Genomic DNA, 144,179 nt, shown 5'->3' with positions numbered 1-144,179 from the left:
CCACGACAACAACCGCACATGCAGCCTTTAACACCAGCCATTGTTGTCCCAATCCCGGAAAATGCATCCTTTATGCAATTTAATTGCAATTGACTCCGAGGTAAGATCGAGGAAATAGTAGATTTCATGAGTCGGAGAAATATCAAGGTCGCTGCGCTGCAAGAAACCAAGCTCAACAACAACAACTGTAGCTTACAACGTTGTGATGGTTACAACGTGCTAAGGAAGGATCGCACCAGAAGTGGAGGTGGAGGATTAGCTTTCCTGTTGCACCAGTCTGTCCAATACAGACATATCTCGCTTGAGCCTGTCTCTAATGACCCGTACTTGGAATGTAGGGGGGTAGCAGTCAGGTGTGGAACTGCCGAGATCGAGTAGCTGAACGTATACATCCCGCCGAGAAATAGCAGTATCTCGTATTACGAGCCCGACATTAGCCCGCTTTTGGAAGGTCATAATCGGCTGGTCCTGGGGGACTTTAATGTGCATCATGAGATGTGACATTCGGTCCTCGGAAACGACCAGAGGGGTACAGCGCTGGCTGAACAGATTGATAGCTCTACATTTTGCACGGTAAATGAGGACGCACCTATCAGAATTCGAGACGAGTGTCACAGTTCGCCAGACATAACCATCGTGTCACCTGGTCTGACAAATGACGTTACCTTGCAACCCGTCATTTCCCTTGGATCAAATCATCTCCTCATAAATGTCTTCATTGGCAGACCACCCGATTTCATCACCTCTGAACGCCGCACATTCGTCAATCATAAGAAAGCTGATTGACCGAGTTTCAGAGAGTTCGCCAATCACCGCTTCAGAGAACTGCCCATTCCTTCTGATGTTCGGTTAGTGGAAAGGACGTTCCGAGACATCATCACTGCTGCAGGCGCTCGCCATATCCCTGCTGGTCGAATACCCGAAGTAAAACCAAACTTCCCAGCAGAGGCGACGGGATTAGCAAATGAGCGGGATGAGCTTCGTCGAGCCAACCCCAATGACCCCAGAGTCAGGGAACTGACACTGGAAGTGAACAGGTGGTCGGCGGGAATAAATAATAAAATAACAAGTGGTCAAATCATCTGAAGAGTTGCAACATTGGAGCCGGTATTGGTGATTTGTGGGCAGCGGTTAAGTCACTCTCGAACCCTGGAAGCAGGGAAGATAGGACCTCAGACACGTTTGGCGACGTTACGTTGACTGATCCGAAGAGGTGCGCAAGTTATTTCAATCGAAAGTTTGTCGATCACCCCGCGAGTGACAGGGTGAAGAGAAGAGTATTACGTCGCATAAGATTTCTTCCTGCCGAGGATGAACCACCTCAGTTTACAATGGATGATGTTGTCAATGCCATCAGGAACGCTAAATCTTCCAAAGCGTTGGGCCCTGATGGAATCTCCATGGTAATGCTGAAGCAGCTGGATGAGACGGGAGTGGAGTATCTCACTAAAGTTCTCAACTTGTCGCTATCTACCATCATTGTTCCCGAAGTATGGAAAATGGGCAGGGTGGTCCCACTACGGAAGCCCGGCAAGGATGCCAGCAAAAGTGAATCGTACAGGCCGATTTCGCTTTTGTCGCACGTAGCAAAGACCCTGTAGGCCGTAGTCCTCCCCAGTATCAGAAATAGTTGCCGATCATAAACATGGATTCCATAAGCAGCACAGCACGACAACTGCGTTGCACGCCATTACCACATGTATTTCTCAAGGACTCAACCAGAGACGGCCATGCGATAGAACAGTGATGGTGGCGCATGACTTATAAAAAGCCTTTGATACAGTCAGGCACTCCATGCTGTTAGAGGATATTGAGCAGACAACCATCCGGCCAAGCTTGAAACGTTGGATAGTCAATTATATGTGTGGACGCCAGACGTACGTGGAATTCAGGAACAAGAAGTCCGAACCCCGTAGAGTGAAACAGGGAGTTCCAAGATTGGATGATATCTCCGGAACTGTTTAACCTTTACCTCTCCTGTATTTCGCCACACCCAGACGGCATCGAGGTCGTAACGTATGCGGATGATTGCACGATCCTGGCGTCAGGTACCTATCCTGATGACATCTGTGAGGGACTGAACAAATATTTAACCGATCTTACCACCTTTTTCCATTCGAGGAATATACAGATTTCCGCCACAAAATTAACAGCCACTCTGTTCACCACATGGACAGCGCAGTTTGGAAGAGAATTGAATGTCGTGATCGACGGTAGCAGAATTCCGACCACAAACTGCACCAAAATTTTAGGGATCACATTCGACACTACTTTCAAGTTGTGCGCGCATCCCACAGCTATCTGCGACAAACTGCAAAGTAGTAACAAGGTCCTCAAGTCCCTAGCCGGCAGCACTTTGTGTGCAGATAAAGAAACCTTGTTGACCACATATAACGCGATAGGTCGATCTGTGGTAAGCTATGCGGCGCCAGCCCGGGATTATGTGATACGATTTGGAAAAAGATTGAAACCTGCCAGAATGCCGCACTGAGAACAGCAACAGAGTGCCTCCTCAAGACCTCAGAGGACCATCTACATGAGGAGGCAAAGATTCTTCCAGTAAAGCTACACAATGATATGCTTTCGTTGCAGTACTTGCTTGGGTGTTACCGTGAGAGCCATCCCAATGACCATCTGCTGGCTAGGCCCGATACATTCAGGCATATCAGAAAGGATATTCATTCTCTAGAGAGGGCATATCAAGCAGGTTTAAATAGTATTCACACGGATGCAGTTGCTAAGACCATAAGCATATAGTGTGAACAAAGTCCTTAAAATACATCCCCACCTATCGCAGCTGAGGAGCGTCAGCTGCCGCGACAAACTAGAGTAGTTTTGGCTCAACTACACTCGGGATATTGCAGTCGCCTAAATTCTTATTGGGCGGAAATCGACTGCGCCGTGCAAGAAATGTGTCCAGTATGCTGCATGGGCCCGCACGACGCAAAACACCTTTTCAACTGCCCAGCGAAACCTACTCATCTAACTCCAGTGGATTTGTGTTTCCATCCCATCGAAGCAGCCACTTTCCTGGAACTGGAGATAGACCCAGAGCCATATTGAACAGAAGAACGAACATGCAAACATAATAATAAACACTGTTACAACAACAATATTCGAAGCTGATCTATATTTGAAAGGATGAGATGTGCAAAGTTTGGACTAAATAGGGTTCTCCCTAAATAGGGTTTTCGTTGGTTCGATAAGTTTTACTATATCAATATCAGTCGGCTGGTACAGTTCGTGGTTCATACGACGATGGTATGAACCAGTCCACTTGAGATGAAAGGGGCTTTGCCATGTTTGAACCTTTTTCCGCCCATTCACATCATCTTTATGATTATTTCTCGAAAATTCACCATAGAAGTAGAGTTAGAAAAATTACCGATTAGCTGTTCATTTCCGTTCCAAATTATTTTTATGTACGAAAAACAAAACAGTGCTTTGTTTAACATAGCCACAGACGTATGCAGAAGCATTCTGACATCAGAGAACATCAGCAACTATTTAAACATTTTTATCGGACAGTATATTGTTTTGTTTTAGCACGCGTTAAGTTATGATTTACAAGCTGTCTTCTCACGGTTTGATAAAAAATAAACAAGAAAAAATTCAAAGAACTGTCAGTCACATGTTTGGCCAATTACCACCACAAAATGAAAACGACAAAAGAAAACCCTAAACTACAAATAAAACTGTTCCATTTAAAAATTGAGGATATAATTTTGGAAAAGAGTAGAAGAAATTAATTTAACTTTTTTAAGACTTTTTTTATTCTGATTAGGATTCATGTTCGTGGTAGATGACAATGTTTGTAAGGCATCAGTCATATCAAAAGCAAACAAAATCTCTTGAACACCATTAATGGCTATTTGGAATGTGTGAAGGCTGTAACTTTATCTGATAGATGTGTTCTTTGAGATACATATGTAGATAAGAAGACAAATGACACTTTAAAACAAAAAAAAATCTCAATTAAAGTTATATCTTTTATGATGCTAATTAATTTTTGGCCTTTTTCTAAATTTGTTTATGGTATTTTTAGCACCCATCTCAATAAACAAATAAACGTGAATGGCTACAATAATAGTTTGTGATCTAAAAATAAAATTCACATATCATTTCTATTTTGACAAACACAATTCGTGAAATGTCAATCAAAGCGGAACAAATATTCCAACAACTTCAAATTCTGTTCGTATTTTCTGCGAAAGGAATTCGTTCAGACAAGACGGAGGGATTCTTATATTAGCTTTGTTCCAGTAATTTTGATAGATAACAGTGTCAAAAGAGTAAACTGTCGAAAATGAGATCCACATACACATTTTTCCAAAATGTACGGGAATAGAAAAATGGCAGAAACATCAAGAAAACTGGAACAAATGTTAAAGTCGGCGTATCAGCCAATCAGAAACGGGCAAACATGTTGCACATTTTTGCTCGCCAAAATTTGTCGTGTAAAAAGTTTCTAAAGAGAAATCTATTCAGCGCCATTTTTGTTCAAAGTGAAGTGAACATTTTGCAACTTTTTAGGTGTACGGAACGCATTTTGGGGAAAAATGTGCAAAATGTGTTAAATGTGCAAAAACTTTTTACTTCTGGAACGAAGCTATTATTTTTTAACTGCTTCCTCCTGCATGGAAATTTTGCACTGATATCTGGTAAGCTCTATGCAAAATACAGAGTATGTAATTATTTTATTTTTTGCGTAATATTTTTTCGAGTTGATGCGTTTTCTGCAAAATATATTTTTTGAGTTACTCTCTGAGTAACTCATTTTTAGCAGGAACTAAAGAGGACAGTAACCGACAATTGACCAGAGATTTCAACACAGCGACAGCTGTCTACCGGAAGTTTTTTCCACAGGTGCACAAAATATGACGGCAATATTGCTCGCCATTCTCGAAATTCAAGCCGACATGAAACATAATACCGGTTCTAGAATCTGGATTTGCTCAGTGTTTAATAGACGGATTGTGGGAAAACTCCATCTCATTTGGAAACAACGTTTGCTATAACTGGAGCCACCTGAGGAGGTGCTCAGGTCACAACATAAACCGCGTCGCAGATTCTTTTAAAAAATATTTTCAGAAGGTCGTAAATTTCTTAAAAATATTTTCAGAAGGTCGTGGATTTTTTAAAAATATTTTCAGAAAAATGTCGTCGATTTTTTAAAAATATTTTCAGAACGTCGTGAATTTCTTAAAAATATTTTCAGAACGTCGTGATTTTCTTCAAAATATTTCCAGAAGGTTGTAGATTTTTTTAAAAAATTTCAGAAGGTCGTGGATTTTTTAGAAATATTTTCCGGAGGTCGTGGATTTTTTAACAATATATTCAGATAGTCGTGGATTTTTTAAAAATATTTCAGAAGGTCCTGGATTTTTTAAAAAATAATTTCAGAAGGTCTTGGATTTTTTAAAAATATTTTCAGAAGGTCGTGGATTTTTTTAAAAATTTTTAGGAGGTCGTGGATTTTTTAAAACTATTTTTAGGAGGTCATGGATTTTTTAAAACTATTTTTAGAGAGTCGTAGATTTCTTAAAAGTATTTTCAGAAGGTCGTGGATTTTTTAAAAGTATTTTCAGAAGGTCGTGTATTTTTTAAAAATATTTTCAAGAAGTAGTGATTTTCTTAAAAATATTTTCAGGAAGTAGTGATTTTCTTAAACATATGTTCAGAAGGTCGTGAATTATTAAAAATATTTTCAGAAAGTCGTGGATTTTTTAAAAATATTTTCAGAAGGTCTAGGATTTTTTAAAAATATTTTCAGAAGGTCCAGGATTTTTTAAAAATATTTTCAGAAGGTCGTGGATTTTTTAAAAATATTTTCAGAAGATCGTTGATTTTTTAAAAATATTTTTGGAAAGTCGTGGATTTTTAAAAATATAGAAGGTCGTAGATTTTTTAAGAATATTTTCAGAAGGTCGTGGATTTTTTAAAAATATTTTCAGAAAGTCGTGGATTTTTTAAAAATATTTTCAGAAGGTCGTGGATTTTTAAAAATACTTTCAGAAGGTCGTGAATTTTTTAAAAATATTTTAAGAAGGTCGTAGATTTTTTAAAAGATTTTTTTTAAAATTATTTTCTAGACGGCCTGAATTTTTTTAAAAATATTTTCAGATAGTCGTGGATTTTTTAAAAATATTTTCAGAAAGTCGTGGATTTTTTTTAAAAATATTTTCAGAAGGTCTTGAATTTTTTAAAAATATTTTCAGAAGGTCGTGGATTTTTAAAAATATTTTCAGAAGGTCGTGAATTTTTTTTAAATATTTTCAGAAGGTCGTGGATTTTTTAAAAATATTTTCGGAAGTAATAGATTTTTTAAACAAATTTTCAGAAGGTCGTGGATTTTTTAAAAATATTTTCAGAAGGTCCAGAATTTTTTTAAAACTATTTTCAAGAGGTCTTAAATTTTATTTTAAATATTTTCAGATGGTCGTGGATTTTTTAAAAACATTTTCAGAAAGTTGTGGATTTTTTTTAAAATATTTTCAGAAGGTCGTAGATTTTTTAAAAATATTTTCAGAAAAATGTCGTCGATTTTTTAAAATATTTTCAGAAGGTCGTGAATTTTTTAAAAATATTTTCAGAAGGTCGTAGATTTTTTAAAAATATTTTCAGAAGATCGTGGATTCTATAAAAATATTTTCAGAAGGTCCAGAATTTTTTTAAAATTATTTTCAAGAGGTCCTGAATTTTTTTAAAAATATTTTCAGATAGTCGTGGATTTTTTAAAAATATTTTCAGAAAGTCGTGGATTTTTTTTTAAAAATATTTTCAGAAGGTCTTGAATTTTTTAAAAATATTTTCAGATAGTCGTGGATTTTTTAAAAATATTTTCAAAAAGTCGTGGATTTTTTTTTTAAAAATATTTTCAGAAGGTCTTGAATTTTTTAAAAATATTTTCAGAAGGTCGTGGATTTTTAAAAATATTTTCAGAAGGTCGTGAATTTTTTAAAAATACTTTCAGAAGGTCGTGAATTTTTTAAAAACTATTTTCAAGAGGTCTTGAATTTTTTTTTAAATATTTTCAGATGGTCGTGGATTTTTTAAAAACATTTTCAGAAAGTTGTGGATTTTTTTTAAAATATTTTCAGAAGGTCGTGGATTTTTTAAAAATATTTTCAGAAGGTCGTGGATTTTTAAAAATATTTTCAGAAGGTCGTGAATTTTTTAAAAATATTTTCAGAAGGTCGTAGATTTTTTAAAAATATTTTCAGAAGATCGTGGATTCTATAAAAATATTTTCAGAAGGTCCAGAATTTTTTTAAAATTATTTTCAAGAGGTCCTGAATTTTTTTAAAAATATTTTCAGATAGTCGTGGATTTTTTAAAAATATTTTCAGAAAGTCGTGGATTTTTTTTTAAAAATATTTTCAGAAGGTCTTGAATTTTTTAAAAATATTTTCAGAAGGTCGTGGATTTTTAAAAATATTTTCAGAAGGTCGTGAATTTTTTAAAAATACTTTCAGAAGGTCGTGAATTTTTTAAAAAAATTTTCAGAAGGTCGTGGATTTTTTAAAAATATTTTCGGAAGGTCCAGAATTTTTTTTAAAACTATTTTCAAGAGGTCTTGAATTTTTTTTAAATATTTTCAGATGGTCGTGGATTTTTTAAAAACATTTTCAGAAAGTTGTGGATTTTTTTTAAAATATTTTCAGAAGGTCGTGGATTTTTTAAAAATATTTTCAGAAGGTCGTGGATTTTTAAAAATATTTTCAGAAGGTCGTGAATTTTTTTTAAATATTTTCAGAATGTCGTGGATTTTTTAAAAATATTTTCAGAAGGTCGTGGATTTTTTAAAAATATTTTCAGAAGGTCCAGAATTTTTTAAAACTATTTTCAAGAGGTCTTGAATTTTTTTAAATATTTTCAGATGGTCGTGGATTTTTTTTTAAACATTTTCAGAAAGTTGTGGATTTTTTTAAAATATTTTCAGAAGGTCGTGGATTTTTTAAAAGTATTTTCAGAAGGTCGTGGATTTTTAAAAATATTTTCAGAAGGTCGTGAATTTTTTAAAAATATTTTCAGAAGGTCGTAGATTTTTTAAAACTATTTTCAGAAGATCGTGGATTCTATAAAAATATTTTCAGAAGGTTCAGAATTTTTTTAAAATTATTTTCAAGAGGTCCTAATTTTTTTTAAAAATATTTTCAGATAGTCGTGGATTTTTTAAAAATATTTTCAGAAAGTCGTGGATTTTTTTTAAAAATATTTTCAGAAGGTCTTGAATTTTTTAAAAATATTTTCAGATAGTCGTGGATTTTTTAAAAATATTTTCAGAAAGTCGTGGATTTTTTTTTTTTTAAATATTTTCAGAAGGTCTTGAATTTTTTAAAAATATTTTCAGAAGGTCGTGAATTTTTTAAAAATATTTTCAGAAGGTCGTGGATTTTTTAAAAATATTTTCGGAAGGCTTAGAATATTTTTTAAAACTATTTTCAAGAGGTCTTGAATTTTTTTTAAATATTTTCAGATGGTCGTGGATTTTTTAAAAACATTTTCAGAAAGTTGTGGATTTTTTTTAAATATTTTCAGAAGGTCGTGGATTTTTTAAAAATATTTTCAGAAGGTCGTGGATTTTTAAAAATATTTTCAGAAGGTCGTGAATTTTTAAAAACATTTTCAGAATGTCGTGGATTTTGTAAAAATATTTTTATAAGGTCGTGGATTTTTTTAAAAATATTTCAGAAGGTCGAGGATTTTTTAAAAATATATTTTCAGAGGTCGTGGATTTCTTAAAATATTTTCAGAAGGTCGTGGATTACAAAAAATATTTTCAGAAGGTCGTGGATTACAAAAAATATTTTCAGAAGGTCGTGGATTTCTTAAAATATTTTTTTTTAAATTTTTTCAGAAAGCCGTGGATTTTTTAAAAATATTTTCAGAAGGTCGTCGATATTTTAAAAATAATTTCAGAAGGTCGTGGATTTTTTAAAAATATTTTCGGAAGGTCCAGAATTTTTTTAAAAATATTTTCAGAAGGTCGTCGATATTTTAAAAATATTTTCAGAAGGTCGTGGATTTTTTAAAAATATTTTCGGAAGGTCCAGAATTTTTTTAAAACTATTTTCAAGAGGTCTTGAATTTTTTTAAATATTTTCAGATGGTCGTTTTAAACACATTTTCAGAAAGTTGTGGATTTTTTTTTTAAATATTTTCAGAAGGTCGTGGATTTTTTAAAAATATTTTCAGAAGGTCGTGGATTTTTAAAAATATTTTCAGAAGGTCGTGAATTTTTAAAAAAAAATTTCAGAATGTCGTGGATTTTGTAAAAATATTTTTAGAAGGTCGTGGATTTTTTTAAAAATATTTCAGAAGGTCGAGGATTTTTTAAAAATATATTTTCAGAGGTCGTGGATTTCTTAAAATATTTTCAGAAGGTCGTGGATTACATAAAATATTTTCAGAAGGTCGTGGATTTCTTTAAATATTTTTTTTAAAATTTTTTTAGAAGGCCGTGGATTTTTTAAAAATATTTTCAGAAGGTCGTCGATTTTTTAAAACTATTTACAAGAGGTCTTCATTTTTTTTTTTAAATATTTTCAGATGGTCGTGGATTTTTTAAAAACATTTTCAGAAAGTTGTGGATTTTTTCTAAAATATTTTCAGAAGGTCGTGGATTTTTTAAAAATATTTTCAGAAGGTCGTGGATTTTTAAAAATATTTTCAGAAGGTCGTGAATTTTTAAAAAAAATTTCAGAATGTCGTGGATTTTGTAAAAATATTTTTAGAAGGTCGTGGATTTTTTTAAAAATATTTCAGAAGGTCGAGGATTTTTTAAAAATATATTTTCAGAGGTCGTGGATTTCTTAAAATATTTTCAGAAGGTCGTGGATTACATAAAATATTTTCAGAAGGTCGTGGATTTCTTAAAATATTTTCAGAAGGTCGTGGATTTCTTAAAATATTTTCAGAAGGTCGTGGATTACATAAAATATTTTCAGAAGGTCGTGGATTTCTTAAAATATTTTTTTTAAATTTTTTCAGAAGGCCGTGGATTTTTTAAAAATATTTTCGGAAGGTCCAGAATTTTTTTAAAACTATTTTCAAGAGGTCTTGAATTTTTTTAAATATTTTCAGATGGTCGTTTTAAAAACATTTTCAGAAAGTTGTGGATTTTTTTTTAAATATTTTCAGAAGGTCGTGGATTTTTAAAAATATTTTCAGAAGGTCGTGGATTTTTAAAAATATTTTCAGAAGGTCGTGAATTGTTAAAAAAAATTTTCAGAAGGTCGTGAATTTTTAAAAAAAAATTTCAGAATGTCGTGGATTTTGTAAAAATATTTTTAAAAGGTCGTGGATTTTTTTAAAAATATTTCAGAACGTCGAGGATTTTTTAAAAATATATTTTCAGAGGTCGTGGATTTCTTAAAATATTTTCAGAAGGTCGTGGATTACATAAAATACTTTCAGAAGGTCGTGGATTTCTTAAAATATTTTCAGAAGGTCGTGGATTTCTTAAAATATTTTTTTTAAATTTTTTCAGAAGGCCGTGGATTTTTTAAAAATATTTTCAGAAGGTCGTCGATTTTTTAAAAATATTTTCAGAAGGTCGTGGATTTTTTAAAAATATTTTCGGAAGGTCCAGAATTTTTTTAAAACTATTTTCAAGAGGTCTTGAATTTTTTTTAAATATTTTCAGATGGTCGTGGATTTTTTAAAAACATTTTCAGAAAGTTGTGGATTTTTTTTTAAATATTTTCAGAAGGTCGTGGATTTTTTAAAAATATTTTCAGAAGGTCGTGGATTTTTAAAAATATTTTCAGAAGGTCGTGAATTTTTAAAAAAATTTTCAGAATGTCGTGGATTTTGTAAAAATATTTGTAGAAGGTCGTGGATTTTTTTAAAAATATTTCAGAAGGTCGAGGATTTTTTAAAAATATATTTTCAGAGGTCGTGGATTTCTAAAAATATTTTCAGAAGGTCGTGGATTTCTTTAAATATTTTTTTTAAAATTTTTTTAGAAGGCCGTGGATTTTTTAAAAATATTTTCAGAAGGTCGTCGATTTTTTAAAAATATTTTCAGAAGGTCGTGGATTTTTAAAAATAAAAAAATATTATAAATATAATAAATTTAAAACATATTTTTAGAAGGTCGTCGATTTTTAAAAAATATTTTCAGAAGGTCGAGGATTTTTTAAAAATATTTTCAGAGGTCGTGGATTTCTTCAAATATTTTCAGAAGGTAGTGGATTAAAAAAATCATGGATTTCTTAAAAATATTTTCAGAAGGTCGTGAATTTTTTTAAAAATATTTTTAGAATATCGTTGAATTTTTAAAAAAAAAAATTTCAGAATGTCGTGGATTTTTTAAAAATATTTTCAGAAGGTCGTGGATTTTTTAAAAATATTTTCAGAAGGTCGTGGATTTTTTAAAAACATTTTCAGAAGGTCGTGGATATTTTCAGAAGATCTTGGATTTTTTAAAAACATTTTCAGAAGGTCGTGGATATTTTTAGAAGATCTTGGATTTCTTAAAATTATTTTCAAAAGGTCTTGAATTTTTTTACAAATATTTGAAAAGGTCCTGATTTTTTTTTTTTTTTTTTTTTTTGTTGCAACGCAATTATGTTCGTTCGTATATCTTTTTCTGTTATCTGATTCTCTGTGTCCAAATTCAAAAATCTGGACTGGCTGTGTCTGTAAAGAAGCCGGGTGCAGGTGAGTGGGGTTATCTAGGCAGTTCAAGAAATGTACCTTGTCGTGAGGTCCCAATCCACATGCAGACAAGTGTTGTAGAGTTGGGCAATCTAGTTTCTAGTTCCTTGTACTAGTTCCAAAACGTATGAGTAACATCATGAAATATAACGTGTGAAAGTAAGTATACGCAGTTTGTTCAAAGAAAAAATGTGGGCCGTTGGAACTGCGAAAGGAACTAGATAGTTCCAAATAGTTCCTTTGGCACAACTCTAAAGTGTTGGGTATCCAGAGATATCAGCCAGCTTTGGGAAACTCCCTCCTTCAATCTACGGGTTTTTGAATTCTGAATTCAATTCGCTCGGACAGTGCTGCACCCCTTTGGTAATTGCCTAGGACGGAATGCCAAAGCTCATGGTAGACATTAAAGTCCCCTAGCACCAGACTCTTATTGTCATCTATTCATCGGCGGTATGTACAATTTAGGCAGCACTATCTCAGCAGTCCCAAACATTACAGCTACCCCCACATATATTAAATTTATTGGTCACTAGACTCAAGCTCAATGGAGTTACTTCTTTACTGGACAGACTTGTGTATAAAAAAGGCAAGTCATCCTCCTCCTCTGCTTCTTGTACGATCCTTCCACAAAACGTTGTAACCATCTACATTTTCGCTGACCTTCTTGCGGAGACCGTTGCAATTGAATTGCAGGAATGATGCACTTCCGGGGCATAGCTTAGAAGTAATCGATGTTCATTTATGAAAAAAATATTGATTTCGATAGTGCGACTGTAACTATATTGGTTCATCTGCTATTAAATGTCTCAGGCTATAAATGGTTACGTTGTGGCGTATAAAGTCATTCTTACAAAAAAAAAATTCATTTACCTTGAGTTCAGGAACAGTTTGATTTGATTAATTGACGTCATTAATTAAACAAATATTCATTCAAATCCACTTACATAATAAAAACGTGTTAAAGTCATGGACATGACCATGATATAACTTCTAGAACAATAACAACAGGTATTCCCCACCCACCCTTCGGCTATGCTATGTTCACAACAGCATTCACCTTTGTTTTGTTTTTTTTTTTTCATTGTTATAATTACAATAATTCTACATTATTTCTGTAAACATTTAACAACATTCCAACAAAATACGCAAAACAAAACGTTGTGGAATTTTTCCAAACCTTTCCAACCACTTTCAGAACCGGTTACTACGACCATCGTACACGTGATTAGTATTTTAAAATGTGACGATAATTTGTGTTATTGTTTATTTATTATTCACTTCTTTTTTTGTTTTGTTTCCAATTTTTTTTCTGCGATTTCGTGACTTTTGGATCACGGGTGTGGTTCGTTGGTTGAATGGCTGATTTGAGTTAAAACAAAAATGTGCTAAATTTAGCTTTACCAAACCGTTAATTGCTGAGCGGACCATTTGTTTTAATATAAAGTGAAACCGGATATTACTTGAAAATGCAGACGAACGGTCGGTCGGATGTACATACGTACGTACATAATAAAGAAACTACTTTGGTAGAATAATATATACACATTTACATATGTATGTGGGTAGTAGCATATAGTTTTGTAAGTGTAGGCGTGTCTGTAGATTGGCTAATTTATTGCTTAACAATATTTTCTTAATAAAAGATGTATGACACATATTGAGGTATTTTTAAAGATGTTTATTTAAACAGCTGACTATTTTTACTTTAGACAGATATCAGACGTTTCTGTTTTTGGCCTCCATCAACAGAATACGTTCCTTAAATATTTCGGATAAAAATATACTACTATGAAAAAACAAAGAAAAAGTAAACCAAACCTCACTAAAGTTGACGACCACCGCAGACGTTGTAAAGACCATGATCTGCGAACCTGCACCTGGAATCTTCGTACTTTTTATGGAGACTGTGTATTTTACGCGGGTGACGTAGGGGATGGAAGATACCAAGCAACGGTCCTGACCGGTTTTAACATGGCAAAGCCCAGGATTTATCTTGGTCCCTCTTTCATCTCAAGTGGACACGGACCTCCCCGTGGTGTCACCTGGGGAACTGCCTTTAACACCCGTTAAAGGTAGTGAGCTAACATGTGCCGCGCGTTCACCCATAAGAACGTTAAAAACTTGGGTTTGGGCGTCGGGTTAGTAACACAGCCTACTATGAAACAAGTAAGAACAGACTATAGTCGGACGGGGCCGACCATGTGATACCCTATACCACTATCCCTGTGCACTAGCTTTCCGGGCTAGCTTTTGATAAATGATAACTTTTATTTAAATGTATACATTTATTAAGTAATAAAGAAAACAATAACATGTTGAAATAATAATCTACATACATATATTTGTTCTAAAGCAATAAATGTAAAACAGTAACTAATGCAATACTATATGTGCAAGAATTTTGTTCTCATTTGAAAATGTAACATTAAACTATGTTATAATCAATTTTATTAAGATAACATATGAAACATATTTGGGCGAAACGCGTCTTCTTGGGATAAAGTTATAAGATGTGCATTAGAAATTTTACCAATTTTCACACAAAAGTTTTGATCAATTTAACCCGCTAAATATTATCCGATCATACCGTTGACTTGCACGCTACTTCTTCATCTCAAACGAAAACTACGTTTAAAATTTCGCGCCGATCGGACTATTATTGCGACCTACAGAGCGGCTACAAAATCGAGCAAAAATTTTGTTTTTGGTCCATTTCATCCCTTTAACATTTCACGATCATCGCCAAAAACTAATCAGTTCTATTCTGGTCCAAACCCGACCTCCATACTAAATTTCGTGACAATCGGTCCATAATTGCGGCCTCTAGCTTGATTACAATTTTTAATGGACGGACAGACGGACGGACGGACGGACACACATCGCTAAATCGCTTTATCTCGTCGAGATATGAAGTTTGGTATACCACATGAGGGGTCTACGACGAATATTTCGCGGCGTTACATGAATTTTTGGGAAAACAAACTTATTATACCCTTTTCCACATTGTGGTATAGGGTATAAAAACGAAAGAAAAGAAAAACAAACCCCTCTAAAGTTCACGAGCGCCGCAAACGTTTTAAGGACCATGATCTGCGAATCTGCACCTGGAATGATCGTACTCTTTATAGGGAAGGTGCAGTCTTCGCATTGGCAGACGTACTTGAAAAGTACAAGGCCGATATTACTGCCATACAGGAAATACGATGGATTGGAAAAGGCGTCACAACAACACCTAAAGGTGACGCACTGTATTATAGCTGCCATGACGTAAAGCATGAGTTTGGTTGTGGATTCGTAGTTAGTCGGAGACTAAAACATCTGGTATCCAGCTTCACCCCAGTGAATGAAAGACTTGCTGCAATTCGAATAAAATCTAAATTCTTCAACATCAGCTTTATTTGCGCTCATGCTCCCACTGAAGAAAAGGACGAACAGACCAAAGATATATTTTACGAGCGCTTAGAAGAAACATATGACCGTTGCCCTGCCCATGACATTAAAATCATTCTAGGCGATTTTAATGCCAAAATTGGAAAGGAGAATATCTTTGGCCCAACAGTCGGGAAATTCAGTCTCCACAGTGAAACATCTGACAATGGTATGAGGCTGATAGACTTTGCAGCTGCAAAAAACATGGTAGTTAGCAGTACCAGATTTAATCATCTCGATATTCATAAGGGCACCTGGCTGTCTCCAGATCAGAAAACAAGAAACCAAATTGATCATGTTGTGATAGATGGAAGACATTCATCGAGCGTGTTGGATATACGATCGTTCCGAGGCGCAAACATTGATTCGGACCACTACCTTGTTGCAGCAAAGGTACGCACCCGCTTAAACGTATCAAACAAAGTACGAACAGACACAACACGAAAGTTAGACATCGGTAAGCTGCAATCACAACAGGTAGCCACAGCATATTCCACTCAACTAGCCCAATTGCTTAATCAAAGCACTCCTCATCCCGATAACATATCAGCGCAATGGCAAAGCATTGCCCACTCCATGCAAACAGCACAAAATCCATACTTGGATACCAGAGACCTCCACCAAGGAATCCATGGTATGATGAGGAGTGTCGTGCTGCCACCGAAGAGAAAAATGCGGCATATAAGGCTACTTTACAATCCGTAGCAACGCGTAGCGCACGAGAGAGATACAGGGAGAAAAGGAGAGAGGAGAAACGTCTTTTCCGCAGGAAAGAGAGAGAGATGGAAAAGCGGGAGTGCGAAAAAATCGAGATGTACAGGAGCCAGAATGAAGTCCGAAAATTTTACCAAAGAGTCAAGCATCAAACTGATGGCTTTGGTACAGGCACATCCTCCTGTAGAGACCAGCAAGGTAATCTGGTAACTGATACAGATAGTGTACTCAGGATATGGAAAGAACATTTTTCAAATCTGTTGGTATCCAATAGCAGCGAAGACGACGAAGATATCACAGTTCCAATCCCAGAATATGGTATTGAATGTATACCGCCCAGCCAAGATGAGGTAAAGACAGCAATAAATCGGCTGAAGAATAATAAGGCAGCAGGGGCCGATGGCTTACCAGCCGAGCTGTTCAAAACCGGAGGCGACACGCTGATAAGGTGTATTCATCAGCTAGTTAGCACCATCTGGCAGGAAGAACGAGTACCCGACGATTGGAACCTGAGTATCCTGTGCCCCGTCCGCAAGAAGGGAGATAAGACTGTGTGCTCTAACTATATGGGCATAAGTCTACTCCTTATTGCCTACAAGATCGTGTCAGGGATATTGTGCGAACGACTAAAGCCTATGGTCAACGAGATAATTGGACCATACCAATGCGGCTTTAGACCTGGCAAGTCCACCATTGACCAGATATTTACCCTGCGGCAAATCCTGGAGAAGACCCAAGAGATGCAGATCGACACCTACCACCTTTTTGTCGATTATAAAGCAGCCTTCGACAGCCCGCTGCGTTCAAAGGTATTCCAAGCCATGTCTATATTTGGTATTCCCGCAAAGCTCATCCGGCTTTGTAAAATGACTTTAACTAACACGAGGTCCTCAGTTAAAATAGGAAAGAACCTCTCCGAAGAGTTTGGTACCAAACGAGGTTTCAGAGAAGGAGACAGCCTTTCGTGTGACCTCTTCAACATCCTGCTAGAAAAGGTTATACGAGAGGCAAACGTCAAAAGAAGTGGCACAATCTACACCAATAGTCACATGTTACTTGCTTATGCTGATGATATAGACATCATGGGACGATCAGCAAAAGAAATAACCGATACCTTCATGAAAGTCGAAGGAGAATCTGCTAAAGTGGGTCTGGCGGTAAACGGCGAGAAGACCAAGCTGATGGTGTCGACGCGCAATGCGTCCATTGAGCTCGGACACTGTGGAAGTTGGTTCCTATAATATTGAGGAAGTAAAAGACTTCGTCTACCTCGGCACCTCCGTAAACACAACAAACGACATCAGTTGTGAAATAAAAAGAAGAATTGTATTGGCCAACAGATGCTACTTTGGTTTAAGTAAGCAAATTAAAAACAAAGCCACATCTCGTCAAACAAAAATAACGCTCTACAAAACGCTGATACTAACCGTGCTGATGTATGGCTCCGAAGCCTGGGTACTTGCGCAAGCAGACATGGCACTGCTTGGTGTGTTTGAGAAAAAAATTCTTCGAAAGATCTACGGACCAATCTGCGTTGACGGTGAATATCGACGTCGCATGAACCACGAGCTGTATCTGCTATACAACGACATCAATATAGTTAAACGTATCGAGATTCAGCGATTGCGTTGGCTAGGCCATATCATAAGAATGAGCGATGATGAACCCGCTAAAAAGGCGTATGAATACATGCCACATGGCGGTGCACGCAGAATTGGCAGGCCAAGGAATAGATGGCGCAAACAAGTGGATGATGAGATGAAAAGTCGCGGTATTCCAGAGTGCAAAGCAACAAATAGAGAGAAATGGAGATCTTTTCTTAGTTCGGCCTATAGAACAAATGTTCTGTAATGGGCCTGCTAAGTAAGTAAGTAAGTATATTTTACGCACTGTCAGATGTACTTGCAAAGTACAAGGCCGATATTACTGTCATACAAGAAATTCTATGGATTGGGAAAGGCGCCACAACAACACCTAAAGGTGTTGCAAAAAGCAGAGGTTAACACAGAGAGAGTATTACTGTATGTTCGCCTATGGTGAGACTTAATTTAAATGAAAGGTGTGTGCATGGCTGACATAAAGCATGAGTTTGATTGCGGATTTGTAGTTGGTCAGAGGTTAAAACATTTGGTCTCCAGCTTTACCCTCATTAAATGAAAGACTTGCTAAAATTCGGATAAAAGCCAAATTTTCATAATCAATTTTATTTGCGCTCAGGGTCCCACAGAAGACAAGGACAAACAGACCAAAGAAATATTTTACGAGCGCTTAGAGCTAACATACGACCGTTGTCCTGTTCATGCGACATATAGAGATACTCTACTCCGGCATCCGACAAAAAGGGGCACATGTGCCCTTGATGAGAATAACAACAGAATAACCGCCACTCAGTCTTCGTTCAGAAGTCAATGAAGAAGGTTCTGCTGTCGCTTTTTTCAATGATTTTTAATTTTAGCAATGCATTAACGCACACGCTGTTTGTGGAGAGAGTCATATGCGTGAGGCCACAAACAATGCGTTTGTATTAGTGCCAATACCTGATCTACTCTACCCTTTACTCGCGAGCAAGCAAAGAGAGTTTTTCTCTCCACTCACACAATTCAACCCGTTGCAAAACCAAGCACAAGGAAACCCCCTAAAGTGCAAAGGAATTCAGGCGGCTACACCATCCCGAGCGGAGATGAACCAAACCTAATCTGGTTTGTCGTGGCAGCTTACGCTCCTCAGCTGCGATAGATGGTGGATGTTCTGCGAGGACCGCATTCTCACGATAGTTGTTTGTGGCATCAGCGACAGTTTGATCGGCTTGTTAATCTAGAGGTTCCCTCTTGGATCTCTCTTTCTAGATCATGAAGATCTATCCTGACATGACTCTCTGGGAGGCCCTATACACCACATGGTGATTTGGATGACTCTCACGGTAGCACCCGAGCAAGTACTACAACGAAAGCATGCCATTATGTTGCTGTACCGGAAGAATCTTTATCTCCTAATGCAGATAAGCCACTGAAGAGAAGGCACCCTGTTGCGGCATTTTGAATTGAATATTTTTCCACCGCGTTGCACTTATATTCGAGGACCATACTGGCTTCGCCTAGCTTACCACAGACCGATCTATCGCCTTATATGTGGTCAACAAGGTTTACTTGAGGACCTTTTTCCTACATCGAAGCTTGTCGCAGATAGCTGTGGCATGCGTGGACGACATGAACATACAGTCAGTCGAATGTCATAGAATCACTAGAATTCTGGAATAGTTTGTAGTCGGAATTCTGCTACCATCGGCCATGCCATTCAACTCTGTTCTCACCTCTGCAGTCCATATGGTGAACAGAGTGGCCGTAGATTTAGTGGATCGGTCAAATAGGAGTTCAGCCTTTCAGAAATGACATCAGGGAGGGTACCTGACGCCAAGATTGTACCACAATCCGCATACGTTACGATCTCAATGCCGTCTGGAGGAGGGGGAGAATACAGAAGAGGTAGAGGTTAAACAGTTCCGGATATATCACCCCACCCTGGTGAACTGCCTGTATCATTCTACATGGCTTGGATTTCTTGTTCCTGAATTTCACGTACTACTGTAATTGATTATCTAACGTTTCAAACTTGGTCGAAGGGTTGTCTGCCCGATGTCCTCGAAGAGAATCAAAGGCTTTTGACAAGTCATACACCACCATCATGGTTGAGTGCAGCGCTGTTGTCGTGTTGTGCTGCTTACGGAACCATGCTGATGATCGGCAACTAGGAGAGGAGTAAAACCTCAAGAGTCTTTGCTACGGGCGACAAAAGCGAAATAGTTCTGCCCGATTCACCTTTGATGGTATCGTTGCCTGGCTTCAGTAGCGGGATCACGCCACCCATTTTTCAGATTTCGGTAACGATGTGGATGGGTAACGACAAGTTGAGAACTTTGGTGAGATAATCAACTCCCGGCTCATCCAACAGCTTCGGCATTACCATTGAGATTCCATCAGGGACCAAGGGTTTGGATGATTTTGCGTTCCTAATGGCATTCGCAACATCATCCATTGTAAATTGTGGTGGTTTCTCCTCGGTAGAAAGAGATCTAATGCGACGTAGCACCCTTTTTTTTGAACATACTGTCGATTAAAATAATTTGCACACATCTTCTGTAGTGAAATTCTGTAACTCATTTTTTGAGTTACCGAAAAAATCGGTAAAATTAAAACGCAAATTTATGAATGAAAAGTATCAATAAAAGTTGACAGCACTGTTGCTATCGGTAGGGTTTAGCAACAGCTTTATTTTGGTTGTTAACTTACCGAAATTACGAGCATTTTAATTCTACCGATATTTGTCGCTACCTCGAAAAATGAGTTACAGAATTCCACTACTGATCAGTCAGCGTAACATCGTCACATATGACTGAGGTCCTATCTCCCTTATTTCCAGGGTTCGAGAGTGCCCAGAATTCACATCTTCCGGCTCCAATGTTGCAACTCTTCAGATTATTTAGCCATTTGTTACGCATATTCTCTCCAACCAACCTTTTCAATGACAGCTCCTTGACTCTGGGGTTACTGGGGTTCGTACCGCGAAGCTTATGGCCCTAATTTTCGAGTCCCGCGTCCTCTGCTGAGAAATTTGGTCCCACTTTGGTTATTTGACCAGCAGGTATATGGCGAGCGGCTGTATCAGTGATGATGTCTTGGAATGTCGTTTCTGCTACCCAAACATCAGATGGGTTGTGCAGATCTCTGAAGCGGTGATTTGTGAACTCTCTGAAACCATCCAAGTAGCTTTCCCAATGATTGATGAATGTGCGGCGTTCAGGATGATGAAATCGGTGGTGTGCAGATGGACACAATTGTGGGGAGATTTGCAGGCGCCAACATAATTATTTTGCATTTTTTGCAGGGGATCACTAGACCAAGTGTCACTTTTTTGAAAGAAAATCTTCAAGACCTACATACGCCTCCCTTGGCCGCCCTGTGCATACTCGTACGCCCCAGGGCACCGACGTAGCCAGGAGGATGCCCGGGTTTGAAGCCATTTCCTTATGTCGGCTAGGCTGTTCTGGGTCAAAACTTCTGAGTCATCTTCAATTTTCGAAACGCTCTTCTATAGATACAAAACATTGAAGAGATTTTTTATGGATAAAAAAACCTTCATTTGTTTTATATAATGCTTCTGCGAAAGGCTCCAATGAGTCTTCTGTGTACACAAGCCATTGCGCTTACATTTTTTTGCAAAAAAAAATTATTTCATACCAAATTAGCTGCGATTCTTTATATCTTTTCCAAAATGGATTATCTGTCAAATAAAGTAGCATTTTGTTGATGGCAAATAAATAGCGTTAAAATAGCTCATACCCATATACGTCATCGGAAACACTTAATGTTTCCGCCACTATTCCTTTTCCGTCAAACGTTTTGTGTTTTTGTTTCCATGTAAATTTCAGTATTAACGGTTCTGCACGTTCTTCTATCATAGGTTCGTTGTCTATTTTTTTAGACGTAATGAGCCACATTCACACAAGCGGATGTTAGACAATTTACGAACAATTTCATTGGAATTAAACAACATTTTTTTTTTGTTTTATTCCAAGAAAACTTAAAGCGAAACGTAAGTAAGTCATTCTCGGCTTACTCTTCGCTTTGGTTTATTGGTCAAAAAGTTTAATTGCCAAAATATAAGGAATCCTTCTCAGGATGAGGAGATTTTAATCCAGATCTGAACACCTGAGAGAGATAGAACGTGAAATAATTCAAAATTATATAAATATACTGATAAATCTAGATCCGCGGGGTTCGTGGTTCAAAAAATCCACAACCATAGGTTTTAGTAGTTCCCACAATACAACCGACAGCACTTTATATGCGATAGGTAGGAGACTTTACCTCTGTAGTTGGCACTTGTGTAGTTGTGTACGAGACATGTACGGAGAAATATTTTGGTAATCAATTGATGCATATTCCTTGTCAGTATGTCGCCACTGGTTTTGGACAGTGCGGCAGGCATGCCATCAGCTCTCGGGGCCTTATTGTTCTTCAGCTGATTAATTTCTGTAATGACCTCACTTTTGCTAGGTGATTCACACTTAATGCCGTAGTTTTTGATGCTTATGGGGCATTTTCATCTCCGCCCATATTCGACACTAAGAGCTTCATGAAATGCTTCTTCCATATCCTCAGTACGCTATCTGTATCAGTTACCTGATTTCTTTCATACTCTATGCAGGAGAATTTGTCTGTATCATACCTTTCAGTCGGGTATTTTTCATCTGGTAAAATTTTCGGATTTCTGGTAAAATTCAGACTTCATTCTTACTCGATTTTCGAACGCTCACGTATTTCCTGCTCTTTTTTCTTCCTTCTGAAAATAGCTTACCCTATCTGATCTTCTCCCAATATTTTTCCTTGGCGCTTCGTTATTCCCTTCGGTAGCCTTACGACACTCCTGAACGTACCATGGATATGTAGGTGGTGGTTTTTGGTACCCAAGTATATATTATGTGACAGTTTGAAGATAGTAGAATATTCTTTGCCACTGCGCTTCCACATTATCGGGACAAGGAGTGCCTTTTTCCACCATGTGGTAAGTTGAGCGGAGTAGGCTTGTGCTATCTGTTGAGTTTGACATCCAGCTTCCGTCCCTTGTTGGACCGCACTTTGCCGCAACGTTAAGATGGGTGCGTATCTAGACTGCTACATGGAAATGGCCTGAATCGATGTTCGTTCATCGATTTGATTGGACACCTAACACACTGGAAGAGTGTCCTCCGTCTATCACAACATGATCAATTTGATTTCTGGATTTCCCATCTAGGGACATCCACTTAGCCTTGTGTATGTTTGGGTATTGGATCCTTGTGCTACCCACTACCATGTTTTTTGCCTTTGCAAAATCGATTTATATATCACAATAACAATACTTATCCGGGGGTTTGGGAACTTTAAGGGAATTATCGATAGAAATATGGAGAATATAATTATATTGTTGTAATAGAGACTACATAGACTATCTGCAGTTATTTGCACTTTTTGTGAGGGAGTTGTATGAGAAAGTGGGCCTTAATATTGAGACATACGATACCATAACTAGCCTTAAACAGGATTAATGCTCAAAGACGGTGAACTTCTTCGGAGAAGGTACCTAAAGGAATTGGCCGGCATGATTCAGATGGCTCTCATGTACTGGACGAATCTTTGTTTCCTCGTGTAGATGGTCTACTGAAGAGATGACAGATGACTCTGACAGGTTTGAATATTTATCCATCGCGTTACATTTATATTTGCGTATCACACTGGCGCCATATAGCTGGTACATTTGGCATACGCGAACGACGTGAACATGCTGTCGAATGTGACCCATAGGTGATTAGTGAACTCTCTGAAACCAATATAATTTGCTTTCTCATGATTGATGAAATCGGGAGGTCTGTTGATGAGGAGATGTTTCGATACAAGAGAAAATCAGATTGCCTGGTGACAGACCAGTTGACACAATGATTATATCTGGCGAACTGTGACACGCTCCGCTAATTATGGTAGGGGCGTCCTCATTGACCTGCAAAACATAGAGCTGCCAGTCTGTTAAACCAGCACTATGCACCTCTGGTCATTGTCGAGGGCCGAATGCCAGAAGTCATGATGTGCATTCAATACCCCTTAAGACCAGTCGGTTATGAAATTCCAAAAGCGGGCTAACATTGGGCATATACCCTGTAGTACAACTATTAATAGGGAGGAATATACGTTAAACAGTTCCACACCGGACTGCTACCCTCTTACATCCCATGTAAGGCTCATTAGAACCGGGCTCAAGCGAGCTAAGTATGTATATAACACACTGTTGCAAGGAGAAAACTTATCCCCCAACTCCACTTCAGGTGTGATCTGTCCTCAGTACGTTGTGACCATTACAACACTGCAAGCTGCCGTTATTGTTGAGCTTAGTTTCCTGCGCCACCAGAACCATGATATTCTTCCGGCTCATAAATTTCACTATTTCCTCGATCTTTATTCCAACTAAATTGCAAAAATGATGAATATCTGGGCATTGGAATAGCAACGACCGTCGTTACGTGCTGCCTGTACGGTTGCTATTTGGGGGTGACTGCGGAAGAGTCTCGTAATCTGATGATGACAACGACTCACTGTGTTCTTGCAGCATGCAGATCAACGCCAGAGATGCACCCACCCCCAGCATCTATTGCTTCTCACAGAAGTCTGAGTTGTGGTCGATGCGGATGTGACAAACCAAGCCCATCCATATTAGTTCTCGGGTTTCCTCCGAAAAAAGACTCCGTAGCAAAAAAAAAAAACTATAAGCATGCGTATGAAACGTAAGGGGGCACCATTTCTTCCACAAAGAGATTTTAGAAAGAAGCACCCTTTCTTTCAGAAAGGGTCTATAGAAGCACCCTTTGTTTTAGAAAGGGTCTATAGAAGCACCCTTTGTTTTAGAAAGGGTCTATAGAAGCACCCTTTCTTTTAGAAAGGGTCTATAGAAGCACCCTTTCTTTTAGAAAGGGTCTATAGAAGCACCCTTTCTTTTAGAAAGGGTCTCTGGAAGCACCATTTCTTTCAGAGAGGATTTCTGGAAGCACCCTTTCTTTCAGAAAGAGTCTCTGGAAGCACCCTTTCTTTAGAAAGAGTCTATGGAAGCACACTTTCTTTCAGAAAGGGTCTATAGGAGCAACCATTCTTTCATAAAGGGTATTTGGAAGCACACTTTCTTTCAGAAAGGATTTATAGAAGCAACCTTTCTTTCAGAAAGAGTCTCTGTAAGCACCATTTCTTTCAGGAAACACCCTTTCTTTTAGAAAGGGTCTATAGAAGCACCTTTTCCTTCAGAAAGGTTCTCTGGAAGCACTTTTCTTTCAGAAAGGGCCTCTGGACGCACACTTTCTCTCAGAAACGGTCTATAGAAGCACCCTTTCTTTCAGAAAGGGTCTCTGGAAGCCCCTTTTTCCAGAAAGGGTCTGTGGAAGCACACTTTCTTTCAGAAAGGGTCTCTGGGTGCACCATTTCTTTCAGAAAGGGTCTCTGGAAGCACACTTTCTTTCAGAAAGGGTCTCTGGAAGCACCCTTTCTTTTAGAAAGGGTCTATAGAAGCACCTTTTCCTTCAGAAAGGTTCTCTGGAAGCACTTTTCTTTCAGAAAGGGTCTCTGGACGCACACTTTCTCTCAGAAACGGTCTATAGAAGCACACTTTCTTTCAGAAAGGGTCTCTGGAGGCACCATTTCTTTCAGAAAGGATCTCTGGAAGCAACCTTTCTTTCAGAAAGGATCTCTGGAAGCAACCTTTCTTTCAGAAAGGATCTCTGGAACCAACCTTTCTTTCGGAAAGAGTCTCTGGAAGCACCCTTTCTTTCTCTGGAAGCACCCTTTCTTTCAGAAAGGGTCTTTAGGAGCACTATTTCTTTCAAAAAGAGTCTATAGAAGCACTATTTCTTTCAGAAAAGGTCTATAGAAGCATCCTTTTTTTCAAAAAGGGTCTATAGAAGCATCCTTTTTTTCAAAAAGGGTCTATAGAAGCACCTTATCTCTGAGAAAGGGTCTATAGAAGCACCCTTTCTTTCAGAAAGGTATGGTACTCCTCAGACTTTAATTGCCCAATCGCTGCCGTCTCATCCTTACGCAGCATGATTAATTCCTTTCCTTAAAGACAACTTTGTAGGACTCCTCCACTGCTTCTTATCGCTACTATTTCCCGCGTTCTTGTGGATCTCGTATATTTCTACAAAAACACAACACCTCTGTTGGCTACGTGAACATCACTTAATCAAAAATGTTTGAATTTTTGTGAGAGAGTTACCCGATATAGACCTTCTTTGAACTTGATGTACATTTGGACGATATAATACTATTTGCAAAGTTCTGACTAAAGCGGATACCCTATTCATACGTTATGGCAATGGACTTTCCCACGAAAAAATCAAATCATTGTAATTACAACCACGAGGACTACCTTAGGTAAGAAAGGCCAAAACTGTTCTCGAACTGCCCTAGAAAGTGTGGAGCGATCCAATCCATTTGAGGAACGTTTGAAAGAAATATTACGTCATCCAAAATTTTGAACAAATTGTTAACCATTTTCGATATTTAGCAGGTTTGGTCTTAACATCTAAAATATATATTTGAATGAGGCTCATTCCTATTTTTGGAATTTTGAAAATAGTTAAAATTTTGTTTTTTTTTTCACTATTAACCCAAATAAGAAGCTTTAATTATTTTCCGTATTTAAATTTTAAAGCATTTTTTAACATTTCACTGACTTAACAGGAAAATAAATAAAAACGACGACAACGACAATAAAAACCTCTAAGAATAAAAACAACAGAAACAAACAAAGCCCACATTACACAATTGCTCACGAGGCGGGACATACCTATAGCCGAGACATTCACTCATTCAATCGTTAATGTCAAAAACATCAGCTAAAAAGTAATGAAACACGTGTGACCGTGTGGGATACGTGACAACTGCTTTAAACTTGTTGCGAGTCGGATGGGGTTTGTGCGGGGGAGGGAGGGGTAGCCAACCGTCCCTCTTCGAACCTCACTTGACAGAAAAGCACGTTTCAAACATTTAACTTATACGGTCAGCAGTAGCAGCTGCTAGCTACAGCTAGCAATGGTTTCAGCCGACGACTATTTATAACTTTAAATGTGTTGTTGGTGTTGTTTTTTATGGCTTTGTTTTCAAATGTTTCTCGTTCGTCTATGTTGCCTTGCCCCACTTCAAACATAATGTTTGTTTTTTTGTTTTGTTGTTGTTTTTTTCTCATGGGCACAACTGCGTTTTTAAACTGGGCAAATAGATACAACTGGCATGACATAGAGACCGACAATCGAAAGTAAGAAACTTCATTCGGTGGTCATGTTTGTCAAACATGTGAACATTGATTGGAGGTTTACAAAAAACTGCAAGTCATTTTACAAGATGCAGAGTATCTCTTCCACTGATCCAACGAATAATGTTCTTAGCGGTAGACAGAAGTCGATGATGTTGGGTATGTTAGATACCAACGAACCTATCTTCAAGACTTAGCTTACCTCTTTTTTTAATCTCAAGGGAACTCTGACCTACCCTTGGTGTAACCTGGTGTTCTAAATGGTAATAGGGTGTGCGCACAACAAGTTCAATGAAATGGGTCCTCCTAAAAATCATTTAAAAATCCATGCAAATTGTCCTCAATGGGTCCTTCTAAAATCTTTAAAAAATCCACGCCAATTGTCCTCAATGGGTCCTCCTAAAAATCTTTAAAAAATCCACGCCAATTGTCCTCAATGGGTCCTCATAAAAATCTTTAAAAAAATCCACGCCAATTGTCTTCAATGGGTCCTCCTAAAAATCTTTAAAAAATCCACGCCAATTGTCCTCAATGGGTCCACCTAAAAATCTTATAAAAATCCACGCCTATTGTCCTCAATGGGTTTTCCTAAAAATCTTTAAAAAATCCATGCCTATTGTCCTCAATGGGGTTTCTTAAAAATCTTCAATAAATTCACGCCTATTTTTCTCAGTGGGTCCTCCTAAAAATCTTCAATAAATTCACGCCTATTGTTCTCAATGGGTCCTCCTAAAAATCTTAAAAAAATCCACGCCAATTGTCCTCAATGGGTCCTCCTAAAAATCTTTAAAAAATCCACGCCAATTGTCCTCAATGGGTCCTCCTAACAATCTTTAAAAAATGCACGCCAATTGTCCTCAATGTGTTTTCCTAAAAATCTTTAAAAAATCCATGCCTATTGTCCTCAATGGGTTTTCTTAAAAATCTTCAATAAATTCCACTTCTGGGATTGGATCTGTGGTATCATCGTCTTCGCTACTATTGGATACCAGCAGATTGGAGAAATGTTCCTTCCATATCTTGAGCACGCTATCTGTATCTGTTACCAGATTACCTTGCTGGTCTCTACAGGAGGATGTGCCTGTACCAATGCCATCTGTTTGATGTTTCACTCTTTGGTAGAATTTTCGGACTTCATTCTGGCTCCTGTACATCTCGATTTTTTCACACTCCCGCTTTTCCATTTCTCTCTTTTTCTTGCGGAAAAGACGTTTCTCTTCTCTCCTTTTCTCCCGATATCTCTCTCGCGCGCTACGCGTTGCTACTGATTGTAAAGTAGCTCTATAGGCCGCATTTTACTCTTCGGTAGCAGCACGACACTCCTGGTCATACCATGAATTCCTTTGTGGAGGTCTCTGGAATCCAAGTATGGATTTTGCGGCTGTTTGCATGGAGTGGGCAATATGTTGCCATTGTGTTGTTATGTTATCGGGACAAGGAGTGCTCGCGTTAAGCAATTGGGCTAGTTGAGTGGAATATGCTGTGGCTATCTGTTGTGTTTGCAGCCTATCGATGTCCAACTTCCGTGTTGAGTCTGTTCGTGCTTTATTTGCAACGTTTAGACGGGTACGTACCTTTGCTGCAACAAGGTAGTGGTCCGAATCAATGTTTGCGCCTCGGAACGATCGTACATCCAACACGCTGGATGAATGTCTTCCATCTATGTATTACAACATGATCAATTTGATTACTTGTTCTTTGATCTGGAGACAGCCAGGTGCCCTTATGAATATCGAAATGATTAAATCTGGTACTGCTAACTACCAATCCTTCTGATGTTCGGTTAGCGGAAAGGACGTTCCGAGACATCCTAACTGCTCCAGCCGCTCAACATATATCTGCTGGTCGAATACCCTAAGTGATTTGCTTCGTCGTGCAAACCCAGTGACACAGAGTTAGGAAGCTGACACTGGAAGTTAATAGATTGGTCGGAGAACATACTCGTAAGCGGGACAAGTGGTTAAATCATCTGAAGAGTTGCAACATTGGAGTCGGAATAAGTGATTTGTGGCCAAAAGGTAAATACTCTCAAACCCTGGAATACAGGAAGAAAGGACCTCAGTCTCGTTTTACGACGTTACGCTGACTGATCCGAAGACTAGACTAGACTTGTGACTAGCCACTTACAGTGTTCCCAAAGTCTGAAAAATGGGCAGGGTGGTCCCGCTAATGAAGCCAGGCTAGGATGCCAGCAAAGGTGAATCGTACAAGCCGATGTCGCTTTTATCGCTCGAAGCAAAGACCCTTGAGGCTTTAGTTCTCCCCAGCGTCAGAAATAGCTATCCAGTTGCCGATTATCAGAATGGATTCTGTAAGCAGCACAGCACGACAACAGCACTGCACACCATCTCCAGATATATTAGTTGAGGACTCAACTCAACTCCACTTGTCAAGGGCCATTGATACTGCCAAGCACTCCACGCTGTTTGAAGACATCGAGCAGACAACCCTCCGGCCAAGTTGGAAACGTTGGATAATCAATTACATGTGTGGATGCCAGTTGTACGTGAAATTCGGGAACAAGAAGTCCAAGCCACGTAGAGTGATACAGGCAGTTCGCCAGGGTGGGGTGATATATCCGGAATTGTTTAACCTCTACCTCTTCTGTATCTCTCCACCCCAGAAGGCATTGAGATTGTTACGTAAGCGGACGATGGTACGATCGTGGCGTCAGGTAACTTCCTTGACGTCATTTGTGAAAGACTGAACTCCCATTTGACTGATCTTACCACCTTTTTCCACGCGAGGAATATACAAATATCCGCCACTAATCTCGATCACTCTATTCACCACATGTACTAAAGAAGTGAGCTCTAAGTTGGATGCCATGGTCGATGGTAGCAGAATTTCGATTACCCCAAGATTCTAGGTATCACATTCGGCAGCATGTTCACGTCGTCCGCGCATGCCCCAAGTTGAGATGTGGAAATTAGGTTCTCAAGTCCCTAGCAGACAGCACATGGGTAGCAGATTAAGAAACCTTGTTGACCACATATAAGGATACCTAACCCTGGGTCGACTAGAGTTGGCTCGACGCCTCTGCTGTCTTCGGGTATTCGACCAGCAGATATATAAAGAGCGAATGCCAGAACATCCTTTCCGCTACCCGAACATCAGAACGGTTGGACACTTCTCTGTAGCGGTGATTGGTGAACTCTCTGAAACTAGCTTTACCATTACTGATGAAAGTGCGGCGTTGAAAGAATAAACAATAAATGAAAAGGGTCGGACGGTCTGCTAATGGCGACGAGATAATCTAAAGTGGGGTACACACGATCAGTTTTGACTGTCAGTTTTGCTCAAATAATCGGTTACTTGCCAGTGTGGCCGTTCATTTTTGTCAGTTGACATTTATGGATATTTCCGAAAAATCGACAGTCAAAACTGATCGTGTGTACCCCGCTTAACTCAAGAGAAATGATGGGTTGTCAGGAGATGTCATTTGTCAGAGCAGATGACACGGTGGTTATGTCTGGCGAACTATGGCACTCCCCGCCTGTTCTGGCTGGGGCGCACAGTGTTGCCGCAGTGGACAAAAATTGAAAAATGTGATGTTAACTTTTCTATATGTTTACGTTTCTTTCTTGCAGTAAACACATCAGATACGACGAATCTGAAAGCATTTTGTCGATATGCGGATCCATAGCTCTTTAAATATAAAAAATATTTTCCAGGTAATCAAAAGCGATAATCACATGAAAATTAGAAGACCACTAAAGTAATTATTTCTGAAATTTTTGTTGATAATATTAAAAGTTTTGGAGATTTGATGGGTGGACTATAAATATAAAATGGGCAAAGTACCATTATCAAGAATTAAAAATTTAAATGTGATAAAAAAATATAAATTCCTAATATTTCGTAGAGTATATCTTTTAATTGTCACCTATTGCCAACTTGGCTCTTGATTTCCGTTAATTGGACATCTCTTGCGAAGCGAAATGTGTAAAAACGTTCTGCCCATCCCTGCAACCTTCTGAGATATATCGGTTAAGTTTTGGATATAACCCCCATATATATCTTTTCCCGATTTTGCTACAACTCGTTCAATTTTGATGGATAGTTTCACCAATTTTCGCAAAATCGGTGCAGATTTGGATCTAGCCCCAATATATATCCTTCCCCGATTTCGCTATAATTCGCTCAATTTTTGATGAATGGCCTTCACATTTATCTCTCCATATATATTTTTCCAACTACCACTGATAATAGTAACTAGGTGAAACTACTCTACACCAAGCATGGTCACATTTGACTCGGCGGTGCCGATGATTTTCGGCAATTTACACGCACACGACCCGAATCCACAGAAAGAGCGTACAAAAGAGAACAAATGTTTTGATTTGTTATTGTTTTATAGCTTGCGTGAATACAAACTTACTAACACACTGTTATAAGTTGCCAGTATTTTGAATACATTCACATTTTCTCCGTTCTCTTTTTGGTCATGTCTGCTCTACACTTAAGATAGAAATCTAAACGATAATCACATGAGTCATATGAACGATTTATCAACCGCCTGTATAGGTTACATCGTAAACAATTTTGTTGATGAATCACACAACGGTATTGCATACAACTGAAATTTTCAATGTATTTCAATCTTTGGAAATCCATTATTAACCGCACACTCATACATACCCTAACGAAAAAAAAAACGAAAAACTTTTTGGCAAAGACTTGACTTTGCAACAAGTACTGGTCGGTCGGTCACTCAAGTCGTAATTATATTTTGTGCTCTTTTCGTATTTTACGATCAACACGTGACTTATGAATGAGACAACAACATTGAAAGTCCAAAGAAAAATACAATGAGGTTGTTGTGTTTTCGTTAAAAATACAAATGCTGCTGGCTGACACACTGGAATCGCGTGAACGAACGCATTACGTCAGTTCAAATGAATTCGCTGGATATGGGCACAACAAATAAATAAATAAAAAAAAAAAATAGCAACAACATAGAGATTCCCTCTCTCTCTCTTAATGCGAAAAACAGACCATAATACAACTTATACTACCCCTACCGATCTCCTTCCCATCAGAATTACACACCCACATCTTCAAGCATAACAAAATGGTTTTGAGTCAAAAATTTTGACTCTCCTTTATAATAAAGGCTTTATTCATCATCGTCGTTGTCTCAATCGTTGCCTTTTCAATCTGAAGGAGTGGAATTGTGTTGCGTTTTATGTTTAAAAGTTTTATTGCAATCATTTCACATAGACGCTGGACAAAGCATACATCAATAAATGCTGTTTGCTAACGTGAATGGAATGACAGAAATAAAATTCACGATTTGTGACAATGTTAGCAGTTGGCAACTTAAAATTTCTAACAATCAAATTGGCAGTAATTGCAAACAAAATAAGCATAAGTAAGCTCGCTTTTAAAAATATGTGTGTAATTTTTTTAACATATGTATTTTCATTGCCTGATACTGCCTCAAATGACCCATAAATGACAGTCAGATGGGGAAGTGCCAAAGTAAAGTTGCTTAACGTATACATTCCGCCGATAAATAGCAGAACGCCAAGTTTTAGGCTCAACATTAGTCCGCTTTTGAAAGGTCATAACCGTCTGGTCTTGGGGGACATTGTGTTAATCACAAGTTGTGGAATTCCGTCTTCGGAAATGACCAGAGGGGTATAGTGTTGGCTGAGCTAATTGATAGCTCTACCTTTTTGCACGGTAATAAGGACGGCCCTACCAGGCTTACCAGAGAGTGTAAAAGTTCGCCAGACATAACCAACGTGGTGGCACCTGGTCTGACAAATGATGTCAACTGGCAAACCGTAGTTTCTCTTGGTTCAGACCATCTCCTCATAATTGTCTCCATTAGCAAACCTCTTGGTTTCATCACCCCTGAACGCCAATCATGACAAAGCTAATTCGCTTAGTTTCAAAGAGTTCACTAATCACCGCTTCAGAGATCTGTGCAAACCTTCTGATGTTCGGGTAAGAGAAAGGACGTACCGAGACTTCATCACCGCTGCATTCGTTCGCTATATACCTGATGGTCGAATACCTGAAGTGAGACCAAATTTCTCAGCAGAGGCGACGGGATTAGCAAATGAACGTGATCAACTTCGTCGTGCCAACTCCAGTGACCCCAGAGTCAGGGAGCTAAGAGTGGAAGTTAACATTTTGGTCAGTGAACATAAGAGGAAAAAGTGGTTAAATCATCTGAAGAGTTGTAACATTGGAGCCGGAATAAGTGAATTTTGTTGTCACTTTCGAACCCTGAAAAGAAGGAAGATAGAACCTCAATCGTCGTTTGGCGATCTTACGCATACTGTTCTCGAACCGGATATTGCTTTGGTCCAAACTTTACATATCGTATTATTTCTTCGAATAGTAGATGAAATTCGAAGATTCTTCTTATCGGTCCATTCCTTCCGGTACCTCCTTCACAAAGGTTTGAAAATATTGGCTTTAATGTTACTCGCGATAACTCTCAAACGGAGTTCGGTATAGCAAACTCATCATGGATAAGAACTCCGGAACTTGTGTTTCCCGAAAAGACCTGAATAAATACTCCTTCTTAAGATGTTTACTTCCCTATGTTCTGATTGAGAACTGCATAAGTACTACCTTTTATTTTACCGATAAGGTTTCGAAGGAAACCTTGTTGATTACTACATTCATATTTCCGCTTGAGTTTGGACATTACTGAAGGTAAACGTGATAGTCCTTTGGTCAACCGTTGTTTGATAATGGGGAACTTGAGAGTTATGGACACAACCTAGGCTTATCATGGTGGTCCTGTGGTCACCAGAGGGTTTAATAAGGAGATCTAAGAGTTCCGGACACAGCTTAGGCTTATCACGGTCTGCGGTCACAAGAGACTTAAGAGTTACGAACACAACTTATGCTGATCAAAGCGATCACCGAAGGGTTGAAGGAAGAAGACCTAAGAGTTACAGACACAATTTGGGCTTATCACGGTGGTCTTGCGGTCACAAGAGGGTTAAATAAAGCATACCTAGGAACTACGGACACCAATAAGATTTGTCATGGCGATTCTGCTGTCGCCTGAGGGTTAAATAAAAAAGTCCTAAGAGTTACAACACAACATAGGTTTGTGATGGCAATCCTGCTGTCACCAGAGGGCTAAATAAGCGAGACCTAAGAGTTACGGACACAACATAGGCTTATTACTTTCGTGCTGCGGTCACCAGAAAGTTAAATAAAGGATACTTAAGGCATATGGACACCGGAGACTTAGGTCAACGCGGAGTCATATGGTCGCAAGAGGATTAAACGGGGGAGTCGGATGAGTATCATGGTCGTGGCGGTGCAGGAAACCAAGCTCAATAATAACTGCGACTTGCAACCTACAATAATAACTGCGACTTGCAACCACCTACATCATTCCCGAAGTCTGGAAAACGGGCAGGGTGGTCCCGCTACTGAAGCGAGGCTAGGATGCCAGCAAAGGTTAATCATTCAGACTGATTTTGCTTTTGTAGCCCGTAGCAAAGACCCTTGAGGCTTTAATCCTCCCCAACGTTAGAAATACATAGCTATACCGTCTCCGATCATCCGCATAGGATTCCAATGCACGACACTAGTGCTGCACGACATCTCGATACATATCAGTCGAGGACTCAACCAAAGCAAGCTGTTTGATAAGACAGTGGCGCTTGACTTGTTAAAACCATTCGACACTGTCAAGCACTCCATGCTGTTGAAGGACATCTAGCAGACTACCTTCTAGCCAAGTTAAAACGTTGTATAATAATCAATTATACATGTGGACGCCTGTCATATGATGAATTCAGGAACAAAAAAGTCCTAGCCCTGTAGATTGCTACAGGGAGTTCCCCAAAGGTGGGGTGATATCTCCGGATCTTGTTAATCTCTACCTCACCTGTTTTCAACCCAATCCAGACTGAATGCCGTCTGATCGTAAACTATGCGGATGATTGTACGATCTTGGCGTCAGATACCTTACCTGATGTCGTTTGTGCAAGCAAGGAATATGCAAATATCCACCACTAAATCTACGACCATTTTGTTCACTGCATGGACGTTAAAGGTGAATACTGAATTGAATGTCAAGGTCGATGGAGCACCAACTACCCCAAGATTCTATGAGTCATATTCGACAGCATGTTCACGTCGTCCGCGCATGCCAAAGCTATCTGCGATAAGCTGTAATGTAGGAACAGGGTCCACACGTTTTAACGTTTTTATACCCTACACCACTATGTGGGGAGGGTATTATAAGTTGGTCGTGGCCAAAAAGTTTGTAACGCATCAAAATAATACTTATATATACCAAAATGAATCTCTCGACGAGCTGCGTCGATCTATGTGTGTCCGCCCGTCTGTCTATCTAAACCTTGAACCCACGCTACAGGTCGCAATTTTGATCGGATCGTCACCAAATTTTGATGGGTTTTGATGAGGGTCCCGGAGGGAATGAAGCCTATTGATTTTGGTGATGGTCGGATAATATTCAGGGTTCGGAATGTGCAAAAAACTTATTTGGAGAAAAAGTCAACGTTTTATTTCAAAGCACATATCTCCACGCAAAAAAAAAGCAAAACCTGAACATATTACCTTTACAACGATGTATAGAAGGTTGTCTTAGGTGGTCAAACAACGAAGATATCGAAATAGTCGCTAATACAACCCAACTTTTCATTTTTGCGATTTTAATTATAATGACTAATATCACAGCTTTGGATGGGGAACTTCCAAAAGCAAAGCCTGACTATGAAAGTAGAATATCCCACCTTTACAATAATGCAAAGTAGGTTGGCGTAGGTGGCCAAATAACGGATATATAGCAATAGTCGGTAATACATCCCATTTTTTCGATTTTTTTCGAAATCGCGCTACAGGTCGCAATTTTGATCGGATCGTCACGAAGTTTTGTGGATTAATGAGGGTCCCACAAAGGAAGAAACCTATTGATTTTGATGATGGTCGGATAATATTTAGGGGTCGTAATGGGCAAAAACTTATTTGGAGAAAAGGTCAACGTTTTATTTCAAAACCAATATATCTGTTTCTTTAAGAGGTATATCAAAAGCAAAACCTGGTGAGGAAAGTAGAAAATATCACCTTTACAACGATGTAAAGTAGGTTGTCGTAGGTGGTCAAACAACAGAGATATCGCAATAGTCGGTAATGCATCCCAATTTCCGATTTTTTGTAATCACGCTAAAGATCGCAATTTTGATCGGATCGTCACGAATTTTTTGGGAGTTGAGGCGGGTACCACAGAGGAAGAAGCCTATTAAGTTTTGTGATGGTGGAATAATATTCAGTAGTAAGAATAAGCAAAAAGCTTATGTGGAGAAAATTCAACGTTTTCTTCTTATGCGAATATCTCCGCTTCTGCATGGAGTATTCCAAAAGGTAAACCCGTCAATGGAAGAAGAAAAGATTTCTTTTATACTGATGCAAAGTTTGTTGGCGTAAGTGGGTAAACAACCGAGATATCGCAAAAGTCAGTAATACATCCATTTTTTACATTTTTTGTAATCACGCTACAGGTTGGAATTTTGATCGGATAGACACGAAATTTCGAGGGTTGATGGAAGGAAGGAAGAAGCATATTAATTTTGGTGATAGTCGGATAATCTTTAGGGGTCGGAATGGGGAAAAACTTAGGAGGAGACCAATCCAAAGTTTTATTCTTTGTGGATATATCGGCTTCTAGTAGTTGTATTCCAACGGCAAAGCCTGGCAATGGAACAAGAAAATATTATCTTTACATTTGTGTGAAGTAGGTTGGCGGAGGTGGTCAAACAAGGGAGATACAACAACAGTCGGTAATGCATCCAATTCTTCAATTTTTTGCAATCACGCTTCAGGTCGCAATTTTGATCGGATAGTCACGAAATTTTGGTTGCTTATGTGGGTCCCAGAAAAAAGAGGCATATAATGTTTAGTGGTAGTCGGATTATATTCCCTAAAAAATGTTCACTGCTAAACATTTTTGCACAGGGGTAGTGGTGTAGGGTATCACATGGTCGGCCCCGTCCCGACTATAGCTTTGCTCACTTGTTACGAATGTATCGGTTTGGAAAATATTTTGCGAGACAATTGTGGTTGGGTCTCCGACCTTACCTACCTATTTGGGACCCAAAGACTTGACCACGTCCACTTTTAAAATATGTTACATCTAGAAAACTACTGAATCGAGTTTTCTGAAATTTTCAGGGAATATACAGGGGTGGCCCCCGAAAACTGACTACATATTTTATTGAATTCCTATGTGATATTTAAAAAAAAAACGCCAAATTTGCAAAAATTACGAATGTATTGGTTTAAAAATTTACGAATTAGTCTTTAATCTAGGTACTTCTTTCGGGTCTAAAGACCCGACCACGCCTGTTTTTACTATGTTATATCTCCAATACTACTGAACCATTAAATTTGCAGCGAAACCTCAATGTTTGCCGTTGTTATGTATATTTTATGAATTTCGGAGGATGTGGGGTACCTTTCCACGCCTTTATATTAAACGCTATATGTATATGCCAAACTTATGATTATATCAGTTTCAGCATAAATATTTGTGTGTACACTAGGTACATATTTGGAGCCAAAATACCGGACCACGAACACTTTTTAAATATATTATATCTTGAAAACTGTTGACCACGCCCACTCTTTTCATTACATTATTTTTCCTAAACAACTGAACCTAATTTCATGCAATTTTCAGAAAATGTTCAGGAATATCATTGTTTATTGTTATATAATCGCAATATTTGCTAAAATTGTGAGTTCACCGGCTTGCCAATTAATTTTCGAGACAACGCAAAGTGGTTCCGCCCGTGGACAAAAATTGAAAAAATTACAAAAATTAATGCCAAGTTAAGTCGAAGATGTTGTGATTTGTATGTGAGGCCTTATAAACGAAAAATACATCCGAAAAGCATTCGTAGATTATGAGTAAAATTATAAAAAATTTGAGAGGTAAATGTGCAATTTTCAAAATGAAACTTTAGGTGATGGCATTGACAATGTTTTAACGAGAAAACAAATTCATAATTCGTTTTCTAGCTTCATTAAAAATAGTTTCTTTATAAATGTCTTTTTCTGCTATTTTTAATATAATTACTATTAATTTATGTTAAGTTTTACTAATGTTGTGAGCATTTGTGAGTCTCGAAATTTTATTAAAATGCAGGGCATAGTCTCTAGTTTACGATTAAAAAAAGTCCAGCTGCCCCAATCTGCCACCCGCTATGTTATTCCTCTTATACCACGCCTGTAAAATCGTCAAAATTCCGAAAATCGGGAGGTGCGTTTATATGGGGGCTATAACTAAACATGGACCTATATCGAACATTTTTTGCAAGGAGGTATTTTGCTCACTCAGAACTCAAAATGCAAAATTACAGCCAAATCGGTTGGAAAATGTGGGTAAAATCGGAGGTACGTTTATATGGGGGCTATTTAAATGTAGACAGATATTGACCATTTTATGCATGGAGGTATTTGGTTCACTCAGAACTCAAAATATCAAATTACAGCCAAATCAGTTGGAAAATTTCGCTAAAATTGTCAAAATACCGAAAATCTGAGGGTACATTTATATGGAGGCTATACCTGAAAGTGGACCTATATTGAATATTTTTTTTTTCAAGGAGGTAGTTTATTCGCTCAGAACTCAAAATGCAAAATAACATCCAAATCGGTTGTAAAATTTGGCCAAAATCGTCAAAATACTAAAAATTGGGCGGTACCTTTCTTTGGGAGCTATACTAAAATATGGACCTACATCCACTAAAACTGATTTTCTATCTTTTTGGCTTGTTATAAACCTACGTTTAAAATTTGGGGGCGGTAGCTCGATTAGAACTATTTTTGGCACTCTTTTCCATACAAGTGGGACCACTGTGCAACTGTGGTTGCGCCCCCGATCATGAAAAACGATATATTTACAAATTTCCTTCAATGGTGAGGTTCAAAGGTTTATCAGCCATGAACAACTAAAACATATAAGTCTCAATAAGCGGGAGAATTAGATTTAATTTGTTTTTAACTTTTATAATTAGATTGCTCATTATTATATAAAGACATGGGGCATAGACGATAATAAATCCTAAACAGCATCAATGGGCGAAAAATCCAAAAAAGTCCGTAAGAGAAAAGAAAGGTTACAGACAAAATGCGGCTTTAGACCTGACAAGTCCACCATTGACCAGATATTTACCCTGCGGCAAATCCTGGAGAAGACCCAAGAGATGCAGATCGACACCTACCACCTTTTTGTCGATTATAAAGCAGCCTTCGACCGCCCGCTGCGTTCAAAGGTATTCCAAGCCATGTCTGAATTTGGTATCCCCGCAAAGCTCATCCGTCTTTGCAAAATGACTTTAACTGACACGAGGTCCTCAGTTAAAATAGGAAAGAACCTCTCCGAAGAGTTTGGTACCAAAAGAGGTTTCAGACAAGGAGACAGCCTTTCGTGTGATCTCTTTAACATCCTGCTGGAAAAGGTTATACGAGAGGCAAACGTCAAAAGAAGTGGCACAATCTACACCAATAGTCACATGTTACTTGCTTATGCTGATGATATAGACATCATGGGCCGATCAGTAAAAGAAGTAACTGATACCTTTATAAAGGTCGAAGGAGAATCTGCTAAAGTGGGTCTGGCGGTAAACGGTGAGAAGACCAAGTTGATGGTGTCGACGCGCAATGCGTCCATTGAGCTCGGACCGACTGTGGAAGTTGGTTCCTATAATATTGAGGTAGTAAAAGACTTCGTCTACCTCGGCACCTCCGTAAACACAACAAACGACATCAGTTGTGAAATAAAAAGAAGAATTATATTGGCCAACAGATGCTACTTTGGTTTAAGTAAGCAGTTCAAAAACAAAGCCACATCTCGTGAAACAAAAATAACGCTCTACAAAACACTGATACTACCCGTGCTGATGTATGGCTCCGAAGCGTGGGTACTTGCGCAAGCAGACATGGCAGTGCTTGGTGTGTTTGAGAGAAAAATTCTTCGAAAGATCTACGGACCAATCTGCGTTAACGGTGAATATCGACGTCGCATGAACCACGAGCTGTATCTGCTGTACAACGACATCAATATTGTTAAACGTATCGAGATGCAGCGATTGCATTGGCTAGGCCATATCATAAGAATGAGCGATGATGACCCCGCTAAAAAGGTGTATAAACACGGACCGCTTGGCGGTAACAAGTGGATGATGAGATGAAAAGGCGCGGTATTCCAGAAAGCGAAGCAACAAATAGAGAGAATTGGAGATCTTTTCTTAGTTCGGCCTATAGAACAAATGTTCTGTAATGGGCCAGCTAAGTAAGTAAGTACAGACAAAATCTGTAGATACATTTAAAATCCTCCTCGGTTTGACAATGGATGGAAGAAGTGAGGTAGAAAATAGCAATTTTTGAATTATCAAGCATAAAGTCCATAAAAAGTTGTCAATAAAACTTATTACTACGGGCCAGCAGCGCGGACCTGGTTCTGCTAGTATTTCAATATTTTAGAGCAATTTTGAGACAAGCCCGGCACCTAATATACTCACACTTCACTATTTATGTAGCACATATCCCGCACACAACAAACAATGTCATACATACGCAAATACAACAACATGACATTAATTTGTGTATTTTATCTATTAACATGTTTGAACTTTGTCTGTGACAAAAAATAAAACTGATTTCATTCACACGTTGTTAAAATGCCATCTATTCCATTGGCGGCAATATTTAAATTTTCCATTAGCATTTCCGATAAAAAAATTCAAAACGAAAACAAAATTGTATGAAGAGAAAAGAGTATTTAAATGAAAGTAGTGGGATTCTGTACCTATTTTTGCGGTTAGTGACAAAAATCGATAAAATTAAAACGCAAATTTATGAATGAAAAGGTGAAATAAAAGTTGACAAGACTTTCGGTATCGGTAGGGGTTAGCGTCTATTTTATTTTGATCGTTAACTTACAGACAATTTTGGTTAATTATCTAAGTTATAATCAAATAACAATTTCCAGTTATCGATAATTGCCGGTAATTCGGCCGTTAACTAGTTACAGAATCGCACTACAGATGGATAATAATCAACAAACGAAAGAATAGATGTTCTTCTTCATATCAGTATAAGGAAAATTAAAAAAAACGGCATTTATGTACATATATCAATTTCAACACCCATTTTCAGCCTTTAGGCTATGAAGGGTATATCAGGAATATTGTCAATTATTTCATATTCCATTTCAGAAAAAAAGGTTAAAGTTTTTTCGCGCTACATCAACGATTTTTGATATGTAGGTTGAGAAAAAAATTCCCAGTAAGAATCTGGTCGCGAGCCAATTTTTGGTTGTTGCGGACAAAAGTTATGGCGCTTTTATTTCGCTTTTTAAGAAAGAAAATATTATAAAAAACGCTAATTATTTTAATGAGCACAATTCTCACAAAAAAGTTCCCTCGAAGTGACTTCAGCAAGTAGATTTCATAATACCTGCAAAATGTTACACAGAATTCGCGGAATGTACATAAAATTGATAAATTATTGAATATAAGTAAATTTTTTTCAAAATTAAGGCCCATTTAGTGGTCACAAAATTACATAAAAATTTGTTGTGGATCAAAACTTCACGGCGAATCAAATGAGACTACAATCATACAGATTGGTGTTACAGTTTCGATGTTACAGCCAAAATAAGCACATATTTTGGTCAAAAAAATAATTTGTTGTTTGAAAAAATATTTTTTCACATGCATTGTGTAGTAGAAAATATTGTAAAAATCTGTAGGAATACTTCCTTCATTTTGCTTAAATCTCCCAATAAAATAGACGGATTTTGCTTTATTGACATTCATATTAAAGCTTTCCCATTAGGGAAGCTAATTGGGTTGATGGGGATATCTGTCAAAGCTTCTGAAATGGAAATGGAGGTCAAATAACCCATTTTAATTTATATGCATTTTAAAATACGTGTAAATCGCGTAATTATCAAAATCATTTTGTCCGCATGTGATTTTCATGTACAGCAAGGCCATATCTATTAAGTTGTATATATTTTTCGAAATATAATTTGGACTCTAAGATGTAGCATCGGCTGCATCTTAGCATTAAAAAACCTATAAAATATCGCTAATTTGCGCAAAGTGCATACAATTTTTGTCCGCATCCGATTTCAGTGTTCACCATGAAAATCTACATCGATATATACCTGTTTGAAGGCGATCAATCAAGAACCGTGGATGTAGCATCACACATTATTTTTTGGGATAAAATGAATGTAGCTCCCTTATCAGTGAAGTTTTCAAATCTCTGTTTCCGCTAAAACGAAGATGCTGCACTAGTTTTTTCATTGCAGTGGAAACGATCCGCAGAAAACGCGATAAAACACGCGATATTTTCAAAAACAATTTTAGGTGATTTTTCTACTTTGGAATTTCTCGTAACTCGCGTTTTAGTAGATGGATTTTCACGAGGAATGATTTATTGTATCCGGAACGTAAAAAACTAAAATGTGCAATGGAGTACGAGGTATTCTAGAGACAATTGCAAATATAAGACCCGAAAAATATGATTTTTAGAAAAATGTGCACACAAAATTTCCGCATTTGGATGCAGATTTCTATGAAGCTGCGCAGACTACATTCATAATATATGTATCAAACAACTCAGAATCGCAAGTACTACAATCCTATATATGATTTTTTGAAAAACCTGTTTGCGGAATGAAATTAGGAGAAAATTTCAAAAAACACTGTAAATCTGGCTTCAAAATGTCAGCGTCATTTAATGGTAGAAGCAGTTCAAATTTTGAAAAGTAATACATAGCTGAGATGATCCTTATTTAGTTTGCTTCTACTTTTACTTTGACAGGAAAATCGAGAGAAGTGTGGTTTACACACAAATCGAGAGAAAACAAAAAAAGACATGGTGGCTTCAACCCATTTTTACCCATTTTTTAACATAAATATAGCCACAGCTTCCACGCATATTATCTTTTAAGGGTAATATTTTTTGCCACGTCCAAAAACATTTCATTTTATCCAAAAATATTTAATTTGTATAATATACAATCACAAGTCGCGTTTTCTAAAAGGGTAAACCTTGGCTTCAGCTATGTTAAATTTTCAAAAATATTGGTGATATATACACTTTCATACGGGCAAAATGTGCCTCATCGAAATAATGGTTTTAGACCCCAAGTATGTTTGGACGAAATGTGTTTCAGACAATTTGGAGTCGATTGAGCAATGTCCGTCCGTCTGTCTGTCTGGCTGGCTGGAGCGCACGATAACTCTCGAACGCATGAACCGATTCGGTTCAAATTTTGGCTTTCGTAACATTTTGTCCAAACTTAGTTTAAGTTCGAAGATGAGCTATATCGGTCCACTCCTTCCGGTACCTCCCCCACAAAAGTTCGAAAATGTTCGGAAAATTTGTACGCACGATAACTCTTGAAGGGTGTAACCGATTTGGTCCATACTTTGCCCATCGTGGAGCGTGTACCAGACTTAGATCAGGTTTTAATATGGACTCAATCGGTCCACTCCGTCGGGTACCTCCCTGGAAAAGTTCAGTTTAGGAACATCTCTCGAATCGCTTTGATTTTTGCTTTAGCAACTTGTATTCACTGCCCTCCATACGACGGTATAAGTTTCATCAGGGGCAAGTCCATACTTCCTGAGAAAATAGCCTGAAAGTTGTAAAAAACCCCTATGACACCGTGTGAGGAGGTCGGAGGGCAAAATAACTCTCGAACAAGTCTGCCGATTCGGTCCAAAGTTTGGCCTTAGAAATATTTTGTCCAAACATAGTTTAAGTTCGAAGATAAGCCATATCGGTCCACTCCTTCAGGTACGTCCCCCACAAAAGTTAAAAAATGTTCGGAAAAATTGTGCGTACGATAACTCTTGAAGAGAGTGGCCGAATTGGTCCATACTTTACACATCCTAATATATCTACCAGATATAGATAAGGTTCAAATATGGACTATATTTGTCCACTCCATCCGGTACCTCCCACTCAAAATTTCGGATACATGTTCACTTTAAGACCTGCTTTCGAATCACTTTGATTTTTGTTGAAGCAACTTGCATTGCTGCCTCAATTGCGATGGTAAAAGTTGTTTCAGGGGCAAGTTCATACTTCTTGAGCAAACATCCCTGAAGTTCAAAAAAACCCCTATGGTACCATATGTAGTGGCTGGAGATCCATTCTTTTTAGTATCTCCTCCGCAAAACTTTTGATCTCTAATCCTAATCAACATTTTTGTCAGTTCAAACGCCCAAAATTTTTAAAACTCCCTAAATACATGAGTTTTTTGGAAAAAAAAATTGTTTCAATATACACAGGTTGAGGGTATATCTCTGTCGGCAAAGCCGACTGATACTTTTTTACTTGTTTCTTTAGCCATTGTCAAAAGTCGTGTCGCTTTTTTCTTTAACTGATCTTTTGTTGCACTTTTTTGTAATATTTGATCCTTGCAGACACCTTTTCAAAATAAAACAGAACTAAATTACCCAAGAACAATTGATGTTTGTTTCCTTCCTGTCATAGGTCGATGACACTCTTTAAGAGTTCGAGAACAAGTTTAGTTTCTTTCAAAGATTTTAACCTTTATTCCAACTTGAAATTTCCAATTGGGCACTATAAGAATGTCCACCTCAAACGGTTTGATGCTTAAGGTTTGGTTGGCACGCACACCCAACGACCAACACGCATTTCCTCTGCAACTTGAAGGGTTGTTAGATTGTTCAACTGGCTGTGTGGCTGTTCGACTGACTGACTAGCCCCATTTGCAATAAGTATTTCGCATACACGTGTAACGGGTTGCCACGGTTCCCCCAGTTTACTTTCTTAAACTTCTGATTATTTCTGTTAGAACCTGGACTGGCTGCTTCCATAAGGAATCAGGCGACAGGTGAGTGTGCTTCAGAGATGGTCTGTCGTTAATAATGACGTATCTGACATACATATCTGACGTATATTACATACGTCGGAAACGTCGTAAACCTAGCCAAAAAAACAAGGTTTTTGACAGAATAAACAAACGAATTTTTTATAATCTAAAAATCGATGTTTTTTACATAATAATATACCTCATTTTATTATTTCATTTGAGATCCTATTATATTAAAAAAATGTGACGTTTACTACTTTTTATACGTTTTCTACAGGTATATGACGTTTTCGACGTTTACACCTTTCTGACCGTCGAAAACCTAAAAAGTCGTCATACAGACCATCTCCGGAAGCACCCTTTTTCAGATGGGGTCCATGGAAGCACCCTTTTTCAGAAGGGGTCCATGGAAGCACCCTTTCTTTCTGCAAGGTTCTATGGAAGAACCATTTCATTCAGAAAGGGTCTATAGAAACTCGCTTTTTTTCATAAGGGGTCTATAGAAGGATCCCTTCTTCCAGCATGGCTCTATAGAAGTCTGCTTTTTTCAGAAAGTGTCTATAAAACCCTCTTTCTTGCAGAAATGGTCTATAGAAGCCCGTTTTCATTCAAAAAGAGACTTTAAAAGCACCCTTTACTTCAGAAAGGGCCTATAAAAGCACCCTTTACTTCAGAAAGGGCCTATAAAAGCACCCTTTACTTCAGAAAGGTCCTATAAAAGCACCCTTTCGTAAAGAAAGGGTCTATAGAACCAGCCTTTCTTTTAGAAAGGGTCTATAGAAGCGCCATTTCCTTTCGAAAGGGCATATAGAAGCACCCTTTCTTTAAGAAACGGTCTACAGAAGTCGGCTTTCTTTCAGAAAGATCAATAGAACCCCGCTTTCTTTCAAAAAAGGTTTGTAGAAGCTCGCTTTCTTTTAAAAAGGGTCTATTGAATCCCTCTTTCTTTGGGAGAGGGTCTATAGAAACTCGTTTTTTTTCAGAAGGGGTCGATAAGGATCCTTTCTTTCAGCAAGGGTCTATAGAAGTCCGTTTTTTTCAGAAAGTGTCTATAATAATCCTCCTTCTTGCAGAAAGGGTCTATAGAAGCCCGCTTTCTTTCAGAAAGGGTCTATAGAAGCACCCTTTCTCTCCGAAAGGGTATATAGAAGCACCCTTTATTTCAGAAAAGATCTCTGGAAGCCACCTTTTTTCAGAAAGGTTCTACGGAAGCACCCTTTCTTTCAGAAAGGGTCTATGGAAGCACCCTTTATTTTAGAAAAGATCTCTGGAAGCCACCTTTTTTCAGAAAGGGTCTACGGAATCACCCTTTCATTCAGAAAGGGTCTATGGAAGCATCCTTTCTTTCAGAAAGGGCCTACCAAAGCACCCTTTCTTTCAGAAAGGTTCTATGGAAGCACCCTTCTTTCAGAAAGGATATATGGAAGTAACCTTTCTATCAGAAAGCGTCTATGGAAGCAACCTTTCATTCAGAAAAGGTCTAAAGAAGGCCGCTTTCTTTCAAAAGGGTCTATAGAAGCACCCTTTCCTCCAGAAACACCCTTTCTTTCAGAAAAGGTCTATAGAAACCCGTCTTCTTTCAGAAAGGGTCTTTCATAAATAAGCCCGTTTTATTTCAGAAAGCGTCTGTAGAAGCCAGCTTTCTTTCAGAAAGGGTCTATAGAAGCCCAATTTATTTTAGAAATGGCCTGTAGAAGCCCGCTTTCTTTCAGAAAGGGTCTACAGAAACCAGCTTTCTTTCAAAAAATGTATAGAAGTCCGCTTTCTTTCAAAAAGGGTCTACACAAATCCGTAAAAGTCCTCTTTCTTTCAGAAAGGGTCTTTAGAAGCCAGCTTTCATTCAGAATGGGTCTGTAGAATCCCGCTTTCTTTTATAAAGGGTCTATCGAAGCCCGATTTCTTTCAGAAAGGGTCTGTAGAAGCCCGGTTTGTTTCATAACAGGTCTAAGGAAGCCCGCTTTCTTCCAGAAAGGGTCTGTAAAAGCCCTCTTTCTTTCAGAAGGGGTCTATAGAAGCCCGCTTTATTTTACAAAGGGTCTGTAGAAGCCCGCTTTCTTTCAGAAAGGGTCTACAGAAACCCGCATTCTTTCAAAAAAGCCTATAGAAGCCCGCTTTCTTACAAAAAGGGTCTATTGAAGCACCCTTTCTTTTAAAAAGGTCAACTGAATCCCGCTTTCTTTCCGAAAGGGTCTATAGAAACTCGTTTTTTTCAGAAGGGGTCTATATAAGGATCCTTTCTTTCAGCAAGGTGCTACAAAAGTCCGTTTTTTGATAAAACACCCTCTTTCTTGCAGAAAGGGTCTATATAAGCCAACTTTCTTTCAGCAGGGGTCAATAAACGTCCGATTTCTTTCAGCAAGGGTCTGTAGAAGCCCGCGTTCTTTTAGAAAGGGTTTGTAAAAGCAGCCTTTCTCTCAGAAATGGTCTACAGAAGCCCGCTTTCTTGCAGATAGAGTTATAGAATCCCGCTGTCTTTCATAAAGGGTCTGTAGACCCTTTTTACGATTTTTGTTTCTCGATGGTTTAAAATACTTGATACGGTTAAGCCACTTTTTGTCTTGTATCATTCAAGAAAAATTAGACGCCTTTTACGACCCAAATATTCGCTACACCAATTTTATAGTGGCAACACTGGTCGCAGAGAACATGAAATCTGTCCCCCGTTACCCAAAACCCCAATATGTAGTATCTGTGTGTCGACGGTTTTGATGTGTAAGTTTTGTTTGGTCGGTCAACGTTGTCGTCGTTGTTGTTATCGTAGACGACGTTGTCGTGTACTCTTCGTGTGCCAGTGTGTGAGTGTTTTGTTTGGGTTTCTGTCGTGTGTGTCTCGTGTTAATTTTAGAAAAAATTTAATTCATTTCAATTCAGTGACTGGTGGCAAACGGGTGAAGTTGTTTTTTGTAAGCGGAACGTTCTCGTCAAGTCCATGTTGTTGAGAGTTCAAATAGCAGCAGAAGCAGCAACAACAACAAATTAATTTTATGTTTTTTTCCTTTGCTAAATAATAACGTGGGAAGTGAAGAAAATTAGAGTCAAGAGAAAAAAATTTTGTATGTGAAATATTGAATAAAAAAAGAAATATTGAACAAGTGTTGTGAAAAGTTTTGCAGTTTTTTTAATTTGAGTTAAGGTAATTAAAAGAAAAAATCTATTTAAAAATTAAAAAATAATTGAAAGAAAAATCAATGAGAAATTATTTTTGTGTACAAAAATGAGAAAAAAATTAAGCCAAATAAAAACCGGGCGGTGCCTCTTACGAATCGAATACAAAGTCGAAGAAAAAAATTATTTATAAAAAATACAAACAACAACAACAAATGAAACGCTAAAAAGATACGTTGTTTGTGGTGTACTCAACAAATAAAAAAGGAAAAATAACAAAAACAACAACAATAAAACTTAACAGCAACAGTGTCTGGCTGACACCATACAGAGGAGCAGCCGCAATAACAACAATAAAAACCCATGGAAAATTCCAAAAAGTGAAATATTTTTACAAGTAAACAAGTTTTGTTGTGTAGTGCCACTCCACGAACCAAGAGGAGGGAGAAAAATCAAATAATAAAAACAACAATAACATAATCATTCAAAAGAAAAAAAAAGCAAAAATAAAGAGCAATCCATAGAGTGCAGCTATTCTCATAGATGAGATTCGTATTAAATATACGCACACACACATAGATACATAATTACAATTGGAGATACATGCAAAAGCAAAAGGAAGAAAAAAGAAAACAAACATACAAACAAACACACACCCATTCAGCCATAAATGTAGTCAGCAGCAGAGGCCAGAGTACACGGGAATATCTCTGTGTGGTGTGTGTGCGTGCCTGGCTGAGTTTGCATGGTGTCATGTCTTCTTATTGGAATTATAAAATGATCACGTTTTTTCAAGTGACACAACAAAAAACAACAACAACAAACACATTTTTTGGAACCTGTCAAAAATTCCAAAATGTTCGAAACAGGGTTGTACCAAAAAACCAACAACAACAATGTGAATTAAAATATGTGTGAATTTATTTTGTTAAAAAAAAACAAAAAATTAGAAATAAAACAAAGTTCATTTTTTTATCTCCCATATGTGTGTGACTTGAGGCGCTCTTTCTCTTTATACTTCTCTCAATAGTAAAGAATTAAATACTCATGTAGACAAACAAAAACGACTAAAATTTTGATAAGAGTTTTACGAAAGAAAACAACCGACGACGTATACGTGCTGGCCGAACGTGGACGAAAAAAATTACAAACAACAACGAAATATCTGGTAACACAAACAACAGCAACAGCGGCTAACTTCACATAGCCCACCACACCACCACAATATCTCATTGTTGGCGTTCTTTGTTTTGGTTTAAGTGTTGTTCTTGTAGTAGTTGTTGTTGTTAATATTAGGATTTTTTCTCATTTGTGTTGCATGTAACGAGACGTGTGGGATTTTTCGTATAACACCACGGTCGTCGTTTTTCTATGATAAAACAATAACAAAAAACGTGTTTAGTGAATGAAAACGTAACTACTACGTAAATTTTAACAGTAATTTGGTGGTCTGAAATGAAATTAAAGTAATTTTAATGGAAAAATTATAAAAACAAAAATTAAAAAAAAAAATCCTACTAAAAATGATTTGTAAAAACGTGACCATTTATAAAATATTTTACAAACAAAGGAATATAAAAAAATGGTGAAAATAACATTTAATGATGATGAGAAAATGATTATACAAACATTAAAATAAAATGTTTAAGTATAAAAATAAATTTTTAAAATAAATAATATACGAGTGTAACACATGTGTAACAGCAAAACTATAAAATGACCAAATTTATAACAAAAATATATAAAAAAAAGTGTTGCATATTATAAGGTATATGCAATACCCTAAAATAAAAATTAATCGGATCTGATCTAGACAAACATATAAAACAATTAAATTATAAAAGTTCATTTCATTATAAATATATAAAAAATGAATATTACAAATGTTTAACAGCAAACTATCAAAATAAAATAATTAAAGCTCAAAAAAGTATTTCCAAAAATTTTAAAATAGTTAATATATCACATCGGATGACCAATAACATCTTAAAACATTTTGAAACCCTCGTAAATCTTGAAAGTTTTTAAATGAATGACTGGGTAGAAGGAAAACATGAAAATGTCATTTGTAATATGATCAAGGAATATTTTTTTTAATATTCCAAGCTTTGCTTACAGAGATCGTAGGACCATTCTAATGATCTATACAGACTAGTTCAATATTCAATATGATGGAATTTGTGGCAAAGTAATATTTGCTTCCAAACCTCTACATCAGTGAACATTTTCACCAATTTTCAATGCAATAATAAATAACTGGTTTTCCGATAGGTGCTTAAAAACTTTTAATATAATTTGTAAACGCACTCTTATACTATTCATCGAAATGTCACTGATAATTTATGTAGTAAACTCAACATTTTCATCATATAAAGGTACACGCAGAGAAAAAATATTTTTCGCTTTTGTTGGAACAAAAATATCTGTTTTGGTTCCAAAAATGTATTTGTTTTGCTCAAACATTGTAATCCAAATCCAAAAATATCATCTTTTGTTCCAAACATAGAAAACAAAAATAACTTTCGAATTTCCGCAATATTGTAAAAATCGTTAACAATACCGATTGTAGGAACTATCATAATCTAATTTTGTTTACAAAAAGTATTGTCATTCCAGAAAACTAGCCCAGAAATTTTTGATTTGAGTGTATATACTTCTCATATACACTTTTCACATAACTTGGATATATGTAAATGTCTCGTATAATATTGCAATCATTGATGAACACAATACATGGTTTGCTGCATTGGCTGACAACAAAGACAAACAAAAAGCCACAAGCACCCACCACAACATAAGGAATAATTAAACACAATAACAAACTCCGGTATAACACCAAACCTCAAAGCACAATGAAGATAGAAGAATGAAACAAAGCAGAAACAAATAAAAACAAGAGTCTCATTGTTGGTATACGTACACACAAAAACAAAGATAAAGGCATCATGTCATACAAACAAAACTCACCATAATTGTTTTTTGTTTCAACACGGCATCGATTAGCGAGAGAAGAGTCTTGCTTGGGGGTGTACAACTTTACACCTGAAATTTGTCGGCATAGATTCACAACTTCAATAGCCCTCATAGAACGGTTCCTACCGATTTTAGGTATTTTGACTATTCTAGCAACATTATCCAACTGAAATGGCAAAATTTTCGTATTTAGTCTACTTTTCATTCATCCCTAAAAATAATTGTCTGTAAAGATCCACGTTTTCAAATATCTGTAACTACCGGGTAATTAGTATGGAAATTAATAATCCAAATTTAAAGTTTTTAACAATTTATGAAAACAAAAAAAAAAAAAACAAAAATTTATTAAAACAAAAAATACTCGAATGAATAAAATAAATTTAAATATAAATAAAACAAAATTCTTTATGCAGTAAAAGATAAATAATTGAAATATAAAATAACAAACATTTTTATACCCTACACCACTATGTGGAAAAGGGTATTATAAGTTTGTTTTGGGAAAAATTCATGTAACACCGCGAAATATTCGTCGGAGACCCCCAATGTGGTATACCAATCTTCATATCTCGGCGAGATAAAGCGATTTTGTCCGTCCGTCCGTCCGTCCGTGTGTCCGTCTGTCCATTATAAATTGTAATCAAACTCCAGGCCGCAATTATGGACCGATCGACACGAAATTTGGTATGGAGGTCGGTTTCACATCAGAATAGATCGCTATTTTAATTGGTGATGATCGTGAAATGTTTAGCGGGTGAAATGGACCAAAAACATAATTTTTATCAGATTTTGAAGCTGCTCTGTAGGTCGCAATAATAGTCCGATCGCCTCGAAATTTTAAATAAGGTAAGAGTATATGACAAAGATAAAGCTTGCAATTTGAGATGGCGATCAGATAATATTTAGAGGGTTAAATGGACCACAACTTTTGTGTGAAAATTGTGAAAATTTTTAATAAACAGCTTATATCTTTGTTCCTGAAAGACATCTTCCCCACTCGTGAGTTATATTTGGAAGGCGATCTCTTGACCTTTTAATTGATGTCAATTATGTTGATGTACGTGATCAGATAACAGAGTTACAGCCTAATATATCCAGTTTTTTGTTTGTAGTGTAATCATAAACCGGCTAGAAGTCGCAATTATAGCTTAATAGTCACGAAATTTTGCACGAGGTAAGAGTTTAGGTTGAAGAAAATGCCTATAATTTTCCATGATTATGTGATATTATTTAACGGTTGACATAGACCATTACTTTTGTATGAAAAATATACAAATTTTATTTTTGGTCCATATTTTCATTCCTGTAGGGCATATTCCGGCAAAGGAGCCTACATATGGAAAAATAACTACTGATCTTCCCCCTGATGCAAATTGCAATAATGTGTCTGCTAGATAACGCACCTTCTGCCTGATATATAATGTGTTTTTTGTAGAGAACCACAATTTCCTCCCATGCTACAAATTGTCTCTATCATGACAGAAAATGTTCAGTTCAGTTGTCAAATTGGATTTTTATACAAATATTGCAACATGGGGTCGCTTCGCCAGGATTTAGGGTAAAGGGGATACAAACAAATGTAGGACCAAAGATGTGTCTCATCGAAATATAGGTTTTAGACCCCAAGTATATTTGGATGAAATTCGTTTCAGACAATTTGGAGTATATTTAGCCCTGTCCGTTCATCTGTCTCTCTTAATGTCTAGCTGGCTGGTGCGCACGATAACTCTCGAACGGATCTACCGATTAGAACCAAAGTTTATACTTCGTAATATTTTGCCCAAGCTTTGTTTAAGTTTGAATGTAGGCGATGTTGGTCCACACCACCCCTACAAAAGTTCAAAATTGTTTTCGAAAATTTGTGTGAACGATAACTGGCGAAGTGAGCAATCGATTTGCTCCAAACTTTCCATATATTATTATTCCTTCCAGATATCCATCGGATAAGACTATATCGGTCCTTAGGGTACCTCCCACACAAAATTCGGAAAAGGGAAATTTAAGAGTCCCTTTGAACCGTTATGAATTTTTTCAGCAGATTGTACTTGCGCCGCAAATCCGCAAGTTAACTCTCAAGGGGATTTTCTGATTGGTCGAAACTTTACACATCGTATTATTTCATCCAGTCATGTGTCAGGTCGGAATATGGACTATATCTGTCCGTCCTTCGAGTACCTCCCACGCCAAATTTGGGAAACTGCAGTTTGAAGACCCGTATCGGATCTATTTTATTATTATTTTCTCTTTGAAGAAGGTTCTTTTCACGTTCCGAATTCTGGTCCCTTTCCCGGGGTAAGTCATACTTCCTGAGACAATAGTTCAGAAGTTCCAAAAACCCCTGCCGGCTCCAACTAAAATTACAAATTTGAAAAAATAATTCTCAAATATTTCCAAAACTTAGAATTTAGCTTACTAAAATTGATTTGGTATATCCCCATTTTACGATACCTACAGATTCCACGTATTTTGAAGCAAACTCGTGTTACAAAATAAATATATTTTTAGAGGCTAAAGGTATATCACCGTTAGAGCCGCTGACTTATACTCCCTTCTTTGCTATTTAATTGAATATGAATAATTTTGGGATTTATAAATTTGTTTGCATGCAAAATTTTTGAATTTCTATTCATTGTTAGTTATTTCTTCCGGTATAAAATATATTTCAGATATCACAATATATGCCCACAATGAACTATTTTCGAAGCATATGTGAGGTACAAGTGCACAATTTTGGACGATAGATCTCCAATAAACTTCCAATTTTCCCAATTATGAAATATTCCAAATTGCGTGGTATATATGTATTTATTTTAAGTGCATTCCAAAGAGGAACCTGATACTCAAAGACAATTTGAAGATGTAGCAGGAGGAGTAATCAATGTGAGTTTTCCAATTTTCGAATATTATTTAGAAATGTATAATATATATATTTTTCCACAAACATCCCAGTAAAGACAAGAGAGGCTTCTCTTATATCAATGGATTCATATTAAGTTACTGATAGTGTCCTAAGTTGCCACTTGTAGAGACGTTTTTCATGGCTGAAATACTCAGCAAATATCGCCAACTAAGGGGTATTTTGCCACCATTGACAATTTGATGGGAATCGAACACCGACATTCGGCGTGCAAGGCGTTTTCAGATACCTAATTCCGACAGGTTGTGGTGTAGGGTATCACATGGTCGGCCCCGTCCGACTATAGCCTTTGCTTACTTGTTAAAATTGTAAAACTGTGCTAAACCTTCGTTTTAATTAAAAATTGATAAATAAAAATTTAAAAAAAAAAATAATTAATAAACCCCCAATAAATATAATATAATTATAATTAAATTTACAAAAGGAAAACATAAGCTGAATAATTTTGAAATAATGTTAGTTATTTTAAAAACATAATATTCCCAAAATTACTAAACTAATTTGTTTCTTTATTTCCATTTCTACTTGCAGGTATCACCAAACCGTGTAAAGGCATTTATAGAGTGTGTTAAAAATCCCATTAAAATATATATGTATGTATGTATTTTTGTGAAAATCTATAACCTACATTTAAAGAAAACAAAACAAAAAACAACAACCTAAACAGTGGCTGTAAAAATTATGTTTAAATAATTTATAAAGAAAAAATTTTGCCAATAATAAAAATAAAAACCAAAACAAATCTAAAAGAAAACAACCCACCTGAGAAATAAAAATAATCAAAAAAAAAAAAAAAACAACAAAAGTGTATAACCAAAAATAAATGAAAACAAGTGTTCCATTACCCACTTAAAATATATACAACAACAAAATAATTTACATATACATGCAGTATATATTTCACCCAAAAGTTGTTGACATCCTGTGAATATTTTTTTTTTTTTGTTATTTGGTTGTGCGCGACACTGTCACCCAAAATACCTAGACGTCCACATCATTCGTTAACTAGAAAATAAAAACATAACAACAACCTGTTTGAGTGTAAAACCCAAAAACAAAAAAACAAGAAAAATAAGTGAGCACCAAAAAGAAGAGAATAAAAGCAAAAAATCACAAAACTCTCTCTTTCGCATCCTACTCACTTAGTGTACCTGTGAGAAAATAAATTATTTTTTCAATACTGGATTTAACAAGAAAATCTTTCAACATTCCACCACAACAGCAACAACTTGTAAATCCTTCAACAAGATCCTCTGCAACTCCGGAAGCATCCCACACCACCAATACCGCCACCTACATAGTTGATGTTCAAAAACAACAGAATCCACGTAACGGCAGCAACTATCCACCACTGGCAACATCAGCATCAACGCTAAGTTGCTCCGGTTTTATTTCATCTCCTATCAAAATTCCTCAAATTCCAATCGTCCGCGGAACCAGCCTCATCATTAACGGCAATAACAGTAATTCAAACCACAGCGGCAAACGCCCCACAAAAATTAAAAACGAAATTATGGAACCGTATTGGGGTGATGCCAATGGACATGCTCCACATTCCGTTAAGTATGAAAAGTAAGTTTTTCTTCTTCTTGTTTTTTTTTCTTTTTCTTTTCTTGTGATACACATTTACAAAATCGAAGCTAAATTAATTTGTAAAGGTTTTTTCTTTGGTTCTGTAATGTATATTTTTTCTCTTCTTCCTCTGTACACACCACTTGAATTATTTTTGTATACCCTTAAAAGCTCAAGGTCGTCTAGCAATAATGGCAAAAACAACAGCAAAAACGTTCAGAATATATTTTTATTCTTATTTGTATTTATAGGTAGGGATAGGCATCAAAGGTTTGTTTCTTGAGAAATTCATTTAAAAGTTCCAGAGAAAATGTTCATGGAAATTTATTATGAAAATAATTTGGGAAAAATTGCCTTTGGTTTTTTTTTCTTTGAAGCTGAATGAGACAGCTTACTTAACTGTGTAGAAAGGCTGCCTAGACGGTTGTATTTTAAGGCAATACCCAATAAATCTCCTGCATCTCTTCTGTAATATAATGAGAGAAACTTTTGGTCTTCTGGTCTCTAAGTCTTCTCTAACAAGACACTATAGTCTATAAACTCTATTGTCTTCTCCAGGAAGTCCCTTTAGCCTTTCACATGAAGAATCTTTAGTCTTCGCTAAGAAGACTCTTCAGTTTCTTTAAGGAGACACTTTAGTCTTCTCTACGAAGACTATTTAATCTTCGCTAAAGGGACTCTTTAATGTCATATAAGAAGACTCTTTAATGTCTTCTACCAAGACTCGTTAGTCTTCTCTATGAAGACTATTCAGTGCTTCTATTGAAACTTTCTGACACATAGGATTATTTCCGAAGAAAAGGTTGCTTCTATAGATCCTTTCGAAAGAAATATTGCTTCTGTAGACCCTTTCCCTAAAAAATAGTGCATCTTTTCTGAAAACAGGGACCTTCTAAGACTCTTTCCGAGAGAAAAGATGTTTTATAAACCCTTTCTGAAGGGTGCTTCTATAAACCCCTTCTTAAAGAAATATTGCTTCTTTAGACCCATTCCTAAAGAAAAAGTGCACCTTTTCTGAAAAACAGGGAGCTTCTAAGACTCTTTCCGAGAGAAAGGGTGTTTTATAAACCCTTTCTGAACAAAGGGTCCTTCTATAGACCCTTTCTGAAACAAAGGGTGCTTCTTTAGACCCTCTCTTAAACAAAGGGTGCTTCTTTAGACCCTTTCTGGAACAAAGAGTGCTTCTATAGACCCTTTCTGGAACAAGGGATGCTTCTTTAGACCCTTTCTGAAACAAAGGGTGCTTCTATAGACCCTTTCTGAAACAAGGGGTGCTTCTTTAAACCTTTTCTGAAGCAAAGGGTGCTTCTTTAGACCCTTTCTGAAGCAAAGGGTGCTTCTTTAGACCCTTTCTGAAACAAAGGGTGCTTCTTTAGACCCTTTCTGAAACAAAGGTTGCTTCTTTAGACCCTTTCTGAAACAAAGGGTGCTTCTTTAGACCCTTTCTGAAACAAAGGTTGCTTCTTTCGACCCTTTCTGAAACAAAGGGTGCTTCTTTAGACCCTTTCTGAAACAAAGGGTGCTTCTTTAGACCCTTTCTGAAACAAAGGGTGCTTCTTTAGACCCTTTCTGAAACAAAGGGTGCTTCTTTAGACCCTTTCTGAAGAAAAGGGTGCTTCTTTAGACCCTTTCTGAAACAAAGGGTGCTTCTTTAGACACTTTCTGAAACAAAGGGTGCTTCTTTAGACCCTTTCTGAAACAAAGGGTGCTTCTATAGACCCTTTCTGAAACAAGGGGTGCTTCTTTAAACCTTTTCTGAAGCAAAGGGTGCTTCTTTAGACCCTTTCTGAAGCAAAGGGTGCTTCTTTAGACCCTTTCTGAAACAAAGGGTGCTTCTTTAGACCCTTTCTGAAACAAAGGTTGCTTCTTTAGACCCTTTCTGAAACAAAGGGTGCTTCTTTAGACCCTTTCTGAAACAAAGGTTGCTTCTTTAGACCCTTTCTGAAACAAAGGGTGCTTCTTTAGACACTTTCTGAAGCAAAGGGTGCTTCTTTAGACCATTTCTGAAATAAAGGGTGCTTCTATAGACCCTTTCTTAAATAAAGGGTGCTTCTATAGACCCTTTCTTAAACAAAGGGTGTTTTGTTAGACCCTTTCTAAAACAAAGGGTGCTTCCATAGACCCATTCTGAAAAAAGGGTGCTTCTTCAGACTCTTTCTGAAACAAAGGGTGCTTCTTTAGACCCTTTCTGAAACAAAGGGTGCTTCTTTAGACCCTTTCTGAAACAAAGGGTGCTTATTTAGACCCTTTCTGAAACAAAGTGTGCTTCTTTAGACCCTTTCTGAAACAAAGGGTGCTTCTTTAGACCCTTTCTGAAACAAAGGGTGCTTCTTTAGACCCTTTCTGAAACAAAGGGTGCTTCTTTAGACCCTTTCTGAAACAAAGGGTGCTTCTTTAGACCCTTTCTGAAGAAAAGGGTGCTTCTTTAGACCCTTTCTGAAACAAAGGGTGCTTCTTTAGACACTTTCTGAAACAAAGGGTGCTTCTTTAGACCCTTTCTGAAACAAAGGGTGCTTCTTTAGACCCTTTCTGAAACAAAGGGTGCTTCTTTAGACCCTTTCTGAAACAAAGGGTGCTTCTTTAGACCCTTTCTGAAACAAAGGGTGCTTCTTTAGACCCTTTCTGAAACAAAGGGTGCTTCTTTAGACCCTTTCTGAAACAAAGGGTGCTTCTTTAGACCCTTTCTGAAACAAAGGGTGCTTCTTTAGACCCTTTCTGAAACAAAGGGTGCTTCTTTAGACCCTTTCTGAAACAAAGGGTGCTTCTTTAGACTCCTTCTGAAACAAAGGGTGCTTCATTAGACCCTTTCTGAAACAAAGAGTGCTTCTTTAGACCCTTTCTGAAACAAAGGGTGCTTCTTTAGACCCTTTCTGAAACAAAGAGTGCTTCTTTAGACCCTTTCTGAAACAAAGGGTGCTTCTTTAGACCCTTTCTGAAACAAAGGGTGCTTCTTTAGACCCTTTCTGAAACAAAGGGTGCTTCTTTAGACCCTTTCTGAAACAAGGGGTGCTTCTTTAGACCCTTTCTGAAACAAAGGGTGCTTCTTTAGACCCTTTCTGAAACAAAGGGTGCTTCTTTAGACCCTTTCTTAAGCAAAGGATGCCTCTTTAGACCCTTTAGACCCTTTCTGAAAGTAAGGGTGCTTCTTTGGACCCTTTCTGAAACAAAGGGTGCTTCTTTAGACCCTTTATGAAACAAAGGGTGCTCCTTTAGACCCTTTATGGAACAAAGGGTGCTTCTATAGACTCTTTATGGAACAAAGGGTGCTTCTATAGACCCTTTCTGAAACAAAGGGTGATTCTATAGACCCTTTGGCTTTTCTTTATGGAGACCGCTGGCCTTTTGTGAGATTTCAATTAGGTTTTATATAAGATGACCTCATCTATATGAAGTCCTCCTTGTGTCTTCTGTAAGAAGACCTTCAAAGCTTCTATAAGATGACCTTTGGGTTTTCTATAAGAAGACCTCTGAGCTTTCTGTGAGATGACCTTTGGATCTTCTATAGGAAGACCTTTTTGGTTGGTACCTTTTTACTTGTTTCTGGAATATTTAGGTTAAGTATCTTAAAAAAAATCTCCATCCAATTTTATCCACTTTGGAGCCTTTTGTTGATTCCTTTCAGAACAACTTAATACAGACTTCTTATATTTTGTTGTTTTTTTTTTTCAAATAATAATTTTTGATATATGTACATTGGTATCTACAAATGTTTGTATGTACCTATATTTCACTTGCTTTGATAAACAACTTTCATAATGTTATCTCCACCACGAACGTATAGTGACCGATTGACGTCAGTCTGTGTGAGGTGATGGCGCGTTGGATATTCTCAGAAAAAACGTGTCCTATTGACATTGTGGTGGGTTTAGCTTATAAAACACTTTAAATTACCTGTCCACATCACCTCAGTATTTTCTTGTTACTATTTTTATGTAATTATATATTCATTTAGACAACAACAATAAGCCGAGGCAGGCAAGCCGACAGAGGTATTGTTTTGTTCGTTTGATAAACGTGCCTTAACCGGTAAACACTTGAATGAAAAACGAACTGCAACAAAAAACTTAATAAAATTATTAAAATATTAATAGGGAAATGATAGTTTAGACGTTTATATGCATATTTTCACATAAATTTGTATAAATATTTGATTATAAATCTAAATAAATAAAAAAATTGTTCTAAAGAAAGAAAAAAAAACGTAACGTTTGTCAGGAATTTCAGTTTCGATAACGATAACCAAGACTAGTCAACCACTTGGCTGCTGTATCTACACAAAAAAAAAAACTTTTATAGGTTGGGCCTTATTATTGTTTTTGTTGTTCTTTTTTGTTTTTGTCAGATTGTATAGATGTGTGTCGTGTGTCTGATTTTGGCCCACACATGGGTGCATGGTGGGCCGTAATGTGAATGTGTATAATCAAAACAAAAAAAACAATATCACATTCATAACAAATCACGTTTTATATACTTTCGCCATATACAAACAAACATACAGACAAACATTCATATCTACACTTGTATAAAAGTATATATGTATGTATGTTTGTATGTCTATGCTGGCCCAAAGTCTCGGATTCCGCTGTTGTTGTTAAATAAACACCATTAATATTAATGTGCGCTGTACAACGATTGTGATACGTTCCTTCTCTTCACCGCTTGCCATTCTTCCTTCTACCCAGAGAATACCTTAACGACTAGCAGTTACGTATGTAGTACGACGTACCACCGACTAATAAATATATTTTCACGTTTTTATATTCACTAGAAATTTCTTTTGATTCGTTCGTACAAATTATAATAAAAAAAAATAGCAAACATTCTCATACAAGATAAGTTTAATAACAAAATCCGACATACGTAGATACATATTTACATATGGACAGTTGGTCGGTTAATCGGTCGGGACAGCATTATTGCCACAGCACAATTGTGATGTGGTTTGATAGAGCAAACACAACCGGCAAATTAAAAAAAGAATTGCACAATGCTCCTTTAGAAAAATTATTGTTGCTATGTCGAGCAGAATAATTGAAAAAATAAATAAATCCGAAGAGTACCCTTTCTTTTATAAAAAAGATCTAAAGAAGCAACCTTTTGTCCATAGAAAGACCCTTGAGTTCAGAAAGGGTCCATAGAAGCATCCTTTCATACAGAAAAAAGTTCACAGAAGCTCCATTCAGAAAGGGTCCAAAGCAACAGTCTTTCTTTTACAAAAGGCCTACAGAAGTAACTTATCGTTAAGAATGGGTCCATAGAATGACCCTTTCTTTTAGAAAGCAGCACAGGAAGCACCCTGTCTTTCAGAAAAAGTCCATGGAAGCACCCTTTCAATCAGAAAGGGTCCATAGCAGCAACCTTTCTTTCAGAAAGGGTCTATTAAAGCATCCTTTCGTTCAGAATGGGTTCATAGTAATACCCTTCAGTTCAGAAAGGGTCCACAGAAGCACACTTTCTGCCAGAAAGGGTCCGTAGAAGCATCCTTTCATAATACAGAAAAAAGTTCACAGAAGCCCCATTCAGAAAGGGTCCAAAGAAGCAGTCTTTCTTTTATAAAAGGTCTATAGAAGTAACTTATCGTTCAGAATGGGTCCATAGAAAGACCCTTTCTTTTAGAAAGCAGCCTTTCATTCCGAAAGGGTCCGTCGAAGCATACTTTATTTCAGAAAATGTCCGTAGAGTCACCATTTATTTCAGAAAAGGTCCGTAGAAGCACCCTTTCATACCGAAAGTGTATATAGAAGCATCCTTAGTTTCAGAAAGGGTCCGTAGAGGCACCATTCATTTCAGAAAGGGTCCGTCGAAGCACACTTTTATTCAAAAAGGGTCCGTAGAAGCACCCATTCTTTCAGAAAGGGTTCGTAGAAGCACCCTTTATTTAGAAAGGGTCCGTAGAAGGACCTTTTCATACCGAAAGGGTGTATAGAAGCACACTTTCCTTCAGAGAGGGTCAATGGAAGCACCATTTCTTTCACAAAGGGTCCATAGAAGAATCCTTTCTTTTAGGAAAGATCTATAGAAGTACCCTGTCTTCTAGAAGGGGTCTATAGAAGTACCCTGTCTTCTAAAAAGGATTTATGGCAGCACCTTGTTTTCTAGAAAGGTCTATAGAAGCACCCCGCCTTCTAGAAAGGGTTTATATTATCACCCTGTCTTCTAGAAAGGATTTATAGTATCACCCTGTCTTTTAGAAAGGGTCTATAGAAGCACCCTATCTTCTCGAAAGGGTCTATAGAAGCACCCTGTAATCTAGAAAGGGTCTATAGAATCACCCTGTATTTTAGAAATTTATTCTAGAAATGGTCTATAGAAGCACCCTGTCTTCTAGAAAGGGCCTATAGAAGCACCCTATCTTCTAGAAAGGGTCTATAGAAGCACCCTGTCTTCTATAAAGGGTCTATGGAAGCACCCTGTATCCTGGAAAGGGTCTATAGAAGCACTCTGTCTTCTAGAAAGTTTCTATAGAAGCACCCTGTATTCTAGAAAGGATCTATAGAAGCACCCTGTCATCTAGAGTTAGTTTATAGAATCACTCTGTCTTCTAGAAAGGTCTATAGAAGCACCCCGTCTTCTAGAAAAGGTTTATAGTATCATCCTGTCTTCTAGAAAGGATTTATAGTATCACCCTGTCTTCTAGAAAGGGTCTATAGAAGCACCCTATCTACTCGAAAGGGTCTATAGAAGCACCCTGTAATCTACAAAAGGTCTATATAATCACCCTGTCTTTTAGAAAAGGTTTATAGAAGCCCCGTGTCTTCTAGAAATGGTCTATAGAAGCACCCTATCTTCTATAAAGGGTCTATAGAAGCACCCTGTTTTCTATAAAGTCTCTATGGAAGCACCCTGTATTCTAGAAAGAGTCTATAGAAGCACCCTGTCATCTAGAAAGGGTCTATAGAATCATCCTGTCTTTTATACTTAGTATATAGAATCACTCTGTCTTCTAGAAAGGTGTATAGAAGCACCCCGTCTTCTAGAAAGGGTTTATAGCATCACCCTGTCTTCTAGTAAAGGTCTATAGAAACACCCTATCTTCTCGAAAGGGTCTATAGAAGCACCCTGTAATCTAGAAAGGGTCTATAGAATCACCCTGTCTTTTAGAAAAGGTTTATAGAAGCACCCTGTCTTCTAGAAAGGGTCTATAGAATCAACCTGTCTTCTAGAAAAGTTCTATAGAAGGACCATATGTTCTAGAAAGGTCTATAGAAGCACCCTGTCTTCTATAAAGGGTCTATGGAAGCACCCTGTATCCTGGAAAGGGTCTATAGAAGCACCCTGTATTTTAGAAAGTTTCTATAGAAGCACCCTGTATTCTAGAAAGGGCCTATAGAAGCATCTATTCTAGAAAGGGTCTATAGAAGCATTCATTTATGAAGGATCTATTCTAGAAGGGTCTCTTAGAAAGGGTTTATAGAATCATCTGTCTTCTAGAAAGGGTCTACTGAAGCACCTTATCTTCTCGAAAGTGTCTATAGAAGCACCCTGTCTTCAAGAAGGGGTCTATAGAAGCACCCTGTCTTCTGGAAAGGGTCCATAGAAGCACCCTGTCTTCAAGAAGGGGTCTATAGAAGCACCCTGTCTTCTAGAAAGTTTCTATAGAAGCACCCTGTATTCTAGGAAGGGTCTTTAGAAGTACCCTGTCTTCTAGAAAGGGTCTATAGAAGCACCCTGTCTTCTGGAAATGTTCTATACAAAGTAGCTGTCTTCTATAACCTAAGGATTACACATGCAAGTAACTTGCAGACAGTTGTGTATACATATTATAGTCGAAACTTCAATTTTTTCGAACTGACACTTGCATGTGTAAACGTTCGGAAAAAATTGAAGTTACTTTCAAAGCACTTACATTGATTACTGACAAGGAAATTTTGTCGGCAGTGAGGTTGTTAGTTGGTGTGGCAGTGAATATGTGTGAGTGTATTGGTATTTTTCGAACTGTCACTTGCATGTGTAATCACTGGGTAAAGGGTGTATGGAAGTACTCAGTATTCTAGAAAGGGTCTATAGAAGTACCCTGTCTTCTATAAAGGGTCTATAGAAGAACCCTGTCTTCTAGAAAGAACGGGTCTTTAGAAGAACCCTGTCTTTTAGGGATGGTGTATAGAAGTACCCTGTCTTCTGGGAGGGGTCTATTGAAGTACCCTGTCTTCGAGGAGGGGTCTATTGAAGTACCCTGTCTTCGAGAAAGGGTCTATAGAAGCACCCTGTCTTCTAAAACGGGTCTATAGACCCGTCGTTTGTGAAAGTTCTATAGAAGCACCCTGTCTTCTAGAAAGGGTCTATAGAAGTACCCTGTCTTCACTTCTAATCTTTAACAAGAAGCCATTTGCCTTCTTCTACCTGCACCAGAAGTTCTCCATAGGTTATATTTATTTTTCTCGTATTCTCTTTGTCAATTCCCCTAACACCTCCATAAAAAATAGCAAAGCAACTCGAATTGATATCGAAATTTGTTTTTAATTTTTCAAAAATCACAAAAATTGGCTATCACGCCTTGCCAGCTTGATTCGTATCAACACATTTTTGTTGTTGTTGCTTTTCTAATATCCAAAATAATCACGCTTTATGTGAAATGTGAGTGTGGCGTGTGAGTGACGAAACCACTGTGTGAATGTTTAAATATCACGTTTAGTTAAACGTATACGTTAATTGGGTCTACTCACTCCACTCAGACGATTTAAAAAATTGCTGGCAACGCCAGTCAGCCATCCGGCCAGCAACGTATGGATGGATGAACGAAAAGACAGACAAATGGCCCAAGAAGTACTCGCACATTTTTTGCCAACTATTTAGCTATCCGACTACTTGCTGGCAGTGGCCAAAGGCATTTTGTGTGCTGCGGATTGCACATGTTTTATAAATAGCTTGTTTTTGTTTTTTGGGGTGTTTTTGTATTTTATTAAGGCCCACGTTTTTGATATTCTGTTTTAATTTTTTTTATTTTTGTTTGCAAGCAGGAAAATTGCTTGCAATTCGTCGTTGTCATCAGCAGCAGCATCGTCGTGTAGGCACGAGAGTTTTCTATCGTAATTTTATACACGAGTGACAATATTTTTTTCTTTTTCGAGATACTGAAAAAGTGTGGGAAATTTTTTTTTAGATTTTGATTTTGAAAGAAAGAAATTGATATAATGGAACATATTGGAGGTTATTGTGGACGTAAATGCCCCGTGAGTTTTCTCACGTTCTCTTTATTAAGTTGAAACTACAAAGAGACAAAACTCACGGGGAGTTTACATTCGTATTCTTTTTTCAATAATTATATGAAATAATGAAATCATTTGGGACAATATCCATATTATCCAAAGTTATCGAAAACAAATTATCCAATGTCATCGAAATAATTGGTCTGTTCCAGAACTGCAAGAATCTACTAATTTTAACTATTTTTTCCGATAACATAAAGGAAAACATGTTATCGTAGTAAAAAATAGTAGCTTCTTGCAGGTTCTGGAACAGAGCAAATATTTAATTTAATTTTAAAAAATTGAAAACAAAGCTTTTTCTATAAAATTGAGTTCAATGAATGTTATTGACATAACCAATAAGTTTGATCAAAATTGAAATTTTTTGTTAGTATTTTTAACGAATAAACTCCATAGTTTCATTATCGAAATCAAATTCAAAAGCATTCCATTGGCATTATGTGTTTTTTTTTTTTGTTTTTTCTCTATTTATTATTTATTTTATTGCTCAAAGTTTATTTTTAAATTTCATTCACCCCCCTCTCGGACTGTCTCCGTCCCCGTTTTTTTTTTCTTTTCAAATCATTTCACATTAAAATACCAACAATAAAATAAAAACAAAAAAACACATTATTCACGAAATGCAAATATTATTGAAACTTATCGTGCTCACGTTTATTCGACACATGGCGCAGACACATTTGCAGATACATTAGCAAATATTATGCGCGAGGTTTTATGGCCAACGAACACGAATTGCAAGCTAATAATAATAGAAAGAAAAATTAAAAACAAAATAAAAGCAAATACCCAAACACAATTCGACAAACTGCTCTCAATTTCGACCAAAACAAAAACCTCTTTCGACCTCATTGTTTTCGTAAATATTTCACATGTCTAAACGACGACGCAATTTCGTGTGAATTCTGTTGGTAAAATAAAAGGTGAAAGTGTGAATTTATTGTGAAATGTTTCTTTTTGCAGGTTATAGACAAATAAAGAAAATAATCCGCGGTGATTGAAGATATGACTGTGCTAATAATAGTTTTTGTATTAAAAATATTTAGTTCGAAGGACCAACACTTCACAAAATTCGATATAAGGGATTTTTTTAATATAAATGTTAGTCCATATTTACATTAGGCAATTTTTCTTGCGGCAATTGCTAGTTTATTGCTGAGAGAGGGTGTTGAGAGGCAAAGGGTTGCCATATGCCTCACCTTTCTCTCCATTAAACTGACAATTGCCGCAAGGAAAATTGCCTAATGTAAATATGGACTTAGTTTTGACAATATTTAGTCCCAATTTACATTGGGCGAGTTTACTTGCGGCAATTGTCATTTTGTAGGAGAGAGAGGTGAGGCATATGGTAACCCTTTGCCTCTCAGCACCCCCTCTCACCTACAAACTGACAATTGCCGCAAGTAAACTCGCCTAATGTAAATTGGGACTTACGGAGAATTTTATACACAATAGGTATGTTCCAGAACCTGCAAGAAACTACTAATTTTTACTGCAATTTTTTCTTTATGATATCGAAAAAATAGTAAAAATTACCAGATTTTTGTAGTTTTGGAACAAACCAAAAATCTCTATAAAAATATTGAAAATAATAATAACAATGATGCCGTACTCGAGTCTTATACTGGCTAAAATACCACGCCTTTTCACCCCAGGGATTGACACCTCCCCGGAACCGCTTTCGCATTACATAGAGGTGGATCCCCCAATTTACGTTCGTGCACCATTTCGTCTAGATTTTACCTGCGACCAGGCCTCTCATTTGGCATTTAAGAGCTCGAATCAACATCTTTCTTCTTTTCTGTAAATACCTTTATTGCTTCCCAACTTCTTTCATCTTGCAGCATTTTGGGAACAATATTTCCACAAATAAGCTCTCCCACATCTGCTTCCAATAATCCTCGCAAGTGGTCCATCGTTGACACTTAAAAAAGGTGTGTTCAGCGTCGTCAAATACTTTCGGTACAGATACTTTCGAAATTAACCGTGTCTCGCCGTGCTTTCTCCTACACCAAATTCGGAGGTCAGGGATCAACTTGTGTCTCCATTTTCCTTTCGTTCCGTTCGTCCACCGAAGTTGCCATATGTCCATTGTTTCATCCTGTGTAGCATTTCTTTTATCTGGTTTGGCTGCATTTTGCAATCTTCCGGAGAAAGCCTTTCGTCACTTCATTGCCTGCAGATCGATAGGGATCATACCAGCTATTACCAAGATGGCTTCTGCTGGTACGGTGCGGTATGCTGTGTTACTCGTAGTGCGGTAGTTCCTTGAACGCCTAATAATTTTGGTGTTCAGATTTCACATCAATAAAGAAGTATGCTGTTGATCACCTCTATGAGTAATTTCCTTCTGCTCGGTAGGGGGCCACCAGTGTTTGCCATTAACTTACTCATTCACCGCCTTTGTTGTTGAGTACACAATCTGCTTGGCGTAGGTCAGCTATGAGTCCAGCCTCATTCCTAAATATTTGAGGAAAGGCTTGGTGGGAATTATTAAGTCACCAATATGTATACCGATTTCTGTAGGCATATGTCTCCTGGTGAGCAGTATGATTTCGGTTTTTTGCATCGCCAGTTCTAGACCGTGAGACCATTCCAGTCCAGCCAACTCTTTGCCCAGATGACAGTCTGTCGCAGTTTCCTTTGCGCTACTTCGGTATTTCTTGCTTTAATCACTGCTCTCTATTTTCAGGATTTCATCATATGTGGCGTGGCCACAAATTCTTCAGACTGTCAAAATGTTTGATTAGGTTTTCATACAATTTATTCACAATAACTTAAAAATTGACAGATTGAAACCAACCACCAACCCGTCCTACGTCACCTTATAATTTCATCATGCTGCAAACTTTATAATCAGTTGCACTTATCGGTCGAACAGCTGACTTTCACCAAGCTGTCATATTTTAATTATTTACATTTCATTTACTATTGTTTAACGTTTAAACAAAGTTTATACAGAAGGACACTAAGCCCACCTGATAGTTATGTTTGTTGTCAAAAACATTATTGTGATTTAAAATACAAAGAAACTCAAATCACAATAATATAAAATCTATTATGTTTGTTGTCAAAAGTTGTTAACAGAACTCTGAATGGCCGACCTTCTATAGGCCTTGCTTTTACAGTAATGCATTTTGACAGCTAATCATTGCGCAAGACGCAAAAGGCATTATTGTGAATGAAATTGTATACAAAAGCTAAACAAATTGCATGGTGGAATAAGGTGTTACATCAAATCATACCAAACGTCAAATTTGATCACAATAATACAGTGCTGTGAATTGCTTGTTTACATTTTGTATGAGATTTTATTCACAATAATGCATTTTGACAACTTGTCTGAAAATCAGCGGTTTTTGGCGCTGTACCTTCTTATTGTGCCATGAAAATGGTAAAACCGGCAAAACTAGTAAAAGTTGTAAACTGTTCCCATATGAATTGTATGGTGTCAGAAGTAAAGGAACACTTTTCGAGTAAAAAGTGATAAAAATTGAAGATTCTTGCACGTGAAGGAACAAAGCTAATAGAAAACAAAATTTAAACAAATTTTGACGTTCAGTGTGAATTTTATCAACTGATGGAACACCTATTATTTGTTATCGAAAGTAATCGAAATATTTTTTTTCTCGAAATTTTCAATTTGTCTAATTTTTACCCCAACTAATATCTACAAAATAATGCAAGAGCAAGATTTGAGAACAAATTACACATGTTTATTACTTGAGAGGAAGAAAAATTATATTCTGTCACCCAAAACGAATGCATACATACACACACCACCATACATATATGTATCTTCATTGTTGTATATCGAGGATTGTTTCTTGACTTCATGTACATATCAAATGTCCTTTACAAGGTCGTTTGCCATTGATCCATTGTCACCAAATCAAACAGCAACACAATTCTATTCTATTCTACAAAAATAAACCAAAATTAGTAAGAACTTTATATTAGATTTGTTATCGTTTTTTTTTTCCTTTGTTTGATTATGCTAATTGTTTGATATCTGTTTCTTGTGGTGTTGAATATTTATTTTAGATGCACATATGTACGTATGTATGTATGTTTATGAAATTAAATCAAATATATGTCACGTTATTTGATTGCTATTTATAACACATCTCATACTAAGTGCAAGACGAGGTAATTTGTATTTCGATAACATTCGATAAATCAAATATTGCAAGAAAGACTTATTTATAGCCTGTTTATATTATAGCTTTTTGCAGGGTTAACCTCCTTTATAAGGATTTATTTGACATATACATAATGGAATCCGGTTATATGTAAACGTACTATTAGTCCAGATTTACGTTACTATGCGTTTACACTAGACAGTTTGTCTTCAAATACAACTCTGATTTACTAAGTCCCTGTTTATACAGGGAAAGTTGATGGGAAAGAAAATTGAGTTTATGGGCGAGGGAGTAGAGAGGAATAAGAGGGGGTACACACACCTCTGTACTGGCAAATTCTGTTTTGTTTCGTTTTTCTTCGTATACAACCTGAAGTTGGCTGCAGATTTGTTTTTGCATTTTCTTTCATTTTATTTTCTCTGTCGAGAAACAAACAACAGCGGAGACAATAGAAAAAAAATCATTTGGAGGAAAAACTATTTTTAAGCAAAAACAATTCGAAATATGTAAGTGGAAATGTCAAAATTAAAATGCAATTCAATGGTTCCTTTAATAATTAATTGTTTATCACACACGTCCATTTTTACTTTTCATTACAATTTTGCCTTGGCTTTGTTTTTGAACGGCGCAATGAGAAAATGAGTGTGAAGAAGAATCAGAAAAATTATAAAATTGACACAAACATGATTTCCGTGTCTAAACAACAAGGAAATTTTAAAAGAAATTGAGAAGAAAAATGAAGTCAACTGTCCTGTCATTTGTAAACGCAGGGTTAGGCAATTCTCCTTGCGACAATTGTCAGTTTGTCGGTGAGAGATGGTGTTGAGAGGCAAAGGGTTACCATATGCCTCACCTCTCTCCAACAAACTGACAATTGCCGCAAGGAAAATTGCTTAATATAAATATGTACTTATTGAAGAAATAAAATCTGATTTCATCATAAGGAACAAATTATTAATTATACAAAAATTAATAACCAAATTCCCAAGTTCCAGAAACTGCAACAATCTACACATTTTTACTTCGATAACATTGTTTCCTTTATGTTATCGGAAAAGTATTAAAAATGAGCAGTTCTGGAACAAACCAAAAATTTACAATATTTAATTTATGGATATGCCAATCGTGTGTGAATTCTTTTAGGTATAAGCATGGCACAATAATACAGGTACCATGGCACAATAATACAGGTACAATGGGAAAAACAGCTGATTATCACATTAGTTGTCAAAATGCATTATTGTGAATAAAATTACATACAAAAGGTAAAAAAAACAATTCACAGTAATGAGATATTTTGACGTTTGGTGTGGTAAATGGGACGATTATTGTTATCGATGTAACACCTTCTTACAACGGCAAAAACAGCTGATTATCACATTAGTCGTCAAAATGCAGTTTTGACTGTCAGTTTTGCTCAAATAATCGGTTGCTTGCCAGTGTGGCCGTTAATTTTTGTCAGTCATCTGGCAACCACAAAATATGTTGCTGGACAGTTTGACAGTTATCGATATTTCCGAAAAATCGACAGTCAAAACTGATCGTGTATACAACGCTTAAGTGCAAAACGATGTAATTTGTGTTTCGATAACATTCGATAAATCACATATTATGTCTGTTCCAGAACCTGCAAGAAACTACTATTTTTTACTACGATAACATTTTTTCCTTTGTGTTATCGGAAAAAATAGTAAATATTAGTAGATTCTTGCAGTACTGGAACATACCAATTGTGAGAAGGACTTTTTTATTTTATTAAAAAAAAAATAAAATATATGGTCTGTTCCAGTTATCGTAGTAAAAATAGTAGTTTCTTGCAGGTTCTGGAACAGAGCTATAATATCACAAGGAACAAATTTATTCCTTCAAAAATTGCTAGCAAAATATTAAATATTTAGTTTATCGAAATTTATCGATATGCCAATTGTGTGTGAATATTTTTTTTAGTAATGTATGTATTTGTAAATTTACATTTACTACATCCATTTCACATTAATTTTCATTTGATGTATACACAAAGCAATTGACAGTTGAAATCCACTCGATTTCGTAAATGTAAACGTACTATAAGCCGGGTACACACAAACATTTTGGTTGTTGGACAAAAAAAAATCGGTAAAAACTGTCTTTAAATATTGATAGTGTGAACCCCGCTTTAGTTTAATGTCAATATAATATAATTTAAACAATTTTGACATCATAACTCTTACTTTCGATTGATTAAAATCAACTTCCAATAACAAAGCGAATTATTTTTTTTTATATTTGTTTACAAAATTTTGACATTTAAAATATGCTTGTTTATTGTGTCATGCTCCACGTTTATATCTACTATAATACCAATTAGATTATAGTACGTTTATATATAACCGGATTTATTAAATCCACTGGATTTTAAATGTCAATTCCATTGCCCGAATCCTCAAAAGAAGGTTAACCCGAATTTAATTTTTTTAGTTAATATAAACAAATCTAATTTAATTTCAACTTTGACACCATTATCAAAACATCCAATAAGACCTGAGGTTTTTCCTTCATTTGTTTTTAATACATATCGTCGGTGTCATGCTTAAGTGTTCCATACGCCATTTGCCCGTTTTGAGATAATCGCATTTTAATGTTTTGCCTTACAGCTGCATTGAGCTGGATAAAGAAAATATTTATATTTTTGACTTCTTCTTTATTGCTTATTCGATTTTCGAATGTTAGCGATCATATTACAATTGTGAAAAAAATTACATATTTATGTTTTTTATAAATTATTAACAAAATAGGAAAATATATCTCCATTTCTCGCTATGCTTATTAGATTTTCGGCGTTCTGGAATTCTGTCCATTGTTGGATATTTTGAATCCATGACATCTCTTTTCTTCCTCTGGTACGTCTTCCTTCTATGTTTGCTTGCAGTATTTCCTGGAGAATGATGTATTTACGGTTTCTCATAATGTGCCCTAGATATGCCGTTTTCCGTTTCTTTATGTTGTTTAATAATTCTCTTGTTGTATTCAGTCTTCGCAATACTTCAGTATTTGATACATGCAGGACCCATGGTATTTTTAGTGCTCGACGGTACACCCACATCTCAAATGCTTCTAGTCGTTTGATATCTGCCGCTTTTAACGTCCACACTTCGACTGAATATAACAAGACTGGCCATATATACGCTTTTATTAAACGAGATTTTGTTGCAACATTTATATCATGGCTTATTAGAACTTTTTTATATTTATGAAATGCATCTCTTGCCATTTCTATGCGACATTTGATTTCTTTTGAGCAGTCCCATTGATCGTTTAGCAAAACTCCCAGATATTTGAAACTTTGTACCCTCTCAATATGGAAATTTTGTATTTTTAAAATCAGCTCGTTGTGAGCGTTGTTCTTACTTATTATCATAAATTTTGTTTTGAGGGTGTTTATTTTTAGCCCATACAACTCACTACTTGATGTTAGTCTATCAACAAGATTTTGTAGGCCTGATATGCTGTCGGATATTAATGTAGTGTCATCAGCATATCTGATATTATTTATGTAATTGTTGTTTATCAATATACCTTCTTGGATGCCATCTACTGCTTCGTGAAAAATTTTTTGGGAGTAAATATTGAAGAGTAGTGGGGATAAAATGCATCCTTGCCGAACTCCTTTAGATATTGCTACATCTTCAGTTAAATCTCCATTTATGTTAACTTGGGCAGTCTGGTGCCAGTACAAGCTTTTAATACACCTTATCTCTTTCTCATCGATTTAGGTGATTATTTTTTGCGTTACGTATCTCCCTTTGAATTTCTCTATTTAGTTCCCAGTACTTTTCGTAATCTTTATTTTTAAATGCTCTTCTTTCATCCATTAGCTGCAGGATTTCTTGAGTCATCCAATTTTTGGTCTTTGGTTTTATAAAATTGCCTAGGGTGTTTCTGGCTATTGAGTTTATAGTATTCTTTACATTATTCCATATATTTTCTATATCTTCGCTGTCGACATTATTCAGCTCTGTATTTATTCTTGTACATACATCCGATTTTAGTGTTTGGTTTTGAAGTTTTCCTAAGTCAAGTTTTTTACTTTGTGCCTTTTTAGTATGAGTTTTTAGTTTTATGCGTATCTTTGCCATTAAAAGGTTATGATCAGATGGTACATCAGCACTCGGATATGTTGTGGCCTTCCTTATTGATGAGCAGTGTCGCCTGTTGATAAGAATGAAGTCAATTTGGTTTCTAATGATGTTGCCAATTCTGTCTTGTGGAGATTTCCAAGTGTAGAGCTTTCTTGGCGGTAGAGTGAAAAGTGTATTTGCTATCTTCATGTTGAATTCTTGACAGAATTGAATGAGTCGTTCACCTCTTTCATTTTTTTCGCCCAATCCATATCGTCCTGTAACACCAGTTACTTCACCTCTCCCTACTTTTGCATTAAAATCACCTTGGATGATATTTATATCATGGGGTTTTGTAAGTTTAACAAGACTTTCTATTTCCTCATAAAACATTTCTACTTCTTCATTGCTTCTGTCTGATGTGGGAGCATATACTTGAATTATATTGATGTTGAGCGGCCTTGCTTTTATTTTGATCATCATGGTCCTATCTGACTTTGGAAAAAATCCTACCTCGCTTTTGGAAATGTTCCCTCTAATGATAATCCCAACACCATTCCTATGATTCTTGTTCGAATTTCCAGAGAAGAAGATTTTGGCACCATGGGATACGAATTCCGAAACATTCGGCCACCAGGTTTCGCAAACACCTAGGATATCTATATTCAGTCTTTCCATTTCAGATATTGTGTTGCTTAATTTGCCTGACTCATAAAGGCTTCTAACATTCCAAGTACCAATGTTAAGCGTCTTTTTAGTTTTACCTCCGGGGATTCTTAGCACCCTCGAGTTACCGGAGATTGAGGGCCATATGTTTGTTTCTGCATTCATTGTAATATGGTTTTCAAGGGATAATACATCAGTGATTTCCCCTTATCTTCTGATGGGTTGTAAGTTTTCCGTCCTCGTTTCAGCCGCTCTTCTTAGAGTACAGACGCTGTTTGCAGCCGCCCACTGTGGAAACAGACACCGCTACCTGTTGGTCCACGAGAGGTATTTGATTTCCCTCTTACCACCCATATCTGGGAAGCATTCCCCTATCCGAATTGTTCCATATCCACACTTATGACATAAATGTGAAATATTGTTAATCACGTGGAACAAAGTGACAAAACATTTTTCTATCTTTGCCTCGATAAAACAAATACTTCTATATCGAAAATTGAAGTTCTGATTTTTGAAATGTGTTTTTAAACTTGTAAGTTTTTAAAATATTAATTTCATAACTGAAAAAAGTTAAAACTTTCGCGTCGATGCGTGGATATCTCGGAAATTAGAGCAGATAGGAGAAAGCCGACTAGAAATTCAGAAAGAGCATATCGCAAAACCTCAGAAACCACCTGTATCTCAAAAAGTCAAAAATTGCGTATGGAACACTTAAGCATGACACCGACGATATGTACGTGTCAATTTGACCTAATTCCGACAACACATCATAACGTAATGAACGATGATTAATGATGCTTCTTATAAGAATTATGAGTCATTTGTCAAATTTCCTCAAAATTCATTGAAAATTCTAAGAACATTAGGCAACTGCATACTCACGACTAACGATTCATATTCATTGAGAATGTGTCAGCTATTAATATATTCTTACTAGAACTGAAGAAGAAGAAGAACAGACGTCATAATCACATACGTTCAAATCAATTATAACAAAATCGAAATTAAATTTGGTTTAGAAATCTGGCAAAGCTGCTCTATATAAGACATGTTAGTTATTGTTTTTCTGTTGAATTTTCAACAACTTGTATGAATATTTCAACAAATAGTTGAAAATTCAACAGAAAAAACATTATCTAAAAAGTTTCGCATTTATATATTTTTTAATAATGTTGTTTTGTTTAATTTTCAACTATTTGTTGAAATATTTATACAAATAGTTGAAAATTCAACAAAAAACATTATCCCTACTTCTGGTATTTTTTTGCAGGAAGGTCTTACATTTACTGAGGAAAATTTCTAAATATAAGCAAAATAATTTTGAATTAAATTATTTGGTTCCCCGAGACGAAAAATTTAAAAAAAAAAAACTTCACTTTTGTGAAGGAATTTTTGTGTTATCTGACCGCGATGTATGTACAGAGATTTTCTTATCACAAAAAATTAACACTTCATCAAAAAAGTAAAGAACATGATGACGAAAGAACCCAAAATTGTTATCAGAAACAATTTATCAAAAAAAATACAGTGACATTCACACGACACTTTTTATACATATACATATGTATACATATGTATATACATCAGAGCTATATACATATGTATTTATTAAGATTGTACTATTTTAAAATGAAGTTTATTGTTTAAACCTGTCTGATATTTAAAAAAAAAATGCATACTACGTCAATGGAGAGTATAGCGCCAATAAATTCATACATTCATATATATATGTACATACGTTTGTATATTAATCTGACGTTAAATATTTTTTATATGTACGCATGAATGAATGTGTGTATAAACAAGTACCCAGTCAGCATTTTTTGAAAATTTTAATCAAATTCGAGTCTTTTTTGATCCGACTGCACGATTAAAAAGCTAGAATATGAGCTCATTTTCTGATCATAAATGACTCCTTTGTCGGTAGGAAAACATAACCTCAGGCGACTCTTCCAAACAAATCACAAATGAGTCTTTTTCGAGTCGTATTTCAATCATTTATTGGTGTTTTGTTGATTAATTTCGGACCCTTTTTCGAGTCTTTTTAGAGTCATGTTTATAATCATTTATGAGTCTTTAGGGAGTCATTTATGAGTCTTTTTGTTAGACGAAATAAATTAAAAAAATTTTCTTTTTATTCTTTCTTTGTTTCTTTCCTATGTTTTATAGCCTTTTCTGCTTTGTTATGTCTTTTAATTATCCTTTATGTTGCTTGGTGGTTAGTATACTGCTTCTTCATTTCACTTGGCAAAACCTGTTGTGTTGTGTTTGTCTGTACCTTTAATATTATACGTTACATTTATATCAAAATTTTGTAGAAAGTGTATATGAGAATTTTATATTTTTATTTACAACCAAATAAAAATAAAACAAAGCAATCAGTTTTTAATCACCTAACTGTTCAAAATATGATCAGAGTATACATAATTATAATCACTTTTCAAACACCTGTATGACCCTTTTTTGATTAAGCATTTTTCAATCTTCCAGATGATCAAAATGTGACAATAAATAACAAAAAATTGTCACATTTTAAACACCTCAAGGATTTATTTGTGATTGCTACCCATTTGTTTTTGTATTTTAAATTGAACTCTTTTTAATCATTGCAGGGAGTCACTTTCGAGTCCCTTTCTGATCACACAAGCGACTTAATCAATTTTTGATCTCCAAAAGGACTCTAAAAAGACTCCTCAATGTGATTTTTGACAAAACAGTCTTCTAAATGCTATCTGGGTATTTATTCAGTTATACATATTTGTGAAATAGGAAAGAAAAACAAATAATTTAGAAATTTGTGATATCAAGTCATGCGACTGGAAGCTTAAAAAACAAACCAACAACAAACCCACTGTGGCGAACCTGAAATAGAAATCAAATAAAAATTAATATTTAATTGAAATAAAAATAAAATTAATAGATGTTTATTTTTAATTAATGGTATAATAACAAAAGGCAAATTCAAGAAAAGCAAAATACATTTTAATTGAGTTATAAAATATTCATTTAATGAAAATCAATATTTTATAACGTAATTAAAATATATATTTTAAATATTTATTGTAATTTTAGAGTAGATATTGAGCAGTGAGTCCAAGGAGAGTGAGAGTTAAAAAACAAAATTTATAATACTTTCTCTAATTTGCTCTCTGGGAGAGGCTAAATAATATCCGATTAAAAAACTGTAAAATAAAAAAATTATAAACTAGTGATTTCGAAATTAAAAAAAAATTAAATTATTTGAAAAGAATATACAAAAAAAAAAATCCCCTCCCAATTGTTTTCACATTCTAAGATCTCGGGTTTGTCGGGCGATGAGACAGTTGTACAGTTGACAAACCACAAAACATGTTACGACAAAAGATCAATAACTTCCATTATTGACTCTTTTCCCCTATCTCTCCCCAAACGATATCTCCTGTAACACCAAGAGATATAAAACGCTTTGAGAGGGTTTTTAGGTTGTCAACTGTTGATAATAAATAATCAATTGTCTCTCGTTATTTTCGATTTCGGGATCTAACTGGCAACATCACACTGCGTGGGAGGGAGACAGCAACAACCTCTGCATCACATCATCATCTTAACAGGAAATCAAACAATAAAATGACTAAGCAAGTGAAGTGTTATTAAAAATATATTTATAAAAAAAAGATATTTTGTGTAAACAGTTTTTTTTTCGAAAAGGCAGATAAGAATTAATAAAATGTATTTAATTAAATGATAATGAAAGGAGGAGAGTGTAAATAAAACAATTGTTAAGTACTTGACAAAATAAAAAAAAAATCATAAAGTAAAAAAAACATGGAGTGATTTAATAGCTTGCTGTGTCAAAGTTCATGCAACAAAGTATAAATATTATTGTGTTCAAACCCAAGGAATGTGAATAAATATGGACAAAAAAAAAAGAAAATGTTTACATGATAATAAATAAAATACAGTGACTAACAATGGTAAATAATACACAAATAAATTAAATAAAAACCAAGCAGATCCAATCCAAAATCAACGATTTTGGGTCAAGTGGACCTAAACCAAATTGTTGAAAAATCCATGATTTAAAAAATATAAAAAAATCTACGATTAAAAATATTTTTTAAAAATCCACGATTTAAAAAAATTTCTTCAAAATTTACGATTAAAAAATTAAAAAAAATAAATATTATTTAAAATCCACATTAAAATAAATTATAAAGAATGTTATGAGTTTTAAGACGATTAAAATAATATTCTTTAAAATCCACGTTTAAAAAAAAAAAAATAAAAAAAATGTTATTTAAAATTCAGGATTTAAAAAAAATCTTTTAATTCCACAAAATTAAAAAAACTTAAAAAAATATTATTTTAAAAATTCACGATATAAAAAAAAATAAAAATCCACTTTTTAAAAAAAATTTAAAAATATTTAAAAATCCACGTTATTAAAAAAAATACCCAATTAAAAAAAATGACAAAATACTATTTAAAAAATCTACAATTTCAAAATATTATATAAAAATCTACGATCTACAAAATAATATTTGAAAATCTACCATTTAAAAATATTATTTGAAAATCTACGAGTTTAAAATATTATTTGAAAATCTACGAGTTTAAAATATTATTTGAAAATCTACGAGTTTTAAATATTATTTGAAAATCTACGAGTTTTAAATATTATTTGAAAATCTACGAGTTAAAAAATATTACTTAACAATCAACGAATTAATAAATATTATTTAAAAATCTACGATTTAAAAAATATTATTTAAAAATCTACGATTTAAAAAAATATTAGTTAAAAACCTTCGATTTAAAAAATATTTTTTAAAAATTGACGTTCTAAAAAATTTTATTTAAAAATCTACGATTTAAAAATATCATTTGAAAATCTACAAGTTAAAAATATTATTTGAAAATCCCCGAGTTAAAAAATAATACTTAAAAAGCTACGATTAAAAAAAAAATATTTAAAAATCTACGATTTAAAAATTATTATCCAAATATCCAAGATTTAAAAATTTAAAAATTAGAAATTACGATTTAAAATATATTTTTAAAAAATCTACATTTTGAAAAATAATATTTGAAAATCTACGAGTTAAAAAATATTTGAAAATGTATGAGTTAAAAATATTATTTGAAATTAGAAAAAAATTATTTGAAAATCCACGAGTTAAAAAATATTTGAAAATGTACGAGTTAAAAATATTATTTAAAAATCTACACTTTAAAAAATTTTATTTAAAAATCTACGAATTTAAAACATTATTTGAAAGTCTACGAGTTAAAAAATATTATTTAGCAATCTACGATTTAAAAAATATTATTTAAAAATCTACGATTGAAAAAATATTAGTTATAAATCTACAATTTGAAAAATATTATTTGAAAATCCACGATTTGAAAAAGATATTAAATATCCACGATTTACAACAAAATTATTTAGATATCCACGATTTAAAAAATATTTGAAAATCCACGGTTTAAAACTTACTTAAAAATTCCCGATTTAAAAAAATAGTTAAAAATCCTCGATTTAAAAAAATAGTTAAAAATCCATGATTTAAAAATTACTTAAAAATCTACGATTTAAAAAAATAGTTAAAAATCCACAATTTAAAAAAATTTTTAAAAATCCGCGATTTAAAAATAATATTTAAAAATCCACGATTTAAAAAAAAATATTTAAATATCCACGAATTAAAAAAATTATTTGAAAATCCACGATTTAAAAAAATTATTTATAAATCCACGATTTAAGAAAAATTATTTAAAAATCCACGATTTAAAAATAAATATTTAAAAATCCGCTTTAAAAAATTATCTAAAGATCCACGATTAAAAAAACAAAAATTCACGATTTAAGAAAAAATATTTAAAAATTTGCGATAAAAAAATTATTCAAAAATCCACGTATTAAAAAAAAATTAAAAAATCACGACTGAAAAAAATGCACAATTAAAAAAATATATATTATTTAAAAATTACGATTTGATAATTAAAAAAATATTTAAGAATCCGCGATAAAGAAAATATTTAAGAATCCGCGATAAAAAAATATTTAAAAATCCACGATTTAAAAATCCGCCATTAAAAATTATTTAGAGATCCACGATTAAACAAAGAAAAATTTACGATTTAAGAAAAAATTATTTAAAAATCGACGATTTGAAAAAAATTATTTAAAAATCCACAATTTAAAAAAAATATTTAAAAATCCACAATTTGAAAAAAATATTTAAAAATCCACGATTTAAAAAATATTTAAAAATCCACGATTTAAAAAAAAAATAATTTAAAAAACCACGATTTAAAAAAAATATTTAAAAATCCACGATTAAAAAAAATATTTAGAAAAAAATGTTTTAAAATCCACGATTTAAAAAAAAATATTTAAAAATCCACCATTAAAAAAAAATATTTAGAAAAAATTATTTAAAAATCCACGATTTAAAAATAAATATTTAAAAATCCGCTATAAAAAATTATTTAAAAATCCACGATTTAAAAATAAATATTTAAAAATCCGCTATAAAAAATTATTTAAAGATCCACGATTAAAAAAAGACAAAAAATCACGATTTAAGAAAAAATATTTAAAAATGTGCTATAAAAAATTATTAAAATATCCACGTATTAAAAAACGTTTAAAAAATCACGATTATTTAAAAATCCACGATCAAAAAATATTATTTAAAAGATCGACCATTAAAAAAAAATAAAAATCCTTGATTTTAAAAATTATTTAAAAATAAATAAAAATATTTAAAAAAATAAAAAAATATTTAAAAATCCACGATTTAAAAAAAATATTTAAAATTCGCGATTAAAACAAAATGTTATTTAAAAATTTACGATTTAAAAATATTATTTTAAAAATCTATGATATAACAAAGCATTATTAAATTCGTCTAATTCATGATATACATACATAATATTAATATATTTTTGAACAATATATATTTTTAACAATCCATGATTTTAAGAAATATTTTTTTTTTTAAATCGATGATTTTTAAAAATATTATTTAAAAAACTTACAATTTAAAACATATCCCCGATTTTAAAAAATATTCTCAAAAAATATATGATTTAAAACAATATATTAAAAAATCTAATCGTGGATTTTCTAAAAAATAATTTATTATATATTTTTTTAATAGTATATTGTATTTTTTTAATAATTTATTATATTGAAAAAAATAATTTCTTATATTTTTCAAAAAAATCATTTATTTTATTTTCCAAAATATAATTTATATTATATTTCAAAATATATTTTTTATTCTTTTTTTTAATACTTAAATTAAAAAAAAAAAAAATAATTCATAATACTTTTTAAAAATCCACAATTTGTAAAAAATTTCACAATTGTAATAAAATTAAAAATTTCAAAATTTGTAATAAAATATTTTTTAAAAACTACACATTTTGTAATAAAATATTTTTTTTTTTAATCCACGATTTATAATAAAATATGTTTTAAAAACGACACATTTTGTAATAAAATATTTTTTTAAATCCACGATTTATAACATAAATAAAAAATAATAATATTATTAAACAATAAAATTTTTTGTTTAGAAAATCAAAAATGAATACAATATTTTTAAAAATATATATTATAATAGTTCGTGGACTTTTTAAAAATATTTTATTATAAATCTTTTTACAAATATTTTATTATAAATCGTGGAAATCGTGAATTTATAATAAAATATTTTTAACATGTCCTCGATTTATAATAATATATATTTTTTTAATTAACGATTTTTAATAAAATATATTGTCTTTAAAAATCCACTATTTTTAATAAAATATGTTGTTTTTTAAATCCACGATTTTTAATAAACTATATTTTTTTAAAAACATCCACGATTTTTATAAACCATATATTTGTTTTAATTTTTAAAAATTTCGCGATTTATACATACAATATTTTTTTTAAAAAAATCCAATCTATAACACATTTTTTTTAAAAGAATCTACTATTTATATTAAAATATTTAAAAAATTCACGATTTATAATAAAATATTTAAGAAATTCACGATTTATAATAAAACATTTAAATCGACGATTTTAATAAAATATATATTTTTTTAAATCCACGATTTTTAATAAGCTACATTTTTTTAAAGCCACGATTTATAATAAAATGTTATTTAAAAAATCCACAATTTTTTAAAAATATTTAAAAAATGCACGATTTATAAAAATATTTAAAAAATGCACTATTTATGAAAATATTTAAAAAATTCACGATTTATAAAAATATTATTTAAAAAATCCACGATTTATAAAAAATGTTATTTAAAAAAAACCACGATTTATAAAAAATGTCATTTAAAAAATTCACGATTTATAAAATTATTATTTAAAAAAAACTGCCGACAATATAAATAACAAAAATATATACAAGAAAATATTTATATATTCTGAAATGTAATATAATTATTGTAAAACGATTTAATGTATGATCGCTTATATCCGAACAACGGATGGGCAAATAAAAGAAGAAGATTTAAAAAAATGTTATTAAAAAAGTTTACGAAATATAAAAATATTACTTAAAAAATCCACGATTTATAAAAAATGTTATTCAAAAAATTCACGATTTATAAAAATATCATTTAAAAAAACCCACGATTTATAAAAAATGTTATTTAAAAAATTCACGATTTATAAAAATATTTAAAAAAACCACGGTTTATATTTTTTTTAAATCCACGATTTATAATAAAATATTTTTTCAATTCACTTTTTACATAAAAACAAACCCTCGGTTTTTAAAAATCCACGATTTATAAAAAAATGTTGTTTTTTTTGAAAATCCACGATTTAAAAAAATACACGAATTATAAAAATACCACGATTTTAAAAAAATTGTTTTAAATACATATACCTGTCCCCCTAATTGCAAAAAAATATGAATCATTCGCAGTGTTTTTAATAATGCAAATAGTGACGTCATTCGATGAATTTTTTATAAATGTGTGTTTGTTTTTTGTTACATTTGCTTAATATTTTTTCACAACATTTTATGGGGAATTTTGTTTCTAAGCGGAAAACAAAATTTCCAAATCCCCAAAAAATGTGTTAAAATATTAAATTTGATATGGCAATTGTTCAATAAGACAACACGTAAAAGAAGCAACACATAACGGAAGTGAAGCGCAAACGGTAAATATGGAAAATAAACAAAATAAATACCCTCCCCTTAGGCCTCTTCCTTTACTTCATGAATAACTAAAAATAAATTTTCCACACAAAAAAATCAAAATAAAAAAAATTAAATAAAGCGAATAACATTTAACACATCAATGCGATAACGTCATACAAAAACTGAAGAAGAATGTATATTGTGCATCTTGAAAATCGTATTTTTATTGTGGCATTAAAAATGCAGGCACGTAGTAGGCCATGCGCCACACCACATCAATAATTGTCGGTCGGTGGTGGCAACAACATGTTTTTAAACACGCAGGCACAACTCTCTGGCTCACTTGCTCACGCTCTTTCACTTATCGTATCCCCAACAAGTATGTCCAATAAATTCCTAAAGAAATAAGCACAGGCATTCAAGACAATGGATGAATTCTTAGGTCATGATGGCGATGATGATGACGACCATGAAGGAGATGATGAGTATCGCCTCTTGGTTCCAGCCAGCAACAAGACTAGTATTTATTTACTTCACATGACTGACTGACTGACGTCTGATTGCATATTGTTGTAATAATACAAATAACCACAATAAGAAAAACAACACACAAACACACACTTGAGACGACAATGACATCAAGATCATCTGTCAGGCAGACAGACATATAGCTAACTAACCAGTTACTTAGTCAGTGGCAGCCATTATTTTTTTATTATTTTCACCCATACACATACATACATATATACATACATATTTACATACACTTTGTACAGTTTTGTGTAAAGTTGGGAAATGTTGTGAAATATTTTTTATGACGAAGAAACTATAAATAGCTGACAATAATATTGAATAAAAGTCAACGAGGACAAAAAGAAACTTTATTGCATAGGAATTTCCCAGAAAATGGAAGCTAAATTTCATAGTGTAATAATTAATAAGAAAAAAAAAACAGGTGGGTGGGCGTATACGTCATGGCAACAATTATACGTAACAAAGGCCAAGGTATTGCGATATAATAGATCTATGACATTTGTCGATAAGAATGAAAACGATTGTGGATTAAAAAATCCACTAAAATAAATCTGTATGGCCTCCAGAAATATTCTTAAAAACTCTAAGAATATAAATCAGAAAACTCTTTAATTATATTCCTGAAACATAAATCAGATAATTTACGTTTTAAGGTCAGTTTTACCAACAATTTTATTCGTTAGAAATCTACCATTTGGGTTCGATTTAGGATCGGCTGGACCTTAAAAAAGTATTTAAAAAAAAAACATTATTTACAAAATGCGCAGTTTATGTTTAGTTGCACCACAAATATATTCTTAAAAAATCCACGATTTATGGTGTTTACCCTTAAAAATTATATTTAGAAAATATTTAAAAAAATCACAAAAATAAATGAGAAATTGATTCAAAAATATTCTTTAAAAAATCTATTAATGCAAATCAGAAAGACATCCACAAATTTTCCTTAAAAACCCACGATTTAGTGTCAGCAGGACCATAAAAAAATATTTTTTTAAATCTGTTATTTATGTTCAGCAGGACCATAAAAAATATTTATATTTATGTTTAGTTGGACCAAAAAAATATTTTTAAAAAATCCAAATAAATTCAACTACTCTTCAGTTTATGCTATAGAGGCGTATAAGTAACGGCAACATGTAGCTGCACCAAAGGCCAAACTAATGAAATTTTACTTAATTTTCTTCCATAACCACCTAAAATTGTTTAGTCCTCATTGTCAAACTTAAAGTAGGTAAGCACCTGCCTCATTAAGAAACCCACGACTTAGGGTCAGCGGGACCATAAACATTTTTTAACTGCTATTTATGTTCAGCTGGACCATACAAATATTAATATTATTCTATTTAGTTGGACCAAACAAATATTCTTAAAAAAATCCAAATAAATTCAACTACTCTTCAGTTTATGCTATAGAGGCGTATAAGTAACGGCAACAAGTGGCCGCCCCAAAAGCCAAACTAATGAAATGGAAATTTTTCTTCCATAACCATTCTAAGCACCCAAAATTGTTTACCCCTTATGTCAAACTTAAAGCTGGTAAGCCCCTGCCTCCCCTTTCCCTCTATCTCTCTCTCTCTCTCTTTCCACTTAACGACTTTATCACTCAATGCGGTGAATTCCTAGGAACGTAAAAAACGTATAATGCAATTTATCGACTTTTTATTTGCAAATGTCATGAACGTATAAAGGAACAACAAAAACAACATGCAGTGGAATGGAAATTTTTTTTCATAAACAAATCTCTGTGTTCAGTGTACAATCTTTTGCATTTTGCATTGGAATGGAATAAATGGAAACTAATAATAACAACAAAAATACTTTATACTCGCAACCATGTAGGAAATTTTCCAATGTGATACAACTTGGCCGGGAACACAAACAAAGTTATATTTGACGAGGGTGGTTCCAAAATAATAAACGAACATAGAGTCAAGAAAATATGATTAATTTGATACTTTATAGAGATACTTCGTTATAAAAAAACTATTTTGTATGAAAGTTCATATTTTTTGACTACGTTATAGTGAATTATTCATTATAGGGACGTTCTTTATAGAGCAGTTCGACTGTGTTTCCTTTACAACATTTTTATATTTTTATTATCAATCCTTCACTCGCTGAAGAGTATTTTAAGACTCATAACTTCTTTGAAGCGACAGCATGGCGTATAGTCTATGACAACATGTAGTAGATGGAGGGTTTACGTTTTAATTATTAATCGATCTAATATGTCATTTTAAAAAATCCATACCCTGCCAAACTTTCCAAAACTCCAGCAATCCTAGTTTTCTTTCCATACCTTCATGGCGTATGCGTTGTGACATCATGTATACGTTTCGACGAACCGACAAAACTCTTTCACATTGTACATGTTTTGACTTTTTGTTATTAATATTGAATTGAATTCTTCTTTTTATTTGTGTGAAAATTCGCATGTTTGGTCTACGTAATAAAGAACTATTCGTCATAGGGTCGTTCGTTATAGAAAAAACGACGTTTTTTTTTTCTTTTCAACGCTTTTTTATTTTTTTTGGAGCAGATGAAAGGCATTTCCTCACTCCTTGAAGAGAATTTTTTTAAGACTCTGTAACTTCTTTGAAGGGACGGTACGACAACATGTATACGTGCATAAATACAACTATTCTCCTACACTTTAACATAACATGGAGTGTATACATTTTAATAAATTACACTGTGCGACAACCAAAAAAAAAAGGACAAGGAAAACTGAGTAGATGATAAAAGTAGAGCTAACAAGTAAGAAAAGCGTTATACCCTCCACCACAAAATGTATTGAAGTGACTAGGAATAATTAGTTTTATTTCGTTTATGAAAGTACTAAACTCTTCCTTTTATTGCAGGAGTAGTACATATATCTCAACTGATAATACTCCCATCAAAATATGTGGCGACATTTTTGTTCTTTCCAAAACATGGAACAATACCGGAAATTTTCAAGTGGGAAGTTTTTTCCCACCAACGGAGATTAAATATTAAATTTCATCCGTTTCGATGGGATATTGATGACACAACCTAAAAATACCGAAAATCGGAAAGTACACTTCTATGGGATTATTTGAAGAAAAGGGCTTATACTGATAATTCTCTTCTGCAATATTTTTTACACCCATGTCAATTTAAATACTAAATTTCAGTCATATCAGTGGTATATTGAGGCCACAACTTTCAAAATACCGTAAATCGGAAGGTACGGTCCTATACCGGCACATTTCGGCTGGAATGTTTCATACCTCTATCAAAAATTTAATTCCAAATGTCAGCTATTTTGGTGGAAAACGAGCTATATGTAGAAAATCGGGAGGTACCGTTCTATGGGGCTATATGAAGACATGAACCTATACTGACAAACTTCAGGTACCATCTAGCAGCTATTTCCGTGTTATAATGATACCGTAAATTGGGATATACCGTTCTATGGGGGTACCCCCCAAAACATGCACGTATACCGACAAATTTCTGAGGGAAATTTTGTAGCGGAAAAAGACTAAATTCCCCCATCCTATGGTGGAGGGTATAACAACATGATACACGTGTATCAATGTTTTTAAAATTTACGTCGGAAAGTAACTAAGGCTTTTTTCGAGTTTTTTTTCGAAATATTCGAGTTAAGATATCTTGTAATCCTTAAATTTTTGGTGTATAGTGTCTTTGGCAACTTTACTGAGGAGAATATGGGGAATATTTTTGTTGAAACTTTTAACCCTCATGCTGTTCATCAAAAGGGTATTTTTGGTCCTCTTTTGAAAATCTTTCAAAAACTCCTTTAAAATGTGATCATATCAAATTTAAATATTCTAGAAAATTATTTGTCATAAAAGTTTACTATAGGTCTCAGAACCCAACCAAATCTGTAAATCATATCTATCTCTAAAAATTTAAAACACGTTTTAGGGTTAAAGTCGAACTTTTTCTGAGATTGTTCAAAACTGTCCCACAAAACATAAATTTAGAGGGATGACATCAAAGGCGACAATATTCTTCGTCAAATTGCACTATGGGTCGCCATAGAAATGAAATGTCTATTTACATTATGTATCATGAAAATATCAGTATCAATTTTGCTGAAAAACACGAAAATATTTACCAATTTTTTTGAAGAAAAAAATGTCCTTCTTTTTTCGAGTTGATACATGAAAGTAATATGAAACTTGGTTCTAGGTGAAAATTGTCAAAAGAAGAAAAAATCTACACAAAATTTCACTATGAGTTTCAGAATAATACATATATATCTACGTATATACATATGTATTATTCTATATGTATTATTATATGACAAGACCGCCGTTCTTTGGATAGGAACCAAGAATTCTCCAGTTTTCCATCCGAAGACCGACGTTCTGCTTTTCGACTAGCTTCAGTATTTTGTCTGGGTCCATAGATGGACGTGGGACCCATACTGAAGTCACCATCCCACACGGAATCTCAGCAATGCTGACTGCCGCCAGATCGCTCCCCTCCCAAAGAGGATAAAGATTATTAACTGTGGATTTAAGGCAATCGACAGACTCCTTATTCTCAAAGTTAATAACCATGACCCCCTTATAGGGGACAGACTGACCGAGTCTAACTTTGCTGCGATCCACCTCGTCTGAGATGAGAACGTCTCTAAGATGACCCTCGATTTGCAACCAGTGACTTGTGCTGATCCTTCCATTAGGATCAGCCCTGTCAATGATGGCCACTCTCAGGTCATCCGGAACTGTCCGTCGCACAGCAATGTCACCTTGCTTGGATGTGCAGGCTTTCACTAGGGACCCGCTAGCTGGTTCACAGGGTTTTTGTGAAGGAACAGCGAGTGTGGAAGTGTTGTTCTTCCATGCGTTGTCCTTCACACTATCCTTGATCACCATTGGCTCACAAGTTTTCTGCAAGATGGCGGTCGCTGTGGAGTTTATAGCCCCACAGTTACTGGCTCCTGCACTAACCTTGATTGCCGGTGTAGCAGAGGTCTGCTAGACGATCGGCCGTGACAGCGATGATTTCTTCGCATCTGGTGGTTGCTCCTCAGAGGACCTCATCCTCTTCACCACTACGGGTTCGGTGGAGTTGGTCTCTGAGGTACCGCTAGGCTTTGAAGATGTCGCCACTATCACAGGCTTTTCATGCCGTTTTGCGAGCTTCCCCCTGCCCAATAGCTGACCCACCTCCATCACCTTGTTTATGGGCTTAGAAGAAGGGGCAGCCGAGGGGTTTGGGGAGGCATCTGTTTTTCTGCGCCTGGTTTTTGACCTTACTGGCCTTTTCACAGCCTGTGTGGACTGTGATTTCGCCAGGTCACCGGCGGGTATGGTAGGAGGGCATTCTGTCGTCACTTCCATGTGGGTTACGACAGGATTCCCTACCTCACACGACGTGGGAATTTCATTAACCGGAAAATCCTTAATCGTTAAGTGAGGATATTTTCTTTCGAACCTCCTCACAAACTTTAGGTTTTTCCGAATTAATTTAAATTCCCTATCGGTGATTAATTTGGGATCTTTGTTGACATATCGCTTGCAATTTGAAATCGCAAAACGATATTCCTTTCTTTCCATTGCCTTTTTGCTTGCGCTTTTTGAGGTTGATGGTTTTTGTGACTCATCCATGTTGTCCATGGTTGCGTCACACTCTCCGACAACTTCATCCACCGCAGTTTGCCTAAGAAGCAAAGGTTGTTTTTCTCCTGAACAAATTGGAGGAGCGACCTTGTCAGGCAGAAGTGGCGACTCAGCTTGACCGGCGGAGGGAATAATGGTGGTTTCCATTAATTCTTCCTCATTGGTTAAAGTTGAGTCATTTACCTCGTCGACCTGTTCGCCATCCAAATTTGTTGGTGAGAGAAAGTTTTCCTCAATTTTGGATAAGAGGACCCTACTTTGTCTATTTAGACTGTCATTGATAATGTCTAAAGTAGGGCTGTCGACATTGCCCCTAGTTGGGGTACAACGCGAAGTGGAGGGGGAATTTACTAGAGAATTGTCCGTGTCCATGTTCCTAATCGTCAACGAGAGAGAGGTATTTGCACTTGTGGCGGTGAAGACTGAGGGTGCCAAGGCATCCACACCAACATCAGTCGGAGTTTTTTGTTTTTTAGGGGGTTTTTGTTTTTTGGTTTTTTTTTTTTAAAAGTTCTAGAATCCATGAGTTGCGTAGTTTACTGGAAGGTCAGGAGGTCAACCGTGGCATTGCCTCCTTACCACGGTAGGGGCTTGACAGAAAAACAGGTTCGTTACTCGTTGATTCGCCCAGGTGTCAACGAGGCTCCGTTCGAATACAGTTTTAGGTACCCCACTGCAAACCTTAAACACCGATAGGCACGAGTATTACGCATAACACCCCGGTGTTGGGGGATCTCTAATGGGTAGGAGATCACTACCTGGATAGCCGTTGGTCAGTCGCACTTTCCCGTTCTCAAAAAGTCATGTAGAACGGAGCTCTGCTAGTCCGTTTAAGATGCCATGTCGAGTATCGAGAAATTGCGACCTAAGCCCCTGTATCGCATCAAGATTGTTACCCCTGACAGGGGATTAAATGGTTACTCTGAAATATCCCATAATATTAGTAGATGATATGTACATTATGTACATGCAATAATGTTTTTTCCCTGTTTAACCCTCGAATTTGAATTTCTTTGATTTCCATTACAATTAAAATGTCCTTTTCTATATTTGCCTCTGTCAACCATTTACCCTGAAAACTGATTTGTTTCTATAAAATACCAGGGGTTTGACTGCATGGTTTCAATTTCATTCTTAACTCAAGACATTTCCTCATACAACTTTGTAATAATTGTGGTATTTACAAACGTTTAGCAACGACAACAGCGACACCAATAATAACATTAGAAGAAGAAAAACAACCCAACCCCTTGTGAAACTAGAAAAATTCATATTGTTGGTGTTATACAATTGCACCTGTTGTTGGATCTCTCTCTCTCATTTGTCTGACATGGATTACAACACAAAGCGATAAAGGTCGTCGCAAAATACATCGGCAAAACACAATAACAAATAACCCAATAGAAACGTCATCAGCATATTCACAGCATAACATGAAATGATTTATAAGTCAAGAGTTGTTATACAAACTTGCATACATAAGCAACAAAAACAACAACACGTTTTCAATATTCAACACAACACATGTTCGATGGCATGAATACGACAAAAAAAAGTGAGCGTTGTGAGAGTATAAAATTTCACGTAACTTAATCTGCTGCGACTAACAGACGCCGCCTTAATTCGACATTTCAGTGTGCGTGTGTGTGTGTTCGTTGTTTTTGTTTCAAAATATTGTGAGAGAGTACAGTACAGAAATTCTTTGGGCACAAAGAGCCAATAGTTCAGCAGGGTGTGTAAATGTGTGTATATATGGCATGTGTATCTGTGTGTTTGTTTTTTGTTTTAATTCACATTTGTTTTGCTTGAATCGTCAACGCCGCCGCATTCATCGACGCCACCTCTCTATCTTAAACGTTGTGATGTGTGCTTGCCGTATTGTGTTGTTGTCAAGTACTAACGTTTCACGATTACGACACGTGCACACGTTTTTGCAGCAGTTGTATATTGAGTGCGCGAATTGGCATGATTAACAAATGAACGAACCAACAAACGAACGAACGACTGACTGACTGACTGATTATTTTACAAGCAATATGAACGAACAACAAACAGCCAGCAAATACCTCATACGCCACATTAACATGTGAATGTGTGTAGATGTTTGCACTGGTTGTGTCGTTTATATTGTGGGCTACAGGAAATTATATAGTCATGACACACACATATATTTATATACAAGATGAGTAGATACACACATGAACGGCTGAAAATAATAAAAACATTTCCACTACGTAGCCGGGCCGATAACGTTTGTTTTGTTTATGACTGACTATGTGTATCCCTAAGTATAGTAATGAGCTATACATACATACATACATACTTACATATTCTAGACCTTATAAATATTGTGCCGGTTTGTACTGTGGATCCATAAAATTGCAAAAACAAAAATAGCAAAAAATTTAAACAACCACTTGTATTTATAATTGCAAATTTATTTTTTGTTTTGTTTTTTATTGCTTTATTCTTCTTCTTCCTCTGTGTAATTTCTTCTTGAGCGATAATGAGGTGTCAACAGTAGGTGATTTGTGTTTTTTTATTGTTGTTATTATTTGTCGTTTTTTTTATTTGGAAATGTATTTATAAATTTAATTATAATCTTAATTTGCGCACATAAACACTTAAAGGAACCTTTAGCCATACTGTTGACAGATGATTAAAACTTTAATCTTTTTGGACTTTTTTTATATTTGTCAAAAGAATTGTACGACCACAGCATACCCTACATTACAAATTGAAAAGTGCAAGTGGAATATATCATTTAATTTCTTGAGAATTTTGTTAAGTGAATAATAATATGAAAAACAAAGATTAAAACAGAAAACAAAACCACGGGGAACACCACCACCATAATTTGTTTACCATTTAAAAGCGGTAATCTATTAATTTAAGGTCTTTATGACGAATACGTCGTTACAACATGTATACGTTATGGTGCACCCACATTTGCTCAGAACATGTACTATTTTTGAAATCATGACATTTTTATCCTCTATAAATTTGTAAACTAATTAAAAAAAGAGATTCTTGCAGGTTTCGGAACAGAGCAATTCTAAACATTTGAAAACTCGAGGATTATAGGTTCTGAAGACTTGTCATCTCAAAAATAAGCTAAAGCAACAGTGAACAAAGATATAACGCTAATTCCTGATGGCTTACAGGGTCTCTAGCAAAAACTTCATCACGCCATAACGCGGAAGTTCGACTCACGGCGGATCTTTCCTTCGGGGTTTTTAATATACTCACCAAGGCCTTTCTTCCCCAAGAGGAATTTTCCGTGCCCCGACTTTTACCTCCATTTTGTTGCACAGTGTAATCGACCAACAAGGAAATTGGTTTAATAATTCTTGAAAAAATTATGGCTATTTTTAAAAATTTCTTCAAAATTTATATTTCAAAAAATCTACGCCAAGACTTCCTTATAAAAATTATATCTAAAAATGTATATTTTAAAAAATCCACACTATTGGCTCTGATAATTCTTGGAAAAATATATTCAAAAAATCCAAGCCATTGGCTCTGAGAATTTTTGAAAAATTATATTAAAAAAACATAATTCTTGAAAAATTACATTTAAAAAAATCCAAGCCACTGGAACTTATAATTTTTGATAATTCTTGAAAAATTACATTTAAAAAAATCCACGCCACTGGCTCCGATAATTCTTGAAAAATTATATTCAAAAAATCCACATCAGTGGCTTTGATAACACAGTACAACAAAATCGAACTTTTTTTAAAATTACAAGAAACCCCGTACAGATTATGAAAGAGGGCCGAACAAAAGAAGACACGTATAACGGCGTTTTTAAAGTTTACGTCGGGAAGTAATCTAAATAGGCGTGGCAAGTTCCGCCCATTTCTACAGGTTTTGAAATATTCGACATCAGATTCCTTGGAACCCTTGCATTTTAGGTATAAAGTGTCTTTGGCAATATTACTAACAACAATGCGGGGTATACTTTTATAAAAAAAAATTAACCCGCATGCGATTCACTAAACGGGTCTTTTTGGTCCCTTTTTTCAAAAACGTTTAAAAACTCCTTTAAAATGTGATCGTATCAGATCAAAATATTCTACAAAATTATTTGTCATAAAATTTTACTATAGATCCCCGAATACACCAAAACTCTAAATGAATTACAACAACGGGAGTTGCCACCGCTTAAGATTGCATCTACAGTCCACTCCAAACTAGGCAAACACCCGTAATTGTACAGCCAGGAATCTGCCAAAAGCAAAATCACGTTTTAGGGTTAATGTTGTACTTTATCTGAGTTTATTAAGTTTTGTCCCACAAAACTTAATTCTAGATAGAAGACGTCAAAGACAAAAATAATCTCCATCAAATTTCAGTACAAGTCGCCAAATAAATGAAATATGTATTTGCAATATATATCAAGAAAATATATACATCAAGTTTGCCAACAAAATACCCAAATATTTTTTGAATAAATTTGTTTTGTTCTTTTTTCGAGTTGATGCATGAAAGTAACATGAAATTAAGATTTAGACAAAAGGTGTTAAAAGAAGAAATATTCTACACAAAATTTAATTGTAAGTCCCAGAACAAACTAGATATCTAAGTAAAATACTTTGTTAAGAAAATGACGTTGAAAAATTAGATATTATAGGTAAAAATTATTTGTTAAACTTTTACACTCTCAATTAAAATTTATTCCATACTGAGTCAAAAATCTCCTAAAATGCCTCACTTTTTGGGGGTTGTGTCAAAAGAAGAAATGTTCCAAATCAAATTTCATTATGAGTCTCGGAGCAAAAGAAATTTGTAGCTATAATATTTAACATCTACAGAAGCTTTCGCTTTTTATATATGATTTAGGACCATATTCTACAGTTTTTATTCAAATTTTCGTTATCTGCGGTCACATAATACATTTTATTGATGTTTTTTTCATAATAAATTCTTTCAGAAGATTATGTGTGCTCGATCCAGACTGTTTTTGAAATATATATGGTGAATATATATAGGGAAAATATTGATAACCCAGAGCGGACTTTGAAAAATTACGCATTTTAGTACTATAAACTAAAATAATGTCATCAGGATAAATCATAGGTTCCTGATTTTGTATGTGAAAATGCAGGGATACTATACGGCTTTTGCCCAGTGATTATATATCTGACATACGAGTCCTAACATTCATGGTTTTGGCATGGTCCTAAATACTTTAATGATGACAGCTACTCCTGCTCTGATAAAATTGAATAATACATTTTTGAATTAAAAACCTAATTTAAATTTGATTATATTCTTCTTTAAGAAAGTCAAAGGTATTACTCAGAAATCTGCTCAGTTCTACCAATCCTACTGTCAATTGTTTTCTCCATAGTGTATAAATAGTAACAGAGCGTATACGTTATGAAGCACCAGACATATTTCAATCTGTCGATTTATTTACCTATTTCTTTTTGAGAAAGTCAAAGGCATTGCTCAGTACTTGGATTCTCTGACGCAAATCGGTAAAATTAAAACCCAAAATTATGAATGAAAAATTAAAATAAAAGTTGACAAAACTCTTGCTATCGATTACTTTTTGTTCGTCGCTAATATACCGACAAACATTGTTAATTACCAAAATTATAAGAATTGTAATTTTACCGATTTTTGTCGGTAACCAAAAAATGCGTTAGAGAATCCCACTACAGATATTCCTTCAGTATTATTTGGAGGAATTTAATCAGAGTTGAATAGGTGATATTCGTTTTCGCTTGGCAATAAAACTATATTAAAAAAATAAATTGCAATAAAAATTATATATTATTATATTAATAATGCTTGAAAATTTATAATAAAACATCCATCAAATTGAAAAACTAAAATAAATCGTACAATCAAGTTCCAATAATCATTTTAAAGACCCTACTAATGCTATTCTCATTTGGGTTCTTTATGCCGTATAAGTATTAACAGAACGCATACGCTATGAAGTACAAAAAATGCTATTTTAAATAATCGATATTACCGCCTAATTTAAGTTAAATGCTATTCTTCTTAGAGAAAGACAAAGGTATTAAACAGAAATTTTCTCAGTACCACCAATCCTATTGTCATTTGTATTCTCTATGGCGTATAAGTAGTGACAAAACGTATACGTTATGAGGCACTAAATAAACATTTGAATTACTAAAGTCCTGAATACATATGTATTTGAATCACCCATACTTCTTTGAGGAAGTCAAAGGTATTTTACTCTGAAATGTCCTAAGTATTATTTGGGGGAATTTCATCACAGTTTAATATGCGATAATGTAAACTTGAACTTTTTTATAAATAATCACCAAACCGGAAATAAAAATAAATTGTACAATCACGTTTTAATAATCTTTCTACAGCTCTGCAAATCCTCCTCTCATTTGTGTTCTTTATGGCCTATAAGTAGTTACAGAACGTATACGTTCCGAAGTACAATTTTTTTAATAATTGTTAAAATCATTCGTATTTGAATCTGTATTCTTCTTCTTTACATACTACTTTGAGAAAATCAATGAAATTACTCACAAATGTCGTCAGTGTTATTTGGGGAAATTTAATCATAGTTGATGTTGTTTTCTGGCTGAGCAAAAGTCTTGTATTAAAAAATTTATTGCAATAACAACTTAAATTATTTAAGTTTATAATGGTTCTGTTGTTTATGTTTATAATTTCAATTATATTAAAGAAATCCACAAAACGGGAAATTGAAATAAATTATACAATAGTTTATAATTACAATTATATTGAAGAAATCCACAAAACAGGAATTTGAAAAACGGAATTGAAATAAATTTTACAACAACCTTCCATCAATCCATTTAAAACTCTACCAATTCCACTGTCATTTCTGTTCTTTATGGCGTATAAGTAATGACAAAATTAATACATTATTTATATAAAAAATTTACTATGAGGTGACTTCGAGCTTGACTAAATTATTAATTTTGAATAAGGAAAAAGGTCGAATAACAACCAACAAATTGAAAAAAAAAATATTTCATATCCACAAAATGGAAAATTAAAATAAAATTTTCTATCACATTCCAATAAACCTTTTAAAACCCCTACCAATCCTGTTCACATTGTGTTCTATATGGCGTATAAGTAGTGACAGAACGTATACGTTATGAAGTACCAAAAAATATTGTATTTTATTTATATTTATTTTTTAAGTCATTAAATCATTTGATATTTTGCAAAATTTCAACTAAAATGCAGTCTACTTTGAGAAAAGCAAAGTTATTACTAATAGAAATTTTCTCAATATTATTTGGGGGATTTTAATCACTACTATATAATATTTCGTGGAAGAATGTTTTCCATCCAAATCCAAAACCGAAAAATGACGATTATGTATTTACATTAGAAGCTGTATTAAAAAATATACTGGAATAAATATTATTTATTTGTTGTTTATAATGGCGTACGCGTACATCATTAAGTATACTTTTAAGAGGACCCAGTCCATGAATTCAACTAATTGAAACTTTAAATTGTTTAATTTAATATTTTCCTTAGTAGGTCATTATTTTCTGATTTTTAATTATTAATTTAATTTTATTGATACAGTTAACGAATACAGCTGTAATAGTTCATGAAAAGAAATAAATATGAGAAGAGCTATTGAGGTCTTCTATGAGAGGACCTTGGGGGTTTTTATGAGTAAGACCTATTGCTTTTCTATGAAAAGAGGAATTGGTCTTCAATGAGAAGACTTATTGGTGTTCTATGAAAGGACCTATTAAGGTTCAATGAGAGGAGAATGTATGATAAAATATAGGGATAGGTAAGTCGACTTTCGGTTAATCGATTAATCGACTTTTTGCAGTCAAACATCTAAAAATCGTAGTCGACTTTTGTCTGAAGGGAAAATCGCATAATCGATTATCTTGTGATCGATTTTCGAGTTTGCCCATAGATTGTGGATTTGGCGGTTTTACACCTTTGGCGGTTTTACAGTTTCAAAAGAAAACTCGAAAATCGACGAATAGTCGATTATAATCGATTTTCTGCGGTCATGAAAAAGTCGAAAGTCGAGTTTTAAGACAACTGAAATAATCGCAAGGCTGAAAAATCGCATTTTTAGTTTTAGACCAAAATCGAAAAGTCGAAAAATCGAATATTGCTTTCCATTACCTATCCCTAATAAAATACAAAAACTTTGAAAAGATTTTTTCCCATCAAGAAACCAATTTTATGTAATTCGAACAAGAAAATATTTTGTACTTCCATAAGAGAGGCCCTATTTCTTTCTCGCTTTTATTTATGTTATTCAGATATTAGAGTTTAAAAGTCTTCTTGGAGAAGATTTATGTGTTTTCTATTACTAAAATTAAATAACAAGACCTTTTGGACCTACTGGTATGGAAACCGTTTGGTTTTTTCTAAGAGAATATCTATTGGTTTGTTTTTCTCATTCATGAAAAATATGCTATTTAAATAAATACCGTTTCTTTTAGGAATATATTTTGTATTGCTAGGTATTACTCTACAACAACAACACCAATTACTCTGCAAGAAGATTACCTATTGGTCTTCTATAAGAGCTCTTTTTATGTCGAGCAAAATAGCAAATAAAATTTAAATGTTTTCTTCGAGTAGAAGAAGAAGGGATCTTATTGTTACAAATTTACTTTCCGGAAAAATGTATACGTATAAATTAGTTAATAATTAAGTTTGAGTTCTTTAAAGTCCATTTAGACTACGCTGGATTTAGCAATTATCTGGTTTTATTTGACATATATTGTGTGAAAATGACAACTTAAATCCACTGGATTTGCTAAATCCAGTATAGTCTAAATCAGGCATTAGTCCATATTTATATTAGGCCATTTTCCTTGTGGCAATTGTCAGTTTGATGTAGAGAGACGTGAGGCATATGGCAACCCTCTGCCTCTCAACACCCTCTCACAACGACAAATTCGCATTTGCCGTAATGCTTGGCTTACATTTACGAAATCCACTCGATTTCAACTGTCAAATCCATAGGATAAACGTCAAATGAAATCAAGATGTGATTTCATTTGACGTTTGAGCTATGGAATTGACAGTTGAAATCGAGTGGATTTCGTAAATGTAAACTTAGCATAAGGAAAATTGCCTAATATAAATATGGACTTACCCTTCGTTTACATATGACAGGACAGTTGACATCATGTATTGATTTCAAAATCCCAAAACTTGCCTGTGTGACGTAGGCGTCTCGACAACTGAAAATCAGTTGTAAACTTATGAAAATATTTTTTCGATAACAAAGGAAAAAAAGTTATCGAAGTAAAAAATATTAGCTACAGGTAAGATCTGGAACAAAGCATATGTGTTAGTAAATCAGAGTTCTATTTGAAGACAAACTGTCTGGTATAAACGCCTAGTTAGGGCGTATACGTTGTGACAACATGTATACGTTACGGTGTACAATAAACTTACGCCACGTTTATATTTGAGCCTTTTTTCCGCGTTATCCTAATTTATGATGATTTTTTGGCATTACGCAATGAAAATGGCATTTGTAATAGATTTTACATTATTGTGATTTGAGTTTCCTTTTATTTCAAATCACAATAATGCATGTATTTTGACAGCAATCTTAATAGTCAGCTAGGCTTACTGTCCGACCTTATAAAAACCTTGGGAACAATGTCATTTACATTTATTAAAAATTGTATTTTTTAATTTTAAGTATTTTTGTGCATAATGGGAAAATAAGTCAAAAAATCGCTCTACTGATCTTGTTATTTATTTATACGTTTTACGAAATTTTTTATTTTTTAATTGAAATAAAAAAAACGTTAAATTAAATTTAAAAACTCTTGCACGTGTCCAACCACAAAATGTAGTGCTGTTTTTATTTTTAGGGCAAACCATAAACCTGTAATCATCATTCATATCTCATGATTATGGCACCATTTATTTTGATTTATATTTGTGTGTGTTTTGTAAGTGTGTGTGCATGTATGGTTGAAATCATGTGAGCCATATACATATGTATGTAAAACACGTGTCTCTAACTGATAAGCCCACAAAATTGTATTCTATGTTGTGTTGTAATCAGCCTCAACTTCCTTCTAGCGGCACGTTTGTATGTTCATATCTCTTTGGGTTGACGTCAAGGTGAAAACAAGAACACAGAAAAAAACAAATTTGAACAAATTTTTGAGGGCTAAACATTATCACCTGCTGCTCCCTAACACCTGTAAGCAACAAATATTTGTTTAACTTCTGTTTTGAAAAATAATTAACACAACAGAGAAGAAAAGTAAGTGAGGGGAACTACAAAATTTGAATAGTGGCTGAACCTAACTATAGCAGTTCAAACTGTTTTGAACCGGTATTTGCTCGATTAATCATTATGCTAATTAACTTAAACTTCAGTCGTTTTTTTCGTATGGAATTTTAAGTTGGGTAGCAGTTTTATGGGAGAAATTCCACAGGCACGTGTTTTATGAACATTTGTGTGTTTTTAGTTTCCATTTATGTTCCCATATTAGCTCTTGAATGATAATAACGAACTAGTTTTGTGACAAGAAAGAAATGTAAATGTTATCGATAACTTTATTAACGTTATGATAACTTTATTTTTATTTTTTTTTTTCGAATTTAGGAAGTTGGCCAATTCCCAGATAACGCCACAACAAATGATAACATTACGATACTCGAGTGAATTGTTTTTGGTACAAACTGATTTACAAAACTCTATTCTTGTCAAATTCATTGTTATCGTGAATTATTCTTATTAAAATATAAAAATGTTGTTGTAGGCTCTGGTTTACCTTTTTTATTGCATCGTGGCATTGCACCATGCTCATGATGAAATTATAAGGTGGCGCAAAACGCCAGTGTCGTGGTTTCAATCTGTAAAATGTTTTGTTATTGTGAATAAATTGTATGAAAACGTAAACAAACAACCACATGAAAAAAGTGTAAGTGATGCCAAGTTTTTTGAAAAACAACAATGTGGCAGACGCATTAAAGTTAAACATAATTTAACTGTTTTGGGACAACGCATGTCCCAACGTGTCACTAAACGGACCGTATGTGCCGAGGGCTTAATGCGGCAGCCATATTGTTGTTTTTCAAAAAAAAACTTGGCATCACTTACACTTTTTTCATGTGGTTGTTGTAAAGCAACGCTCAACGCGCCATATGTGCAGCGGCCTTTAGAGTTGTTGTTGTGCAACTTACGTAACCTGGTAAATAGATCTTGACCATGCTCATTTGTTTACTTTTTGTATCGTGATTCATTCACAGGCAGTTACAATACTGTATTTTGACAATTGAAATCATTAGAGTTGTTAAATTCTAGTTCGTTTGAATGACCTAGTACACAATATAGTTCAGTGGACACCGGTCGTTTGTATGACTCATTCGCAAACGAACTATGGTACTGAACTAGTTCACTAGATTTAACAACTCTAGAAATCATGATCAGCTGTTCTTGCTGTGGGATCTGTTAATAAGAATGTGTTCTGTCAAAAACATCTGATCACCTACTAGCTGTCGAAATGGATTATTGTGAATGAAATCACATAAAAACAAATGTTGGTCCTTATTTGAGAAACCGATAGAACATTATTCACCCGTAAGGCATTACCGTAGGTTATTTCACAATTTTGTTGACACTGTCCATCTTCCCTCCATCATTAAATAGACTAACCTGTCAATATTGGTTTGTACAACTAAAAAAATCATACATTAAGGCCTGCGTACATAAGCTGCCTTGCCTGCTTACCTTGCTTACTTCTGATAAAAGAATAAAAAAGAAAAGGGCAACCCAGTTCGAAATTTCCTCGGCCTTCTTTATTCTTTTATTTTTATTATGTCAAAAATGAAGCAGGACAGCAAGGCAATGAGGCAGAGCAGCTCATGTACGCAGGCCTTTATTGTTTCAATTGTATCTTAAAAAAATTGTCGTTTCCTGGCTGACTAACAAATTCAGAAAAATTGAAATTTTTCTCATCATCCTACAGCAAAATATTGGAAGTCATGTTTTGAAACCGGATATCTAACAATTGTTGGTTGCCCTCATTTATAAATTTCAATAGAAATCGTAATGACGCAAACAAATTAGAAACGTGATGTTTTGCCTGTTCTTGTTAATGTTTCCAGATTAATTGGGAACGAAACAAATTTAACGACGCAAAATGTAAACAAAATAGATTTATTAGCAATAAAGCAATTTATTTCTGGCTTTTTTCTTGGTAATATAATTTAATATGCAAAGAAGAGGGAAAATATATGACACAGTAAAATGTATTAAAGGCAATTATTATTGAACTCCAATCAAATGAAATTAATATTAAAAGTAATAAAGATTCAAAGTTCGACTGCGAAAAATAAACATGTTTAGCGGGGATGAACGAAATCATTAAAAATTAATTTGTTGTTTTTGAAATAAATCATTGCCCCATTAAAAGGTCAAATAGAAAAACAGCTGATCACGAGTTGAACTGTCAAAATACAATACAATAAATCACAGAACATAAAAAAATAAACGAATGAGTACAAATTTTTGACATTGCTCACAATTGTAATTAAGAGAAATCTATATTTTTTCGTTTTTCTTGAGTTGTCATTGGCTCTCAACGGAGCCATTATGCAGAGGCCTTTAAGCTGCTAAATCATGCGTCATTTAAGTTGTCAATTTCATAGGATATATGTCAAATAAGTGACGTAAATTCCCAAAACAACTGTTCGAAATGCACGTGTAAAATGCGTTTTATGCTGGAAAATCATGATTAGCAGTTTTTGCTGGAAGACCTATTAATATGACCATGAAACATGGTGGAATAAGAAGGTGTTACATCAAATCATACCTAACGTCAAATTTGGTCACAATAATGCATTATTGTGAATTGCTTGTTTACATTTTGTATGTGTTTTATTCACAATAATGAATTTTGACAACTAGTGTGATAACCAGCTGTTTTTGTCGCTGTTCCTGTATTATTGTGCCATGCCATAGAACAAGTCATGGCGGAATAAGAAGGTGTTACATCGATAACAATAATCGGGCCATTTACCATACCAAACGTCAAAAACTGTTCAAAATAACGAATTATTGTGAATTGCTTGTTTACCTTTTGTATGTATTTTTATTCACAATAATGCATTTTGACAACTAATGTGATAATCAGCTGTTTTTGCCGTTGTACCCATGGTGGAATAAGAAGGTGTTACATGAAATCATACCAAACGTCAAATTTTCTAACAATAATGCATTACTGTGAATTGCTTGTTTACATTTTGTATGTGATTTTATTCACAATAATGCATTTTGAAAACTGGTATGATCAGCTGTTTTTGTCGCTGTACCTGTATTATTGTGCTATGGTTGTACCTGTATTATTCTACCATGGAACAAGTGATGCAGCTGCTTGTAGGGATCTATAAACTGCAATGAATTCAAAAAGGGATCAACAAATGCAATTTAAATTTAATGGGGTTTCTACACGGTATGTTTTTTACATATTCATGCATAGCGACTGTCACTTTTTTTCGCCCATATGTAATTCCTTCTGTACGGCAAAATTTTATTTTTCATTCGTTTTCTGTTGTTTTCTTTATTTATATCGCGTACAAACAAAACAGCTGTTTACCTTTGGTTGTACAGACGAGAATAGAGCGCGTTCTATTCGAAAAATATACATATGTATGCACATAACACTTTGATGCATTGAAATTTCGGTATGGTTCACACCATGTGTACAAAATTCAGATTTGTAAAAAGTGACAGTTGGTACGCACAATTATGTAAAAAACGTACCGTGTAGAACACCTTTAAGAGACGAGCTTATAGTATGTTTACATATTACCGGACTTCATAAATTCACTGGATTTCAAATGCCAATTCCATTGCGTATACGTCAACCAAATCAAGATACATGAAAATAAACTCTTTTTTATTCGACAAAAAGTATAGACGGAAAACTCGAATCTTTAGTTTCAATTTTTCTCATATGCCTATGTTCTATTTATTTGTTTGTTTTTGTGGAGCAATGCATGTTCATATGTCAGTGATTGTACGGTGACAACTCAATTTTATTTCAAGTATCACTATCTAATCTTTCATCACGTGTCTGATTAATTGAAATTAAACTGAGTGGGTTTTTCCTCTTTTTGTTTGTATAATTTTCGTTTTAATTGAACTCAAGTGGGTCCTTATGGCTGTATAAAGTGGCCGATAATTAGGCGTCATAAAATATAATATGTCAACTTTAAGCAATATTTGCAAATACTAAAGTCTTGCGCCAGATAAGAAAATATTTCATTTGCAATTATTAAACTTATTTGAAATTATTGTGTTCTTGGAAAGAAAAGGAGATGAGGCAGTTGTTTCCAATTTCACCTAAAACGCCTGTTAGCTAGTTAGCATAGTCTAAACGTACTGTAATAAAAGGAATCTGTCCATCTGAAAATCGTTCATTTGAAAACTTGTAAAAATTGCCAATATTTTTGGAAAAACTTTTCCACGTGAACAGCACTACTCGTATGTTTATAAATATTCTATAAATTTTAATTATCATTTATTTGCCATTTGGCCAAGATAAGATAAGGCATAAACAAGTCACGTTATTTGAAAACTGTGTGCTGCTGCTGGAATATGAACTCATTCACACAGAAATATATTCCAGTGATTAGATTTGTATTCTTTTTTCCACTTGTCAAATCAATTTTTAGGAATTTATGGTCTATGGATCGTGTGCAAAAAAGCAATACCTATAGAATAACCTAAATAAAATTAAAAAAAAAATACTACGATACGCCTTTATCGCATAACCATGACCTTATATTTGTTTGCAAATGCATGACCGGATATATTTTTCATTTCAAAAATTCCAATTGAAATCAATATTTTCCACGGCATTCACGCATATTTTCACATATCACGTGAATAACATGAAACCTATCACTGAACATGGCGTGCTGAGGATGTTGTTATTGTTTTGTCTCTCATTAACGTAAATAAAGAAAACAAAAACAATACAACCATCCATCCATCCGTTTTCATCAATAATACCATCGACCCCAAACAAAACGTTTTTTATTCATGTTTCGTTTCGTTTTTGTGTTTTTTTCTCATTTATTTTGAAACCACAACAAAAGTACAAACGTCAATTTGAAACCACAACAAATTGCAATTGTTTTCATACATACATACATATGTAGAACAACGTCAACAACTAGATCGATCCCCTTTAAACCAAAAATAGCCTCAAAGGTAAGACCAGAAAAACGACATCATAGTATCACTCATTTAATTCATGAAAAATTTACGTTCAAATTCTATTGGTATTTTTAAGCATAAACAAATGAACGTAGATGATGATCATCATCAAGTGACGATATTAGGGATTTAATGTGGGGATTTTTGCACAAAAAGTCTAGGGGATATTGTTTATTAGACCAACCACTAATCTTGGGGTATTTTAAAGGAATACATATTCCTGAGTATGTCTACTTCATGGTCAATACAACAACAAGACTTTTTTGATAGAAATTACTTCAAGTTGTCAAAAATAAATCCACTTCATAATCTAATGAATTTTATTTGACGTACATATGTCATTTGAATTGCAGTGGGTTTCGTAAATCTAAACGAACTATAATTCACAATAGCAATGAATTTGACAAATTGGGTGTAATCATGGTGGAATAAGAAGGTGTTACATCAAATCATACCAAACGTCAAAATTGTTCACAATAACGCATTGCTGTGAATTACTTGTTTACCTTTTGTATGTGATTTTGACAACTAGTGTGATAATCAGCTGTTTTCCCGTTGTACCTGTATTATTGTGACATGGGTGTAATCAAGTGGGTGTTGATTTGCTAATACTTGCTCGATGTAAATGCGCTCTTACAGTATGTTTACATTTACGAAATCCACTCGATTTCAACTGTCAACACCATTGCTTATACGTCAAATAAAATCCAATGGATTTCAGATGAGTTTTCATTTGACGTATACGCTAAGGAACTGACAGTTAAAATTCACTCAATTTCGTAAATGTAAACCTACTATAACACTACTAGCGTCAAGGGTTCATTTAAACGATTCACTAAAAGGAACTTTGCCTTTCAAACGTTCAACTTAGTTTACACTTGCACCTAAAACAACTATTTGGGATAAATACGTCATTTATTTGACATATGTCCTATGACATACATACGTTTTTAAAAGCTGTCTTTCTTTACAAATAATGCCCGACCATGGCGAAATAGAGAAGGTGTTGTATTAGTTGCTCAATTTCAAACCAAATGTCAAAATTTGTTTACATTTCGTTTACTACTATTAGACTTTTGTATGTGATTTCATCCACAATAATTAACTTTGACAATTATTATGATTAGGTCTGTCTGCTTACTCAAAAGTTTGCAACAATTTGTACAAACTGTTACAGAAAGTTGTCTGTTAACTATCTGTTCTTCATTGAAAACTTGCAAGTTTTTGGTGGAGAAATTTCTTCTAACAAGAAACTGTTTTTGAAGGAGCACCTTCTTACGCCATGTTTCCATTAGAGCATTTTGTCGTGTTAGCATTCTTTATGAGGATTTATTTGACGTATATGCCATGGATTTGTCAATTTAAATACAATGGATTTACCAAATCCGGTTATATGTAAACGTACCATAATAGTACTGAGCTTTGAGTTAAACTACACATCCCTTTCGTTAGTCCCAATTTACATTAGGCGAGTTTACTTGCGGCAATTGTCAGTTTGTAGGTGAGAGAGGGTGCTGAGAGGCAAAGGGTTACCATATGCCTCACCTCTCTCTCTCCTACAAAATGACAATTGCCGCAAGTAAACTCGCCCAATGTAAATTGGGACTTTGTTTTTTCACAAGTTTGTCCCAATTTACATTAGGCGAGTTTACTTGCGGCAATTGTCAGTTTGAGGGTGAGAGAGGGTGTTGAGAGGCAAAGGGTTACCATATACCTCACCTCTCTCTCCATCAAACTGACAATTGCCGCAAGTAAACTCGCCTAATGTAAATTGGGACTTAGATTGAAAGTTCTTCAAGTTGTCAACATTTTTGTTTACATTTAATTGCTCGCTTTCAGGCCAAGAAAGCAGAGCAAGCAACAAAAATCCATTGAGGTTCTACCTTTTGTGTTCCACCTTGTATATTGCGCCATGGGCAACCCTAACAATTAAAATGAGTAATGATTGCCAATATCGGGCAACATTGCCTCTAATGGATGAGTCGCTCTATTTATCGTTGTAAATCTGATCATTTTGCTTTATACTTTCGTTTTGGTGGCCACTTGTTTTTGCTGTGTCGCCAAAGATTAAATAATTTCTTATTTCATATAGTTGTTGTCATGTTGTTTTTTTTCTTCTTTCCTTCGCTTTATGCTTTGCTTTGTCCCATAAATTTAACACGATGATTTTGAAATAATAGTATGAAAATAAAAATACGACAAGACACAGAGAGCCAATAAAAAAGGGGGCGTACGACCAAATAACACCCGTTTAACGAAGAAGTCGTCAGTCAGTAGTGACGTCAACGGGCACACTGATCATTCAGATCTTGTCTGTTCAGCAATGTAGACATGCAGCAAAAACGTGTTTCTGTGATGAGGCAAATTGTCATGCTCTGAATCTGGGGTGGTGATGTTTGGCGGCGGTTGACGATATTTGATGATGCTGCCATCCGACCGACATGACACATATTTGCACATTTTTTTTTTAGTACTTACACAGCCATGCCATAGGGGCCGGTTTGTTCTGTATTCAATGTACTTTGGGTTCATTGTTTTTGCTTTTAAGCATTTGCAATACCAAATTGTATGCTATTTGTTGTTGGCAATTAAAACAAATCAGATTTCAGAATTTTGAAAAAAGTGAAGTGAACAAAAAAACCATTAAACATGAATTTTCCGAGAGGCCCTAATAGGTAAGGAGAAAAATAGAAATAAAAACAATGAATGGGGTTTTTTGGTGGATCGTCATAAAATTTTCAACGTTCGTTAAAGTTTTTCGTATTGTAGGCGACAGTTATGTATGTTTCCATCTGTAGATCTTTTTATAAGTGAGCAAAACACACCTTTAGATTGAAATGACAGTGATTTTGTTGACTTCTGGCTGTGGATGAGTGACAAGCATAAACGGTGACACAATGACAAGCAAAAACGTCAACATTTAAGCAAAACTGTCATTTATATTTGAAGGTACATATGTATGCCACTTTCGTTCAGAATAACCGTAATAATTTACAGTGGCACTTAAAACACGAACTTTGGAAAATAATACTAAGTTTACATTTACGAAATCCAATCGATTTCAACTGTCAATTCTTTTGCGTATATGTCAAATGAAAACTCATCTGAAATCAATTGGCAATGGAATTGACAGTTGAAATCGAGTGGATTTCGTAAATGTAAACGTAGTAGTCCTTGGTTACACTAAAGTGGTTTCAATGAAACAATTTCATGAAATCAAGGGTTGCTAGGTCAGTTCCATACTACAGTAATATGATGAAGTTGCTGTAGTTGGGACTCGACCTAAGAACACCTAAAAGCTTCAATGAAACAACTTTAATGTGACCTTCGACTAATATTAATTAGTCTTCTAAATCCACTCGGTTTCAAATCTCAATTTCATAGTATGTACGTCAATTCTAGTTATAAATCCACTGGATTTTATTTGACGTAAACGCTATGGAATTGACATATGAAATTGAGTAGATTTCGTAAATCTAATGCTTGGTTTAAATTTACGAAATCCACTCGATTTCAACTGTCAAATCCATAGGTTAAACGTCAAATGAAATCCAGATGAGATTTCATTTGACGTTTGAGCTATGGAATTGACAGTTGAAATCGAGTGGATTTCGTAAATGTAAACTTAGCATAAAAGTGATATACAATAATATATATGTAGATGACACTTTTTTCCGAGACGGAATCACGTTTGATGTAAATGCACTAATATTAGGATTTGTCTATAGTCCATTTATGTATCCCTATATTGTATAGGTATGTTCACATGCTATTTAGACTCAGCAATAAAGCAGAAAAACATCCAACGTTTCAGTAAAATTGGGCGTTTTTTCTTTATTTTATATCAGAAACGAGGTCCAACTATACTGAAACGTTGGATATGTTTACGGCTTGAGAGTCCTCAAGCTTTGACGTTTTTGATTGATAGCGTCCTCGTACAGTATTTATATGAGATTAGTTCACAATTTGTGCTAATAAAACCATTTAAGGCCGCGGCACATACGGTCCGTTGTGTGAGGCCTTTAGGGGTGAGTACATAAGCTGCCTTGCCTGCTTACCTTGTTTCCTTCTGATAAAAGAATAAAAAAGAAAAGGGCAACCCAGTTCGAAATTTGCTCGGCCTTCTTTATTCTTTTATTTTTATTATGTCAGAAATGAAGCAGGAAAGCAAGGCAGCTTATGTACGCGTTGAAAACAACTACCATATGAAAAATGTGTAAGTAATGCCAAATTTGTTCATGAAGTTTTCATGTGGTTGTTGTAAAGCGACGCTCAACGCGCCATATGTGCAGAGGCCTTTAAAAAGTAAGGAACAGAATGAAGATAACCCATTTCATTCAAATAAAAATGGAATCGCTAATTTTCATTCGATTCTTTGGAGATACATCGATATATTGACCCTAGATTAACCGATCGACATTAAGAATGTGCTTTGATAGTAGAAAAGTTGATTTTTATTGACAAATGTGCTAATTAGCATAGCATTCAACATTTATTTGACATCTGGGAAATATATGTATAAATTTTTTATTTTCTTTTAATGCCACCCTCCCACATATATTACCACACCCAAAATAAACATTAGCATCATCATAATTAGTTAGCTTAAGCGCCATGCTCTTAAGCATACAAACCTCATCATTGCGAAATTGTGCTCCTCTTTATTAGTATTGTCTGTTATTTTCGTACTATAATTGAGTGGATAAAATGACCAATGAAAAACCGCCCTATACCGCCTCCCACACTCTTATGTATTGTTTTTGTCAATAATCAAAATTTGTATGTATCTACATGAGAAATTTAGAACATTTGGCATTGTTTATAATGTCATCATGTCGGCTGGCCATTTGTGCCAAGAAGCCAACAGAGAAATAAGAAGCAACTTATATAGAATCTAATACAGTGGGACGAAAAGGTACACAAAATGTTACTTGGAAATTCGTAGGAAATGCCAAAATATTGGCCTTTCTTTTAAGGAATGGAAATGACATCTGAAATTCAGTTATATCCCATTTGCACTTAACCGGATTTAATAAACCCACTGGATTTCAAATGTCAATTCCTCATACAGGAGGTTAATCCGGCAAAAACCTCTAATTCAAACGCCGTTTTACATTTATTAAATTCTGTTGTATGTAGACGGACTATTACTAAACGTTAAAATTTGTTCACAATAACGCATTACTGTGAATTGCTTGTTTACCATTTGTATGTGATGTTATTCACAATAATGCATTTTGACAACTATAATCAATGGTGATCATGTCACAGTCATATAGGTAGCCGCATCAGCACAGCTGATGTACTGCAAACGGTCAAAAAAAGTTGTTGTATTTGAAAACACAAAATTAAAAAAAAATTAAACGAAAAATTGTGAATTTTTGTAATGGTGCGTTTATTAATATCTGCCTAACAAAATTTTGTTGAAAAAATTGTGTAAATCGCTTTATATTTGGAAAACATTTTTGGCATTTCACAGTACTGAACTGGTTTTTGTTGTAGTTGTTGGCTGATGCATCTACCTGGTAATTGTGCCATGGTGGTGATATAACACCTCTTTAAACGCATTTTACACTTAACATGTTTTATAAAACATGCATCATTTAAGTTGTCAATTCCATACAATATCTGTCATATAAATGACGTAAACTCCCAAAAAAAAAACTATTTTAAGTGCAAGTGTAAAATGCGTTTTATTGCGCCATGCCTAAAACCAAATAAGTCATTTAATTAATAAATGTCAAATAAATGCACTTAATCATCGTATAAGTGTAAAGTCTAACGCAAACTTAAGCAAGATATACCATACAGCGTATGTGTATCCCCATTTAAATTTTGCTCTATTGAAATTTGTGGGGATTTGTTTGTTTAAATTTGACAGTTGAAATCCACTCGATATTGCAACGTACTCTATAACTCTAAAAAATAAGCAGACTAGAATTACTTCTATAATTTTAAAACATACTTTGTATTTAAATTTAAAATTAACACTGAAAAAACATCGAAAACATTGCAAGTCGGGCGCCATGTTTTCAAGGATTATAAGGTACGCCATTGCTTTGACAAAAGGTAAGTAATGCCGATAAAACAGTGTTGATTTTAAATTAACTGCAATAGGAGTTTCAAAATTATGGAAATTTTCAATTCTACTGTATCATGTTTTCTTTCGTACGTCTTTTTCATCATTTAAGTTCTAGTGAAGAATTTTGTGATATACAATTTCTTTTAAAATGGGTATGTTTTAAAATTGTTTAAAGATCAATTTTCTTCTGTTCCCAAAGAGAAGCGTTTAAATTTATTTTTAATTTTATTTTCTTTAAATTATAATTTTTGTATATTCTTTTTTCGATTTTTCTTCCTCTTCTTCTTCTTCTTCTCAAAAACTAAAGCTTGAGTGTCTTGAGCGCCGCCCCCACACTTAAAAAAGGCCCTGGTGTTAAACTGAGACCTGAGGGAGCAATTTTTTGAGATACTCTGTGTGTAAGGGTTTGAGTGACAAAACCCCAACCCAGCCATTATAATTTTAGATTTAATTTCCATATAAAATACATATCGAATAAAACATTTGAACTAAAGTATTTTGTTTTTCTTTATTTCTCTCTCTTTTTTCATAAACAATTATCAAACTCTACTTTTTATCCTCACCCACCACAACAACGACGTTTTCATCAAAATTACAAAAACAATTACAGCGATGCGGCCGTATCCAGTTTTCCATATTGCACAGAATCAAGTTTAAATTTTTCAACAAATGCCACCGGCTACAGTGAAGATGATGCAGAATATAATACCGGAAGACGTAACAAAACATCGAGGGTAAATATTTATTATTAGTTGTTGTTGTTGTTTTACATATTGTTTTCACAAACGATACACAAATATCTATATGGAAATGAAAGGAAGTCATAGAAACCCCACCAAAACTAAACATGGAAGGAAATGGAGATTGTGACGTTGTTGTCAGCACAGGACGCGTCCCCGCACACCTCTCACCGATGGTTCTGCATCATCGCATTTTACACACATTATTTAGAAAATAACATCAGTATATAGTTATGAAATATTTATTTAAAAAAAATATATAAAATAAAACAAAAACTATCAACAAAAATCAACCAGTATTTAGAAGAAATATTTTAACATTAGCTACAAAAACAATACATAACCTTAAAATAATTAGAAAACAAAATTTGCATTTGAATTATTTTTTTTTTATTTGAAAGAAAATGAAAAGCTGTTTGTTTCCATGTGTGTGAAAAAAAAATTAAATATAATACAATTGATCTCAAGTAATGAACTCCCCTGGTAGAATACATCAATAACAATAATCGTGCCATTTACCCATGGCACAATAATAGTACGGTTACACTGGAGTTTTTTGCCGGTTTAACCCACTTCATGAGGATTTATTTGACGTTTGCGCTATGGAATTGACCAAGCCCTACAGAAGGTCGGCCATTCAGAATTCTGTTAACAACTTTTGACAACAAACATAATAATCAGGTGGGCTTATTGGCCGACCTTGTATAGGCCCTGGAATTGACATTTAAACCCCAAACCCACTGGGTTAATCCGGGGTATAATACAGGTACAACGGCAAAAACAGCTGATTATCAAACTATTTGTCAAAATACATTAATTGAAATTGCTTCAAGCTGTCAAAATGTCTGTAAACGTTTCATAGGATTAATTCACGATAACAGTACGTGGAATAAGAAGGTGTTACATCAAATCATACCAGACGTCAAAATTGTTCACAATAACGCATTGCTGTGAATTGCTTGTTTACATTTTGTATGTGATTTTATTCACAATAATACTTTTTGACAACTAGTGTGATAATCAGCTGTTTTTTCCGTTGTACTTGTATCATGGCACAATAATACAGGTACAGCGGCAAAACAGCTGGTTATCACACTAGTTGTCAAAATTCATTATAGTGAATAAAAACACATTCATAATGTAAACAAGCAATTCACAATAATGCATTATTGTGACCAAATTTAACGTTTAGTATAAATTGATGTAACACCTTCATATTCCACCATGACCTCTATTATTGTGCCATGGTTTACATATAACTGGATTTAGTAAATCTGGTGGATTTGAACTGTCAAATCCAATGCTTTTGACATAATTGCGTCTACGTCAAATAAATCGTTATAAAGAAGGTTAGCCAGGCAAAAGTTCTAATGTAAATGACTTAATAGCACGTTTACAATTTCGTATACTCGGCAAAAATCTATAATGTAAACATGGCAATATTGTTTTGAGAAATATATTGCAGGGATCTATAAACTGCCTTGGATATGAATAGGGAAACTACTGTTAACGGAATGACTTTGTCACGAGTCCTTTGGATGCAATACAAGTGATGTTAAAATTAACCGAACGGAGTGCCTTTATCACTAACCCGTTTGTACCGTACAAATGAAAGGTAGTCAAAACTCACTTAGGAAAGATACATATTTATTTTTTTCACACACATTCAAACTATAGCTTTGATCCTTGATTGGTATTCCTCTGAAACAAAAAAAGAAGGTTATCGGTCATATACAAAAAAAAAAACATTTATTTAGAAATTGAGGTTATGGTTAAGGGAATATACTTTTAAATTTATTTTCAAAAACCAATTTCAGTAACTAATTTAAATCTCTGTTTCTCTTATTCTCTCCCCATTTACCAACCTTAGCAAGATCCTTTGTCACATCGGATTATTGAAAAAAGACGACGAGATCGGATGAATTCATGTCTTGCGGACTTGTCACGCCTTATCCCACCGCAATATCAACGTAAGGGGCGTGGCCGTATTGAAAAGACGGAAATAATTGAAATGGCCATACGTCATTTGAAACATTTGCAAAGTGAATGTATGCAAAAGGAAAATGATTATCGTATGGGTTATACGGATTGTATGAAAGAAGCAGCCAAATTTCTATATGATAGTCAACAGCAGGAGTTTTGTTATCGTCTACTGGCTCGTCTGCAGGAACATTGTGAAGAAGTTATGAAGAGTAAGTCCTTAGATAAGATAGTTAAAAGGTTGTTATTTTCATTTCCTATTTTTACTTTGCAGATGATTGTTTCCGTACACGCAGCTGTCATACAGCTGCCGATAATATTAGCGCTTCCAGTGGCAGCCCCCATCAAACGTTTCATACTGTACCACCATTGTGTCAGTTGCGTGATATGTTGGGTACCTCAGACATTGAGCACAGTAACGATCACAACGATGTTAAAGATCTCAGTTTTCGCAATCATTTGAATCAACTGCAACGTAATAATGCTGCTGCAGCAGCTGCCTTGGATAGTAACACCAATGAGGCACATCATCACAATAGTGTGGGAAGTAATAGTGCAGCGGCAGCAGCTGCCACCACTACCACCAACACAACCTCAAGCACGACTAATGCCAACAATCCAACTAATATTCCTAGTAATTCAACCACTTCAAACTCAGGATCAGTAATTACCACATCGAATAATGCCACCAGTTCTACGGGACCGACTGCAGGCGGTGCCTTGGTAACGGCCACCTCAACACAACAACCCCACCAGGCACCCGTTATAACATCCACAGCACCAGCTTCCCTGCATCATCACACAGATTCCAGTAATCATGATTTCGATTCATCGCGTGAACCTCTTTTGCACACCGACACATCCAATATGCATTCGCCACCTCCGCGTGACACCCTACTCGGTTCACATCATGGCGCCCATGGCCATCAACATTCACATCATTCTGCCCATTTAGCCCACCACCATCAGGACAGTTTGTTACATGGTGGACGCCTGCGTAATTTTTCCGAATCTTCTCATGATATTGAGCACAACAACAATTACAAGTACAAAAATCACATTAAAGAACGATTCAATCATGAACTGCACGATGATCAATCATCATCGGAACACTGTCCCGCCCCACCAATGTTACAAAGTGAAAATTCACATGCCCATTCCGATCACTCAAAAGATGGTACAGAGCCTGAAATAGCTCCCATTATGGCTAAGAAACGTAAAATGGCCGAAGCATTGAATGCCCATTGTGAGAATACCGTTGATCAGGCCGATTTGAGAATAACACCCGCCCAGAGAGCCAACAATGCTGCTGCTGCATCTCTTCTTACAAACAACAACACAAACACCCAACGTGAAGAGAAACCCTTTACGCCGTTCAGTGATATCAAAACAGAAACAACAACGTCCAGCAGCGCTCCCCTAAAACCACATCTAAGTGCACCCACCAGTACCACCGCTCCACTGCCAACCCGTAGTTTTGCTGTGCCCATTTTTGCCCTACACAGCCAAGGCACCTACTATGTACCACTCAATGTTGACTACAATATACTGATACCCTTCCTCAACGGCATCGATCTGTTGGAAAAGAATTTCAATAGTATGCCCGTTGTACATCCCATCAATATCAATGTGAATTTTATGCCCACCTCCTCTGCATCTCTGTTGGCAGCTGCTGCCGCTGTTGTGGCTAGTAAACAGCAGCAACATCCTGCCGCAGCAGCGGCTGCAGCTATAGCTAAAGCAGCCAAATTAGAAGCCATATCTAATACCAATGGTTGGTAAACACCAACAGAGAGAAAAAAGAGGAAAATGTTTATTTTTTCAAATAAGATTTCCTTCCTGCTCCTAACAACCAACCATCAGCTGTGAGTATTTGTTGGAAACACACATACAAACATAGGTACTTTTTTATGTTCCCTAAATGTTGGAGCTCAAGAGAGGGGATTACAAATGAGTATTTGTTGTGTCCTTATTTATCCTTGGTGATGAAAGACGAACTTGAAAATTACAACTACAAACAACCAATCAAACACACACACAGACAACAAACAAACGCATATTCATATGTATATATACCAGCTGTTGTATGGCACACATTGTCGAAGAGTATATGGAACAACTACCTCAGATTTCTGTGAAAAGAACAACTACAACAAGAACAAACAACATGTATAATATAATCATTAAATGGTTTGTTTTATGAACATACATACATACAACCTAGGTAGAATCTAAAGGTACATAGTATAAAATAACTTCATACATACACACATGCAAAAACAACAATAAGAAAATATCCTTGTATAACGATATGGACATGTTATAGTGATTTATAAGATGTTATCCAAACAATAAGGCTAGAATATCTACGTTATCAAATGTCCAGGCACATGCATAAATCATCTAGATAATGGGAATACATTCCAACGGATATACACATGGTACAATGAAGTAGAGGTAGGCCAGGTATGAAAAATCACTGAGAAATGTTACCCTGCAGCCATGGCTTAAAACGTCAAATGGTATGTTAAAATAATAATGGTAGATGTACCTGCATAGCTATCCGTATTACAAAAACATATGGAACTTAGAGCTTTATATGTTAAAAGTGCCATATAGTGTAAAAACATTTCTTTAGCTAGGCTCCAGAATATTCTTGTTGGAAAAGTGTTCAAAAATAGCAAAAGTTCTTCCCAAACTTATGACAATGAAAAAATGTCATTCACTTATTTTCTACTTGACAAGTTTGGCTAATATGACATCGTGATTGCTGGCATCCGATTTGCTGATAAATGTCAGCAGAATTTTTACAAAAATTTTAATTTTTACATTCCCGTACTTTTGGAACAAATCTAAATTAATATCAATATTTGATAAATTGTTCATTCGTAAGTTTTGCTAAAAAATCAACAATTTTATTTTGCCACGCGAATACACATTATTTGTCCTTGTTGTCAATTTTAAGATATAGTGTTACAGCAGAATTTTTTTTTTTTTGTTGGAACAATTCAGCGATACATCTACCTTTATGATTGCATAATGTCAAAAACAGTACAAAATGACAACCCTGCTTTTGACAGATTAGGCCATAAAAAGAAAAAAATTGTAATCAGCTGTTAGCTGTGGCCTACCTTTACTTTATTCTACCATGGATATACATATTAACTAGTCAATGTAGAAACCAGTAAAAAATTCAAACATCCATCATGGCTGGTGCGTACGACAACTTTCGAATTGGAACTATGTTGTTCCAAACTTTATATATCGTACTATTTCTGCGAATTTTAAATAAAGTTCGAAGGTTGTGCTTATCGGTTCACTCCTTCCGGTACCTCCCCCAAAATAAGATCCACTTCCAAAATGGGCAATCCAGTCCATTCCTTCAGGTAGCTCCTTCGCAAAACTTTTGAGCTTTGATCCAGCTCCATAGTTTTGTCGGCAAGTTCATTCGGACAAAAAGGGTCACAAAATTCCGAAAATCCTCTAAATAGAAAAAATGGTCTTGGTTTCAATTCTATCAGCTGACCGTTTTATGACACCCTATTATTTCATCATGGTCTGTTCCATGGCAAAAGAGGGAACTGTCAAAATTGCTCTCTCATAACAAGTTTTATAGAAAAGTTCAGGAAAGAAAAAAAATTGTAATGGCGGGCATCAGATCAGGGATTTAAGACTTTAAAATGGCGTTTGCATTATAACTTGTTTTCGGCTTAACCTTTCTTATGAGGATTTATTTGACGTTTGCGCTATGTCGCGGTCCACACTAATGGTAAGGTCAGATTAGGCCAGTGTCGCCAATAATATTTCCATCAATAATAAAGCACGTATGTATGCGTTTGTGAAAAAAACAACAACCACATGATGTTCATCGTTTGTTAATGTACACGTACACTGTACGTGAGAGAGAACCAAATGCAAAAACAACTCAGTGGGCGCCCTCACTAACTGTCTTGCAAAGAAGATCGTCCCTGCATTAGGCAAATATTTGCTACAGCAACCGGCTGTGTGCGCTTACTGAGAGCAAGTGAGCTCAAATCATTAGGTCTGTCTGGTTACCCTAAAACTTGTAACAATTTGTACTAATTGTTTCTGGAAGTCGTCTGTTAACACAAAAAGCCAGCAAAAGTGAGCGAATCGATAGAGACATTTTGACAGTTCTTTTACTGAACAAATTCTTGCTGGACAAACTTCTTCTAGCAAGCACTTGCAACTCTTCTTCTTCCAGCAGTTTTTAATTATTCGATGATTTGTGTTTGTGCAAATCTTCTTGAAGTGTGTTATTGTTGGAACGCGACGCTCAACGGACCGTATGGGCCGCGGTCTTAAGTAAGTTCTTGCTCGACAATAGTTTGTGCCATGTGTTAGGATATTCATCTTATAAAATTTTGTTTTATTTCATTTAGCCAACTGGACGTCAACCTATCCAGTGCTGTGAAATGAAAAACAAACAAAATTCGCTATCATTTTCAATTCAAATAAAATCAACAATTGAGGTTATGAACTTCCATTGAATGTTTTTTTTTAACTTTGTAAAGAAAATATAATTTTTGATAATTTCTTATTGAAAATGTTATAGCAAATTATTAAAAAAATCAAAATATACAAAATAATCTTGAAAAGATATAAAAACCTAATGGGAGTTAAGGCGGTGCATGATCCACAAAACTTTGAAATTATAATAAAATTCAAATTTTATAGAAAACTTTAACTAGAACTTTCATTTAATGAAAACTATTTATAAAATTACAATAGTATATATTCTAAACTTTACGTTTTCTTATAAAAAATATCTGTAAATGTGTTGAGTACCTGTTAAAGTTTAATATTTAAAAATAAAAATATTTTTTTTATATTACAATGGCATTTTTAAGCACAGAAATTTGTCACATTATTAGATAATAATTTCATAGGAGAAGTGTAGAAAATATTATACTTTATATAAGCACAAAAATATATTATTTTCTTAAAATAGATTGCCAAAAAGTTTCTGTTAATGACTTTAAATTTGAGAGCGCGATCAATGAAGAGCTAATAAAACACTTTGTTTCATAAATATAGATGTTTAATTTTAACAATAACCAAAAGAGTTATAAATTTCAAAATAATATTGAATTTTATTATAATTTCATAAAACGAAACATTTAAAAATTGCAAATCTTAAACTAGAGAAACGAAAAACAAACTCACACAAAAAATTATATTTTTGAATGTTTTTATTTTTGTATGTATAAAAAATCAACTATTGTTAAATTTACACAACAACAAAAAACAAACCACTTATATATGAATAAATTATATTACAAAAAAAAACAATAAAATGTTAAATTGATGTTATTACATGTTATAAGTGTTATACAATATAAAACCGTTCTAAATGTGTACTGTATATGTATGTGTCGAAAATAAATATATACTAAATCTTTTAAAGATTAAAAACAAGAATATGAAACCCTCCCTCCCCCCTATATGCATATGTGAAGACTCCAAATAGAAACCAAGAAAAACTTAACTTTTAAAAGAGGAAACTAGTCATAAATTGAGTAATTTCTTAAACAAAAATTTACGTACTTTTTGTAAGTAAATAAATGTATAACAACCAAAAACATATGTATGTATTTCCATGTGCTGAAGAAAAAAACAAAAGAAAAATCCATGCTATTAAATTAATCATAAAATTCTTTTTTTTTCTTAATTTTCTTGTTTCTTTCCTTTTATCTGCTTTCTGTTTATATGTTTCTTTCCTTTTATCTGTTTATTATATACTTCTGATTTCAACCTAATATATATAATAACTTGTAGTTAGTTCTTATACAATCTTAATGTAATTTCCTCTACTCTCCATTTTTATATATAAATATAAAATTATTGAAAATAATTAACTATGTTTATGTGTTTTCTACAATATAATTTTTTATATATTCTACTGCTTCTTCGTATTAAGCCACAATATACTATGTTAATTATTCTTTCTAATGAAAATTAATTGTTAACAAATTTTATTTTTTTATTAATTAGTTTTATAGTATAATATTAATTTAATTTTTATAAATTACAAATTAAAAAAGAAACAATGTATTGTATTTTTAGTACACTAAGTTTTAATTATAAAAGAAATATTAATAAATAAATAACTTTATATTGAATGTTAAATTAACATGTCTTTTAATTTTTGCTTATTAGCGCAATGGGTGACCTATTTAATTAGAGTGAGTGTCAAAAATATTCGGTTTTCAATTTTACTAATAATAGGTGTGTTCATTTATTCAATAATTTGTACAAATTTGTATAAGTCCAGTGACTTCTTGCAAACGACTAATAGCCTAGACAGACGGCAGTCTTAATTTGCATTGATTCAAATTAATTTGAACAGTATCCCCATTGTTAATGCACAAAATCAAATTGAATTTATACTGAATCATGGTACAATTACAAAGGTTGATGCCTCAGCCCAGCTGATCGAATCTAAAACGTCAAAAAATAGGAATTTGCCATGAAAAATCAAAACAAAAAACCATATGATTCGGTAAGTAGGAGATAGCATGACTACACTTTATAGACAAACACAAGCGATGAAAAGAGACAACAAGAAACCATTTGGCGAAAATTTTGACATTTTACATTACAAAAAAAGTTGCTTTGTTGTAGCAATTCGCCGTTGTTTCTACCTTTTTAATTGTACCATGACCAGGGGCTCTGTTTCTATGAAAATGTGAAATGAAAACTTTTATAAAGGAAGAAAACTGTCAAATGAAAAAAATGTAAAGGAAATATTTTTCATTTCAAATTTTCATAGAACAAGAATCCAGCCCCAGAGCTGAGCAAAATCGAGAGAGAGGCAAATGCATTTACGAAACAGCTATTTGCTGGTAAACAACTGTTTTGTTGTTGTTTCCAATGCAAATTGTGTCTCAGAGCATGAATATGCTCTCTTCTACATGAATATGGGCTCTCTTTTACAGCATTGCCATATTGAAATACCTAAATTCAGTTTAAATTCCCTTTAATTTTGTGCATTAAGAATGTGGATAATGCACGAATTAATTTGTATTAAGGCAGTTAATGCAAATTAACGCTGCCGACTGTCTAGGGTATAAGAATCTTCGAATAGTTCACTTAAAACAAGTGGGAAAAGCGTTAAGTTCGGTCGGGCCGAACTTTTTATATCCTCCACCACAAATTTCAGCCATTTCGGTGGATTAATGTGGCCACAACCTTCAAAATACCGAAAATCGGAAGTTACCGTTCTATTGGGGCTATATGATGGCGTGGACCTATACCTACAAATTTCTGGGGGGGAAGTTTTATATCCCCAACGAAGACTAAATACCAAATTTCAGCCATCTCGGTGTGATAATGAGGCCAAAACTTTCAAAATACCGAAAATCGGGAGATATCGTCCTTTGGGGGCTATATCAAAACGTGGACCTATATAAACATTTTATGGTCGAAATGTTTCTTAGTCTTAGTAAAATGACGCGTACTTTATATGAGGCGTTATACGGGGGCTATACCAAAACGTGGACCTATATAAACCAACTTTGGTAGGAATGTTTTTTGGCCTCTGGAGACACAAAATACCAAATTACAACCAATTCGGTGGTATGGGACAAATATCTTAAAAATTCTTTAAAACGACGACGCGTCACGCGTCATTTTGTATGGGGGCTATACGAAAGCGTGGACATACATAGCCCACTTTCAATACCAAAAGTTCTACGTTGAAATAATAGATTTTCCCAAAATTTCATCCACCTACGTCAATCCGGTCGGACGCTAGAGTGATTTCCACAGACGGACGGACATGGCTATATCGATGTAGAATTGCACGCTGATCAAGAATATACATATATAGTTTGTGGGGTCTACAATTATTATTTCGAGTAGTTACAAACGTAGTTACAAACTTAATATACCCCCATCCTATGGTGGAGGGTATAAAAATGTCTATCTTTGGTTGGGGAGTTACCGGAATGAGGGGACCGATAAGCACCATCTTCCAACTTTATCTAAAATTGTTAGAAATGTTATGATATGCAAAGTTTGGATCAACGCAGTATGTTGTTCCAAAGTTATCGTGAGCACTAGCCACTACACATGATGACCGTAGGGGTTTTTACCGTTTCGACCCATTTTCTCAGGAGCTCTAAACAATCAGTTCCATCAAGAATCAAAACCATACGAGAGCTGGTCTTAAACTGCACTTTTCCCAATTTTTGTGTGGGAGATGGACCGATATAGTACATATTCGAAACTAATCTACAGATATATCTCTAGTAGAAGTATTACGATCCAAAAAAAATGGACCAAATTGGTTACTTTCTTCGAGAGATCCGTGACAGGGTTGCGCACAATTTTCGAGAAAAATTTTGAAAATTTTTAAACTTGATCTAAATTCGGACAAATATTACGAGCTCCAAATTTTTGACCGAATAGGTTGATATGTTCGTGATTTATTGCGCGCTCCAGGCAGACATACATGGCTTAGTGGCCGATTTGTCTTTTATTTCATGAAATGTCCAGCGGTCCATTTCACATCTCTTTTGCGTTAACATAATCTGTTGTGTTAAATTTATTTTTATTTCAGCTCTGTTCCTTTACGCGCAAGAATCTTCAAGTTTTACAACTTTTTACTAGAAAAGCGTTCCTTTACTTCAGACACCATACAATTCATATGGAAGCAGATTACAACTTTTGCTACTTTTGCCGGTTCTACCACTTTCAAAAGTAAAGGAACAGACCATTCGACTAAAATTCTTTTTGTTTCAAATGAAAATTCTGTTATGTATGTGGGTATATATTTAGTCCCAATTTACATCAGGCGAGTTTACTTGCGGCAATTTTTCTCGTTCCCTTTTAAACTTGCCTCTTGCATTTATACAAAGCAATTCTGTTCCGACAAGTTTTGTTTTCAAAGCAATGAAAATAATGTCAAATACGAAAAATATAAATGGAATTGCCTGAAAATTGCCGGTACGAGCAATTTTTTACCATTTCCATTCCCTTACGTGTCTCTCCTACAAACAGAGACTTGCCGCGAGTAAACTCGCCTAATGTAAATTGGGACTTACTCTTTGATATTTGACATTTCAAAAACAAAACATATCAAAATCGGTTTGACACAAGTCGGTCACTAACGGAAAAATTTTTAATCAGCTGTGCGCTCTTGTTATGTTAACCTTGTATAACAACGGCGTAAGCCGCTGCGTATACGACGTCGTGATTGTGTGCAATACAGCACACAGTCATCGTGTGTTCCTCTTCACACAATTTTTGTTTTTCTTTTTTGTCGATGTGGCATCACTGCTAATTGCAAATGTCAGGCACCAAAGGCAATGACAAATTGCAATCATTCGAATAAAATTGTGGTGGCGGCAACATCCCTGAAAAGGAAAAAAAATTAAAAAAGTGTAATTCGTGAATATTGGGAAGTAAATCCCAACCTCACTCAATTCGCATAACGAATAAGTAATTTCCAATTGGAAAATTGTTTCATAGCCCCAAGTAAGGGTAAAATTATAAGAAATGGTGAGTTTAGTGGAAAAGAAAATTTGTTGAATTCAATTATAAAGAATTCGTGTTTTTTCCTGATTGCAGTTGTGAAATTCATAATTACACGTGTTGCCGCATTCGTGCACTACAACCACCGGCAGATAACCTCGCTTAATTAGTGCAACGGCGAACAAATTAGTTGAGGAAAACCAACCATCGTTTTAGCCCGCTTTATGGAACAATTAAACAATTTGCAATAAAAAGGAAAATTAAATCCGCAATCACAGCCTAGAATTTTTTTTGTCGGCCATTATCCACGTTGTGTAACTAACGTTACATTAAGCCACCACAACCACCTCGAAAAATAGAACTTTCTGGAACTTTTTGCCAGCATTCCCGTTTGCGACACAATAGAAGGAAGCCACAACTCACAGAACCACCTTCACACAAAAGCATCCATTAACAACATTGTGATTGCCGCCATTTTATACACAATTTCAATCTGCATTAGAGAGGAGATGTTAATCCAAATTAAGGGTAATGCCTACCCTCCAACTGTAAGTACGCAATATAACACACAGATATAGTCGGTGCAACCATCCTGCTCCTTCCTGGTAACCCATACCAACCAGTTACAGACCGGGAGGTGTGGGACCAGTCTTTTTTTGCTGTTTTCCTCGACGGTGAAGCCGAGTAGTCATCTTTATATTTTGGAAACCAGTTCCTACATCCAGCCCTCGACGTCAGCAGAGCAAATTATTTATTTCTTTCTCTTTTTAAGTATTCTCTTGGCATTGCACTTTGTATGCACACATACATAGCCATAGCCCTGTATGTATGTGTATAAGAAATTAATGTTGTTGTTGGACCTGTAACGGTTCGTCTCCGCGTGCAAAAAGAAGATGAAGATAATCATGAAAGCTTTGCAATAACGGTTTAACAGAAACGTTTTAGTGTACGTTGTTGTTGTATTGTTCTCATTTCCATTTTCGAATAAGAAATTTACAACAACAACATCTTTCTGTTTCTTTCTATCAACGATAAATCCAACTCACTTTAGTGAGAGAAAACAAATTCTTGCTCTCTTTGATGATTTTTTTAATCTCTTTTTTTTGGGAAAGAGAAATAGTCGGCTAAATCAACAACTGTTGTAGTTTCTTTCTATTAGCATTTCTCGTGCTTTTCAAATTTCATCTTCATTTTGTTCTGCGCTCGAGATTGTTTCTTTTTTTCCAAATTTATGGGTATATTCGGCGTATGCCTGTTCACTTGTTGTCCATTGCTTATTGTAGGAAAATAACCCGTGATTACCCAGTGTAGGCCGGTCAGAAAATTTAGGTCCCTGAGAACATGATACTTGATATAGTACAATTTTCATCCGAATTTTGTTGAACAAATCTAGTATTCGATATTTTACTGACGGTTATTTCCTACAATAGTGATTCTTGTGGATGGATATTTCGAAGTTTTTTTCTGTTATTTGGTTAAATAATTTCGAGTGCGACTTTTCTTAAGCAAACAAAAGAACCTACAACAGATTTCTCCTATCTTTGGAAACTTCGTTTAAAACTCCGCGCCTTCTGATAAAAAGCATTTAAGAAATTTTTATACGTCGAGACTACGTTGCAGGTCGACAGATTGTGATTATCGTATACAGTACAAATTTATTGGATGTTTTTATTGAATTTCGATCTTTAAGAATATTATGTTTACGATCTATAAACATCATCTTTATTTATAAATCATATCAGTCGCATACCTCGGTTAAAATATATGCATATATGGACATATAAATACACACAATTTTAAGAATCTTTTCGACGTTAAATTGACTTGTGGTCAACCGAAACAGTAAATGATACTTTTTTTTTTGTTGATGCGGACATTTCCGATTTTTTTTGTTTTGTACTGCATATGGTATATATATGCATATGTTCTAATTGATAATTTTACCTGATAATTATATAATGTCAATCCCATTATTTATAATCTCCGTCCATCTATCCTTATTGGATATTCACCTTCAGCATTTTATCCAGTGAGCTCATTTGGTAGAAAAATTGAGGGTAGTATTAAATATTTTGGTGCACAGTGGCACGAATGGGAATGACATGCAAAAACAAATTTGAATTTTGTATACATTTCTGAACTGAATATAAATTGAATTGTTTTTTTTTTACTGATTTTGGGAACTTAATATCAGTTAGATAATAATCAAATAGTGATTAATTATAAAATTACCTCTAAGCATTTATTGATTGTTCTTATTATAACGAATAGTTATAAATAAACATGTTTTGAATTCTGAAATTAATCATCATGAGGTTCTAATTGAACAATATAAGGTAAGGTAAAGGTAAGGGTCAGCCAAGCCAAATTTTTGGGAGTCATCATCATCGATGAGACTCATTGGGGATTTTGTAGAAAATCCATTGGGAGGGCATGGTATCCCAACAAACACCTTGGGTACCCATATCAACAACAACAACATCATATCATTTTTTTGAAATAAAGCATCCTGTTTGTGATTGTGAATTAATAATGAATCAATTTTGTTTATGGCTAGTCAGGAGTGGCCACTGAGCTAGACCGAATTTCTTCAATGGCAAGTGTATACCAGCGACATCTTGGTATGCCTTATTCCCCTTTACACTCCGTCCTAGTTACATAACACTCTGCCATATACAATAGAGCTGATTGTCACTTCTACCTTATTTAAATAAATCTTGATACACTGTAATTATGATATATGCACATATACACAATTTTTCGAAATAAAGCAGTAAATTTCTATGTATGTATATTGTTGTATATTTTTAACGACAAATTAAATTTGCAAAAACTTCTTTTGAAAATTCATGTTCGACCAACTGCACATATGCATCTACCTTAATTATTGTGATATGTTTAAAATCAACAAAAAATAAGTGTAAACAACGTGGTTTATTTCAGGATTTCGGAGCATAAGTATAAACCAGGGGCTGGATTCTTGTTCTATGAAAATTTGGATTCTTGTTCTATATTAACAAACTTTGTATCGCCTCTACAAGCGGGGATTTACTGCGCGGCTTATCGTTCGAACTTGGAGGAGGTTACATATCATTGATATGAAGAAGTCTTTCTGGGAAATGTTTTTTTTCCGAATGATATATTTTTTTTTTCTCAAAAATATATGTCCCTAATGTACATCGAAATAGAAATAAATGTATAAAATGTCATATGAAATTTGACACTAACGTTACAAACCAGTTCAGTCAGCTGTGTATTGCTGCTACCTTTTCTTGTTCTACCATGTCTACAGATGTATCTCTAGTAGCAGTATTACGATCCAAAAAGTATGGACCAAATTGGTTACTTTCTTCGAGAGATCCGTGACAGGGATGCGCACATACATGGCTTAGTGGCCGTTTCGTCCTTTATTTCATGAAATGTCCAGCGGTCCATTTCGCATCTCTTTTGCGTTAACATAATCTTTTGTGTTAAATTTATTTTTATTTCTACTAAAATTCTTTTTGTTTCAAATGAAAATTCTGTTATGTGTGTGGGTATATATTTAGTCCCAATTTACATTAGGCGAGTTTACTTGCGGCAATTTTTCTCGTTCCCTTTTAAACTTGCCTCTTGAATTTATACAAAGCAATTCTGTTCCGACAAGTTTTTTTTTTCAAAGCAATGAAAACAATGTCAAATACGAAAAATATAAATGGAATTGCCTGAAAATTGCCGGTACGAGCAATTTTTTACCATTTCCATTCCCTTACGTGTCTTTCCTACAAACAGAGACTTGCCGCAAATAAACTCGCCTAATGTAAATTGGGACTTACTCTTTGAAATTTGACATTTCAAAAACAAAACATATCAAAATCGGTTTGACACAAGTCGGTCACTAACGGAAAAAAATTTTTAATCAGCTGTGCGCTCTGCCATATACAATAGAGCTGATCGTCACTTCTACCTTATTTAAATAAATCTTGATACACAGTAATTATGACATATGCACATATATACAATCTTACGATGAATTTCGAAATAAGGCAGTAAATTTCTATGTATATTGTTGAATATTTTTAACGACAAATTAACTTTGCAAAAAACTTCTTTCTCTTTTTATCGCTTGTGTTTGTACAGTGAAGAGAACACATGCTATCTCTTACTTGCCGAATCATATGGTTTTTTGTTTTGATTTTTCATAGCGAATTCCTAGTTTTTTGACGTTTTAGATTCGATCAGCTGGGCTGAGGCAACTACCTAAGTAATTGTACCATGATAAAAACTAAATTTACTTGCCCGAGAAATTTGTGTGTCTAAACACAGACTAAGACCAAATGGTTCATTTTACAGAATAGTTCTTTTGAACTAGTTTGTTCAGAACTACTGTCAACATATCCAAAACATAACAAGCAAATTAATATGCCAAGCAGAGGAAAGACAAATTGAATTCGTCACATTAATATTGTATGAAAATTACCGGCTTTTGCGAAAATAAATTTAATCTAAAATGTATCAGAGACTGGATGAACCAAAGCCACCCATAACACTATTGGGCAAATATATTAAAGTGTTTTTGGTCGTGGCACTTTATTGGTTGGTATTAGTACATCGAACTCCCGGATTACTCCCATTTCACAGAACCAAATGATAACAAATGGGAACAAGACGGGTTTACACGCGCACGCCCGATTTTTTTGAAATTTTTACCACAGGTAGGTCTCGTTGCCCTGATCACAAAAATGTATATATCGTCTAGATGTAGTCCATACTTCCCGAGATATAGGCCATTAAAGTTCCAAATTTTCCTTTAAATTATAATTTTCTTTTGCAATAGCCGGCCTTCGGCCGGGGATTTAAGACTTTCTCCTATGGACAGGGGCAAATCTAGGGAACGGGAACAAAAATTTATTTTAAATTATAAATGTTTCTCTAATTAGCCGGCCTTTGGCCGGGGATTTAAGACTTTCTGCTATGGACAGGTACAAGTCTCGGGAACGGGCACAAAATTTTCTTTTAAATTAAATTTTTTTCTAAATAGCCGGCCTTCGGCCGGGGATTTAAGACTTTCACCTATGGACAAGTGCAAATCTAGGGAATGGAAGCAAAACTTTTTTTATATTATTAATTTTTCTCTAATTATCCGGCCTTCGGCTACATATTTTTGGAACTTTAAAGGCCTATATCTCGGGAAGTATGGACTACATCTAGACGATATATATATTTTTGTGATTATAACGAATAGTTATAAATAAACATGTTTTGAATTCTGAAATTAATCATCATGAGGTTCTAATTGAACAATATAAGGTAAGGTAAAGGTAAGGGTCAGCCAAGCCAAATTTTTGGGAGTCATCATCATCGATGAGACTCATTGGGGATTTTGTAGAAAATCCATTGGGAGGGCATGGTATCCCAACAAACACCTTGGGTACCCATATCAACAACAACAACATCATATCATTTTTTTGAAATAAAGCATCCTGTTTGTGATTGTGAATTAATAATGAATCAATTTTGTTTATGGCTAGTCAGGAGTGGCCACTGAGCTAGACCGAATTTCTTCAATGGCAAGTGTATACCAGCGACATCTTGGTATGCCTTATTCCCCTTTACACTCCGTCCTAGTTACATAACACTCTGCCATATACAATAGAGCTGATTGTCACTTCTACCTTATTTAAATAAATCTTGATACACTGTAATTATGATATATGCACATATACACAATTTTTCGAAATAAAGCAGTAAATTTCTATGTATGTATATTGTTGTATATTTTTAACGACAAATTAAATTTGCAAAAACTTCTTTTGAAAATTCATGTTCGACCAACTGCACATATGCATCTACCTTAATTATTGTGATATGTTTAAAATCAACAAAAAATAAGTGTAAACAACGTGGTTTATTTCAGGATTTCGGAGCATAAGTATAAACCAGGGGCTGGATTCTTGTTCTATGAAAATTTGGATTCTTGTTCTATATTAACAAACTTTGTATCGCCTCTACAAGCGGGGATTTACTGCGCGGCTTATCGTTCGAACTTGGAGGAGGTTACATATCATTGATATAAAGAAGTCTTTCTGGGAAATGTTTTTTTTCCGAATGATATATTTTTTTTTTCTCAAAAATATATGTCCCTAATGTACATCGAAATAGAAATAAATGTATAAAATGTCATATGAAATTTGACACTAACGTTACAAACCAGTTCAGTCAGCTGTGTATTGCTGCTACCTTTTCTTGTTCTACCATGTCTACAGATGTATCTCTAGTAGCAGTATTACGATCCAAAAAGTATGGACCAAATTGGTTACTTTCTTCGAGAGATCCGTGACAGGGATGCGCACATACATGGCTTAGTGGCCGTTTCGTCCTTTATTTCATGAAATGTCCAGCGGTCCATTTCGCATCTCTTTTGCGTTAACATAATCTTTTGTGTTAAATTTATTTTTATTTCTACTAAAATTCTTTTTGTTTCAAATGAAAATTCTGTTATGTGTGTGGGTATATATTTAGTCCCAATTTACATTAGGCGAGTTTACTTGCGGCAATTTTTCTCGTTCCCTTTTAAACTTGCCTCTTGAATTTATACAAAGCAATTCTGTTCCGACAAGTTTTTTTTTTCAAAGCAATGAAAACAATGTCAAATACGAAAAATATAAATGGAATTGCCTGAAAATTGCCGGTACGAGCAATTTTTTACCATTTCCATTCCCTTACGTGTCTTTCCTACAAACAGAGACTTGCCGCAAATAAACTCGCCTAATGTAAATTGGGACTTACTCTTTGAAATTTGACATTTCAAAAACAAAACATATCAAAATCGGTTTGACACAAGTCGGTCACTAACGGAAAAAAATTTTTAATCAGCTGTGCGCTCTGCCATATACAATAGAGCTGATCGTCACTTCTACCTTATTTAAATAAATCTTGATACACAGTAATTATGACATATGCACATATATACAATCTTACGATGAATTTCGAAATAAGGCAGTAAATTTCTATGTATATTGTTGAATATTTTTAACGACAAATTAACTTTGCAAAAAACTTCTTTCTCTTTTTATCGCTTGTGTTTGTACAGTGAAGAGAACACATGCTATCTCTTACTTGCCGAATCATATGGTTTTTTGTTTTGATTTTTCATAGCGAATTCCTAGTTTTTTGACGTTTTAGATTCGATCAGCTGGGCTGAGGCAACTACCTAAGTAATTGTACCATGATAAAAACTAAATTTACTTGCCCGAGAAATTTGTGTGTCTAAACACAGACTAAGACCAAATGGTTCATTTTACAGAATAGTTCTTTTGAACTAGTTTGTTCAGAACTACTGTCAACATATCCAAAACATAACAAGCAAATTAATATGCCAAGCAGAGGAAAGACAAATTGAATTCGTCACATTAATATTGTATGAAAATTACCGGCTTTTGCGAAAATAAATTTAATCTAAAATGTATCAGAGACTGGATGAACCAAAGCCACCCATAACACTATTGGGCAAATATATTAAAGTGTTTTTGGTCGTGGCACTTTATTGGTTGGTATTAGTACATCGAACTCCCGGATTACTCCCATTTCACAGAACCAAATGATAACAAATGGGAACAAGACGGGTTTACACGCGCACGCCCGATTTTTTTGAAATTTTTACCACAGGTAGGTCTCGTTGCCCTGATCACAAAAATGTATATATCGTCTAGATGTAGTCCATACTTCCCGAGATATAGGCCATTAAAGTTCCAAATTTTCCTTTAAATTATAATTTTCTTTTGCAATAGCCGGCCTTCGGCCGGGGATTTAAGACTTTCTCCTATGGACAGGGGCAAATCTAGGGAACGGGAACAAAAATTTATTTTAAATTATAAATGTTTCTCTAATTAGCCGGCCTTTGGCCGGGGATTTAAGACTTTCTGCTATGGACAGGTACAAGTCTCGGGAACGGGCACAAAATTTTCTTTTAAATTAAATTTTTTTCTAAATAGCCGGCCTTCGGCCGGGGATTTAAGACTTTCACCTATGGACAAGTGCAAATCTAGGGAATGGAAGCAAAACTTTTTTTATATTATTAATTTTTCTCTAATTATCCGGCCTTCGGCTACATATTTTTGGAACTTTAAAGGCCTATATCTCGGGAAGTATGGACTACATCTAGACGATATATATATTTTTGTGATCAGGGCAACGAGACCTACCTGTGGTAAAAATTTCAAAAAAATCGGGCGTGCGCGTGTAAACCCGTCTTAAGCCAACAAATGTTCTTTATCTATTTGTTTTAGGTTTGTATCAATTCTAACCGTGTTTGTTAACAAGCATTTACTAAGCAGTGACAGTGTTAAACTTGAGGCACCACTTTTTGTCACTTGGTTCCAATGTGTTGTCAGTGCTTTGATATGTTTCTTAATAAGTCGTTTGTCGAAAGCTTATCCATCAGTTATTAAGTTTCCCGATGGCAACCCTTTGGATATTGATACATTCCGCAAGGTAAGTAATGAAGATGAAGGTTGGGAGTTAGGAAAAAGTAAGGGATAGAAAAGAATAGAACCAAAATTGAGTCCTTATAGATGACCAAAAGGAGGGCGTTTTTAACGACTGCAAGTGAGTCTTTGTAGATGATTAGAAGGGAGTCTTAAACAGATCAGAGTGAAAGCTTTATAGATGACTAAAGGGGAAACTTAACATACACCACTACGAATTTTTATAGGCGACCTGAAGGAAAGCTTAATAGATGACGAAGGGATACCTTTATAAAAGACCACAAGAAAGTCTTATTGGCTACCAAAAGGGAATCATATAGACGACCAGAAGGGAGTCTTTATAGGTTACCAAATGGAAGTAGTTATAGGCAGTCTAATTGGATGGCCAGAGAAGAGTCTTTTTAGATGACCAAAAGGGATTCTAATTGGACGACCAGAAGCGAGTTATAGATGAGCAGAAATAAGTCTTTGTTGGCGACCAGAATAGAGTCTTTATAGGTGACCGGAAGGGAATCTTTATAGGCGACCAGAACGGAGTCTTTATAGACAATCAGAAGGGAGTGTTTATAGACGAACAGAAGGGAGACTGTATATACGACCAGAAAGGAGCCTTTATGGACGATAAAAAAGCAGTCTTTATAGATGACCAGTTGAGAGTTTTTATAGATGACCAGTCTTTATAGACTACCAGAAGGGAGTCGTTATAGACTACACTAGAAGCGATTCCTTCTAGACGTTCCGAAAACAGTATTAATAGACGACCAAAATGACTATTTACAAAAGTTTCGAAGGTAGCCTTTGTAGACTTTCCGCAGAGATGCTTTGTAAGCTTTCCGCTGGGAATCTTTATTTACAAACAGCATATAGTCTTTAGAGAAGTCTAAAAGAAGTTTTTGGAGATGAACTATATGAAGTGTTTGTAAACACCCTAAAAGGAATGTATATAGATGGGATTCTACCCGGTATTTACCCAGACATGTGTAAATAACCGATAAATTTCTTTTTTGGGTGTGTATTTGGGTAAATAAAATTGTTGTAAAATCGCTCGTTGGAGTTGCTTGTGCGAAAAAGTTGGCTAATCCATCTGATATATGATAAAGTTTGGAGAACTACAACAAACCGCTCTCAAATATCAAATTATGCTACCCCAATATATGAGAGGGCATAAGTTGAATATACGTACTGGATTCGGATCGATGATAAAAAAAATTTCGGTTTGAAGGAAAATTTTGTTCGCGTTAGCCGAGATTTGTTCTTGTCCATAGGAGAAAGTCTATGAGAGATTTGCCAAAATATGGACCAAATTTGGTCATATTTTAACTTGCCCCGTATCCAAAAAAGGTAATTTTATTCATGGCCAGTTAAAATATGCTAAAAATCAGCGTTTTTGCTTTTAACTGGGTGATTTTAGTTTCTGTAGTTTATACCCAATTATAGGTTATTACGTGGATATTTGACGACTACTAGGTCGTTGTGTATTTGCAAAATTATTTGCATGAGTCTTTCCTCTTGTTCTTGGCCTGTATTTCTTTTGTCCCATTATAAATTCATGTATGTGAGCGGATTTTTCATTGCCCACAAAATTTACATGGGCTGTTTGACGGCTACTCCACTAAAATGAATTGGAATTTATGAATTAGAGCAATACAACAATAAAAAGGATTTTTAAAAGGAAACAAGTGAAAAAATGAATTTACCACTTCTCACTTGAACAAGTGTAAACAGGACACCAAAGGCTCCCAAGCAATCACCCTTAAACTGGACTTTCTCAAAAATGTCCTAAAGTGCCTAACCTGTAATTCTTGCAGACGAAGAAACCTTGATCTAATACAGCCTTATGTCGCGGCAAACTATGCGGTAACAGTATGTATAGCGAATACAAAATAATGACTTCTAATGTAAAACTTTACTGGAACTAATTCCTGTTTTTACTGGAACTATTTCCCGCTTTTTATATATCGCGATGTTGGATTTATACCCATTTGTACCTAATTTACATCTATTATATTTTATAGCATGTCTAATAAAAGTTTCAATTAATTTCTAATTTCAGATTTTACCACTTTCCGTACTGTTCACCTTGATGGTTGGTACAAATAACTTATGCTTGAAATATGTTGGTGTTGCCTTCTATTATGTTGGACGTTCCCTGACAACAGTATTCAATGTAATTCTAACGTATATTATGTTGAAACAAAAGACCAGTTTTCCAAGTATACTTTGTTGTGCTGGCATTGTTGCCGGTTTTATGCTTGGTGTTGATCAAGAAAGTCTTACGGAATCTTTTTCATGGCGTGGTACAATATTTGGTGTACTAGGGTCTCTAGCTTTGGCCATGTATTCGATACATACGAAAAAAGCTTTACATCATGTCAAACAAGAAGTTTGGCTTTTATCATATTACAATAATGTATATTCGTCAATAATATTCTTGCCATTGATTATATTAAATGGTGAACTTGAAGCGATAATAACATATCCAAAATTATTTGAATTTTGGTTTGTTATAACGATGTTGATTGGTGGTGTATGTGGTTTTGCCATAGGCTTCGTTACAGCATTACAGATAAAGGTGAGTTGTAAAATATAATTATTATAAATAGAACGAAACTTCCTTTTTCTCACCATTTCAAATTAATATTTCTTTTTCAGATCACATCACCATTAACGCACAACATTTCAGGCACTGCCAAAGCCTGTGCACAAACTGTGATAGCCACACAGTGGTATAATGAAACAAAATCCCTTCTTTGGTGGACGTCGAATTTTGTCGTTTTGGCGGCCAGTGCTGCCTACACTCGTGTCAAACAATTGGAAATGCAAAGACAACATAATCGCACAACGGCAGGAACGATAGCACAAAAAGCATGATAATAAAATTCCATGACAAACAACAAAACCAAAATTAATATAATATAGACATTTATTAGTAAATTAAGCTCATACACTTACATACACATACGTCGATAGAAAGTGTACAATTCCCCAGAAAAAAGGTTTATTCAAAATATATTGCTGACAAATTTTAAAGTTATCACATTGATTATTTAAAAGGAAGGTGGATTTCAAGCTCCGAAAACATGATTAATCTATGAGGTCGGTACAAATCTATATACATAATTTTTTACAATTAACAATTATAATTATGAGACTATAATTACACTGCTACAAAAGCTGACAACAATTTTTTGCGGGGGTTCTGATGCATATATTCAGTTTTGTGGGAGTCCATGGAAGACGAAAATACCTTTGGTTTCTTTGGGCCACTTCGTTTTTTGATTTTATAAATGTAGTGAAAAATTGAGTTTCTCGGATTGTCAACTTAAAACGGACATAACTTCTTTTTTCCACAATGGACTTTCACAGTTTATTTTTTATTTAAAAGGTGAAAATCATGTCTTTCGAACAAGGTATAAAATCGGGTAACAAATGGTTAAGTTATAGTGATTTAAGTGTGACAAAAACGCATTAAAACAGGAAAATGCTTTTGCTCGTGAAAAATGGGTGAGAAACTCAATTGTTCACTACATTTACCGTTATAAGTTGAAAATCGAAGAAACCCCGTTTTCACTACATTTACCGTTATAAAATCAAAAAACGAAGTGATCCAAAGAAACCAAAGGTATTTTCGTCTTCCATGGACACCCACAATACCAAATTTATGCATCAGAACCCCTGCAAGTTTTCACTGTAGCACAGTGTTATTATGAAAGGGGTTGAACATTTACCATTTTTCCATTCGCAGTGGAACAACGAATTTGGAAATTAATTACACTAAATTATTATTGCCTATTTTAGGGAGTTGTCAATTTGTGAGTGTACTATTTTTTAATTTGGTTGTTGTTTGAACTGTTTGTAAGTTTGTTGTTCTTCTTTATCTGATTCTGTGTCTATCTCCTGTTCTAGGCATGTGGCTGTTTCGATGGGTTGTAGCTACTAAGCTACTGGCGTTAGATGAGTAGGTTTGGCATGGCAGTTGATAATTAATATAGTTCAGTTTTCTTATAATTACCCAGCATCCTTTAAGAAAGGATCTACAGAAGCACCCTTTCTTCCAGGGTCTATCCAAACAACCTTTATTTCAGAAAGGGTCTATAGAAGCACCCTTTATTTCAGAAAGGGTCTATAGAAGCACCCTTTATTTCAGAAAGGGTCTATAGAAGCACCCTTTATTTCAGAAAGGGGTCTATAGAAGCACCCTTTATTTCAGAAAGGGTCTACAGAAGCACTCTTTACTTCAGAAAGGGTCTATAGAAGCACCCTTTATTTCAGAAAGGGTCTATAGAAGCACCCTTTATTTCAGAAAGGGGTCTATAGAAGCACCCTTTATTTCAGAAAGGGTCTATAGAAGCACCCTTTATTTCAGAAAGGGTCTATAGAAGCACCCTTTATTTCAGAAAGGGTCTATAGAAGCACCCTTTATTTCAGAAAGGGTCTATAGAAGCACCCTTTATTTCAGAAAGGGTCTACAGAAGCACCCTTTATTTCAGAAAGGGTCTATAGAAGCACCCTTTATTTCAGAAAGGGTCTATAGAAGCACCCTTTATTTCAGAAAGGGTCTATAGAAGCACCCTTTATTTCAGAAAGGGTCTACAGAAGCACCCTTTATTTCAGAAAGGGTCTATAGAAGCACCCTTTATTTCAGAAAGGGTCTATAGAAGCACCCTTTATTTCAGAAAGGGTCTACAGAAGCACTCTTTACTTCAGAAAGGGTCTATAGAAGTTCCCTTTATTTCAGAAAGGGTCTATAGAAGCACCCTTTATTTCAGAAAGGGTCTATAGAAGCACCCTTTATTTCAGAAAGGGTTTATAGAAGCACCCTTTATTTCAGAAAGGGTCTATAGAAGCACCCTTTATTTCAGAAAGGTTCTATAGAAGCACCCTTTATTTCAGAAAGGGTCTATAGAAGCACCCTTTATTTCAGAAAGGGTCTACAGAAGCACCCTTTATTTCAGAAAGGGTCTACAGAAGCACCCTTTATTTCAGAAAGGGTCTATAGAAGCACCCTTTACTTCAGAAAGGGTCTACAGAAGCACCCTTTATTTCAGAAAGGGTCTATAGAAGCACCCTTTATTTCAGAAAGGGTCTATAGAAGCACCCTTTATTTCAGAAAGGGTCTACAGAAGCACTCTTTACTTCAGAAAGGGTCTATAGAAGTTCCCTTTATTTCAGAAAGGGTCTATAGAAGCACCCTTTATTTCAGAAAGGGTCTATAGAAGCACCCTTTATTTCAGAAAGGGTTTATAGAAGCACCCTTTATTTCAGAAAGGGGTCTATAGAAGCACCCTTTATTTCAGAAAGGGTCTATAGAAGCACCCTTTATTTCAGAAAGGGTTTATAGAAGCACCCTTTATTTCAGAAAGGGGTCTATAGAAGCACCCTTTATTTCAGAAAGGGGTCTATAGAAGCACCCTTTATTTCAGAAAGGGGTCTATAGAAGCACCCTTTATTTCAGAAAGGGTCTATAGAAGCACCCTTTATTTCAGAAAGGGGTCTAGAGAAGCACCCTTTATTTCAGAAAGGGTCTATAGAAGCACCCTTTATTTCAGAAAGGGTCTACAGAAGCACTCTTTACTTCAGAAAGGGTCTATAGAAGCACCCTTTATTTCAGAAAGGGTCTATAGAAGCACCCTTTATTTCAGAAAGGGGTCTATAGAAACACCCTTTATTTCAGAAAGGGTCTATAGAAGCACCCTTTATTTCAGAAAGGGTCTATAGAAGCACCCTTTATTTCAGAAAGGGTCTATAGAAGTTCCCTTTATTTCAGAAAGGGTCTATAGAAGCACACTTTATTTCAGAAAGGGTCTATGGAAGACCCTTTATTTCAGAAAGGGTTTATAGAAGCACCCTTTATTTCAGAAAGGGTTTATAGAAGCACCCTTTATTTCAGAAAGGGTTTATAGAAGCACCCTTTATTTCAGAAAGGGTTTATAGAAGCTCCTTTATTTTAGAAAGTGTCTATAGAAGCTCCATTTATTTCAGAATGGGTCTATAGAAGCACCCTTTATTTCAGAAAGAGTCTATAGAAGCACCTTAATTTCAGAAAGAGTCTATAGATGCACCCTCGCTTTCAGAAAGGGTCTATAGAAGCACCCTTTATTTCAGAAAGGACCTATAGAAGCACCCTTTATTTCAGAAAGAGTATATAGAAGCACCATTTCTTTCAGCAAGGGTCTATAGAAGCACACTTTCTTTCAGAAAGGGTCTACAGAAGTACCCCTTCTTTCAGACAGTGTCTATAGAAGCACCCTTCCTTTCAGCAAGGGTCTATAGAAGCACACTTTCTCTCAGAAAGGTCTATATAAGCACCCTTTATTTCAGAAAGGGTCTATAGATGCACCCTCTCTTTCAGAAAGGGTCTATAAAAGCACCCTTTCTTTCAGGAAGGGTTTATAGAAGCACCCTTTATTTCAGAAAGGGTCTATAGAAGCACACTTTATTTCAGAAAGTGTCTATAGAAGCACTCGTTATTTTAGAGAGGGTCTATAGAAGCACCCGTTATTTTAGAGGGTGTCTATAGAAGCACCCGTTATTTTAGAGAGGGTCTATAGAAGCACCATTTATTTCAGAAAGGGTCTAAAGAAGCACCCTTTATTTCAGAAAGAGTCTGTAGAAGCACCCTTTATTACAGAAAGGGTCTATAGAAGCACCCTTTATTTCAGAAAGGTCTATAGAAGCACCCTTTATTTGAGAAAGGGTCTAAAGAAGCACGCTTTCTTTCAAAAAGGGTCTACAGAAGCACCCTTTCTTTCAGACAGGGTCTATAGAAGCACCCATTATTTCAGACAGGGTCTTTAGAAGCACCCATTATTTCAGAAAGGTCTATAGAAGCACCCTTTATTTGAGAAAGGGTCTAAAGAAGCACGCTTTCTTTCAGAACGGGTCTACAGAAGCACCCCTTCTTTCAGACAGGGTCTATAGAAGAAAGGGTCTACAGAAGTTCCCTTTATTTCAGAAATGGTCTACAGAAGTTCCCTTTATTTCAGAAATGGTCTAAAGAAGCACGCTTTCTTTCAGAAAGGGTCTACAGAAGTACCCCTTCTTTCCGACAGGGTCTATAGAAGCACCCTTCCTTTCAGAAAGGGTCTATAGAAGCACAATTTCTTTATTTCAGAAAGGGTCTATAGAAGCACCCTTTATTTCAGAAAGGGTCTATAGAAGCACCCTTTATTTCAGAAAGGGTCTATAGAAGCACCCTTTATTTCAGAAAGGGTCTATAGAAGCACCCTTTATTTCAGAAAGGGTCTATAGGAGCACCCTTTATTTCAGAAAGGGTCTATAGAAGCACCCTTTATTTCAGAAAGGGTCTATAGAAGCACCCTTTATTTCAGAAAGGGTCTATAGAAGCACCCTTTATTTCAGAAAGGGTCTATAGAAGCACCCTTTATTTCAGAAAGGGTCTATAGAAGCACCCTTTATTTCAGAAAGGGTCTATAGAAGCACCCTTTATTTCAGAAAGGGTCTATAGAAGCACCCTTTATTTCAGAAAGGGTCTATAGAAGCACCCTTTATTTCAGAAAGGGTCTATAGAAGCACCCTTTATTTCAGAAAGGGTCTATAGAAGCACACTTTATTTCAGAAAGGGTCTATAGAAGCACCCTTTATTTCAGAAAGGGTCTATAGAAGCACCCTTTATTTCAGAAAGGGTCTATAGAAGCACCCTTTATTTCAGAAAGGGTCTATAGAAGCACCCTTTATTTCAGAAAGGGTCTATAGAAGCACCCTTTATTTCAGAAAGGGTCTATAGAAGCACCCTTTATTTCAGAAAGGGTCTATAGAAGCACCCTTTATTTCAGAAAGGGTCTATAGAAGCACCCTTTATTTCAGAAAGGGTCTATAGAAGCACCCTTTATTTCAGAAAGGGTCTATAGAAGCACCCTTTATTTCAGAAAGGGTCTATAGAAGCACCCTTTATTTCAGAAAGGGTCTATAGAAGCACCCTTTATTTCAGAAAGGGTCTATAGAAGCACCCTTTATTTCAGAAAGGGTCTATAGAAGCACCCTTTATTTCAGAAAGGGTCTATAGAAGCACCCTTTATTTCAGAAAGGGTCTATAGAAGCACCCTTTATTTCAGAAAGGGTCTATAGAAGCACCCTTTATTTCAGAAAGGGTCTATAGAAGCACCCTTTATTTCAGAAAGGGTCTATAGAAGCACCCTTTATTTCAGAAAGGGTCTATAGAAGCACCCTTTATTTCAGAAAGGGTCTATAGAAGCACCCTTTATTTCAGAAAGGGTCTATAGAAGCACCCTTTATTTCAGAAAGGGTCTATAGAAGCACCCTTTATTTCAGAAAGGGTCTATAGAAGCACCCTTTATTTCAGAAAGGGTCTATAGAAGCACCCTTTATTTCAGAAAGGGTCTATAGAAGCACCCTTTATTTCAGAAAGGGTCTATAGAAGCACCCTTTATTTCAGAAAGGGTCTATAGAAGCACCCTTTTATTTTAGAAAGGGTCTATAGAAGCACCCTTTATTTCAGAAAGGGTCTATAGAAGCACCCTTTTATTTTAGAAAGGGTCTATAGAAGCACCCTTTATTTCAGAAAGGGTCTATAGAAGCACCCTTTATTTCAGAAAGGGTCTATAGAAGCACCCTTTATTTCAGAAAGGGTCTATAGAAGCACCCTTTATTTCAGAAAGGGTCTATAGAAGCACCCTTTATTTCAGAAAGGGTCTATAGAAGCACCCTTTATTTCAGAAAGGGTCTATAGAAGCACCCTTTATTTCAGAAAGGGGTCTATAGAAGCACCCTTTATTTCAGAAAGGGTCTATAGAAGCACCCTTTATTTCAGAAAGGGGTCTATAGAAGTACCCTTTATTTCAGAAAGGGTATATAGAAGCACCCTTTATTTCAGAAAGGGTCTATAGAAGCACCCTTTATTTCAGAAAGGGTCTATAGAAGCACCCTTTATTTCAGAAAGGGTCTATAGAAGCACCCTTTATTTCAGAAAGGGTCTATAGAAGCACCCTTTATTTCAGAAAGGGTCTATAGAAGCACCCTTTATTTCAGAAAGGGTCTACAGAAGCACCCTTTATTTCAGAAAGGGTCTATAGGAGCACCCTTTATTTCAGAAAGGGTCTATAGAAGCACCCTTTATTTCAGAAAGGGTCTATAGAAGCACCCTTTATTTCAAAAAGGGTTTATAGAAGCACCCTTTATTTCGGAAAGGGTCTATAGAAGCACCCTTTATTTCAGAAAGGGTCTATAGAAGTTCCCTTTATTTCAGAAAGGGTCTATAGAAGCACACTTTATTTCAGAAAGGGTCTATGGAAGACCCTTTATTTCAGAAAGGGTTTATAGAAGCACCCTTTATTTCAGAAAGGGTTTATAGAAGCACCCTTTATTTCAGAAAGGGTTTATAGAAGCACCCTTTATTTCAGAAAGGGTTTATAGAAGCACCCTTTATTTCAGAAAGGGTTTATAGAAGCTCCTTTATTTTAGAAAGTGTCTATAGAAGCTCCATTTATTTCAGAATGGGTCTATAGAAGCACCCTTTATTTCAGAAAGAGTCTATAGAAGCACCTTAATTTCAGAAAGAGTCTATAGATGCACCCTCGCTTTCAGAAAGGGTCTATAGAAGCACCCTTTATTTCAGAAAGGGTCTACAGAAGCACTCTTTACTTCAGAAAGGGTCTATAGAAGCACCCTTTATTTCAGAAAGGGTCTATAGAAGCACCCTTTATTTCAGAAAGGGGTCTATAGAAACACCCTTTATTTCAGAAAGGGTCTATAGAAGCACCCTTTATTTCAGAAAGGGTCTATAGAAGCACCCTTTATTTCAGAAAGGGTCTATAGAAGTTCCCTTTATTTCAGAAAGGGTCTATAGAAGCACACTTTATTTCAGAAAGGGTCTATGGAAGACCCTTTATTTCAGAAAGGGTTTATAGAAGCACCCTTTATTTCAGAAAGGGTTTATAGAAGCACCCTTTATTTCAGAAAGGGTTTATAGAAGCACCCTTTATTTCAGAAAGGGTTTATAGAAGCTCCTTTATTTTAGAAAGTGTCTATAGAAGCTCCATTTATTTCAGAATAGGTCTATAGAAGCACCCTTTATTTCAGAAAGAGTCTATAGAAGCACCTTAATTTCAGAAAGAGTCTATAGATGCACCCTCGCTTTCAGAAAGGGTCTATAGAAGCACCCTTTATTTTAGAATGGGTCTATAGAAGCACCCTTTATTTCAGAAAGGACCTATAGAAGCACCCTTTATTTCAGAAAGAGTATATAGAAGCACCATTTCTTTCAGCAAGGGTCTATAGAAGCACACTTTCTTTCAGAAAGGGTCTACAGAAGTACCCCTTCTTTCAGACAGTGTCTATAGAAGCACCCTTCCTTTCAGCAAGGGTCTATAGAAGCACACTTTCTCTCAGAAAGGTCTATATAAGCACCCTTTATTTCAGAAAGGGTCTATAGATGCACCCTCTCTTTCAGAAAGGGTCTATAAAAGCACCCTTTCTTTCAGGAAGGGTTTATAGAAGCACCCTTTATTTCAGAAAGGGTCTATAGAAGCACACTTTATTTCAGAAAGTGTCTATAGAAGCACTCGTTATTTTAGAGAGGGTCTATAGAAGCACCCGTTATTTTAGAGGGTGTCTATAGAAGCACCCGTTATTTTAGAGAGGGTCTATAGAAGCACCATTTATTTCAGAAAGGGTCTAAAGAAGCACCCTTTATTTCAGAAAGAGTCTGTAGAAGCACCCTTTATTACAGAAAGGGTCTATAGAAGCACCCTTTATTTCAGAAAGGTCTATAGAAGCACCCTTTATTTGAGAAAGGGTCTAAAGAAGCACGCTTTCTTTCAAAAAGGGTCTACAGAAGCACCCTTTCTTTCAGACAGGGTCTATAGAAGCACCCATTATTTCAGACAGGGTCTTTAGAAGCACCCATTATTTCAGAAAGGTCTATAGAAGCACCCTTTATTTGAGAAAGGGTCTAAAGAAGCACGCTTTCTTTCAGAACGGGTCTACAGAAGCACCCCTTCTTTCAGACAGGGTCTATAGAAGAAAGGGTCTACAGAAGTTCCCTTTATTTCAGAAATGGTCTACAGAAGTTCCCTTTATTTCAGAAATGGTCTAAAGAAGCACGCTTTCTTTCAGAAAGGGTCTACAGAAGTACCCCTTCTTTCCGACAGGGTCTATAGAAGCACCCTTCCTTTCAGAAAGGGTCTATAGAAGCACAATTTCTTTATTTCAGAAAGGGTCTATAGAAGCACCCTTTATTTCAGAAAGGGTCTATAGAAGCACCCTTTATTTCAGAAAGGGTCTATAGAAGCACCCTTTATTTCAGAAAGGGTCTATAGAAGCACCCTTTATTTCAGAAAGGGTCTATAGAAGCACCCTTTATTTCAGAAAGGGTCTATAGAAGCACCCTTTATTTCAGAAAGGGTCTATAGAAGCACCCTTTATTTCAGAAAGGGTCTATAGAAGCACCCTTTATTTCAGAAAGGGTCTATAGAAGCACCCTTTATTTCAGAAAGGGTCTATAGAAGCACCCTTTATTTCAGAAAGGGTCTATAGAAGCACCCTTTATTTCAGAAAGGGTCTATAGAAGCACCCTTTATTTCAGAAAGGGTCTATAGAAGCACCCTTTATTTCAGAAAGGGTCTATAGAAGCACCCTTTATTTCAGAAAGGGTCTATAGAAGCACCCTTTATTTCAGAAAGGGTCTATAGAAGCACCCTTTATTTCAGAAAGGGTCTATAGAAGCACCCTTTATTTCAGAAAGGGTCTATAGAAGCACCCTTTATTTCAGAAAGGGTCTATAGAAGCACCCTTTATTTCAGAAAGGGTCTATAGAAGCACCCTTTATTTCAGAAAGGGTCTATAGAAGCACCCTTTATTTCAGAAAGGGTCTATAGAAGCACCCTTTATTTCAGAAAGGGTCTATAGAAGCACCCTTTATTTCAGAAAGGGTCTATAGAAGCACCCTTTATTTCAGAAAGGGTCTATAGAAGCACCCTTTATTTCAGAAAGGGTCTATAGAAGCACCCTTTATTTCAGAAAGGGTCTATAGAAGCACCCTTTATTTCAGAAAGGGTCTATAGAAGCACCCTTTATTTCAGAAAGGGTCTATAGAAGCACCCTTTATTTCAGAAAGGGTCTATAGAAGCACCCTTTATTTCAGAAAGGGTCTATAGAAGCACCCTTTATTTCAGAAAGGGTCTATAGAAGCACCCTTTATTTCAGAAAGGGTCTATAGAAGCACCCTTTATTTCAGAAAGGGTCTATAGAAGCACCCTTTATTTCAGAAAGGGTCTATAGAAGCACCCTTTATTTCAGAAAGGGTCTATAGAAGCACCCTTTTATTTTAGAAAGGGTCTATAGAAGCACCCTTTATTTCAGAAAGGGTCTATAGAAGCACCCTTTTATTTTAGAAAGGGTCTATAGAAGCACCCTTTATTTCAGAAAGGGTCTATAGAAGCACCCTTTATTTCAGAAAGGGTCTATAGAAGCACCCTTTGTTTCAGAAAGGGTCTATAGAAGCACCCTTTATTTCAGAAAGGGTCTATAGAAGCACCCTTTATTTCAGAAAGGGTCTATAGAAGCACCCTTTATTTCAGAAAGGGTCTATAGAAGCACCCTTTATTTCAGAAAGGGGTCTATAGAAGCACCCTTTATTTCAGAAAGGGTCTATAGAAGCACCCTTTATTTCAGAAAGGGGTCTATAGAAGTACCCTTTATTTCAGAAAGGGTCTATAGAAGCACCCTTTATTTCAGAAAGGGTCTATAGAAGCACCCTTTATTTCAGAAAGGGTCTATAGAAGCACCCTTTATTTCAGAAAGGGTCTATAGAAGCACCCTTTATTTCAGAAAGGGTCTATAGAAGCACCCTTTATTTCAGAAAGGGTCTACAGAAGCACCCTTTATTTCAGAAAGGGTCTATAGGAGCACCCTTTATTTCAGAAAGGGTCTATAGAAGCACCCTTTATTTCAGAAAGGGTCTATAGAAGCACCCTTTATTTCAAAAAGGGTTTATAGAAGCACCCTTTATTTCGGAAAGGGTCTATAGAAGCACCCTTTATTTCAGAAAGGGTCTATAGAAGCACCCTTTATTTCAGAAAGGGTCTATAGAAGCACCCTTTATTTCAGAAAGGGTCTATAGAAGCACCCTTTATTTCAGAAAGGGTCTATAGAAGCACCCTTTATTTCAGAAAGGGTCTATAGAAGCACCCTTTATTTCAGAAAGGGTCTATAGAAGCACCCTTTATTTCAGAAAGGGTCTATAGAAGCACCCTTTATTTCAGAAAGGGTCTATAGAACAGCGTCGCCCAGCAGAATACCATCAAACTGAAGCAAGTGTTTATGTATAGGTGAAAAACCAACAACCACATGATGTTTACCAGTCGTGCAAAATAACTCAGTGGGCCCTGCTATAGAAGCACCCTTTATTTCAGAAAGGGTCTATAGAAGCACCATTTATTTCAGAAAGTGCCTATAGAAGCACCATTTATTTCAGAATGGGTCTATAGAAGCACCCTTCACTTCAGAAAGGGTCTACAGAATCACCATTTATTTCAGAAAGGGTCTATAAAAGGACCCTTTATTTCAGAAAGGGTCTGTAGAAGCACAAATTATTTCAGAAAGTGTCTATAGAAACACCATTTATTTCAGAAAGGTCTATAGAAGCACCCTTTATTTCAGAAAGGGTCTATAGGAATACCCTTTATTTCAGAAAGGGTCTATAGAAGCACCATTTATTTCAGAATGGGTCTATAGAA

The 144,179-nt window shown here is 35.0% G+C and overlaps 2 protein-coding genes and 1 long non-coding RNA gene across 7 annotated transcripts; all 3 read left to right on the top strand.

Moving 5' to 3' along the window:
* The first annotated feature begins 47,290 nt into the window (after nt 1–47,290).
* cwo (transcription factor cwo) lies at nt 47,291–118,104 on the top strand. 5 transcript variants are annotated; one of them, XM_073959586.1, is made up of 6 exons: nt 47,759–49,071; nt 53,920–53,950; nt 54,027–55,067; nt 110,392–110,515; nt 112,392–112,713; nt 112,776–118,104. In XM_073959586.1, exons 3-6 carry the CDS (start codon nt 55,009–55,011, stop codon nt 114,281–114,283), a joined length of 2,013 nt encoding a protein of 670 aa, XP_073815687.1. In that variant the 5' UTR covers nt 47,759–49,071; nt 53,920–53,950; nt 54,027–55,008; the 3' UTR covers nt 114,284–118,104. The 5 variants fall into 5 exon arrangements, with proteins under 5 accessions (XP_073815689.1, XP_073815685.1, XP_073815686.1 ...); XM_073959584.1 differs by lacking the exons at nt 47,759–49,071; nt 53,920–53,950 and adding an exon at nt 47,354–47,633; XM_073959585.1 differs by having other exon boundaries at nt 47,698–53,950.
* Nucleotides 118,105–121,707: 3,603 nt separating this feature from the next.
* LOC141391026 (uncharacterized) lies at nt 121,708–124,304 on the top strand. The gene is made up of 2 exons (XR_012409544.1): nt 121,708–122,026; nt 122,096–124,304. It is a non-coding gene; the product is annotated as an uncharacterized lncRNA (long non-coding RNA).
* Nucleotides 124,305–129,296: 4,992 nt separating this feature from the next.
* Nucleotides 129,297–133,498, top strand: nac (GDP-fucose transporter nac). The gene is made up of 4 exons (XM_073963942.1): nt 129,297–129,527; nt 130,267–130,471; nt 132,518–133,036; nt 133,117–133,498. Exons 1-4 carry the CDS (start codon nt 129,442–129,444, stop codon nt 133,333–133,335), a joined length of 1,029 nt encoding a protein of 342 aa, XP_073820043.1. The 5' UTR covers nt 129,297–129,441; the 3' UTR covers nt 133,336–133,498.
* The last annotated feature ends 10,681 nt before the right edge of the window (nt 133,499–144,179 follow it).

The sequence above is a fragment of the Musca autumnalis genome, unplaced genomic scaffold, assembly GCF_047663935.1.
Source record: "Musca autumnalis isolate F117 unplaced genomic scaffold, ASM4766393v1 scaffold_1, whole genome shotgun sequence".
Taxonomy (NCBI): Eukaryota; Metazoa; Arthropoda; class Insecta; order Diptera; family Muscidae; genus Musca; species Musca autumnalis.
The sequence above is the reverse complement of the archived record's forward strand: the minus strand, read 5'-3'. Positions and strand labels throughout refer to the sequence as shown.

Bases quoted from the DNA above. Each gene is read 5' to 3' on its own strand.
- cwo (XM_073959584.1), top strand. From the start codon at position 55,009: ATGGAACCGTATTGGGGTGATGCCAATGGACATGCTCCACATTCCGTT. The intron at 55,068-110,391 runs GTAAGTTTTTCT...AAACAATTACAG, and splicing joins CATTCCGTTAAGTATGAAAA to CGATGCGGCCGTATCCAGTT. The intron at 110,516-112,391 runs GTAAATATTTAT...TACCAACCTTAG, and splicing joins GACGTAACAAAACATCGAGG to CAAGATCCTTTGTCACATCG.
- nac (XM_073963942.1), top strand. From the start codon at position 129,442: ATGTATCAGAGACTGGATGAACCAAAGCCACCCATAACACTATTGGGC. The intron at 130,472-132,517 runs GTAAGTAATGAA...TTCTAATTTCAG, and splicing joins ATATTGATACATTCCGCAAG to ATTTTACCACTTTCCGTACT. The intron at 133,037-133,116 runs GTGAGTTGTAAA...TTTCTTTTTCAG, and splicing joins TTACAGCATTACAGATAAAG to ATCACATCACCATTAACGCA.